We start from the raw sequence: 144,179 nt of genomic DNA, 5'->3' as shown, positions 1-144,179 counted from the left end.
TCCCTCTCTATTTGCTGTGTGCAAACCCGGCCCCACCCCACACGCTCACAAGTTCTCCTGCAACATGAATGAAGACAGAGAGCTAGTTTACACTGCAGAAGAAGATCTGGTTAGTAAAAAGAAAAACAATGGTTCAATTATTTGGAGATGGTTTGGATTTAAAAGATCAGATGAGCAGCAAAACAGCTGCGTGCTGTTTGACTGACAGGCGACTTGTGTGTGCAGCACGCTTTAAATGCCTGTATGCTCAGAGAACGCTCGCTCCTAAACTGTCAATTACATTTCAAAATTCTGCCAAAAAGCCCATCTTGGTGAGATGTTCATGTAAAAACAGAGAGTTATGTTTAAAGTGAAAATAATCATTGGGGGAAAAGCTGATTTGTATTGAAATGTACGACTTGTACATTTAAATGTAACCTAATAGACCTGCCGCTGTCTAGTGTATCCTTAATATTAATCAAACAACATTAACAAGAAAACAACAAAACCACTCTTGCTCTTGGCTGGATAACTTTACTTAAAGTTTACTGGATAACTCTAGTATAGAAGTAAGAAAGTATTATTCATACAGGGAAGACCAGTAGTAGTTTTATATCAAGTTCATTCTGAATGTTTAATTGAATATTTGAAACTGTTAATTTTTTAAAAAGCTGTTAAAAAGCACTGTTTTCTTAATTATTTTTTATTTTATTTTTTTTAATAGAGTTTATTTTATTTTTTTCTATTCATTGCTTATTTTATTTCTGACTGTTTACTACTCTTGAATAATAACTTAAGAACTTAATTATTTAATAATTAAATTAAATATTGTTGGGCTATTATTTGTTGTGGTATTGTAGCTGGTATCAAAAATCATAGCATTTCACTAAAGACTACTGAAATTTTGGTATTTTGATAAATGTATATATTGTGCATGGTATCTTGCTGCAATAACATGATGGAAAAGTAGATCTCATTCCTTAGAAGTGTGAGCACCCCTGCTGTAAATGATGGTGATGGATGATTTGCTTTATTTGACTACTGTGTGTACATGTAACAAAAATAACCTCCTCTACACAGTGCGGTTTACATTTCTGTCCCAGAGAATCTAGTTGATTGCATAGGTAAAATACTATTAGGTTGGCCATGTTGTAATTTTAGAAAACATACAACAGAAACTCTGACATGTTACTTGAGCATGAAACCAAAACATGTCCTTTTTTCTCTCTGGACAAGTAACTTTTTTACTCGGACAAGTGAATGACCAATATACTTGTCCGAAGGACAAGCACATCACAATGCTTAATGTCAAGCCCTGCATGTCATCTGTAGAGAATGTCATAAACAGGTTGCATCCAAAAGTGGAAGCACTTCAGAACTCTTCCACCATTGACAACAGCGTCATAAACTGCAGCACGAAGAGTGTGTTAAACTTTGTGCTGCTGCAACCCGAAAAGCCTGCTGCCCTGAAACAAAGCGCGATGCAAGCTTCATTTACCATCTCACATGTGGCTTTGACTTACAATTGAACATTTAGCTCACTTTGAAGAAAATACCGAGATATATATAGTGCATCGGCATTCAGCCTAAAAAAACAGAGATATGAATTTTGGTCCATATCGCCCAGCCCTATTACAATGTAAGTGCTGTTAGCAGTTGGAGCCAGCAACTGTTTTCATTTTCAACAAACATATTATATTTTTTCTGCCATAAATTATACAAAATAATTCCTCTGGATCACTCAAAAGAAACTAAGAAAGGCCAGCCCATGTAACTATGGAAACCTCACACTATTGCCTACATGACCTGCCAGGCAAACCATTACTAGAGATATATTATCTGGATTGATCTAGGTAAATAGCCAATGTGCATTTGGTAATACCACTGTGTGTCTGATCTGTGTTGAATGAGAGCTCTGGCTGTGAATCACAGATTAAGGTGTGGGTGGGCTCAAAATACTCGGAAGAGTCCACAGAATAGGGGAGACACCGATTTTGATAGCATAAAAATGAATTAGTATCAATATCTTTTTTAAATTAGACATATTTGATTACATGACAACATAAAAATAGAGGATCAGTTGGGTTTTTTCCCCATTTACCCCCTATTTTTGATGTTTTGGATAAAATGGTTGAGACCATTTTCATCAGTGGACCCTCACATTAGGCTCGTTTGAGATGTAAAATGCCTCGCCTTGAAAGTAGATGAGAGCAGGTTGGTGTAGGAGATCACTGGGATTGAGATTACTTTGGAAGTTAAGAATGTTTTATTTTTTTTATGATAAACCTTTGGAAAAGAAAATCTGTTATGTCCTAAACCTATTTATTATGTTAAGTAAAAGCAATATATCCATAAATGTAGATGGTCAAAGAAGATACCACATTTTGGAAATTTTAATTTGAGCTCTATCAGTATCTTGATATGTTGGAGGGTGTATGGAACACCAAGGCAACAAAGACTCTGGACTGCTGTAGAGCCTTGAACTTTTACCCATCTTAAACACCCCTGCATCTATAGCTCTTGAATATTCTAATACACCTTTGTACGTAGTTATTTATATTTTTTTTTTCTCTTTCTTTGCTTGTTTCTTTGCTTGTTTCTTTTTTCTTTTCTTTTTTCTTTACTTCTGTTATGTGAACTGTTATAATAAAGCATTAAAACAAAGAGAGAGCAGGCTTGTGCAGTCAGGGGAGGAGTGAAATAACAGTTCTCAATTCTCATAGTGGATTAGCCACTTCGAGATCAAAGGCAGATTTCGCATGATTCACGTTCAAGTGCTTTGGTGTTAATAAAGTGGATGCAATTTAAATTCTGTTGCTTTTAAATGAAAATAAATATGATGAACAAAACACTCAATGTACCTGTTATTTAATTCCCCCATAAGATGTGTCTTTCCATACATTTTTAGTTGAATAAAGACACGGAATTTAGATATTTCAGAAATATAATCCCAATCACATATCTCACACAGAAATTCAGAATGTTGGGAATATTCACATATAATTCATACATACAAAAACATGATATTAGACATAAAAAAAAAATCTAACATTTTAAAAGAGAACAAAACATCACAGTTGTTTAAGCCAATGAGCATTAAGTCGTGTTGTCAGCAAGTCATTTCCCATCGTTCTTGCAGTTCGCACAGCTCGGAATAAGCAACTGCGCCACCTGCCTGTTACAACTGCGGCTGCCTCGCTCTCGCGGAAGTATTTTTGACATACATGGTCATGATATCACAGCAAGTCGGACAGATTTCTAACCGGCATACACCTGTCCGTGATCACTGGTGATTGGTTATGCACAGAACTTGCTCATCTCAAATGAGCCTAATGAAATGCATGCTGTTATTTCAATCATTGGATCGGATCATAAGCAGAGAACATGAAACAAAAGAACTGTCGCTCACATGTCGCATGTTTTAAAAAATGCACTCTTTTAACATTTTAAAATACGTTTTCACTGTAATGTTCTAATTGCAAAATAGATGAAAGTTGAGTTTCCAAGTATGTGAACATTGATGAAGTTTGTTATATAAAACAAAGCATTTGTTTTATAGCCACACTCAAACGGCCCACCTGTTGGCCAGTGACAGTTAACAGGTTTAAAATGGGTGTGTAAGGGTGTTTTCACCCTTTAAAAAAAAAAAAAACTCAGACCTCTTTTAGGGGGCTTTCACACTGGGCACATTTGCTGCGGTCCGATTCCAAGTGCGATTGTTCCCGGTGCCCCCCGCAGCGTTGGTCTGGTTTCACACTCACTTGATTCTATCGAACCCCGGTCCATTTGCGTTCATCTTACCTCATCACAAACACGCATGGAGAACACAACACGACTCATACTTTTTGTTTTTTTGTTATTTTGATGCACAGCAGAGTGAACGACAACTGCGTATATGTGCGTTTCATGGCGTAACTCATCAGATGTCCAGAGGAAGGCGGCTTGCTGCTGCTCGCAAACGGCGTTTTTTGAGGAGAAAGCTGATTGCAAGGAATTCATTTGCAAATTCCTTTGTTTACACTGCACACTTACTCATGCTCGTGTCCAAGGTGAAGTTATTGCTGCTGTCATCTCCTATTATACCCTATATTTATAACCTATAATAGTATTTATATATAGTATTTATAAGACAGATAGACAAACAGACAGACAGTATTTATTGTGTTGATTGTACTTGTATGTCATTGTGGTGTCATTAATTTTTTGGGACTTTCAACACATGTGTAGGTTACTTTACATCCTGAACGAGTGCGCATCCGAGTCCAAGTTGCTTTCACATTCACACAAAAGACGCTACAGTTCCATTGTAACCGAACTCAGACCACCTCCTACAGGTAGTCTCGGGTTTGGTACCGTGGTGCGCTCCCCAGTCTGCATTACAGCTTTCACATTACCAATTTTTCATGCGAACCGTGCTCTGTTTCGAACTAAACTGCCAGTGTGAAAGCACCCTTAGTGGACCGAGTGAAACAGGATGTGAAAGCTGTCATGCGGACCAGGGAGCGCACCGCGGTACCGAACCCGAGACTACCTGTAGGAGGTGGTCTGAGTTCGGTTGCAATGGAACTGTAGTGCGATTCGCGTGAATGTGAAAGCAACTCGGGCTCGGGTGCGCACTCGTTCAGGAAGTAACCTGCGAATGTGTTTTAGCCGATGATGACATCTATCTATCTATCTATACACCTTATAAATACTATATATAAACACTATTATAGGTTATAAATATAGGGTATAATAGGAGATGACAGTGGCGATAACTACACCTTGGACACGAGCGTAAGCATGCAGTGTAAACAAAGATGCAAATGAATTCCTTGCAATCAGCTGTCTCCTCAAAAAATGCCGTTCGTGAGCAGCAGCAAGCCGCATTCCCCTGGACATCTGATGAGTTACGCCATGAAGCGCACATATACGCAGTTGTCGTTCACTCTGCTGTGCATAATGGCACCAAAATAACAAAAAAACAAAAAGTATGATGAGTCGCGTTGTGTTCTCCATGCGTGTTTGTGATGACAAAAGATGAACGCAAATGGACGGGGGTTCGATAGAATCAAGTGAGTGTGAAACCAGACCAAAGCTGCGGGGGGCACCGGGAACAATCGCACTCGGAATTGGACCGCAGCAAAGGTGCCCAGTGTGAAAGCCCCCTGAGAGCTTGTAATTTGGCTCAGATCTCTTTTTGGTCCACTTTCCAAGTTACGGGGTTTCAGTCCTTTTTGCATTCACACTCTGTGTCATTTGTGGGACTGAGCCCACTTTAAAAAATATTGTATGTATTATAATTATTAGGGCTATATTTAATGTTAAGAGTACAAATAGCTCTACGTATTAACTTATAAGATAATATAAACATGTTTAATGCTCTCAAAATGAATAAGCAGCATAAGAACATGTGTCTATATTCAATAAATCTTCATTTATTGATCTTTGGCATCAATATTATGTAATTCTATATTATTACAAAGAAAAGTAATGTAACAGAATTGAATGCATTGTATTTTTATATAAAAATACTGGATTAAGAGGCAAAATTCAGCATTCAATCATGGTAGATTAGTCTTATTAACAACAAACAATAGGATTAATCACAATTCGTTTAATTTACTGACAGCCTCGGGTTACTTCCAACAACCCCTAAAACGAAACAAGTGTGAAAACACCCTTAGACTGCCTCTGTAGCACCCCCATTTTCACCAACAGTCACCAAAATTGGTACATATATAGTTCTCATCAACTTTTATAATTATATTCATTAGGTCCGCCCAAAAGGGAGTCACCATTTTGTCACCACATTTAGACAACATTATGCCAAGACACTGAAGATGCTAAATTGTGAACAGATTTTTTATATATCGAACAGTGCTGCCATGGCGCGATTAAATTAACGGTAAATATTTTTGTTTATTATTCTTCCTAAGTCATGAACATGAACGCTTCATGTTGTCCTCTCATTTCATTTTATAGATTACAATAAATTCAGTCATAAGAGTTATGATCTTTGTCAGATGGATCTCATTTTCCTCAAGATTGGAAGGAAAACAAAAGCATGGAAAGACTTGTTTAAGTGAACAGAGTCTGGAACTACTTTCCTTTATTTAAATCAGACAGCGGCAGCTCTTTTAGAGAGCAAAGAGGTATTTCTAAGTGTCTATCATGGTTTAGATTTAGCCATGCAGCGAATTCTACAGGGAAACTTGAGTGCCTGTGGTGATTTGCTAGTTGATGGAGACCAAAATGGAAAAATTAATGACAATCCTTTTATTGTGTTTTTTTTTTTTTTTTTTTATCAGAAACTATTCTCTTTCATTCAGCAAGAATTAAGGCCAGACACCTATATGAATCCTTCTGCATGCCTTTATAAAAAAACAAAAAACAATCTTTTTGCTATTCCACTGCATTTCTCAAAACTGCTGTCTTCTTTTATTTGTCTATGCACATGTCTTTTCAGTCTACAAGAATTCAGGCCTTTACCTCAGTCTGTTTTTGGTCTCAATCCTGTGCCAGTAATGTATTTTCACGACACAGGATATTAGCGGATGCTTGGCAAAGATGGGAAGTCCCTCGCTTCTGGCTCTGGACTTTCACTGGAAACAATTACATGTGGACTGTGTAGATGGGAAACAGTCTACAAACATAAAAAAGCATCAAGAGGTAAAATACTTAGCCACCTGTAACTGTCCAGGGCCCTGTGTTGGGAGGCCCCATAAAAATTCTCAATGGCTTAGCCTTATTTTGGTGAAGTACAAATTTTTGTCCCAGGCTCCATGAATTTAAACAAAGGAATTGTCTGAAATTGTAGAGTATGTCCCCAAAATCTTCAACATGTCTAGTAATATTTGATACATCGGTAGAGGTCTGTTTCAGGGCCTGGCTCTTCTGCATTTGCAGAGTGTTTGGTTGTTTAAGTAGAGGAAACCGTCGTGTCCCAGGGTGCTCACAGTTTGGAATGATTTAGTCCTGACTCCCGGGTAATTGCTTTAACAGTTGACTGCTGTATGGAAGTCATGAAAATGGACACTCAGAACCACGAGGGGCGCTAGGGGTAAACTACAGGGGCTTAAAGGTTTAGTTCACCCAAAAATGAAAATTCTCTCATCAGTTACTCACCATCATGCCATCTAAGATGTGTATGACTTTCTTTCTTCTGCTAAACACAAACAAAGATTTTTAGAAGAATATCTCAGCTCTGTAGGTCCATAAAGTGCAAGTGAATGGTGACCAGAAATTCAAAAGCTCCAAAAAGGATATAAAATCAACATAAACATAATCCATCAGATGGTTTAATCAATGTCTTCTGAAGCGATCAAGTTCGTTTTGGGTGAGAGCAGACCAAAATGTAACTCCCTTTTCACTGTACATCTTGCCATTGCAGTCTCCTTGACGATCATGATTTTAAGCTCGATTACACTTCCTAGGTATGCACAGAGCGCTAGATGGTGCTATAGGAATTGTAATCGAGCTTGAAATCATGATTGCCAAGGAGACTGCTGTCAAGATTTTCAGTTAAAAGGGAGTTACACTTTGGTTTTACATATGGTTTATTAGCCTACACATGCACTGTTTTTAAAAGAAAAACAGTAGTATATGACTCTACATCAGTCTTTACAGTTTTAGTTTATTTACTTTTACAGTAAAATTACAGTACAGTACATGCATGTAAAAACATCCTTAAAAGTTTCACCAATTCTCTAATTAGAGGTTTTTTATGTTGGAAACAATATTACAAGAGCCACATTGCATGTCAAAATTTTAATCTTTTACACACTTTAAATAATGAGGTATCAAAACCTAACCTAAAATTACATAGCTGTTACTGAGTTAAAGACACCAGAGAACATCATGAGAGGGCAGGCCTGAAGACAGCCTCTCCGCTGAATGCAGGTCTCCTCTGAGACAAGTTCAAATTAGAGAGCTTTATATATCAATAAGCAGCTTGATGGTGTTTGTTGTATTTTCATCAAAAGAAGACCTCTCAGTGCAACTTGTGAGCACATGTACAGAATAGGATGCCTGCATTTATGTCCAAAGACAGGAGATCATAAAGGTATATTAAAGCCAGCTGTGGGCTCAACTGGCTAACCCAAATCTAACACACACACACATATTCAAAGGGAAACCTGGTAAAAGAGGGATGCCACATGTGGAAACATACATAAACTCAGAGGCTGATACACATTCCTCTTCAAATAGAATAAAGAAGTATTTTGAAATTAATCTGAGTTGCTACTTGGACAAAACCCCAACACAAATGTGACAACAGAAAGCACCAAACAGTGCTGATAGGATTGTGCACAAAGCATGATGCTTTTCAGAAGACTTGGAACACTCTCAAAGTTTTCTCTTCAGTTCCTCATGTCTTTCTCACTTTGAGTGTTTTGTTATCCAACTGGTCACAGGGGATTGAAACAAAAGAGACATTCATGCCAAACACTCTCTATACTGTACCTCAGAGCTTGCAGGAGCCCTGAACTGGCTGACTCACTACTGCAGTCGTCTCATTCTGTGATTTTCACAGAATTTTACAAAATTCACTCAGGCCTCTTCCCGACCATTGCCATGGTTGTATGCAGTTGTTGCCTGAGTTTGCCGAGTGTTAAATTGTAAAGTCTGAATCAGTAAAAAAAACTTTTGGTTGTCTTGGGGCTATTTTTGGATCTGAAGTTTAGTAATAATCACTGTCGTAGTCCTGTAATTGGTCATAGCCCATCATTGCATTCATGTTTTGCTCCAAATAGGCAACCATCTCATCTAAGACAGAAAAAAAGACAGATTATACATAAAGTGGGGTTCAAAAGTCTTAAGTGATCAAAAATGTAATATGTGTGTGTATGTGTGTGTGTGTGTGTGTGTGTGTGTGTGATTCAAAAATTAATTAACGGTAAACCTGGAAATAAACCATCCTGAGCTAATGAAAATTGCATGACTGTTGACATTTTTGCAAAATTATATAATGTGGTTCCTTACACATATCGCAGCAGTTCTAAGGTGAAATGTTTACTGAGTGGCGCTAAAAGCGAGTTCAATTTTCTCCAGAACAAATGAGTTTTTTACATATTGTTAATGTTTACTGAATTTTAAATCAACAAAACCTACCTTCCTCTCTACCCTAAACCTTATACTTAAACCTAACCATTCATAAAAAGCAAATTTGAGATGAAAACACAATTGCTGAAGCAACCACGTCATTTTATGGTGCTTCTACCTTCTCGGCTCAGATGTCGCAGGACTCACACATCAGTTCTTTGGATTGCAAGTGCAACGCTCTAGCAGTTGAGCTACCGTACCTTTCAAGTCATGTGCTATAGTAAAAGTGCTTTGATAAACCGATAATCTGCTGTTTTACTTGTGATTTGTGTAAAAAGGAATAAAAGTCATTGTTGTTGTAGCACCTCTATAGTGTTCATTTCACTAGGAAACTGGCGTGATGCGTATAATAAGCCATGTAAAACTCATTTTGAAATAATTTAGCTATAGTAACGTGATTCTGAGCGCAGGTTGAAAACACAAAGTTTTAGGATTTTGATTTTTTTTTTAAATATATATATGGAACATTCTCAGATCATTCTGGGATAAAATGGATTACCAGCCTGTGTTCATGTTGTCATTAAAGCCAAAGGGGTGATACCAAATACCAGTACTAAGAAATGCTGAAATGCATTTGAATTTTCACTTAATCTTTTATGCTGATAATGTAATTTGTATTGGTAAAAAAAATATCTAAAAAGAAGCATTTTAACTGTAAAAAATGAATAAGCACAAGAATTATTGTGATATTTTACTGCACATACTAATATCTTCTACCTGGTGGCAGCACCCCTAAAATTGCAGTGGCTGAGACGTGGCCAAGCTCATTTCTTGCGATGCACCTGTATGTGCCAGAATCCATCTGACTAGCCTCTTCAATCTGCAGCCAGCTGGAGAGCTCATACTTCTGAGGGCCACCTCGCGACTACAGGAAAAATAGGAAAATGGAAAGGCAAAGTTGGATCCCGAAAGACAAAACTTTTCCTTTCTGTTAAGGCAGGCAAAGATCCATATACTGTATAACATTTGTAGTTCTTGACATGTTCATTGAGACATATAACCCAGAATGTCCACCACGTCCTAACTCTTGGAAACATGCAGTAGATCATGAATCACAGAGTTTCCGTTCAAAACAAAGCTTTCACTTTTGGCAGTACTTTACCTGAACAGATATGTGGGGATCATCGCCAGGTAAGATGACTTCTTTTCCATCTTTCCTCCATTCCACTAGTGCCATGGGAAATGCAAAAACCTCACACAGAAATGCTAAACTGCTGCCTGTGACATTAACCAGATTATGTGGAGGCACCTTGATGATGGGGACTTAACCAGAGACAGACAGAAACAAACAGAGAGAGAAAGAGGCCAGGGTCATATTCAGAATCCACTTCCTATTTCAGTCTGACTTTAAGAGCTGTTTAAAGCCACTGGGAAAATTATAGGGCCCAGAAAACCACAATTCCCAAGTGCAGACAGCCAGAGGGAAAAACACTCTTCAGATATCACTTACTCGTTTCTTTCTTTCTTTCTTTCTTTCTTTCTTTCCAAAAGGAAAGGAGTCTCTTAGTTGATGAAGACTAATTTTATAATGAGCTCATGCTGCTTAAAGACAGACAGACAGACAGACATACAGAAAAGAAAGACAGACAGAAAAAAGAAAGACAGACAGAAGAAAGAAAGAATGAAAGACAGACAGAAAAGACAGACAGACAGAAAAGAAATAAAGAAAGCTTTTTGAAACTCATTTGTGTATTGGGTGGTTTATTCATACCTGTCTTGCATGGCCCATCGCTCACATTAAGTCCAGGTTTTAGGAAAGCCGCTTCTTTGAACTTGCAGAGATTCCTGTAAGTCTCTCCATCTGACCCACACAGAGCTTTCTGAGACGCACATACACACTGAGGTTCTTTCTCCTCTTCTTCGACTCCATCCGACCTGTCCACCTTGCACTCCAACCCGTCTCCACACAGTCCATAGTAGACGCTTCTCTGTCCGAGATCACAGGTTTGTCCCTCTAGATTTGCGCATTCAGAGCAGCAGCCGCAGCGGTCCTTCACAAGCCCCGCTCTGCAGCCCTGCGTGAGCGGACACAGCTCCGGTGCACACTCGTCGCACTCCTCCTCCGTCCTGTTCCTCTCATCAAATTCATCCGTCCCTTTGTAATAGTCGAAGGTAGCCAAGTCCTCATCCATGTAGTCATATATGTAGTTAGGAAAAAACTCGCCGGGTCTGACGCTCAAGGCCAGCACAGCACAAATAACCGTATGCACGAACATTATGAGAGCTTATGAGGCATGTGACTTTTTTCCCCCAATGTTTTAAGTTGTTCTCATCAGCTCAGATAATACTGCTTTCCAAATATACATAGGCATTTGACGACTATGTAGATCTAAGGGGCCGTTTACACGGAACACGTACTTTGCTAAAACGAGCACAGGTGTCTCAAGACAGAACAGAGCGGCTAGTTTGGTGTGAACGTCCCCTAAGACTGACCCAAGGCTATTTTGAAAAAATAAAAACGACGCTACATAAACGTTAAAACTGAGAATAACACGCGAACTTCGAACTTACACTTTCAACTGTCTGTGGAAAGAAGTGTTTTAAAAGATATCACACTGAAAACAGCGCTCCCTGATGTTGGTAAAGCTGTGGCTTCTTCCCCAACTGTTTCTGCGTGTCTCTACACTGAGTACAGCCTCTCAAACCATCTGTGGCGGGACGAAAATAAACACAGGAATCCTCCCCCACTCCCGCGACCTTACTGGTTTGTCCTATTGGATGCCAAGGCTGCAGATAAATGTATGGCCGATGTTTGTGGTTTATTACACGTTTATGAATCAATATCGAGTTTATGCGAGTGTACGAATGTGCAGCTAGTGAGAGGTACTCATCAAAAGACCAACTGCGCGGCACTAGATGGCGGTATATCCACTTGGATAATTTGGACTTTAAATTGGATTCTAATTAGAGTGGTTTGTTGAAGCATATATTTTGTTTTAATTATTCATTTAAAAATAATATTTAAAAATAATATTTTTTTAACATATTTTAAGGAATATCAATTACCCTTAAATGCATGGTTGTTTCGGAAAACATTATTACATAGCCAGTGTTGGGAGGGTTACTTTTGAAATGTATTCCACTACAGATTACAGAATACATGCTGTAAAATGTAATTTGTAATTTGTTAGATTACTCAAGGTCAGTAACGTATTCTAAATACTTTGGATTACTTCTTCAGCACTGGTAGATTTTTTCACTTGTTTTGACTATAAAAACTCTGCCAGTACAGTAAGACAAAATATACATGTTAAAATACATTCTCTGAAAAACCAAAATATCTTATGCAGTGTTGTTTCTAAAACAAGATAAATTTATAAACAGGAAAGCAATACAAAAATTATTATCAAGAATACGATTTTTGCCCTAATATCAAAGGTCTTACTAGAAAAAATAAATTATGATCCAACGTGAACTTTCTTGATAAATATATATATATATATATATATATATGATCGTGTCTGGTAACATGTGCATGTAAAATGACTAGAAATAGCATTTTAGCTTAGCGTAAAGCTGACAATTTACACAAGGTTTATTTCTATTTCTTCTGCTCCAAACTTACTTCAAACTTACTTCTCTGTCTGCTCGTATGAATGTAACACATCATAAGAAAGTGTTTCACTGCTGCACTTTGGATCGCAACTTCCATAATTTCAGTAGCACCCAAATAACAATAGTCATATCATACGGTTCATGTGCTACACTTGCTATAGTTTATTCTATGTTGCTTCTTCGTCAAATAGCAATGTCAAATGTAAATCAGGTCAATCACTGAAACATCAGCGCCACCTTGAGTAAGAAATTGTATGTATAATATGTATGTGTACATGCATATGGGATACTGATAATTCACCATTGTCACACAGAAAATCAACGTGATATTTTGACATTTGTATTAATATAGTTATCATATATACAGTACATCAATGTCTTGTAAAAAAACAAAGAAATATCCTGTGATAGTAAACTTGTATAGATGTGAAATAATTATAAAAATATGATTTATGGAAGCGCAAAAAATTAAATATAAAATGACACTATTACAGTAATGTAAATCTTTCTCATTAAGGGACTAAACTTTATTTTGGGTCAGCCATTTTTGTTAACCCTTGTGCGTCAATAAAAAAAAAAGTTACCCAAAGGTCCTTAGAAGACAAAAATGTCAGTGTCAAAAAACTGCCAAAATAATATTATATATTAATATTATTTTCCACTTTCAATGAGTTAATTTTTTTAACCAACATCAGTCCTGATCATAACTACCAAGTATTCATAAATTTTCAGGATTTTAGCCCTTTAAATGTCAGTTTGTTTACATAATGTCACTGTTGTTTTTTACACACATACAAACTAATTTCTCAATACACGCATACAAAACACATTCTGACATCCATACCAACACACCCACACAATTTTAGCTGCATCATTTATTCAGTTGGCCTGCAGTGCTCTAAAATACAGCAAAAATAAAACAGGAAAAAAGCATGTATTTGCTCCATAGGCTAAACATTAAACATTTAAACATTTAAATTTTGAAGCCAGGGCTCCGGAAGGAATTCTATCATAGAATTCATGATTTTATGTTTTAATATATATATATATATAAAATCAACACTTTTATTAGACAAACCAAGTACAACATAACATCTAAAATTGAAACATCACAGGATATCATAAACACATTTGTTCTGCAATATTTCTGAATAGATGCTTTCTCTCTTTTAGTACCACAGAGTGTGTCACACTTGTTGTAGGTCCTGGACTCTTGGCACAGGTTGTGCTGAATCATGGGATATGGAACAAAGCATGGCTGGGCGAAACTGACAGCTAATGAAATAACTTTGTGGGGCATCAAAAGAAAAGGGAGGTGAGGATGATGATGATGATATGTGTGTGTGTGTGTGTTTGGCTGCTCTTTCTTCACCCCTCCCAGTGCCAGCCAGACAGCCTATTAGGAGGTGACTATGAATGTGTTCTGGGCATAGAAATGTTTTGGCACAGTTCCGCCTCTGAGCTGGCAATATATATTGAGCCCCTGATACCACCACACAGCGACTGGCACATCCCGGATCTGGTAAGACAAACACATATCATATGCATAATATATCTTTTACGTAACATAACAAATCTCTTTATGCATGTTTTGCTATTGTCATTGTTTTTTTTTTTTCTGCTATGTGTGTATCTTTATGTAACGTCAACATTCTTATGTATGTAAACCAGGGGTCGGCAACATATGGCACACGTGCCAGCATTGGCACGTGGAGGGGTAATCACTGGCATGCCAACAACGGTGAGAGAGGAGTAGACTATTCCGCTCCTGCATTCCAATCTACATCTTGATGTAATCCTTCCTCATGATCACGCAGCGTGTTTTTATGAGCTGAATGGGAGGCTAAACAAAAAGTTAAAATGTGACGAGACTGCAGTATACCCAACAGGCTCGTGCAGCGCATGCAAGCCATTTGCACATCACGAGTCTATCTGAGTTTATCTGAGTCTATTCAAAATATAAATTAAACCTGGAAATAAAGTTTTAGGATTTTGCAGGTGCGAAATCCTCGGCACAGCCATTGACCTGGAAAATAAAAAAATAGCACTCCATGTCAAAAATGTTGCCGACCCCTGATGTAGACTATTCAATGCTTTTGCTATGTCCTTTTTTTTACACCATACCATTTCATTGACATTAATATTTACAATCTGTACAAAGCTCATCACACCCATTCTGGTTCACTATGGCAACTGATCACCAGAACCCTGAAACCAAGCAAAAGCAACCAGCTTCCAGTGCCTTCAAGGTACAAGCACATTTTCAGAATATCTGTGATAGTGTGTGTTACTTATCTGTTACTTATCCAGCTTATCCTTTTTTCTACTCTCTCCCTCCCCTGTTTTATCCCACAGTTGGTGATCTATGAACAGGAAAACTTTCAAGGCCGCTGTCATGAGCTGACTGGGCCCCATAACAACCTCCAGGAGGCGGGCATGGAGAAAGTCGGCTCAATACTGGTGCTGTGTGGACCGTGAGTGTGTTTGTCTGTGTGTGTTGAAGACGAATAGAATAGAATAGAATAGAATATTTATGTTTGGGGTTCCAGAGATCACAATGCTGTATGTGTCAAAATTATTTTTCAAATGTTTTTGAAATACTAATAATTTTCTTTTAAATTTGTTTTATTTGTTCCTCTGGCCTAATCAATACCCATGAGCCAGATATTATGCTTTATTTCTCTTTTGTATCACAAAGTAGGCATGCACTTTTCATAAAGGTGATTGTAATGCGGCATAATAACGTTGCATCTGTTGGGGTCAATTTGACTTCTGCAAAAACACATTGTTGAAAGATAAAATTAAAAACAAAATAAAATATAAAAAATATATGAGTTATGCCCAGTGTTGGATGTATCTGATTACAAAGTAATTAGTAACTGTAATCTAATTATTTTTTAGTCAAAAAGAAATGTAACACATTACATGTTAAATTCTTTTAATCAGATTACAATTACTGACTTTCAATTAAAGTAATTACTTTTAAGTACATTACTTGCGCTAAAGTAATATGCACCAGAGTTTCCGCTAAGAAATTTTGGTCCGAGCCAACGTGTCTGGGAATGAAAAAGTTTGCCAAACAAATTGGAAAAAATCCAGTCATCTAATTTCAGTGTTTATTTTGTGCTGTAAACGCGATGGACTATGCACAATAATGCAATACAAGTTAATTTATGACACATTCAAGTCAAATGAACGATAAACGTTTGTTCATTATAACTGCTTTTTCATTAAAAAAAAAAAAAAAAAACTGTCTGTCATGGAATTTGCATCTAATTAAAAATAAATAAATAAAAAAAATCAACAATGGGGCAAAACTAAACAAAACAGCTTATGAAAAATTTTAAAATAACAAATCTTTACTTAATAATGCAGGTTGCTTATGTTAGTGTGCGGGATAGGCGTGGCTTAGGACTCCGCAAGCTTCGGGAAAGTTGAAACCTCCGTGGCAGCGAAGTGCTGTTATCAGTGCATGGTGTCAAACTGTACACTTGTGGCATCAATAAAAGGGGTTGCTGACATATCGTGCTAATATTTTCACCGGACATTGTGTCCGATAATGTTTGAATTTGTCAGACATTAGGATATTTTAACAGTCAGAAACTGGTAATTACTGGCTAACAGAAACCTTGATATGTACTGTATAATATATTTAAAATATGAATTAATATGTATGTCTGTTAGCGTTTCTGTGACAGCTGAAGGGTGTGCGACAATGAATGAGGAGGAAATATACAGTGGTGTGAAAAAGTGTTTGCCCCCTTCCTGATTTCTTATTTTTTTGCATGTTTGTCACACTTAAATGTTTCAGATCATCAAACAAGTTTAAATATTAGTCAAAGATAACACAAGTAAACACAAAATGCAGTTTTTAAATGAAGGTTGTTATTATTAAGGGAAAACAAAATCCAAACCTACATGGCCCTGTGTGAAAAAGTGATTGCCCCCTAAACCTAATAACTGGTTGGGCCACCCTTAGCAGCAACAACTGCAATCAAGCGTTTGCGATAACTTGCAATGAGTCTTTTACAGCGCTGTGGAGGAATTTTGGCCCACTCATCTTTGCAGAATTGTTGTAATTCAGCCACATTGGAGGGTTTTCGAGCATGAACTGCCTTTTTAAGGTCATGCCACAGCATCTCAATAGGATTCAGGTCAGGACTTTGACTAGGCCACTCCAAAGTCTTCATTTTGTTTTTCTTCAGCCATTCAGAGGTGGACTTGCTGGTGTGTTTTGGATCATTGTCCTGCTGCAGGACCCAAGTTCGCTTCAGCTTGAGGTCACAAACAGATGGCCGGACATTCTCCTTCAGGATTTTTTGGTAGACAGCAGAATTCATGGTTCCATTTATCACAGCAAGTCTTCCAGGTCCTGAAGCAGCAAAACAGCCCCAGACCATCACACTACAACCACCATATTTTACTGTTGGTATGATGTTCTTTTTCTGAAATGCGGTGTTACTTTTACGCCAGATGTAATGGGACATACACCTTCCAAAAAGTTCAACTTTTGTCTCGTCAGTCCACAGAGTATTTTCCCAAAAGTCTTGGGGATCATCAAGATGTTTTCTGGCAAAAATGAGACAAGCCTTAATGTTCTTTTTGCTCAGCAGTGGTTTTCGTCTTGGAACTCTGCCATGCAGGCCATTTTTGCCCAGTCTCTTTCTTATGGTGGAGTCATGAACACTGACCTTAACTGAGGCAAGTGAGGCCTGCAGTTCTTTGGATGTTGTTGTGGGGTCTTTTGTGACCTCTTGGATGAGTCGTCGCTGCACTCTTGGGGTAATTTTGGTCGGCCGGCCACTCCTGGGAAGGTTCACCACTGTTCCATGTTTTCGCCATTTGTGGATAATGGCTCTCACTGTGGTTCTCTGGAGTCCCAAAGCTTTAGAAATGGCTTTATAACCTTTTCCAGACTGATAGATCTCAATTACTTTCTTTCTTATTTGTTCCTGAATTTCTTTGGATCTCGGCATGATGTCTAGCTTTTGAGGATCTTTTGGTCTACTTCACTTTGTCAGGCAGGTCCTATTTAAGTGATTTCTTGATTGAGAACAGGTGTGGCAGTAATCAGGCCTGGGTGTGGCTAGAGAAATTGAACTCAGGTGTGATAAACCACAGTTAAGTTATGTTTTAAAAGGTGGGGCAAACACTTTTTCCATGTAGGTTTGGATTTTGTTTTCCCTTAATAATAACAACCTTCATTTAAAAACTGCATTTTGTGTTTACTTGTGTTATCTTTGACTAATATTTAAACTTGTTTGATGATCTGAAACATTTAAGTGTGACAAACATGCAAAAAAATAAGAAATCAGGAAGGGGGCAAACACTTTTTCACACCACTCTAGATATTTTAAATTTGAGCGGAAAACCAAACACTGATTTAGAGTGATTTAGAAAGTAACTTAAAAGTAAAAGTGATTTAAGTTATGTGATTACTCTTTAGATTAAGTAATAAGTTAAGTAATATGATAACATTTTAGAGAAGTAATTAGTAATTAGTAGTGGGTTATTTATTTTGAGTAACTTGCCGAACACTGATTATGCCTGGAGTCTCTGAAACGTTAAACATAAGTCATTTTATAATGTTGCTTATAGTCCTACACACTCTCATGGCAAAATCGTAAGGATTCATAAAAGTTTTCTAAATTTGGCTAATTCATATGATATCGTACGACTTTCACTACAGCCAGTGACTTCTCTGGACATCATTTCCATCTAATACGCGACAATTACTTGCTTCTGTCACACACAACAGCTTCCTATCATGTTTATACACTCTACTGGATAGGTTTAGATAAGGGGTTTGGGTAAGGGCATAATATTAATAAGCATGTCCTTAACGCCTCATGCGCGAAACTCATGCTTATTTCTGCATTAGACATCTGGGCATTTGCACGTGATTAAATCGTTCAAATTTATACTAACTAACTAGTACAAAATCATGTGAAATAGCCAACTTGTAAAATATGTACGAAAGTTCATGAGACTGGGTTGTATAGTCACTTCTCGTAATATTTATTAAAGTCATAAGTTTCAATCAGATTATTCAATGGTAATTATGTTTTTAAAGCTTGCAAAAAGGGTTTCAGACACCAAATAGAACATGAGGGCTAATATAAATGTCTGTGAGAGAGATACAAAGGGAATTAAAGAAAGATAGAAAAGGATGATGAAATGAGTGCATGAGTCCAAACGTCAAAAGACAGACTGACAGGTGCAGTTTTTTGTGTAGGTGGGTGGGATATGAGCAGCCCGACTGTAAGGGGGAACAGTATGTGTTTGAGAAGGGTGAGTATCCTCGCTGGGACGCCTGGACCAACAGCAGACGCAGTGACTGCATATTCGCCTTCCGCCCAATCAAAGTGGTACAGTAACTAACAACTTACTACAGGATGTCAAAATGTCTTTGTCCTGTATATACAGTGGGATCTAAAAGTCTCAGACCACTGGCCAAAATTATATTTTGTTTCATTATTTTACAAATTATACACTCAAAAATGCAGTCAATGTAATTGAATTTGAGAAAGTTTTTACAAGCAATTTAATTTAGTTCATTTTGATTGTCATTTTCATTGAGCCAACATAATTAAGTTAAATTATGTCAAATCAATGTACTATAGTAGTTTTAACTCAATTAAATTTAGTTTGATTAACCTAATAAAGTTATGTTTTATTTAATTAATTTTCTTATGTTGGTCCAACTTAATTTATTTTATTAATCATTAGTATATGCCAGGTGAGCAAGTGTAAGGATAGTGAAACTGTTGCACTGTCAATTTGCAACTGAGGTAAGCAGCACTCAAATCAAACATCCCTTGAACATGAAAGTCCATCCTCAACCTAAGCACAAGTGCCAATCTTTCAATGGTAGCCCCCAAAACACTTTTTAAATATTAGAAAATTAAACATTAACAAATATCCTCCTATTCTCATCTTGCTCAAAAATGCATAAAATAACACTTATTTTCAACATTTGTTCAACCCATCCAGTCCCATAAAAAGCATGCTGGGAAATGCCCAGTTTCATCAATGCTACAAGAATCATTGATGTAATCCCAACTCAAATGGATTAAGTAAACTTAAATTTTACAAATTTAATTGGATAGAATGCAATTAAATCAAGATGTGTCAAAATGTTCTGGAATCATGTTGTTTCAGTTCATTTTAATTAAGTAAACTGAACAACCTGCAAAAATACTTTTTTAAGTCTATTATCAGCGTAAAAATTTGAGTGCAAACTTGAATTGAAAATAAATATATATAACAGGAATTTTAGAATTTCTAAGTATTTGGTAAGTGCAACGTGCACTCAAGCATTGATTCTACAAGTTAAACCTGAGAATCCATGTTATTCCAGCTTGGTTGGAGAATGTTCCAAAGAGCATCTTGTGTGCTTCAGTGGAAGCAATAATATCTGACCTTTTGTACAAATTAGTTAGCATGGCCAATGTCACAAATTTGCATATTTGTTTAGTGACCTAGAAAAAGTGCAAAATGTTACATATTTCTTTGTCATAACTTTTCTTTCTTTAAATGTTTTTAACTGTATATAGTATGTTAAGTTGTCCCAAATGGAGATCGTTCAGTATATTGTTCTACACTTTGCAGGACAGCCAGGAACACAAGATCGTACTGTACGAGAACCCAAGTTTCGCTGGGAAGAAGATTGAGATCATAGACGATGATGTTCCTAGCTTCCACGCTCATGGATACCATGAGAAAGTCTCCTCAGTTTGTGTGCAGAGTGGCACGTGAGTAAAACCTTCAGTATCACTGACATCCACACTTTTAGTCTAATTTTGCTACATTTAGGATCATTTCTTATTCTATCCCTCTTATCTTTAAAGCAGTCATTGTCCTCCTGTTTAGTAACTGTTTTGATTTATTTCTTATCTCCATAATAGCTGGGTAGGCTATCAGTACCCTGGATACAGAGGCTACCAGTACTTGTTTGAGAAAGGAGAGTATAAGGAGTGTTCTGAGTTTGGGGCCGTGCTGCCTCAGATCCAGTCGGTGAGGCGCATTCGTGACATGCAATGGCACCAAAGAGGGGCCTTCCACCCCTCTATCTAAACGGCCAGCATTCCCAGCTTCTGACATGCCCCTTTCTTTCCCTACTTTTCACTTTTGAATGCTAAGCTTTTACAGCCCTTACAATTGTGTCGGTTATTCAATTTGCTACTGCAGATAAATAAATATCTGATTTTGCGTTATGAGTGACTCTGAATGTTTCTGAGCTTGTATTTGTGATTTTTAATTTGGGAATTTCTTGAAATACCCACACATAAGCATCACTACACTAGACACTTTATCGCTAAAGGGACAGTACTTTGTCAAAGGGGATCAAGAATATCATATGTGATGCAAAAGTTGAATGTACATGTTCAGCAAAGCTTATTTGTTTATTATTTTCACCAGTCTGAAAACTAGTTAGACTGGTTTCTGTCACAACACAAGTTTGTAACAGCAAAACACAAGCGACTTTTCCACTTCAAAGGAAAGATTTTAAAGTAATATAAAACAAATCACAACCACAAAGATATACTAACACCATAGTATGCAATTATTGTTGTACAGTATAATTATTATACTGTGTAGGGCGTAATATATGACATTGCACCATCAAATCACTAGCTTATCACTCAGTCATATAGGCCTATATACACCTCTACAAAATTTTGTAACTGATCCTGAAAATATATAGATACAGTAGCTGCCTAGTGTAATTCATTTTTATTTTGACATTGTTAAAGGGGTCATGAGGAACTAAGGAATAACAATTTCCTTGATCTTTTGACATACAGTAAACAGTAAGAGGTCATTCTACTATAAAAAACATACTGTAAGTTTCAGAACTCAAAACGTCCTCCTCAATAGAAAAGAGCATTTATATAAACCAAACTGCAAAAAATGGCTCGTTTGGAATTTGTGGATTTTGTGACATCACAAGGAGCAATACATCAGCAAAAGACTGCCTCTACAGTAAGTCATCAACGCCCTCGTTTACCAAGTCGCACCCTTGGTCCCGCCCACAGGCACTCAGTCAGACAGGTGAAGAGGTGAGAAGAGATGGGCCTCATCTGTCATGGGAGATTTATCTACACAAAGTGGACTTACACAGGAAACCTTACTAAATGTCTTTCTACATAAACATGCAATAGGCGAACTGCTTTGACCGTTATCGTGCATCAATGTCAAGTTAAAACTCTTAAAAGGTGACCCCCATTCTGTGTCTTGCTGTTTTAAAATTGTTTTTATACATGTAAAGGTATATATGTAATGGGATTACGTATTTAAAATAACACATATTAGTAACTGTATTCCACTAGTTACAATTTAAATAGTTGGTTATCAAAATACAGTTACTTTCAAAAAGTATTTTGATTCCCGAGGAGATTACCTTTTATTGTATTTCTTTGCCATTTATAAATGATGCGATCCAAGGAGCTTTTGAACAGTGGTGAAACACTTTCTTATGATTAGTTTCACTCATACGAGTACTTTCACACTGTTGTGAGTTAAAGGTGTATATGATGTCATTGAGGAACTTTCCCTTGGGAGCTTAATAGAGTAGCTTTATCGTGTTTCTACAGCTTAACAAAAAAACAGTTGGAAACGCTTTGACAGATGAAACATAGTTCCAATAAATACACGACTACATGCCTTGTCAATGTTTTTTATGCGGTTATGGTATTTATTTATTTTTTTACAAGAAATGCTAACCAATGTAGCCTTTAACATTGTATAAAAAGCTACAAATAATATTTCTGTCTCATTCTATGAACAGAATCCACATATGATCAGAAACTTCAGGTTTTGAAGTTTGGAGCAAAAATAGTTAACATTGTATAAATTGTCATATGAACATTTAACTTTATGCAAAGCTAAAATGCTATTTTTTGCCTTAACATGCACCTATTACTATGCACAATTAGATTTTATAATGAATTGGATTAAGACAATCTACGTTAGAGTGTAACTTTTTTTCTCTGTTAAGACCTTTGGTATTACAGCAAAGATGTACTGCAAAAATGTTATTCTTAATGAGAATTTAAATATTGTTTCTGTAAAAAAATATCTAAAAATCCTTAAAACAAGATAAATTTACCCAAGTAGCAAAACTGCATAAAATATTTAGCCTTTGTTTTTTCAGAGAATGTATTTTTACAGTGAAGTGTATTTTCTTACTTTAGTTAATTGTTTATAGACAAAACAAGTAAAAAAAAAAAATTCTGCCAATGCAGAAGTAGTAATCCAAAGTATTTAGATTACGTTACGGAACTTGTGTAATCTAACGGAATCTGTTACAAATAACATTTTACAGCACATATTCTGCAATCTGTATTCTGCAATCTGTAGCAGAATATTTTTAAAAGTAACCTTCCCAGCCCTGTGTAAACATGGACTAGATGGATGTCTTTGATCATTCTGATGCATTTCTGATGAAGTGTGCCGCATTTTAAGAGCAATACAAGTGCAAATGTTAAAAATGCTTCTGTTCTTCTGGGGCTTGTTGCACCAGCTATACATAAGTTTCAACTTAGCCTAGTTGTGGCGTAAATGGGCACTAAGTCACAATTTATGCACTACTAAATATGTGAGCGTTGCACCATTACACTTAGGTAGAACAAAAACTAAATATTTACGGAAGCCTCCAACCAGGAGTAACGGATGGAATAAAAAAAAAGCAGACTCATTTAATGAACCTCATGTTTTGGTTGACAAGCTTCAGTTCTTTCGACATAGCCTTTGTGATGATGTTGCATTACACTCGTTTACATTTACAGGAGAAAACATTATGTGAAAAACGTACTTCTTCAGCATGAAACCAATCTAACGGTGCACTTTCCTGTGTACGCCGCCCGGTGTCAAGTTTCAACATATACGAAATATATAAGATATTAAAATGAATAAATGTCTATTTTTCTAGCCTGTTGTATTAGTATTTACACTATATTGCCAAAAGTATTCGCTCATCTGCCTTTAGACGCATATGAATTTAAGTGACATCCCATTCTTAATCCATAGGGTTTAATATGACATCGGCCCACCCTTTGCAGCTATAACAGCTTCAACTCTTCTGGGAAGGCTTTCCACAAGGTTTAGGAGTGTGTTTATGGGAATTTTTGACCATTCTTCCAGAAGCGCATTTGTGAGGTAAGACACTGATGTTGGACGAGAAGGCCTGGCTCGCAGTCTTCGCTCTAATTCATCCCAAAGGTGCTCTATCGGGTTGAGGTCAGGACTCTGTGCAGGCCAGCCAAGTTCTTCCACACCAAACTCGCTCATCCATGTCTTTATGGACCTTGATTTGTGCACTGGTGCGCAGTCATGTTGGAACAGGATCCCCATCCCCAAACTGTTCCCACAAAGTTGGGAGCATGGAACTGTCCAAAATCTCTTGGTATGCTGAAGCATTCAGAGTTCCTTTCACTGGAACTAAGGGGCCAAGCCCAGCTCCTGAAAAACAACCCCACACCATAATTCCCCCTCCACCAAACTTCACAGTTGGCACAATGCAGTCAGACAAGTACCGTTCTCCTGGCAACCGCCAAACCCAGACTCGTCCATCAGATTGCCAGATGGAGAAGCGTGATTCGTCACTCCAGAGAACGCGTCTCCACTGCTCTAGAGTCCAGTGGTGGCGTGCTTTACACCACTGCATCCGACGCTTTGCATTGCACTTGGTGATGTATGGCTTGGATGCAGCTGCTCGGCCATGGAAACCCATTCCATGAAGCTCTCTACGCACTGTTCTTGAGCTAATCTGAAGGCCACATGAACTTTGGAGGTCTGTAGCGATTGACTCTGTAGAAAGTTGGCGACCTCTGCGCACTATGCGCCTCAGCATCCGCTGACCCCGCTCTGTCATTTTACGTGGCCTACCACTTCGTGGCTGAGTTGCTGTCATTCCCAATCGCTTCCACTTTGTTATAATACCACTGACAGTTGACTGTGGAATATTTAGTAGCGAGGAAATTTCACGACTGGCTTGTTGCACAGGTGGCATCCTATCACAGTACCACGCTGGAATTCACTGAGCTCCTGAGAGCGGCCCATTCTTTCACAAATGTTTGTAGAAGCAGTCTGCATGCCTAGGTGCTTCATTTTATACACCTGTGGCCATGGAAGTGATTGGAACACCTGAATTCAATTATTTGGATGGGTGAGCGAATACTTTTGGCAATATAGTGTATTTATTGCCCCTTATACATTTTAGATACAGTTATTGAATATTGTTATTTACATAGGCTAAATATACCATTAAAGAAATCTTGTTTCAATATGTATCATACTTCAATGGGGATATAATTTATTACAGCTGACAGTTACGTGAGCAAACGAGGTTTGAAAATCAGCCGTAACAAGATCAAACTGAAATTCACAGCTTTTAACACTTCTGTTCACAAATATGAAGGCTGTTTATTGGATCAATACAAGAAAACGTAATATTATGCGACTACGCGTTACTTTACAGAGAGCTTACAACCTACCTTAGGTGCAACCAAATTAAGCACCGACATAGTTACAAACTAGTAGTTACTAAGCCCTTAATGTGAACTTTACGTCTCAACTTAATTGAGACCTTCTGCACAACTGGTGCAACCCAACCCTGGTCCATTCCACTTCTGCTTTCGGCTCATATCAGCATGGATTGCTTCTGAACCAGTCACAATATGACTCAAGCTTTGCAAGCTTTGTTCACTTTCTTCCGATTGAGTTTCAAATATGGCTGTGTTTGAGGGGCTGCACGATGTTAGCCAATCAGAACAGTGGGCATTTACGTTGAAGTGTAAAGGAGGCACTGAGGCCAAAACTGAGCGTTTCAGACAGAGGGCCAAAGACAGGGTGGAAAATGGTAATATATTACTAAATTATGATGGTTTTGGTGCAATTTTTTTTTTTTTAAATAAATAAACTTTACTGACATTATCAGTGGACCTCAGGAAGATATGTTTTGAGTGACCCGCCCCAACAACATTACTCAACCAATCCCGTAAATTGGGGATGGTGTTATCTGACTGTTTGAACGCCTGTGGACAAGAAGCATATTCAGACAGTTGTTTTAAAAACATAGTTTATATTTGCAATGCCATTCGGTGGTGCTAGTGTCGCAGAAATTACATCAGCTTTACGTTCAAAAATGTTTACTTTTTGCTCAAAATAAAAAAAGTAATTTTTTTTTTTTCAATTTATAGTAAATTTTATTATGAATTTACAGTCTTGGACACTGGTTTACAACACAGTGCAATAAACATCTTTACAGTCAAATTTAAAATAAAATGGACAAATTACCCTTAAACAGACTATAACAATTTTAGGCAGACAGAAAAGAAGCCGATATTAGAAAAAATAAAATAAAACAACCATAGGACACATTACTCGCATACCTTTAGCATACCAACATCACAACATTGACATCACAGGTGAGGACTCGTGCATTAAAAAGATTGACTATTGGTCAGCACAGCTGTTTGTTAACAGGTGAAAAGTGCTTGTTGAAGGAACTTTAGGTGGAAGTGGCACCATGGCCCTGCGTTTGAAAAAAAATATGGTGACAACAAATGTGCAGTGTCATTTGAACAATGCTTATAGTACTTATAGTAAAATTCCCCTGAACTAGTAAATAAAACAGAACAAGCTTCAAGATACACTGTGTGTGTGACTAAGAGTGAGGGACACAAATGAAACATTTTCCCTTTGCATATTCATTCATTATTACAGACATTGTAGGGAAGAGGAGAATTGGTCAGTAGGACAGATTCATTTTGATTGTGCAATTTTTTACCATTCAATTTTGGCCCATAATTAAAGCAAGAAAAGTCTTGGGATGAAAAATAAGAATATAAAGTGAAATAATAGAAATGATTGATTGTACATGCGCTGGAATTGTTTTCAATCATGATGTTATTATGGCATGCTCATTCAAACAAGAACGTAATGGAATACCAAAAGCTAAACAAATTGTGAAACAGACATCCAATTAGACTGAAACAGCACACAGTCCTTTGAATGTGGAGAGCCCCAAATCTGAATCTATGGGTAGAGACAAATCATAAACTACATGCATTCAGTGGTCCATCCAAACTGGAAAATCCAATCCTAACCTTACATTCACAAAATAACACACATACTCTCATAGGACTTCAGTTCTTCTTAAATGAAGAACAATCTGAGTCCAAGACTTGTGTGATCGTTCATGTTGATTATTAAACATATAACATTTTCCACGACAATGACTCTTTCAAACCATCATTAATACAAATATAACATTGTGATTGCATTAACAATTTTCATAACTAAATACACTTTCTATACAGTCTGTTTTACAGCTAGCTCAACACTGATTTGTTGACTATAACAGTCGAGAAATAAATCATGATGACTATGAAAATGCAGTGCAACTGATGCCTATAAGTATCAACTGAACAAAAACAATGGGAATTAAACAAAAAACAAATGAAAGCTGTACTTACATGAAAAGATAAAGTATAAAAATAAACCAAAACAATAACCGGCACATACTACAGTTATATGAAGCACTTCAGGTTACTGTAGGTGAACTGCAAAGAAAATAATTTTCTTATCTAGTTTTTTTCTTTTTTTTTTGTCTTGTTTTCCAGTAAAAATATCTATACATCTTTAAGACAAGATATACTCACTTGTGCAAAACTGTGTAAGATTTTGTTAAGCATAAGGCTCACTAAATGAAAAAAAAAAAAAAAGATATATTATCTGAAATCAAGTTGCAACTTCCTATGCACTTTTGCTTCTCATGAGAAATGTAAATTGTTTCAATGATGTTTAGATATTTTTACTGGAAGACAAAATTACTGATTAAGAAAACATTTTTGCAGTGTGTGTGTGTGGTCCAACCTACAACTGTCAGTTCCACCAAAATTCTGATCTCTTGCTCACTAGAGGTTAAAGTGGCTCTATGCAAAAAGAATTATCTCATATGAAAAAGGGCTTAAGACTTAATAATCCAACACATACACATGGACACACTTACACACAGAGATCTCTGCTTTGCCCTGTTTGTTAGCCAGAAATCTTTTAGAAAGGCACCATGCACATGTACACAACTCGACAAAGAAACAAAAACAAAAAAAACTTAATGACTTAGTCAGCAGCAGCAGATTCCCGTCAACTCCAGGTCAAAGGTTAAGGCTTCTGTCACGTGCTACAGCTACAGATACTGCAGTTATAAGGCATCCTGAAATGGAGGGGAGGGGGGGACACAAGTTGGTGTTATAAAAGTATTTGATAAGCAGAATCATTATACAAGTGAGAGACATAATTAGAGATGTCAGTAGTACCAGTACTTTGATATTAGGTGAATAGTAAAATGTACAAGATGTAACAATACAAGTCTTTCTACAATATCGGAAGTAGTGAGTACTGATTCACACTTTTTTATGCTTTAAAGTGAGACACTATCAATGGCTATTGTATGAAAATCAGTGATTGCGATATTCTTTTAAATAAATCCTTTGTGTTTCTGCAGAAGAAAGTAAGTTATATGGGTTTGGAACAACATGAGGATTAGTAAATAGAATTTTCATTTTTGGGTGAACTTTTCCTTTAACGTAAACATTGCATTCCAATAACGTTATGTTTGAAGTGAAAGTCAACAGGTGGGACGATAAATCTGAAGTGTCAAAATAGGGGATCAGTGCATTGTCTTGCAGTATAAATGCAGCCAAAAAGACCAAATCAAAGACAATCAAAATTGTAAAGGAAAAACACAATAAAAGGAAATAAAACAAGAAACTGTCAGAACAATATTTGTTCAATCTCATATTACTTTTTGCTGTGGTATGGAACTTGGTATGGAGAAGCATGAAACATCTCTAGTAATTAGATTGCCAACTGAAACGTTGGTATTGTAACAACCCCTAATTATAATTTAGCTTTCATACAGACACGCGAGACTGAGATTTACCTGCTTGCTCAGGCTGTACTATCGGTTTCATACTGACTCAATCGTTTCTTAGTCTTTAGTTCTTGCAGCCACTGAGGTGAGGACTCTTCTCTGAGAGGGGACGTAAAGAAAGGAATTCAGATGCAAAAACACAGTCATAAAGTCAAGACAAGCACAATCCAAAAATACACATTGGACAAGGCAGCAATTTGAGCTCTACAGACATAAAGGCACTCACCGATTCTCCTTGCCACCAGCAGGGGGCAACACACGAGCAGCTCGAGGCAAGAATGGAGATTTGGGTGCGCGGGAGGACTGAGAGGGTGAGGGGTTGTCTGTCTGATTGTCTGACTCTCCTCTTTTCTTTAGCTGGGCCTGAGATAACAAAGAACATTCAGATCACACATCAAACTTCTTTAGAAAAATAATTCGCTTTGAAAAGTAAACATTTTTCAGTCTGTAAGATCTGAAACTATGAAAATTGTCTCAATTGTCTCATAGACTCAGGAGTCCAAATGTGTGAAACCCCAGGTGCAGTTTATTGCGGCAAAAAGCGAAAATCTAGTTACACTATATAGCTGGAAATACACAGATTTTTTTACATTTTTTTTTATGTCTGCGCTCTAGGCAGATCGAAAACATGTTGTAGATGATTGATATTTTGTTTCCCTTACATATTACAATTAAATCACTTGTTTGGTAGTTAGCCATGTAAAAAGTGAGATCATCTACTCTCAGCCAGTCATTATCGCAAAATAAACCCTATATTTTGTCATAAACCCTGACAGGGTGTTAGGACCCCATTGTAGAACGGAAATTACAAAGCACTGCTACAGTATGGACAATTTTTCCACCGATGCGGACAGAACATTGCACTAAAATACTCTGACGGTGTTTCATGCAGCGCAATTCAGCGCCAGCGCAGCCCTCTACTGAATCTATAGCGTAAAACCCTACCAGCGTATTTTGATTCTCGAACTAATGACTCTTATGAGCTGGATCTTTTGAATCTATACATCGCGAAACATACAGTGCTTCCAGTATAGTCCGATTGTCAAATGAATGACTCTTATGTGCCGTTTCTTTTTAGTGAATCAAAAAATCGTATACATCAGTCGAAGCAGTTCTTAAATTATTCTTATACTGATGCACAAGTTATGAATGTGCAACTCTAAATGAAATAAGATCTGTAAGTCTCACATGCCTGAAGTACAACATTAGAATACATGACACAAATGTCTCTGGAACTGTTACTGTGTTTATTCAATGTTGTACTTCAGACCTATGTTACTAACTCCTTGTTTATATGACAATGTGTAGTAAAAGATAAACAAGTTTTGTTGTAATAAGTGGAATTTAAAAAAAGAATAAATGCATGAATTAAATATATGCTGTAATTAACGACATGCCATTTCCCATATTCTGTTTGTTTCATGAGGCAATAAATGAAAATGCATCAAAAACCTGTATGTACAGTATGTGCCTTGGGGGCGATCATTTTCACATATTACTTCATGAAATATAAACAGAATGTGGGAAATAGCACACCATTACTTACAGCACAGCACTGTGATTAAAACAAGTCCAAACACAACCTAACACAGTACATTTATATTGAAATAATTCTCAAAGAGTGACTCGAGACGGCTAAAAACACTAGTTTGAGTGAAACAAATGTGTTTGTTGTAATTTACGAGTTGAGAATTTTGTAACGTTATGACTCATGACTATTCGATCTGTATGAAGTTACCTATTCCCATTATGATTGTTGTGTTCACATTTAATAAGTTTACAGCAGAACTGTCACAGATGAGCGTTGTAACAAGCATCTGTGAACGAGATGCGCGTAAGCACACATACATAACACACACAAACCACTGCTGCACTCGCAGTCTGGCTGCTTGCATAAATATTAAACTACATATACAGAGATCAGGATTTGCATTATATGTTTTGTTGTTTAATGTTCATTACATGCAGTTTATAGCGTCATTTTGGTTTAATGCATTAAACCATCTTTCTGTTAGTGAGTCATCAGGATTACCGTAAACACTCAATTAAATGGGTACCATACAATTTATGTGAATTGTCATTTGTTTGTCATTCAAATCAGCATACATCTGTAATATAGGCACATTTCTGGTTCAGGTTACATCCGCCAAACCTTAAATAACAGCAGGTCAAAATTCCAAGCTTTTAAAAGACACATGTTTCTCAAATAGAAGAAGCTTTTAATGAATTAGCTAGCAGTTCCAGGTTAAAGAATAAAAAAAATAAAAAAATATTGGTTATCGGTATCGGCCACAATGGGCTGTGAATTATCAATTATCTGTATCGGCCCATGAATTCCATATCAGTGCATCGCTAATTTCTGATTTATTAATATCAGTTCTGTAGAAACTTGAAATGATGTCATCATTTGGAAACAGACTGCAAAGGGCAGTAAATGCAATAAAAATGGCATCTCTTATTTCCTAATAATTTTTTTTCTCAAAAGTACTAAAAGAATTGTTACTGGAATTGTTAAGGAACCGGAGTCGTAAAGAGGAATCGGAACCGGAATCGTTAAATTCCTTATGATTCCCATTCTTGATGGACAATGGTCATTATTCAGAAATATTTGACAGCTGAAAACTGTTATTGACCGATCAGAATAAATTACACAAGTAGCTGTGCAATAATGTCATATATCCAATATGAGTAGTAGTATAATTCATCGACAGCCGATCATCAGAATCACATATCCTTTATTTCCATAAGCTGTTAAAGGTGCAAAACGACAAATCTGTCAACCTCTCATTAGTACTACGCAATTACTGTTCTTTTTGCATGCAATAGCTCATTGCAAAGAATGATATGATGGAAAGGTGTGTAAAACATGGTTGAACTCCTGAAAAGCTCACTCACCTTTAAGACAGAAGGGTCCATGCCAGGAAAGAGAGCCACCCTCTGAGGCTGAGAGTATATAGAGGAGGTACTGTTCTCGGTTCCCTTGGCCTGCTCCTCAGAGTCCGATTCCTCCTCTTGCTTAAAAGAATCAGCCTTCTCCACTGGAGACAGAGGGAGGTAGAGAACAAGAGAAAGAATTGAGTGTTGAGGACTACATTGTATTGACTTGAAATACAGTTGAGAGACAATTATCTTTGAGTAACCTAAAAGGGTAAGAATTCCTTGTAGCAATCTATAAACACAGGTACTTAGCTGCTAAGATACTGTAAGTACCTGTCGAGTCCCTGCAGCGCCACTTATCAGTTCCTACTCCACTTCCCTCAGGTACTTGTGATAAGAGGGCACTGTGACGGGCGGCTCGAGAGGGCAGGGCTCTGCGAGTCTTCTTGTTTAACTGAACCCTGGACCGTAGTGCACTAGAGTCTAATAGTGTAGTGGGCATCTACACAGAAGGAAAGAGACTTATCCATCAAATAGCTTAAGTGTTTGCCTTATAATTAGGGTATCTTTCCAAGCTTTACAATCCACCCAACCTGTCACATTTATAAATCTATAAGATAAACTACAGAAAGCAGGTATTGTTTTAAGGTTTGAGGGCTTGGTCAGGACTAACCTCTGGGAAAGGGGCTAGGTCCATCTGCTCGTGAGGACAGGGTGTCGAGCCATCGGGTGTGTCAATGAGAAGGGGTTGTTCTGACGTGTGAAGTGGAGTGGGTTTCTGTGGAATTGGGGTGAGGTTGCACTCTGATGGAGGTGTAGCTGGAGTGAGGCTAAGGAGGAGTAATAATAAAAGGTAATTTAACAATTATATGGTGTTTATGCTCAATTTGTGTAGAAAATACACTTAGCACTGTAAAAGTGAGAATATAAAGAGAAAGAACTAAACTTAACTAGCCCCAAAAACTATTTGGACAATGTTTGTAATTACTTATAAATGTAATCTACATGTAACAACAAGTCTGATGACCAGACAGTGGCCAAATACTTAATCTTAATTTTGAACATTGTATCTTTTGTTTTATATTGTATAATTTAAAACCTAACAAACTGGTTTTTGAGAAATGAAATAAATGACACTTGGTTTGATATTTTGTTTTACCACTTACACACAAGTGTGGCTGCAGTGCCCAAAAACTTTTTGGGGACACTGTGTTGTACATTCACTGCTTACTTAATGCCAACCCAAACCCATACAAAGGCCATTTGAGAGTACATACGTATAAGCAACAAAATACAGTTCAAAAATCAACCCACCCACCCAGTGATCCATTCATATCAGCTCCACTCTCACTGCATCTGAATCTCTCTTGCATTAGTCTCTACTGTAATAAAACCTCTCTGAGAACCCTAGTCTATTCTAAAATGAAGATGCATCTCTGTGTCTAGATCCATGAGGTCATTATAGCAGGAGACAGAGCTCTGTTACAGACTCAATAGATGCAATTGATCTTGGTGTTGAGTTGCAAACAGTAACAGAGCACAGTTCTGGATTTGTTCAGGTGCATATGTGTGGGTTTAGACACAAAGAATGGTTTAGCAAAATACTGTATAACTGCTTCACTGCACTTTTAGATCTTAGTTTAAGCATAACATTTCTTGCTAAGCTTATACATATTAGGGCTAGAACAACTAGAATCAGTTGTAATGTCACTTTGAGAAGTAAAATGAAGGTGAACTGCTTCCATTTTACTTAGAAATGTGAGTTGCATAGCATTTTTATAATAATAATAATGTATGGCCTTTTAATGACTTTAAGGGGTCATGATATGAGGAATAAATATTTCCATGATCTTTTGAAATATCAAGAGGTCATTGTACTATAAAAACACAAGTGGTGAACCGATCGATCGGCCGCCGATCTAAATAGTCCGATCTTCGTCTTAAGTCTGAGATCGGAGATCAGCCAATCTTTTTTTGCAGCATGCAGGGAATCACACATACACTGCTACTCTAATGAATGAGCGCTTTCTCAGCTCTTGATGCATGACAGTGCGGCCTCTGGAGGGTGAGCAATTCTATGTATTCAAAAATTTAAACTTTCAGACATGCTGTAATTCAGATGAATATCCAGGTTTATTTTTAAAAATGTGTAAGAATTACACATGTATTAATATTAAGTTGCCCATTTTCTAGAGTCATTATGGTAGTAATTCTGACTCACTGCACTGTGAGCACAGAGGATAAAGAGACTGTAAACGAGTATAAAACTAATTAAACAACAAATAAACATGCATATACAAATCTGAGTATATGTGATGTAACGTGAGTCATGACAATCAGACGTTGTGTTGAGCGATCATGAGCACTTTCAGCTTCACTCCCTTCAATATGCTCACTCCTGGTGTCAATCAAACATGCACACTCTCCAGGTGCTCTCATTATCTCATCAGTCACTCATCTCAGCGCTATTCTGTGAGGATCCCAATTTAAATCAGATTAATGTTGTTCACATTACCACTAATCACAGCAACTACATTTTAACCATAACGGCACCACGTCTTCATGCATTTGCTTAATAATTAGTGATTTGTGTTACAGCAAAATGCCAAAGAGAGTAAACAAATCATAGATGTTAATGATTTCTCACTGGAGCAGTTTTAGAGATGGTAATGGATATATTTTTCTTATTTTTGAACGTATCTCTGCTGTGTGCGATGCTCTCATGGTTTTTACAATGACTATGTCACAATGACCTTTTGATATTGACAACAGAACTATTAATAACTGTTTCAAAACAAATACATTTTAGCAATTCACAATTAATGTAATTTTAATGTAATTTTGGTAACTTCGGTTCTATTCGTTAACATTAGTTAATGCATTAGGTATCATGAACAAACAATGAACAATATATTTTACAGCCTTTATTAATTGTAATGTTAGTTAATAAAAATACAATTGTTCATTCTTAGTTCATGTTAGTTCATAGTGCATTAATGTTAATTAATAAAACTTTTGTTTTTAAAAATGTATTAGTATATGTTGTAACTAACATTAAGTTCATTTGTTAATGTTAACTACAGTAATATTGTTAATGTTAACAAATGGAACCTTTTTGTAAAGTGTTACCATAATTTTACTGTGTGGGGCATAAATGTATAACTGCACAATATAACTTGCCAAAAAAAAAAAAAAAACGGTATCGGTATCAGTCGATCAGTGTTAAAAAATCTGAGATCGGTATCGGCCTCAATTTTCCTGATCAGTGCACCACTAAAAAACACACCAAGTTTCAGAACTCGAAACTTCCTCCTCACTGCAAAAAGAGCATTTGATGAAACCAAGCTGCTAAAACAACCCGTTCTCTACTTCCTCCACATTGTGGTAGACATTTGCATCTAACCGCCTCCACAACAACACATCAACCACTGATTTACCTTTAATCACTTCCATAGCCCGCCCAGTAGCGGTGAGCAGTGAGATGGCAAATAGAGAGCAGGTCAGTCAAGAGCAGAGAGCCAATCATAACAGTGGATGTTTACTGTCAAGTCTTAAAGGAGAAGCAGCATCAAAACCAAGTGTTTCTGACAGAGGGCCAGAATGAGGGTGGAAAAAGATTGTTTTATAAATATATGATTTTTTGCGAAAAAAAAAAAAAAAAAAAAAAAAAAACTAATAGTATAGGTGAATCTTAAGGAACATATAAAAATAATAAATAAAGGGCATGTCATGACCCCTTTAAAGGAATAGTTCAACAAAAATTTTTTAACTATGCCATAATTTACATGTCACTGCAAACTTATAAGACTTTCTTTCTTCTGCAGAACACAAAAAGGAGATATCTCTGTCTGCCTTTTCAATATAATGGCAATTAACAGTGACTCACTTTAAAACTTAAAAACGCACCCAAAAGTAATCCATGCGACTTGTACATCAAATTCCAAGTCTTCTGAAGGCATACAGTAGATTTTAGTGAAAGAAAACGTAAAAATATAAGTCATTTTTCATTGAAAATGTATATAAAAACTCATATGGTTTGGAACTACATAAGGGTGAGTAAATTATTTTTAGGTGAACAATTCCTTTAACTTGTTTCGACTTGGAACATTTGTTTAAGATTAAAAGGCCTTGTGTTGCAATAATCAGGTCAGAGAGTATCTGACTTGATTAAAATATTAATCTGGTTATATTATGTTTTGATAGGGGTGTGCGTTTGTGTGTTTACCTGTCATCTGTGCGAAGTCCCGTCTCCCATGTGCCATACTGGCTGTCTGTCTCTTGCACCAGATTGTCTGTGTCTTTATTCTCCTCATGTCCACTAACACACTGCTTTACCAGCTCCTGTGGATGCACAAAGTGGGGGGATGGGGGGAGGGATTAAAACAAAAAGAGTTTAAAACTAATGTGATTCTCAAAAATCAATTGAGCAGTTTAATCATACTGCAGCACTGTGATCAACCACCAGGTGGAGCTGATTCGGCCACATAGCAGCCTATTCATAAAAACACTGCCACTCCCTTTTGGGTGAGACATCACAGCATTCAGAGCTGGACATTAGCCAATCAGAGAGTAAAAAGAGACACAATCTGCCCAGGGGAGCAGAAAACCATCTTCTAAGAAACGTGTGTGTGTGTGTGTGTGTGTATGTATGTACACCGATCAGCCACAACATTAAAATCACCTGCCTAATATTGTGTAGGTCCCCCTCGTGCTGCCAAAACAGCGCCAACCCAGCACCAACTATTCTTCTCACCACAATTGTACAGAGTGGTTATCTGAGTTACAGTAGACTTTGTCAGTTCGAACCAGTCTGGCCATTCTCTGTTGACCTCTCTCATCAACAAGGCATTTCTGTCCGCAGAACTGCCCCTCACTGGATGTTTTTTGTTTTTGGCACCATTCGGAGTAAATTCTAGAGACTGTTGTGTGTTTAAATCCCAGGAGATCAGCAGTTACAGAAATACTCAAACCAGCCCATCCGGCACCAACAATCATGCCACGGTCCAAATCACTGAGATCACATTTTTTCCCCATTCTGATGGTTGATGTGAACATTAACTGAAGCTCCTGACCCGTATCTGCATGATTTTATTCACTGCTGCCACACGACTGATTGATTCACATAGATGATTGTTGGTGTCAGACAGGCTGGTTTGAGTATTTCTGTAACTGCTGATCTCCTGGGATTTTCACGCACAACAGTCTCTAGAATTTACTAACCTACACAATATTAGGTAGGTGGTTTATGTTGTGGCTGATCAGTGTATGTCATTGAGAAGAGTACAGCAGAGCCATTAACCCTGACCACATTTCAACTACAAAGTCACTGCTTAAAAACAAAACATACAGTTCACTGCCCTGTAACAAACTGCACCATAAACCTCAATCAACCGGAACTGCTTCAGAAACAGCATTTAACTAATGCCACAGGACAGAGTCAAAAATTAACCAGGGTTTAGGGCTCAACACTGCCACCCAAAGTGTTAAACACCCAGATATTTGAAATGTATAGAAAAAAAAAAAAAAAAAAACATCTAACATTATCTAACTTTGGGCCCACTTTATATTAGGTGTCCTTAACTACTATGTACTTAAGCATTCGATATAATGTACTTATTATGTGCATACATGTTGTTACAAATGTACTTAAATTTAAAGTACCTGCATTTAATTACATGTGTAATTACACTGTTAACCTTACCCCCAACCCTAAACCTAACCCTACCCAAACCCTTACCCTAAACCCTAACTAAACCTACACCTCAACCTCAGTGGCAGCAAATGTGAGTCTTGTGAGAATTTTGCAGAACAACATGTAGCTACACTATAAATACATTGTATTGAATGTATTTTAATGTTAGTACACAGTAGTTAAAGACACCTAATATAAAGTGTTTACTACCTAGTTTTGGGTCAAGTATGAGTTGAGTGATGTCTTATCTGTCTTCTCTGTCTCAGAAATGCGTGTTGTATGTTTAGCGAATATGAAGTGTTTTTGGATGAAAAAAATAAAATCAGCCTTGAATACCATGCTACTGTATAATCCAACAAAGGAACTGGCCTTATTTAACATGTATTCTAGTAGAACATTTATTGTGTTATGATGCCATGGGCATTATTTACAGCTTGATTAAGAGGTAACAACCATGATTGTTGAGACTGAGAATCTATTTCAATTAATATAAATTAATTTGTTCATGTATTTGACATAAAGACCACACACTGTTTTTTATGGTTAGAAAGAATATGCCCACATAAAGGTAAAAATACATTTTAGGGGGCAAATAGTACCCCTTTATAATAATAATAATAAAAACTACTGATATTTTTCATCCATTAATTTTTCAGGGGTTCCTGCAGCTCAACTGGTAGAGCATGGCCCTTGCAATGCCAAGATCATGGGTACGATTGCCAGGGAACACATAAACTGTTACAATGTATATCTTGAATGCACTGTAAGTCGCTTTGGATAAAAGTGTCTGCCAAATGGATAAATGTAAATTTCTCATTGTTATGTGAGGCATAAACTAGCAGGTGCAGTGACAAAAATTTTGAAAGTAAGATGATTTTAGAGAGAAAGAGAACAAGATCCCATGAAAGTATTGTGATGACCTCATAGAAATATACTGGTTGAACTGGTGTCCATTCAACCATGTCTCTTTTAATGAGGAGACTACAGAGGGTACAGTGTATCTAACACACACACACAAAGATTCATCGGCTCCCTGATTGCAAAAAGAACTGATTGTGATGAGTCTATCAGACTGTCCCTATGTGTTTGACTGTGTGTTTAAGATGATGAGTATCGACCTGAGCATTAAGACGGAGTGTGTGTGTGTGTGTGTGTGTGAGAGAGAGAGAGAGAGAGAGAGATGGAGTGTGTGTGCTGAGGTTGTTTGCATTAGAGAAAACAGTACAGGATGCTATTCATCAGCTCTGCCTTTCCTGACAGGAAGAGTAACAACAGAATGCACTTATGTTTACTTATGTTTATCTATCTAGATACTTTCTAACAATATAATATATAATTAAAATTTCTATAGACTAACCTACAAACCTTAAGAGAAAACTTTATGCATTTGTAGGCAAAATAATATATATATATTTATTTATTTATGAAAACATTTTCTCAATGAGGACATCTCTAAATGTCCACAAAGGGAGGTTTTGATTTAGCTAATTTCTGGAAAAATTCATCCCCAAACTATAGTTACGTACACCACAAACAAACACGTTTATCTAGCTATCTAATTGAGAACATACCATCGACCAGTGTTTCCCAACCACTGTGCCACAGCACACTAGTGTGCCGTGAAAGATTGTCAGGTGTGCCTTGGAAAATTATCAGATTCCACAAAATAAATCAAGGCACTAATTTTTCAACCATTTTTCCTAACAGTTCGATTAAACATTGCAAGAGGTCGCTGACTCTGATTGTGCTCTGTCGTTTTTTGTTCCGTATGAGAAATATCAAATGGCAATTGATCCAAATGCGCAAGGAAACAGCTCTACCCGGATCAGTCAGTGCTGCTCAATGGACAGATCAGCGCAGAGACGTGCATTTACACGTGGACCGGTCTCGAGGACTCAGCCGCGCGGATCATCATAACAGAACTGCGAGAAGCACAGGCTGGGTCACCAATTCGGCATTGATTATTTGTTTAAAACCTCTATGAAAGCCCATAATGTGTCGATGATTAAACCAGTTTAAAATTTTATTAAACGTCCCCAACATTCTAAACAGCACTGAAAAGTAATAAAGGAGAAATCTGCACAATGAACAGACTTCAATCCACACATCACAGATATTTAAAAAATATTTACCATGAACTTCTCAATATAGTAGTGAGAGAATACAATTTAATTTCAGAACGTGTTTTTCTTACGAAAAATGCCATAATTTGTTTTACGGTTACTGCTAATCATGGTTTTACTTATACTTTTGGTTACTATGATCTTATTGCAAATGCCACAGTTAAAACTATGGATACAATGGAACTTTCCTTCTGTGTAAAATCTTTTCTAATGCCCTCTGATTGTAGAAAAAGGCTTTGTTTGTCTTCTGTATTTTATCATCAAGATCCTGATAAAAAAGAAACCATGAAAGAAAACAAATTTTCTTTCAGTTGGACCGGTGCAACCAACTCAAGTGCTGGTGCGACCATTTGTAGAATTTAACACCAGTGCTACCACTCTTAAATGTTAGTCTGGAGCCATGTAAATAAATAGATAAATACAAAATTATTTGCTGTGGCATTGCAAGAACAAATCTAAAAATAAGAAAAGATGCAAATTTGTTGTTTTTATTCATTACCCAATTAGCACTCTTGCCACCTGTGATCTCATTACCATACCTATGTGACTTGGTGTTTTTTGTATTGCCGAATTTCAAACATTACGAGTAAACACGCAACTAAAATGTACAAAAAACGTTGAAGTTCTTGAAAAGGAAAACTGTCAACGATGGTTATGTGGGACAGTAGGATAGAGGTGTGCCATGGGATTTGTTTAATTGTAAAAAGTGTGCCGTGGCAGAAAAAAGGTTGGGAAACACTGCCGTAGACTTCTACTTTTTTCCAAAATAAAGGTTATTTAATAAATACAGAATAACCCTTACCCAAACCCCAACTCTACCCCTAAAAGAAGCCTTTTGCAGAAAATATACATTACTGTGCAAAAGTTTTAGGCACTTGTGAAAAATTTTGCATAGTGAGGATGTCTTCAAAAATAATGCATTCAATATTTTTCATTTATCACTTAATGTCATACAAAGTCCAGTAAACATAAAAAAAAGCTAAATCAATATTCAGTGTGACCACCTTTGCCTTTAAAACAGCACCAATTCTCCTAGGTACACCTGGACACAGTTTTTCTTGGTTGTTGGCAGATAGGATGGATAATTCGCCACAGTTCTTTTATCTATTTTGGCTGTTTCAATTGCTTCTGTCTCTTTATGTAATCTCAGACTGACACGATGTTCAGTGGGGGGCGCTGTGGGGGCCATGACATCTGTTGCAGGGCTCCCTGTTCTTCTTTTCTAATCTTTTCCATTTGCAAAAGTAATGTTTGTGAGTCTAACATTTATATTTCCTATTGACACACTAAAGCTGAAGATATAAATAACCATCTTAAGACAGATACTTTGGTAAAAACATCTTTTGTGCCTAAGACTTTTGCACAGTACTATATACATCAGGGTTCCCACTCTTTTCAAGGCTCATTTTTTCAGAACATTTGCAGGACATTTTATGTGCCAGACGGGTGTAATATTTGGGCAAAAACACTCGAGAGGTAATTTAATTTAACTTTATTATCAAAATGTGTCAAAATCAAATAAATTCATAAAAACTTATATCAAATGAAAATATAATTATTTTAAATAATTAAATATTTCAACTTAATTTTTAACAAATGAAGTGATTTTATTCAAAATTTCCAGAGCACTCTGCGAAACAACACCGGACAATTGTTTTTTTTTTTATCAAATAAAGTGCTGCACAACATAACAGATGTGAGATATTGCTGTAATACATTATTATTATTATTTGTATTACTATTATTATTTATAGTAACCATTACCATAAAGTAGTAATATATATATTTTCATTTTACACGTCCATTTAAATCAAGCTTTTATTTTGGCATTTTTGTGTATTTTTGACGGTAGTTTCACACGTCTGGATTAGCAGTTCGCTACAAGCCCAGTGTGATTATTAAACCCCAAAAGCTGTGATTTAATTAAACAAATAAATAGTCTGTATGTGCTCCACAATTTAGAGCACTCTGCTCTGTCATCTACTATGCACGCACACACACGCACACGCACGCAAACGCTCGCGCGCACAGTGCGGCGCACGATGATCGTGATGGTGTTTTCGGTGTATGAGCAGTCGGCTTTACAGTCATTTTGAAGCATGCAGCACATGCAGATTACATATTTATTCAATTAAATCACAGCCTTTTGTGGTTTAATAATCACACTAGAAAGAACTGCAATTTTAATTTGATTAATTGTGCATTATAACTATATTCATTTTCATCCCAAATATGTCAAATTCTGTGACATCCCGCATTTTTAGCTAATGCCATTTTTATGACTAGATTCAGTTATTTCATCAATGTTTTCTGAATAAGGGAAACCATAGGGCCCTACAGGTAATAATATATATAGTATATGCAAAAGGCATTCTTGATCATTATTATAATTTACTTTATTAATAATTTTTTACCCTTGAGGGTCCCTAAGAGACGTTTTGTCAACTTTATCACACTAGACAATTTTGTCTATTAAGTATAGACAAGTGACGACAAAAGAGGTATATTATGAAAAGTTTCTCCTTATCCTGTATCAAGTAAAAAAATAAAAAATAATAAAAAAAACAATGTTCTGAATAACTAATCCAAAGCCAAAACACAGGCTGATATTACACTGTTTATGCTAAACACTTGACCAGAAAAGCCACGAGGAATGTCACAAACAGCTGGTGTCTGATTAACCTACAGCTTTTAGCATGCAGTGCAAATTCATCTTACCTCAAAGACTATCAAAGAAGTGTGTTTGGTTATACATACTTATTTTGTTCCTTAATACAGGCAATTTAGGTTTATTTGAAATATTCAGCTCTTCCAAGTCTCATAAATGAAGCTTGATATTAACAGTAATCCATTTAGAATGAAGACACACCTATGTACTCCCTGATTGCATAGTCTTGGAAAGAAACTGATATTCTGTGCCTGCCAACCACACATAAACAAACACAAGCACACATACACTCACTCAGAGGGAGTGGTGTTTAAGACTTACATTATTTGTAATCACTTTAAGGGCCACATTGACGATATAAGGGTGTAGGGCTCTTGATTAGGGCTGGGTGATAGGACGATATAATCAGATATTGATGATGACTTGCAAAGATCCCGATGCCGACTGCGAATGGATGATGATCGACAATTTCGGGAAATGGCAAAACCATGGATCTGGGAAGTCACCAAATATATTAAACAGTGGCCAGGGTGTGAAACTAGCACCCACCACCCGCCAAATGTGACGAGGTTGAATCCAGTTCGCAAGCTCCTCGTCCAAATGTATTTCATGAGCGGGTAATTTTGCTCATCTACCCACAACTGGCGGGCGACCTGTCTCGGAGTGACACATGACAAGAAATGCTGTTAGTCACAAAGACATGCGCTTGAAGAAACGTGATTATTATAGTTTTAAGAACAAACAAAAGCCGTCAATGCTTGTGTCTGATTCGCTGTTTGTTCAGAGGCGTGCAGCGCGAGCCTGTCTCGTGGAACAAGCGCATGAAAAGAGTTTTCACTCTTTTTCTCTGTTTCATTCATCTGAAAACTGTTTGCAAGAATAATGTCTTCAGCGAGAATGCTGCGAATTATCTCCGATCATCTCAGGAGGTGCTGTTTAGTTTGCGTTATTTCCGCTCAGTTAGCATGCACTGTGAACACAACTCTGCAGGTTCAGTAATATATACCATTGTATTAAATAAATGAAGACGAAAGTGATTAAATCAAAGTAATGCAAGACACATTCACCTTGAACCTAAAATTGAATTTTATTTTATTTTCTTTAGGCAGTATTAACTGTATTACCAAAACGCAATACAAACACAAATTCGATAAGAACACACATTTGGCAGCATTATTTTGGGAACACAAGGGAATTTATTATTTGTATTATTATTGTCTTTACATTTAGAATTGTCTTTAGTTCTTAATTTGTACACTATTAGTAATTCTTCATCTGTATTGACTGATACTTGCGTGATGGCAAATGGAGCCATTGGAGACAGTAAATGTTTGGATTTGGGGAGGTGGTTAAATAAGATTTTTTTTATCACTTCATTATTTTATTGCTTTTTCATTTAGTTTAAAGTGCTATTTGAATTTAGAAATGTCTTTTGTTTATGTTTTTCATGTTTCAATGAATTAAGTAAATTTTTAAAGCAAAATCAATAAAGCAAAAAAATTCACAGACTCTCGCGGGGGATTGACAATATAATCGGATGGCGCGATATTTAAGCCAATTATCGCAAAAATATTTTTTACATATCACCCAGCCCTACTCTTAATGGAACAATATATTAATTTAAAGGGCAAAGCCCTGGATAAGAACACTCTTATCTAAAACTTTCATATACTCAAACAGAGAGAGAGAGAGAGAGAGAGAGAGAGAGAGAGAGAGAGAGAGAGAGAGAGAGAGAGAGAGAGAGAGAGAGAGAGAGGGCAAAACTTGAAAACCTTGCAACGTGAACAGGAAGACTGCATCAGGGGAAGCAAAGAAACAATGAACGGATAGGAAAAGATGAGAAAGGGTAGTCGTCATTTTAACACCACCACACTGATGTTTATCCCATGACAGGGTGTAAAAGATGTTGTGTCTGTGTCCCCACTTAGACTAGTAACAGAATTCTGAAACAGAAATCTCTACTTTGTGTCTACACAAGCAATTATTTCTTTAATTCTAACAGTGCATGTACGTTTTTATAGGCGTGTATTCCCAGATTTTCATATTCTGGCATTCTTACAAATACATTCTTCCACAGGTGTGGCTACATTTACTTAAGAGAACATCAAACATTCTGAGCTGATTGTCTTGTGTTATGAAGGAGCAGTGTAAAATGTGTTTAAATGGAGAGCTCAACCAAAACCAACTGAGACTAAGATCTCTAACTGGCATCTTCTTTTGTGTTCCAAGGAAGAAATTTTGGTTGAAACAATATGAGGGTGAGTAAATGACAGAATTTTCATTTTGGAGAGAACTAATCCTTTAAAGCTGAATAAGCAGAGTTGAAAGCATGTCAACTCCTGTGAGACACCCACAACTTGGCCTCTCTAAATGAATACAAACATATCACAGCCTCCTACATAGAAAAACAGAGGCAAAGCTCAGAATCCTCTGGGAGAATAGACTTTCATCAAAGTAGAAACCATATTTATGTGACACAAACAAAAACGGTGCTGTGACAGAAACAAGTACAATACAATCAATATAGTCAAGTCAATATGCTCAATATGATATACTATTGTGTAAGGGAAGTTCTGCAAAGCTTGTCAGAGCAAGCAACGGTAACCAAGGGGATCGGAGCTTAGCGAAGGGTCAATTGTAATTATGACATAATGAAACTCAATCTTATCAAAAAAATAATTTTTTGTTTGAATAAAATGTGCAATTCCATATTTCTTTTTATCTTTCTCACTTCCTGACAAAGATAGGAAGCACTTTTGGTGCAGGTTTTCCAAAATGGAAAGCAAAGGGTGCATACTGTTATTTATTGATGATTTACACATGTAATTTATCATTAATTTCTTCATTTACTTTATCATCAAAGTGTGGATGCATGTGGTCTCATAAAATGGCTAATTGAGCATTTTTTCAGGCAATCTTTTTGCTATTCTTTGTCAGCAGTACACAAGAGCTGTGCAACCTAAATTGTACAGTCAACATTTAGAATTACAATGTACATCTCCCAATACATTTATGATTCCTCAATTGACACCCCTCCAACTCAAAAACCGGGGCTAAGAGCAAATCCAGTGTTTCCCACTGGAAAATTCCAACATTGTGGAGGCATTCATGAACACAAATACGATAATTCAGACATGACTTGGTGACATAAGGTCTAGACTGCAGTGCTGGAGAAAGAGCATCTTTCAGCATGTAGGTTAACCTAATACACTTTAAATACTATAGTTATATTATTCTATTATCAGACATGAACTTCAGGGTTATGTTTTGTTTGCATTTTATCAGATAATAAGCATCATATTCATTGGAGTTTAGCCTCTGTAATTATGTTTAATGTGCTGCCATTGTACATATTTACCTTCAAACACACACACAAGTCTGAGACTGTAAACCCTGAGGAATTCTTACAAAGTTCATACAGCCCTATACCAGGCAAAGCATTCATATCTAAGCTCATTCATGTGTGCTATTATATAGTACAGCTAAAGGGGAAATGGAGCACTCTGCCTGTGTGTGCCACAGGGTGCTGACGGCCGAAGGACACAGGAAACGTCCCATTATGGTAAGTTAATTCAATTACAATGATTAGGTACCTGTTTTTGACCGATCCCTGTGACACAAAAACTATGGACAGATTTACAGTACAGTTCTCTTTCACACACTCTTTTTAATACACACACAGATTGAGGAAAAGCCCTTGACAAACAGGGCTGAATGAATGACTATAATGAGATGTGACATGACTGAAATTCAGCTATCAGAGGGTATATAATCTAGTTGAAAACCTGCCCACCAGCATTCCCTGCTTTCACTCTCACTGTCTTTGGCAAACACCGGCTTCTTGCTTTTGAGATTATTCACTGTTTTGTTGAGAACACAGGACAACTCCCCTTGCCCTTGGCTTACACATATCTAAACAACAACAATGAACTTTGATGCTCATTTTCTTTAGTCACACGAAACTTTCTGCTGAGAACAGAATGCAAATGTCCAGAAAACAGTGTCAGAAATTGACTTTTTTTAAGGGGCAATATGTGCACCCTAGAACTGATTTTCAGGGGTACTTATACCTTTTATTAGGACCTTTATTCTAACTATATAAAATCATGCAGCATGTCGCCAATTTAAGTCAAAGTTGAATTAATTTAAATCAGAGTTGTCAGAATTAACAAGTGATTAATAATAACATTTTAATGAGTTAATGTTTCTTAATCGCGATTAACTAATTTACCATTAATAAAGAATAAGCCAGCATTCACACTGATTGGAAGGGCGGAACCTTTTTAAAGTGTCAGCCCGGAGTCATTACACTGACAGCACACTTCACAAAACACACACACACACACACACACACACACACACACACACACACACACACACAGTACTGTGCAAAAGTCTTAGGCACATAAGATGTTTCACAAAAGCATTGGTCTTAAGATGGTTATTTATATCTTCAGCTTTAGAGTCAAAAGGAAATACAAATGTTAGACTCCCAAACATTACTTTGCAAATAGAAAAGATTAGAATAGAAGAACAGGGAGCCCTGCAACAGATGTCATGGCCCCCACAAAGCCCCCCACTGAACATCATGAGATTACATAAAGAGACAGAAGCAATTGAGACAGCCTAAAGAGATAGAAGAACTGTGGCGAATTCTCCAAGAAGCTTTGAACATCCTATCTGCCAACACCCAAGAAAAACTGTGTCCAGGTGTACGAAAATTGGTGCCGTTTAAAGGCAAAGGTGGTCACACCGACTATTGATTTAGCTTTTTTTTATGTTTACTGGAATTTGTATGACATTAAGTGATAAATGAAAACTATTTATGTCATTATTTTTGAAGACATTCTCACTATGCAACATTTTTCACAAATGCCTAAAACGTTTGCACAGTACTATATATATATATATATAATTTTCTGCAAAGCTGTTTTGAAACTATGTGTTGTGATAAGCGCTATACAAAAAAAAAATTAAAAAAATGACTTGATTTGCCTTTACAACACACACACACAACACAACAGCGTTTCCGTGTCAGTGATAAAATGGAGAAAGGACCTCTTCATGCTAATTGATGTAGAAAACAAGCCTAGATGGGACTTGTGATAGAAATCAAGTATTTTTCAGCCTAAGTAAGGTGCATTTTAATTACCACAGAAGCATACCAAGTCTTAATTATCACCAAAAAGCAGAATGAGACATTTTTATCTGCAAGCGTTTTTCATGTTCAAAGTGGCGCTTGACACTGGTATTGATGCCCTGACGCGAAACACGAACATGACATAGACACATATTAATATTGTGGAAGATGAGAGTTTAATATATGCAATGCCCATTGCAATGAAAATGAAACCTATGGGGAGACTAGTTCTTTTAAATTAGTCAAAATCCCACTTAGACTTTATTACATTAAAAAAATGTTATCGAATGACAGCAATAATTTAAATACATTGTCAGTCTGAAGAATTATAGCTGCTACTTGTAAAATCAAATCAACATCAAATACAAAAATATAGGTAAATAATGCACAAATTCATTAATTGAACAGACTAGGCCTATTCAACTGGCGGCCCACAGGACAAATCCGGCCTGTTTAAAATTGTCAGTGGCCCATGTGAGGTTGTCAGTTATCTTAGGGGCTGTTCACACCAAACGTGTTTTGTGTCTGTTTTTCAATTGTTTTCTATGCAAACTTGCTCTAGATGGATGTCGTGCAAGATCTCGATGTTTGTACAGTGTCTCCTGCAGGAGCACCAGGTTTTTTAGATGCTTTTAAAAGTTGCGCTACAAATAATCATGATTGGTAATTTTGACAGAAGGAGAAGACTAAAGACCTAAAATAATGGACTCACATTACTTCAGAGAAACAAAAAAGTTATATTCGTTAATTTGGTCAAGAAATTCGATTTGAAAAATCAAACTTTTAAATTATTGCATCTATAACAAAAATTTTATTATCAGTCTTATTTGCTCTCTCTGTTATGGACCAATTTTGAAAGCACTTTTATATATATATATATATGTTTATATAGTGAACAAATATCATAGGCATAATATAACACAATATATGTAAATAGAAGCTTTTCGATATCAAAACTGTACAAGGCTTCACTGTGCATGAAATAGTACCCATGCTAAAGGTCCCTACATTTCATGTGGATCATGCTGACCTAGCTTTACCAGAATGCCCTTCTGAGCTCACAGTGCATCTGGTCTGATAGAGGTTCTTCTCTTCTACCACTGTAAAAGATCAGACTGCCAACTAACACAAATACTTACAAAGTGTGAGATGGAAGGACACAAAGAAAGGTACAGTATATAAAGGAACAAAATGTATAGAACAAATAGAATCAGGTTGTATAAAAGCTTGCGGTTGCTGGGGCTCTAGATGTGAGAGAGAGGTCATCTAGACAGAATAACATAAAGGAGGTTTTGTGTTGTAAAAAATTGCAACAAACAATGTACACACACACAGGATGGCTGACTAGTCATCAGAAAACCATTGCCGGTTTGTGAGGTCGACACCTTTAGCTTTATTGTTGCAGTGGTGCTTTAAAAGAAATACATTTAGAAACCCAATTTCTCTAAGAGGGTTTTTTTTTAGCATACCGACAGTCTAACAGTTATAGCAGCTGTGAGATGTTAGTATGCTAAAACCTTCTGCAAGGAGTTATGCCTCTAAATTCATCCCTTTTAAAGCACTGCCGCTAAAGCTGTCAAAGCACTTCAAAAAAGGGGGACTTCAAATAGTCTGCTAAGTCTACTTTTTTTTTCTAAGGACTATAATATTTTTGTGCAATAAAAGGTTATAGTTATTTAACCTATTTATTTGTTGAATATCTGTCAGTTACGCTAATGAAGGATGTGCTTAGCGACCAAGAAAGACTGATATGTAGTATCGGTACACATTTTTGAAAATATGTAGTTTTGCACATCCCTTGTGATACAAACTATTAAGGCAAGCTCAGTTTAGAGCTCAAGTACAGAGTTTACAATGACAAAAGGTAGGCTTAAAGCAGTTTTGTTTGGAAATTGGAATGGAAAGTGACCACCTACACAGTGGTTGAGAACTACATTACGCAGCGTGAGAATTTAGTATGTGTGGTGTTGTGCATCTGAGGTAATTTTGGCTGTTTGAGAAATGATGATGTTGGTTAATTAAAGTGGTAGAGAAAAGAGCATAGTTTCTCTTACAGAGGAGGGAGTGCTTGGTGAAGCCAGTGAGGTGGTCCTTCTGCGTATGGACAATCGCTGTTGGCTGCGCAGGCTAAATCTGCGAAAGGATTCTCGACTACGACTGGCCAGGCTACGTAGGGAGGCGGCCCTCTTAAAGCCACCTGCGTCCTCTCCACCTCCTCCAGTTCTTCTCCCACACTACTGGAGACCAAGTTGAGGGCACCTTGGAGAGAACGGCGCACATTTCCCACCCAGCCCGACACCTGAGAGTGGGCCACCGACAACTTGTCACCAATGTACTCCATTACTTCCCAGTATATTAGGAGTAAGTAATCTCAAGGTTGGCTTATGGTCTGGTGAGATTTGTGTCCCTGTGGAGGGCAATGTCAAAATGAGCTAAATAAATGGGGTTTATTTAGCTGTGGACACAGTGCAGATCCAATGACATCCAAAACAAAACTCAAAGTCTCAAATTTCAGTTGAGTCTTAAAAATGGTATGTGGTCAGGTGAGAATTGCATTGTTATGAAGCTCAAGGTCAAGAGCTTTTTCAATGGTGTTTGTTTAGTTGGAGACCAGATGTAGATCAAAAGACATACAAAATGAGACATTCAAATGGAGAAGCCGAAGTCTCTAAGATCAGTTAAGTCTCCATGATGGAATGTGGTCAGGTGAGAATTGCATTATGAAGCTATGAGCTTCTGTAGACACAGTATGGATCCAGTGACGTCCAAAACAACAGTCAAATGGAGGAGTCTCTAAAGTTATCTGTATCTCAAGAATGGTGTGTGGTCAGGTGAGAATTGGGTCCTTATGAAGTCCTTATTAAGTCAAGATGAGTTTTGTCAATGGGGTATGTTCAGCTGGAGACAAGGTGTAGATAAAGTGACTTCCAAAATGAGACTGAAATAAGGAAACCGAGGTCTCCAAGGTTAACGCTTTAACGCCTCAGTTTAAATCAGAATTCACCAAAAAGTCATTTCGAATGTTCATCTTGCTTTAAACTCTACTGTCGGGTAAAACCATGCAGAGCAGTCTTCACCCATTTCAGGAAGCTATCCACATTATGACATGGAGGACCTTACCCTCTAGCCCTGTTGAGTGACTAAAGCGCTATTCTGGTACACTGTGTTTCCAGAGCAAGGGCAGAAAAGATTGTGGTCTACTCTCTGCAGTACAGTACAAAGCAAAGCACCGTTACAAACCGCCACCATGCAGTCAACTGCAATTCAACTTTCCAGCATGCTTGACTTGAGTTTGCAGTCCATTTGCAACGTCTTGAACTCATTGAGTGAAAGATATATAGTAACGTACAAACAGTCAGACACATGCACTCAGTGATTAAGCAGTTAGATGGGGCTAACCCATTAATTAATTGTTCTGCACTGCAGTTTTCAGAGACCCAAGATATCATAGCAGTAGACTTAATGCAGGTCACGGCATTGTCCACAGCAGCCCTGCGATGCCAATTACAACTTGAAATGTAAAATAGAGGGGTGTGATGTTAGAAGCTGACTCAATAGGCTTTTTAAAGTCACGTTTAGTCTTTTTCTTCGATAGTTACATTTTAAGTGGATAGTTAAGCATTTGAACATCCTCAAATTGGGTCAACAAACAAACAGTAATCTCATTCACATTTAAAAGAGAACTAGCATGCCATTTACAGCTGCATCACTCAAGAAGGTCTTTGATTAGCAGCGCACCACTTCTACATAAACATTTTTGAGGGCTCTTTGAGTGGAACTGTTAGCAGTGTCACACATTCAAACAAAAACTAGTCAGAGCTGTCAAACCCACGCACACTCACACACACTTTCCCAGTCACGTCTCAAACCTGTCAGGCAGCGAGAGCTACTTCAACACAACTGCAGCTCTTACACATCCCAAAAAGCTTCTCGCCATGCAAATCCACAACACCGTCCAGCTTTCAATTCAGAAAACATTGCCCACAAACAAACGTAAGGTCAAACGAATTCTTGAGACTAAAACATGTTCTTCCTTATTTCGTCATTGCTAGGACATTCATTACAAGGAGGTCCAGGATGAAATTGTCTTTAAAACATTGAAGTTACAAGCCAAAAGTATCCAGTTGGTTTTGTAAATGTCATCTGGGAAGTCCAAATGTCTCTTTCTCTGGTTCATCTGTGTCCTTTTATGCGTCCCTGCAGGTACTGGCAGGTAGAACACAAATGCGTCAGCTTTCCTGCCACCGATCCCCAGTGCTAGAGGACTTGTGCTCAAGGAGAAAACACAGGGGAGAGAATGAGAGCAGAGAGAGAGGAGGAGGGGTGAGGGAAGCCAGTGATATGAGAGAGAGAGAGAGAGAGAGAGAGAGAGAGAGAGAGGAAGATATATGCATTGCAGTGTTCCCTGCTACTGCTCCAGCTTACAGAGAGAGAGAGAAAGACAGATGGAGAGAGGTGCATTGGTTATGCAATATTGTCAGCAGCTCATTTTGCTGAGAGCAGAAGAGTGTCTTGATGACAGGATACAAAAGGTGAATAGGTGAATGGAAACCAAATATCTGCAAGTTATACAGAGTAAATCACTCAAGGCAAGTTTATTTATATGGCACATTTTATAGAAATGATAATTCAAAGTGCTTAAAATACTGTAGGCATAGTAAAGCAAAAGATGAATAAAGCTCAAGCTTGGCATTTCTACAAGGGTTTGTAAGGGGTTGTCACAGCACATTCTACCATGAATAAGTTTGTTTTGCAAATGGGCACCTCTCTCATGCAAACATCACAAAAGATCAACCAAACCCTGCTGTAGTTTCCTGGCCTGGACAACAATAAATGCACTTAATTCTACATTCTAATCTTGATTATATTAGTTTACTTTTTGATAATGCTCAAGTTGCTAAGTTAATATTACTTCAAATTAGGGGGGATAGGAGGAACTCGCTGAGGTGTATGTCAGCATCCCCTAGTGGACTGAGAGTGTGTTACACTACTGTTAATGTAGGAAAATCAGGGGGAAAAAAGGCAAACTAACATAATTTCCTGTTCCCATACATTATGAATACCCTAAAACAGTGTTTCTCAACTGGTGGGTCATAATCAAAAATGTGTCAAAGGTCTGTTCTGATAAGGTCATGTACAGCAGGGAAAAATAATGCTAAATGCAAATCATAAAATGCAATTAATATAATAATGCATAGGATAGCAAAATAGATAAACTGATAAACATCTGGTTAACATCTAAGGCCGTGCATCCAATCAAACTACAGCATTTTGGAGAAAATGTTTTCACTTGGTAGAAGCTAGCCAACATGGGCAGGTTGCATGGCATGTCCTCATTCTCAAAAAACATGAGCAAATCTATGCAGCAAAGTAAATGAAAATACAACTCATACTGTATTAAATGTGTTCACTTGCAACAAGGATAAACATGGTTTGTGCTGACCACAATGTGTTTGTTTGGTGAATTACTGACTTCCAATATTAACATAATTTTACTTATTTAAAGGAATACTCCGGGTTCAATACAAGTTAAGCTCAATCGACAGCATTTGTTGCATAATATTGATTACCCAAACATTTATTTCGACTCATCCCTCCTTTTCTTTAAAAGAAATCTGAGTAACAGTGAGGCACTTACAATGGAAGTAAATGGGGCCCATTTGTAAACATTAAAATACTCAGTTTCAAAAGAATAGCCACAAGATATAAACAGTATGTGTGTTAACATGATTTTAATGTGAAATAATCACTTACTAACCTTTACTATGTAAAGTTATAGCCAATTTTACAACTTCATTGGCATAAAGATGTAATGTCAACAAACCCTAAAACGACTGTAAAAATAACAATTTAAACAACTTTACAGCTCAAATAATACATGAGTTTTAACAGAAGAATTAATGTAAGTGCTTTTATATAATTATAAGCTTCTCATTTCTGCCTTTACACCCTCCAAAAATTGGCCCCATTCACTTCCATTGTAAGTTCCTCACTAACCTTGATTTTTGCTTTCTTTTTTTTTTTTAAGAAAAGGATAGACGTGTCAAAATAAATGTATTTGTTAATCAACATTATGCCACAAATGCTGTCGATTGAGCTTGTATTGAACTTGGAATATTCCTTTAATCATTTTCAAACCAACATTACATTATTATTAATAACATAAAAAATAAGGGGACTGGGTAGCTCAGTGAGTATTGATGCTGACTACCACCCCTGGAGTCACGAGTTCGAATACAGGTTGTGCTCAGTGACTCCAGCCAGGTCTCCTAAGCAACCAAATTGGCCCAGCTGCTAGGGAGGGTAGAGTCACATGGGGTAACCTCCTCGTGTTCACGATTAGTGGTTCTCGCTCTTAATGGGGCATGTGGTAATTTGTACGCAGATCGCGGAGAGTAGCATGAGCCTCCACATGTGGAGTCTCCACAATGTCATGCACAAGGAGCCATGTGATAAGATGCACAGATTGATGGTCTCAGAAGCGGTGACAACTGAGACTTGTCCTCCGCCACCCGGATTGAGGTAACCGCGCCACCACGAGGACCTACTAAGTAGTGGAAAATGGGCATTCCAAATTAGAAGAAAAAAAATAATAATATAAAAAATATATCAATGTTTAATTACATGTTTGTTTAATTTTTAAACCTAAATAATTTTGGTACAGTGTTTTGATATCCGATATAAAAACTTGGGTCATGAAGCAAAACCAGATGAGAACCACTGATCTAAAGCACATAGATTGTCAAAAAAAAAAAAAATGTTATATACAGTATTATGCCATTAGATATTAAAATGTATGTATCAGATTTCTGTTTAAAGGAAATACTACAGGTTTCACTTACAGAGGTACAGCTGGTACAGAACACAAAAATCACTTTAAGAATAGAATATAGCCACAAGCGGCAATCATCGGGGTGCAAGCACATGTGAAAAAATAACCACAATAATCAGAATTGACAGAAATGATCCAGTGGATGCCAAATTATACAAACTGACTATATAAAAGCTGCTGAAAGCTGATTGGTCGATGGCGGCCATGCGACTGTCCTCGTAAAACTTGATGACACCTTGGACAAATAAACTGCATGCAAAATTTCAAGTCGATCGGATTTTGTAAGAGCCATATTTGTTTTTAACATTATAGCACCACCAAGAGGCAGAGGTGCGCAATATTTGTGTGTCCTCAGAATAACCTTATACATAAGTGTACCAAATTTGGTGATAATATCTCAATCTGTTCAAGAGTTATAACCATTTTAGTAAAAGTGGCCACACCCATTATGAACATTTTGGCATACCATTTGACGATAAATTAAAATTTTACAATTCCTTTGTTAACTTTTCATTTTGGGACTCCAGAGAATGTTTCTGCACTGGTTTGGTTCCAATCGGGCGAACGGCCTACGACTAGTTAGAAAAAGTAATTTTTAAAATAATCTCAAGTATTTATTGAATGTTTTGTTTCAAACCAATGGTGCTTAAGGCAAAGTTGTTTAGAATGAGGAGTTTTACAGCATGGTCTGAATAACGTGTTTCTTTTTTAAACAGCGGTATATACAACAATTTACATGAATGTAAAATGCAATAGCACCTCCAGGTGGCCAATTTTTGTCAAATTTTGCACAGACCTCTTGGGCCAAGAGACAAATAGGCATACCAAGTTTAGTTCCGATCGGCCTTATTTAACCCTATATAAAAGCTGCTGAAATCTGACTGGTCGATGGCGGCCATGTTTTTAAAGATATTTGACTGTGCTCATAGACCTTGATGGCACCTTGGACAAAGACAGTGCTTGCAAAATTTCAAGTCGATCGGACCAACGGTTCCATAGTTAGAGCCATTTTTAATTTTTTTATTATTATAGTGCCACCAAGAGGCAAAGGTATGCAATATTTTTTGTGACCTCAGCATGAGCCCATACATACGCTTACCAAATTTAGTGATAATACCGTTGAAAAGAGTGGTGGTGGCGTAGTGGGCTAAAGCACATAACTGGTAATCAGAATGTTGCTGGTTCGATCCCCACAGCCACCACCACTGTGTCCTTGAGCAAGGCACATAACTCCAGGTTGCTCCGGGGGTATTGTCCCTGTAATATGTACACTGTAAGTCGCTTTGGATAAAAGCATCTGCCAAATGTATAAATGTAAAAGTTATAACCATTTTATTGAAATGGACACGCCCACTACAAACGTTTTGGCGTACCATTTGACGATAAATCAGAATTTCAAAATTCCTTTGATAACTTTTCATATTGGGACTCTGCTGAATCATTTTGCACTGGTTTGGTTCCGATCGGGCAAACGGCCTAGGACGAGTTTGTTTTGAATTTTTTTTAAACAATCCAAAATAGCAGGAAAACTAAGGGGTGAGGAAAAATTCTGTCAGGGAGTAAAACTCTTCGGCATGATGCAAGGAATCAGAGGAAAAAATAATTTTGTTTCTAGCCCTTACGGTACAAGAAAATTTGATTTTTCTTTGTTTTGTTCGCAATAGCACCACCTAGTGTCTGAAGGATGTGTGTCTGTACGCCTGAGTAGTGGGGGGGATCTGGAACCATCATGCTAATTTGGAATCTCTGCGACTTATGGTCTCTGACACCCAGACACTTTTAGGGCAGAAAAAAAATTATAAGACATATAGCTGCGAGCAGCAATTAACGGGGTTCAAGCGGTTTAAGGCCTTTAAGCACATGCGTAAAAAGGTATTATGTTTCTTTAGCAAGCATGTAACCACCTAGATCATAGATGGAATAGACCATTTACAGCCAATACAGGCAATTTACTAAGGAAATACATGTTTTTTAAAGCTCATAGCGCCACCTATGGTCCGATCACCATAAAAGTCTGCATGCTTGTTTAGAATCATATGTCGCATGTGCTCACCTCATTTTGTGAAGTTCTGAGTTATTGTTTAGGAATTATGGGCTTATTTGTACACTTGACCATGCCCATTTTCTAAATGACACTGTTATAGCTACCCAAAGAGTAAAGTTCAAAATTTTGTTTTTTGAAAATTATTGACCTAGAAAGTCCAGAAAATTGTACTGCATTGGTTTTATTGAGGTTGAGCGAAAAACCTAGGACTAGTTCACAAAAGTAGGTTTTTTACATAATCGTGAATATTTAATGAACAATTTGACTGACAGCAGTGGTTCTTGAGGCACAGTTGTTTAGTATGAGGAGATCTAACAAATTATATGAATTATAGCTGCATCCCAATTCAGAGGCTGCATCCTTCAAAGGTCGCATTCGAAGGCCGATTGCTTCACTGTTGTAGTAAAAAAAATAAAAAATGTATAGGCGGAAATGAAATCGGAGATTTTTTCGGAGTCACAGTTGTTAGGCGACAAGAACAGTCCTCCGTAGGCTAGACTGTCCCAATTAACAATGCTCAGCCCGACCTTCGCAGCCTTCGAAGGCGTGGCCTTTGAAGTCCGAGTCCTTCAAAGGATACAGCCTTTGAACTGGGACACAGCCATCGTGTGAATGTGTGAAACACCACGTGATTACAGAGGCGTGAAACTCGTTAGCGCCATCCATTGGCCGATTTCTTTCAAATTTCTTACAGACCTCTAGGACCAGGAGTCGAACAGGCCCACCGAGTTTTGTGCCGACCGGCCTCTGATAACCTTATCTAATAGGTGCTCAAACTTCATTGACCGATGGTGGCCATGTTTTTTGAGATACGCCAATGTCCTCATAGACTGTCATGGCACCTTGGACAAAGACAGTGCATGCCGATTTTCAATTCAATCAGACAATGGTTGCGTAGTTAGAGCAGTTTTCATGTTTTTTTCCTGTTATAGCGCCACCAAGTGGCCAAACTCCTGTGTTTGGTGAAAATTTCTCATTTCATTCGGACGTTATAGCCATTTTAGTAAAAATGGCCCGCCCTTTTCGAACGTTTTGGCACCCCTTAGCGATCGTGAGTCGAAATTTAATTATTTTATTTTTTGGGATAATTATTGATAATCAGACTCCAGAGTATATTTCTGCACTGGATTGGTTCCGATCAGGCAAAAAACCTAGGACTAGTTTGCAAAAGTAGGTTTTTAACATTATCTGAAATATTTACCGAACGGTTTGACAGACACCAATGCTTCTTGAGGCAAAGTTGTTTAGAATGAGAAGAGCTATCAGGTGATATATATTATTTGTGTTTTTTCACAACACTGCATTATATACAGCCATTAACACCTACAAAAATCGTGATTGCACCACCTAGTGGCCGATTTTTTTTAAACTTTGCACAACCCTCTCAGACCAAGAGTCAAATAGGTCCACCAAGTTTTGTTCTGATCGGTCATTGTTTTTTGTAATTAACATTTTTTATTGATTCAAAGAAAAAACACAACAGAGAAAAACACAATATATACACACCAAATCAACATTTAACTTTTAACCCTCATTAACATCCCTCCCCAAACACCAACCCCACCCTACCCCAAAGAACACCCCTGTGGTCACACAAAATAATACACACACACAAACAATCAAATAAAAATAAAAAAAAATAAATAAAAAATAAAATATATAATAAACATGCATAATTAAACTAAACGTCTCCCTCCTCATCCCTTCTCCTAGAGTCCTCCAAAACTGCCAAATACCTACCCCACTTCCTGAAAAATAAGTCCTCCAGCCCCAGCCTTCCATTTATCATCTTTTCATAAGCCGCCACTCTCCCCATCTCTGCACACCACTCCGGAACTGGTGGCGCTCTGTCTGACTTCCATCCCCTTAAAATAATTTGTCTGCCAATCATCACGCCAGTCAGAACCCAATTTTTTATATATTTGTCCCCTGAATTTATAACTTCCCCGTCACCCAAAATGCAAAGTCTGGGGCAAAGTAAAATTTGAGTGCCCAGAATGTCACACAAATAATTCTGAATCTTTAACCAAAACATTTTGGATCTTAACGCATCCCCAAAAAACATGGGTTGTCTCTCCAACTTCTGACTGGCATCACCAGCAGGTGGGTGTGTCTTTAAGACCAAGCCTATATAATCTAGAGGGGGTCCAATAAAATCTTTGTCAAATCTTAAACTGCATAAGGCGAACCCTTGCATCTCTAGATGCAGACTTGACATTTTTCAGAATCTTAGTCCACACTCCATCCTCCAATACCAAATTCAAATCTTTCTCCCATAATCTCTTAATAGAAGTTAAAGCTCCATCCCCCATACTCTGAATTAACAGGGAGTAGTACACTGATGCCTCATGACCTTTTCCAAAGCCACAATCACCTCTCCCAAAGCATCTGCCTCCTTAGTGTGCTACTCCCAAAAATAGTACAAAGCAGGTGATGCAATTGTAAATACCTATAAAACTGATGTCTGGGGATCCCAAAATCTTGGACCAAGTTTTCAAACATTGATCGGTAATTGTTAACCTTGTGTAATAGCTGCTGAAATCTGATTGGCCGATGGGGGTCATGTTTTTCAACATACGTGAATGTCCATATAGACAATGATGGCAGCTGAGACAAAGTATGCAAATTTTGAAGTCAATAGGATTAACGGTTTCATAATTACAGCCAACTCCATGTTGTTTTTGGTATTATAGCGCCACCATGTGGCAATACCATGCCAACTTTTCTGGGTGACCAAAGACTGACCTCTTACATAAGCATGCCAAGTTTGGTGAAGATATCTAATTTCCTTCAAGAGTTATAGCCATTTACGTAAAATTGGCCACTCCTACTTCCGATGTTTTCGCATACTGTAGCTAGCTCGAGTCAAAAGTTAAAACTTTTTTTGATAACTTTTGATATTGAGACTCCATAGAATCGTTTGGCACTGGTTTTGTCCCGATCGGACGAAAAACCTAGGAAAACTTTTATAGGCGGAAATGAAATCGGAGATATACGTTTTGTTTGGTTTGAGCCAAGGATTCCAATGGTATAAAATTGTCTACGACAAACGGTCTAGGCAGTTTTGCGTTTTTGATCGCTGTAGCGCCCCCTATTGACCGATTTGACCGAGTCCGTCTTTCTGAGTAGCGAGCAATACTTCTACCATCTGACAAAGTTTCAAGTCTCTAGGCCTTACGATTTGCTCTGCCCGATCAGTTTTATGGTGGAATAATAATAATAATAATAATAATATATATAACAATTACAATAGGGTTTCAGTGCTAAGCACTTGAACCCCTAAAAATCTTAACAATTACAATAGGGTTTCAGCGCTAAGCGCTTGAACCCCTAAAAATCTTAACAATTACAATAGGGTTTCAGCGCTAAGCGCTTGAACCCCTAATAATAAGCAAATTGGAACAAATACAATAGGGTTCCTGCACCTTCGGTGCTTGGACCCCTAATTAAGGAACAGCAAGACTGAAAGTCTTGTTAATGTTGAAAGCCAAATCGATGACAAAGGTGTTTCTGTTCCTTTTATAGGGAATGTCTACTTTTCTTCTTTTGTGACAAACATCACAAACACATATCTCATCACAAAATATCAGCTTAGAGACAAAGAATTGCAAAATAGCTTCAACATAAACTGACATTAAGAGGATCTGGCTAACTTCCAGATGTCAATTAAGTGCATGCATTAGCCATAGTTCTGAGTGGTAAAATGACGATCATGTTTTTTTATGAAGTCACATCATATTATCAGCCTGGTATTCAAGTGAGTCATAATGTCATATGACTGGTCTTGAGTCATGTCACTGCCATCTGCCTGATGGTAAAGCCAGCCAGAGAACTGGAATCTGACATCACTCAGTTAACACGCCAAGTTTATTTTTTGATTCATCTCTCATAGTGGTATGTTACAGTTTTTGAAATATAATGGAAGTACAAGCATATTTTCAAGTTAATCACTAGAACAATTCTTGTATGATCAATTAGATTTGCAACTAAAACAAAAAGCTCAATACAAGACAGAAGGCCGTCACTCTGCGCACATTTAACGACACAAAGTATGTTTTTTTCTTTCCGTTTGGTAAATATCTCCTCCTTGACTGTAAGACAATCCCTAAATTCTGTCCTTACACAAACTCATGCACATGGCAGCATGACAGATGATTCTGAACATAAACAGACAGCATGGAGGTGCTCGCGGTAATTTTTTATCTGAGTTGCACAGAATGGAGAGAAAAAAGAAGAAAAAAAGGCCAAAGTGTATGGATGGGGAGACTGGGGAGAAGTTTGATTTTATTTATTTTATTATTTTGTCTCCTGCTTCCCTATGCTTTACCTGTTGGCTGTATCATTTGCAGTTGCACATTGCTACTTCCTCGCTAGTCTGGGAAGTGCGCACACCTTAAGACTGGTAGGCAGATTTAAAACATGAAAGGCTGACAAGCTTTAGTCTTATAGTGTAAGCTTGGCTAAACAGAAAGGCTGACCAAAACTATTGGTAAAGCACAGGACATACAATGAGAAACACATCTAACAAATGCATCTCCTTACGGTCACCACTGTCGAAATTATGTGGTCATAATTTCAGTTTATTAAGGGAGTCCAAAGAAGACACTTTTTGCTTGAATAAACAGTAGAAAGTACAAAGTAAAAGAGTCCAAATCCATAATGACCATAACAGGAAACCTCCACAGAGGTAGCTATAAATACTGTTCCAGTTGTGTAGAGCCAATGTTAATGAGTTCTGTTGCTGGCTTTAAAGTCTCCAAGAAGCTCTCAAACATCAATAGTTGATTAATGAACAAAAAGAATGAATTCTGTAAATGCATTTACAGAAGTAAATCTTAGAGGTTAAATACTAATTATTATAATTATTATTATTATTATTATTTTCATTTTTCCAGCTGTAGTAGGGTTTCAAATAAATATGGTCCCGTTATGACACTCATGTGTCATCTGTGCTTTGTGTGGGTCTGTGGAGGTATATCAAACCTAAAATTACCTGACCCCATTTTCAGTTCCATCAAACACTGTAGGTTTGTTTGATGTGGGGGTAGACTGTTCCAATATTCATGTTACAACATCATACTCTCAAGATTGATATGAACTACAGTGGAAGGTATTACTAGACCTGCGTCTTTACCACTGAGTTACCCAGGCCCCATTACTAGACCTGTTATATCCTATTAATTTGGTTGTATCAAGAAAAACAGAAACAGAACAGAACAAATTAGCTAAATGGTTTGATGTTCCTCTTAAAACCACACGTCCCCAAATAGAAAGGGTTATATTGACTGACAATACTTCCTTTGTATCAACATTTTGCACCTCCACACAACAATAGTGACAATTACAGAATACACAGACTTTGGCACAAGCTGTAGTAATACAATCACAATAAATGGTTTGGCTTTTCATATGTCAAGCTGTGTGCATGAATTATCAATAGCAGTAAATGATGACCAAAGATATAATATAAGTCTCATATGCTAATGAGTCATAGTGCTAGTAATTCATAGTGCTAACTTGGTCCTCTGACACAGCAAAAGGAAAGCTAAACATTTAAAGCAACAGATTTCTTTGCACAAGATTTACTGAATTATTTTCAAAGGTGAACTGTTTAAGTTCTGCGCCACTAGCAGAACCAAACAGAACTGCAAAATAACCGCAATGACTGCATTCAAGCAAGTTTCAAACACTGCCTCTGTCTTCAATTGTTTGGACAACCAAGCATCTCTATTATACCTGGAAAAATTATCCATTAACATTCCCATTCATCTCAATGGCAGTTGCTCGGCTGGCGCATGTGATTTACACCGATGAGCCAAAACATTAAGACCACCTGCCTAATATCCTGTTGGTCCTCAGCATGCCACCAAAACAACGCCAACCCGCTGAGGCATGGACTCTACAAGACCTCTGAAGGTATCCTGTGGTATCCGGCACCAAGACATTAGCAGCAGATCCTTCAAGTCCTGTAAGTTGCGAAGTGGAGCTGCCATGAACCGGACTTGTTGGACCAGCACATCCCACAGATGCTCAATCAGATTGAGATCTGGGGAATTTGGAGGCCAGGGCAACACCTTGAACTCTTTATCATGTTCCTCAAACCATTCCCGAACAATGTGTGCAGTGTGGAAGGGCACATTATCCTGCAGAAAGAGGCCACTGCCATCAGGGAATACCATTGCCATGAAGGAGTGTACCAGGTCTGCAACAATGTTTAGGTAGTTGGCACGTTAACGTCCATATGAATGGCCGGACCCAGGGTTTCCCAGCAGAACATTGCCCAGAGCATCATGCTCTCTCTACTAGCTTGTCAGTCTTCCCCCAGTGCATCCTGGTGCCATCACTTCCCCAGGAAAGCGGCACGCACGTACACGGCCATCCATGTGATGTAAAAGAAAACGTGACTCATTGGACCAGGTGACCTTCTTCCACTGCTCCAAGGTCCAGTTTCAATGCTCATGTGCCCATTGTAGGCTATTTAGATGGTGGACAGGGGTCATCATGGGCACTCTGACCGGTCTGTGGCTACACAGCCCCATACGCTGTGTGTTGTGACACATTCCTCCCATAACCATTATTAAAATTTCTGTGACTTGTGCCACAGTAGACCTTCTGTTGGTTTGGACCAGAAGGGACAGCCTTCGTTGCCCTCGCACATCAATGAGCCTTGGGCGCCCAACACCCTGTTGCCAGTTTGTGGTATGTCCCTCCCTGGACCACTGTAAGTAGGTACTCACCACTGCTGACCGGGAGCACCCCACAAGCCTTGCCGTTTCAGACATGATCTGACCCAGTCGTCTGGCCATAACAATTTGGCCCTTGTCAAATTCACCCAGGTCTATACTACTGCCCATTTCTCCTGCATTCAACATGTTTACTACGAGAACTGATTGTTCGCTTACCATCTAATCTACCCAGACCTTGACATGTGGCCTTGTTAGGAGATGATAAACATTATTCGCTTCACCTGTGAGTGGTCATAATGTTACGGCTCACCAGTGTATATGTTGCTTGCAAATATGGCCACCTCTAGATTGGTTGTCAATAGAGAAAGATGCTTTTTTTTGCAGCCAGAGGGTTTATTTCTGCCACAATAGTAGTAGAATTTAACAAATCAAAAGTTTGATTTTCAAACTGTACAAGCCCAATCTAAATTCCATGTCTGATTCATTCAAGGAAGATAGAGAAAATGAAAACAAAAATGGACTAGTTTTGTCGTTACATTTTTTATTTTGGAGGAGCCATCTGTCCCACTACACAGTTAAAAGAATGAATTATTTGAATAATTTCCAGGAAATTAAAAGAACACAGTAAAAACAAAGTCTATTTAATTGGTCTGACAACAGGAAGCATCTGCATTGGCCTCACCTTGGTCATGTGAAGACAATAAAATTGAACAGAACAATACTCGCATCACACAGAGGAAGAAACCACTACACAAACCCATTTGTTAAAAGACTGCAATACACCTATGCTATCAAGAAAAGCATTATGCTACATATAAAATCAGACTTTTTTATTTTCACTCAACCTGTGACAAAAGCATAGTATGTTGTCTCAAAACTGTCTGACCACTTGTAAGGGTAACAGACTAGGTTAGCTGGCTCAATCAGAAGTCTAATCTTCAAAGACCTCCATCTATTTTCTGTTTGTCTATGCTTCCTGGCAGTTAGTATTACATGGTGTAGTTTGTGGAGTGTTAGTATTACTACCTTGACAGTAATAAATAAAGTACGCTTACCCACGGCCACCAACAGCAGGAATGACAAAGGTGATAAGCCATCTTTCTATGAAACAAAATCTGGTTTGTCCAACAGAATGCCTTACATTACAAAACTCTTCACTTTTAAACATTTATTGGAATGTTCTTAATACCCAGCTCATTCTGCTTTTATTTCTCGCCATGTCTCTCTCTTTGTATCAGTGTTCCTGTGCCTGAGAGCATACAGTAATGAAAAAATTACTCTTCCTATACAATGACCAATATTGAGAGAAGGGGGGGGGGGGGGAAGTGTCAAAAGGCAAGAGACAGTTTCCTCTTTGAGACCACGTGCAGACACCCACATAACAGGTCCACAACAACAATCTCAAGCACTAAAATATGGAAACACATAACACATGAGAATGTATTCAACATAATAAAATGATACACAAATTAGAGTAGGTTTTCTACCTACTCTAATTTGTTCAAAAACCACTTATGCTGCGAGACAACAACTGTTTCATGTTGTAGATAAGTTTTCGATACAAATAAAACCAAAGGAAAGAGGGTATAACTACAGCTAAACATGAATTTCCCAATCAAATGTGTAATAACACCATTCCTACAGCAGATGGCACTGCATTTATACACACAGGGGAACTTAAAGAAGATTGCCTTGAGGAATAAGTCAAGCGTCTCAGTGGAAACACTTTCCTCTCACTGCATCCTGTACATATAATCTTTACATCACCCAGAAATTTATAAAACAGCAGATGAATCTGTCAACAAAATCAACATTGCTATTTTAAACCATCTTACAATATGCTGAAAATATACAGTGACAACTGGTTCCATCCACGTATGTTCTCATATTATCCTACACCACACATTTGCTACATGATCATGTCTGTTTTTCCTTAAGAGTTACAGTTTTATTAACTGCTACTTGTTACAATTTTGGGAGAAAGTGTTAGAATAGCTCTGCCATTACACAGTAACACTGAGGCACTCCTTCTGCCATCAGACTGCATTCCTACACCACCCACTCAAATACACACATAAAAACACAAGCTTGCTTTAGCCTCCATAGCCAAACAAACAGGCATATAAATACAAACATTTAGCTTTAAAACCCTCAGCCTATTTAACCATTTCAGTATATTCTATCTTTAACAAGTCTATTTCAACATCATTAGCCAAGCTCCGCATGCCTGAAAGGGTCATATGACGGCTGTTTTTCACATTGTCGGGGAACTCCTCCAAAATCTGGCCACTAAAAGCTGGTGGTGACATCATCAGAACCCAACAAGCAATCTCTCCATCCTTTGTTTTTGTTTAATTTCCATGAGAACAAGGTGAATAAATCTTGACTCTTATGTAAGATGAATGCTGGTCCATATGAAAACTAGGGGTGTAACGGTTCAAATTTCTCACGGTTCGGTTTGCATCACGGTTTTATGGTCACGGTTTCAGTATGGTTCGGTATTTGCAACGTACAGGGAAAAAAAAATATATTACTAGTAAGAATACTCTATTTGGTAACAAACACTACAACAGGTTTGCACTGAATGTTTTACAGTAACTATAGTTTAACTATGGTATTTGAAGTAAAAACATAGTAACCACACAATCAACATGGTTACTGTCATGTTTACAATATATAGTATAATCATGGTTACTATATGTTAACTACAGTATTACTGTTGTAAAACCATGGTTAATTGTATCAAAACCATGATTTCTGCAAAGAAAACCATGTTGACAGCAGTCATGCTTACTACAATATTACTATAGTAAAACCATGGTTAATTTTCACTGGGTCTTTAACTAAAAAACTAATTAATAATTAATAAATCAACATTTTAACATTTTAACTTACCTACACTATTATGCTACATGCATCGACAAAATGCATTTCAAACTCTACTGCACATATATTCAATATTCAGAAGCTGTACATCACTATAGAAGGAACTCTGCTATTAAAATGGATACGAGGGATGTTGTGACACGGCTCGAGTGTTTTAATCATACACGGAAATCACACATCTTCGTCAGCGGAGTAGGGAAACATATCGTTGGCAATGACCTCCCCAATCGCTTTAGTTTTTGTTTCATGCCTGTCTGAATCAGCACTCAGTGCTTGCTTAAAATTGAAGGGGAGTGTATGTCGTTTCAGCTCATCTGTGGCTCGTCTTTCCCCGGTGATTTCAGCATAAATGATCATATGTCGATTTATAACAAGTATATGGCACTCGTGTCGAGCGATGTCTACAAACAGTGCCTGTTCGCTGTTGTAATTGACTGCAAAAAGGAAATGTTTCCAGACAAGAGACCTAAATAATGCAGGGAGCTTCTCTATCAGCGGCTCGTTTTCTCACTTTTTCTCATTTTTCACTTGCCATCTTCAACTACACACAACGCCTGCAGAACAGTGATGTCATCAAGTTGACCCATGCGAAACAAAGGCGGAGTGTATCCATTTACAGACCCATTCAGGTGCATTAGCGGAGGTTGTAACTGTGCATATCTATTTGACACTTTATTTTCTTCACAAAACCTTGTGCTTCAGATGCATCATTAAACTTGGGTGAACCGCGTGGTAGCGAACCGTACGGTTCGTTTTTTTTTACCGAGAACCATTACACCCCTAGTACAAACCAGGGCTGTGTGATATAGCTAAAATATATCTTGAATTCCCTATATTCTTTAGTCTTCTGGTGATATTCAGTATAGATACTGATATACAGATTTGCACTGAAATGACAATTAAACATTTTAACTAAACAGCCATTGTTGCCAAGTTAGATGCAAAATGTTCAATTGCAGGAGTAATTCATAGCAATATTTGCCTACATACATGTATTTTACTAAACATTTTAAAGTAAGCAAAACACAGAAACTGTGAAAAATGTAAGTGATGACAAAAGTAAATCGTTGAATAAATACTCTGAACTGATTTTTTCTATTGAAGTATAAATCAAGAGATTCTACTAATATATCTAGGAAATGCCAAGGAACTAACCAAATAGCACACTCATCACACTGCAATTATCTAGGACTAAAAATCACTTTCACTGGAAACTTCAACACATCAGTGAATGAACCGTGATATAAAGCTTGCAGAGCCTTCTATGCCATAAAACGACAATGTCCTATAGATATACATGTTAGAATTTGGTTAACATTTTTAGAATCAGAACAACAGAGTAAAATGCAATGCTATCTGGGTTTAAATAAAAAATACACCATCTGTACACAGTGATTTTATCTGTACACAGATAAAAAACTGAGAGCCACCTTGACAAGAAATAGACTCGGTGGACACAACCTCGCTACAGAAATGGGCAGACAGAGGAAAACATGGCTGCCACAGGAAGAAAGGTTGTGTCCACACTGTGATCAAGACAAAATCGTGACAGAGCTGCAGAATGCGCAAAATACACAGACAAAATTGTATCACAAAATGAAGAATTTTCACAGCACATTTGACCATTTAACAAATAATGAAAAACTGCCCTTCTTATTAGTTGAACATAAGGAGTGCTGTGTGATAGCAGCACAATATGTATCTGACTGCCACAGAATGAAAAATATTGAGTGAACTGACCCAAGTCTGTGTCTCCATCTTATGTCTTTTTTTAAATTATCCTTTTTTACCTTATTTGTCAATTATGCATCTTTTTTTCTAGTATGATGTGCAGTTTTGCACTGTTTTACTTGTATGCAGCTCAGCTGTAAATGGCTTTGGCAATACGAATGTACAAATATTTGTCATGCCAATAAAGCACCTTAAAACTGATAAAAAAACTGATAAACAGAGAGAGAGAGAGAGAGAGAGAGAGAGAGAGAGAGAGAGAAATACACAAAAAGAGTGCATGCTCTTACTCACTGAGCTCTCTCCACCTCTTTCTCTGTGTGCACTGCGACTTCTGCGGGTTCTCACGTGGACAAGTGGGGCATCAGCAGAACTTTCTGTGGGGGCAGACCTTCGACACATACTCCTTGAACGCAGTTTCTGCAAAATCAGACAGAAGGAGCCACAGTCAAAAGCAACAAACCCTCCAGTGGTAGAATGTGTGTGTGTAAATATGTATGCAAGAGGGTGTCCTTCCTCACCTGTTGTCCTTTGTCACTGTGTGGTGCACGGTTCTCTCTCTGTCCCTGGGATGCCAGCTCCCAGTTTGGGCTCCATATAGAATCAGTGACAGAGGAGGTAGCTACTTGACTACTGGGTACTGAAGACTCTTTCTTAGCTAATGGTGTTTCAGGAGAAGGGAACAAACCCACACTGGACTCTCCACTGAAAGGCAATGAGGTCCAGCCTCTTTCTGAGGTCAGGATAAGGGCTACAGGAGGTCCAAGACTTGGTGGTACAACCAGCGTTGGGTTTTGAATGGGAACCATAGGTGGCGCAAGAGAGGGATTCTGTACAGGAGTAAAAATGAGAGATGTGGTAGAGGTTGCATTTGACGTCAAAATGGTTCCTCTTTCTTCTTGCTGCAAGAGCTGTTGCTCAAAGTTCGAGGGTCTGGTGCTAATGGGCCTTCTGGATCCCTCTATGGCTGACACCCAAAGAGGCTCATCTACAGCCAACTCTACTTGAGTCTGTCTCCAAACATCAGTTTGAGTATGAGTCAAAGCTGAGCTGGGCTGCCGAGCCCCAAAGGCGAAATCGGAGGTCTCAATCAATGAGTGAGTTTGTGGTTTAGATTTTTGTGTAGCAAGAGGCAGCGAGTGAGGCTGGGCATGGTGCAGAATTTGAGGTTGCAGAGGTGGTGGGAGTTGAGTTCTCACTCGTTCTCCTGGAGAAGAAGACTGAGCTTGAGGTGCTGGGTGGGGCTGGAGACGATTCTGCTGTATGGCATGTGAACGAACTTGCATCATTGAGCCAACACCTCCTGACTCTAAACCTCCAAAGCCTGTTAAAGGGAAGGTATCGGGTTGTGTCTGACTCATGAACAAGTCAATATCTAAGATGGCTGGTTTGTAAGGCTCATCAATATGAAGTGAGGGCTGTTTCCATCGGGCTGTGGGGCTATTCTTGTGGCTGTCTCGTCCAGTCCAAACACCCAGAGAGACAGCGTCCAGATCTAGAACTTTGGGCCGAAGTGGAGACGTAGGTGTTCTCTTCTCTTGCTCTGCCTCCATTTGCTGTCGTTCTGCTCCTCTTTCTCGTTCAGGCTGCTGATGTCTCTCCTCCTCCGGTTCCTTTTTATTCTTACCTCGTTTCGCTTGCTCTTGCTGGATTTGTCTTTCTCGCTGTCTGTGGAGCTCAAAATCAAGAAGCTGTCTTCTCTCAAGCTCCTTTATCCTCTCAAGTTCCTCCTGCTCTCTCCTGTTCTCCCTCTTCTCTAGTTTCTGACGATTCCATCTCTCAATTTCCAGCTCTCTTTGTTTCTGTCTTTCAAGTTCTTTTTGCTTATCCAACTCCCTCTGTCTTTCAATCTCCTGTTGTCTCTCCAGGTCTCGCTGCCTCTCAAGCTCCCTTTGCCCGTCCAGTTCTCTCTGCCTTTCCAACAGTCTCTGTCTTTCCTTCTCCAGGTCTTTCTGTTTCTCCAGCTCTCGTTGCCTCTCCAATTTCCTCTGTCTTTCTAACTCTTTCTGCCTCTCCATCTCTCTTTGTCTTTCCAGTTCTCTCTGTTTTTGTCTCTCAACTTCTCTCTGTCTCTCCAACTCCAGCACTCTCTCTCTCTCTTTCTCCATCTCTTTCTGTTTTTCAAATTCCCTAAGCCTAAGCCTCTCCTGGTCAAGCATTCTCTCTTTCTCTCGCTCAAACTCTTTTTGCCGTTGCCTCTCAAACTCTCTCTGCTTCTCAAGCTCTTTTTCTGCAGACTTAATTCTCTCATATTCTATTTGTTTCTGTTGTTCCTTTTCTCTTTGCTTCTGTCTTTCAATTTCTCTTTGTCTCTCCAGCTCTCTCTGTCTCTCTCTCTCTTGGTCTCTTTGTCTTTCCAACTGCTTCTGTCTTTCTTTCAGTATCTCCATTTCTTTTCTCTTCTCTCTCTCAATTTCCTTTTGTTTCTTGATCTCCAAGTCTCGCTGTTTCTTCATTTCACACTGCCTTTCCAATTCTTTCATTTTTTCATCCTCTAGTCTTTGTCTCACTATTTCCATCTCCTCCCTGATTGCTTTCTTTTGTTCCCTTTCTTGCAATCTGTGATCTATCCTCTGTCCAGTGTCATTTATATGTAGTTCTTCTTGCAAATCACTCTGCATGGCAGCATCTAATGAAGGATTTCTTTTGAATGGAGCTATTGGATCTTGAGGACTCCACTGCCTTGTGCTAACAGAGAATTCATCAAATGGCAACTCCTTTATTCTTCTGTCCTCTCCATCCATGATTCTTCGTTTACCTCGCTCAAAAATCACAGCCTCATCCAATCTCTCACTTTGGTGCACAGGCTCTTGAATCTGACCAGTCAGAGCAAAGTATGTGGCTCTAGGTTTGTTCATTTGCTCTTCAGAGTCAAGCATCTTAGGCCGCTTGGGTGCTGCACCGTCCTCTAGTTCCCTCTCCCTCTCTCTTTGTGCTTCTATCTGTTTCTTCAATTCTGCTTCGCTCTCTTCTTCCTCTTCCTCCAATGCTGCTGCCGCAGACATGTGCAATTCCATCTGCCTTTGTATTTCTTCTTCCATCTTTCTCACCATCTCTCTCTGTCGTTCCCTCTCAGCTTCCTTCTCTTGGTCAACCTCTGTGACGGTCCATTTCTGTAAAGCCCCCACTCTGAGGTAACAAGGAATGCCTGGCTCCATCGGAGAGGCAGCAGATGTACTCTCTTCATCCTTTATCAAGTTAATCATTTTGGGAGAAGGGCTATTCACTTCCCCTTTAGGAGCTGATCGCTGTGAACGCAGAGTGAGTGCTCTGTCCTCAAGCTGTGCAGTTGGTAAAATTTCACTAACAGCACGGCTTTCTCCAAACAAAGCCACAGTGTCAAAGACATGCTCCACACGTACAGGACTGGAAGGAGAAAATTGCCCTCTATAGGTTGCTTTGACCAAACTACCAGGATCAGAAACTTCCAGAGCTTTAAAGGTGTTGTCCCGAATATCCAAATAGTGGTTCCGTCTGGGCATGGGTTTAACTGTGCTTTCCTGCTGTGTTCCTCGGCCTTGAGAGGCACTATCCTCCATCACTTGAACACTATGCCTCTCCACCACATGTTCAAACATAGCAGCTCGTACCGTTTGCACTCTATCAAAAGTGGAGTGGGCAGGCAAGTCCTTAACACCCAGGGATGATGTCTTCCAGTCCTCCTGTTTGTTGAACTGTCCTTCGAACTAAAAGATAAAATAATGTATTTTTACATAAACTAACAAATCACATTACAGATGAAACTATGTAAACATTTTGATGGATCCACTTTCAGATTCCCTTGTTTGTCTGCTTTCCTGAAAAGTTTCATGAGTAAGCAAGGACCCAAAACTAATATTGACTTTCAGTCAGACAAGGTGTGCTCTGTCTACAACTGTGCTCCTTAAAGAAACAGCCTTTGAAAACCCTCAAGTGTAATTATTGCTTTCACTGACAGGTATGGCTTTCAGAGGTAACATTTTCTTTTCACAGACATGAGCCATCATTACAGTGGGGCGTCTGTGTACAGAAGCGGTTAATATTTAATGGTTGATTAAGACATAAACCTTGAGAGGGAATAAAGTAAATGTCTGCTCCAGTGAGTAGACCAGTGTGAATGCAAACGAGAGAAAATGTGCAAAATGAAAATGAAAAGGGCAAATCAAGCATAGACAGTCTAATTTGAATAAACAAGCAGATTATTAAATCTTGCAAATTGCTTAGAGTTATTTCACAGAGAAGGGTATAAACAAAGAGATAACAAAAGTGGGAAGTGCGAGATGTTCGTGCAAGATGACAGATGACAACAGCTATGCATATGACCATATTGGAAAAGGGTTAATAAATGGAGAAAGTATGGAGAAGAGTGTAAATTAAAAAAAATAGAGACAGATGCAAATATTAGGAGCAAATGAGTTTGATGTTTGTGATTGAGAACAGTGAAATGGGATCTCTATGCTCTTTGTCAAAGCTAATTAAGCAAGGTGGGGCATGAAGGGGCCATAATCAAAGTGTCCTCTTCACTCACAAAATGACCTTTCCCACCCCCCTCCCTTCGAAGCGTGCATGTTTCATAATCAAAATATGACTAATGCTACAACTCAGGTTACACGCATTTGGACAGCCGCACCTCCAATTACAACAGAAGTGCCTTTTTGAACCTCATTTGTTTTTCCTCTCTCTCACCCTCAAAGTAAAATCTTTCTCTTTCTTTTTTTTATAGAATGTGCAAAGTGTGGCCTCTGATCACAGTAGGGAAGTTATTGTTTAAAATATTATTGTAACTTTTGAAAAGGATTTTACAATTCATTTCAACAATGCATTGTTACTTTATCAAACAAATGTGGTGACCATCATAAGAATAGCTGTATTAGAGCAAGAACACATAAATACATAACTCCTTGTGTAAAATATCATAAAGTTTTTCTGCTTTTCTGAACATGAATAAATCTTATTTAATCTGTTACACTGGTTCTTCAGTCAAAACTGTTATAGGAAAACAGGTATAATTAATTAAAATGAGTTCAATCACCTGGTGGTCCGTCACTTTGTGAAAGACTTATGATGACAAATGTGATAAGACAAATGTGATTGTGTATACTGTGCTGACATTTAAAAAAAAATGTTTTAAATAAAATGTTGATAAGAACCTAACATTTAGGTGCGCTTTTGGACTTTGAAACACTTTGTTACACAAGGTGTGCCTCACTGCAACTTTTAATGATACTTGCAGTTTCCAGCAGTCCAGCAGTATCATAATTGGCAGTATTTAATATTCCCATACCTTTTTGCTGAGATCGTCCTCAACCTCCTCGGAATCTTTGGACTCACTGGAAATAAGGCTGTCGTGCTCTACCTCGACTCTGTATACAAATAAATTCAATTAAAAACAAAAGCTGCCTTCAAGTCATGTCTGAATGACTATGTGCACAATGAGTAAACATGAAAGCCATTACAATTTTGTAATTAACAGTGGGAAACTCTCGGATAAACAGCACTTTCTGATGAAGGTTGGTGTTGCTACAAGCCAGCCTTTTCCGCTGGAAACTGATTTGCCTATACTAGCGGATTTGGTTCAGGAGATAGCGTGGCGTGGTGTGGTGTGGCATCGTCACTTGAGCTCAAGCAAAGCAGCTAGCCAAGACATCACAGCCCTGTTTCAGCTTGGTGACCCTCTGAGTGCTTTAAAGTGATAGTTCAACCAAAAATTAAAATTCTCTGATAATTTACCCACCCTTATTCCACCTGAGATGTGTATGACTTTCTTCTGCAAAACACTTTTTTTTCTCCCCAATGTAGAATGCCCAATTCCCAATGCACTCTAAGTCCTCGTGGTGGCATAGTGACTTGCCTCAATCCGGGTGGCGGAGGACAAACCTCAGTTGCCTCCGCGTCCGAGACCGTCAATCCGCCATCTCATCACATGGCTTGTTGAGCGCGTTACCGTGGAGATGTAGCACGTGTGGAGGCTCGTGCTATTCTCCGTGGCATTCATGCACAACTCGCCATGCACCCCACCGAGAGCGAGAACCACATTATAGCGACCACAAGGAGGTTACCCCATGTGCCTCTACCCTCCCTAGCAACTGGGCCAATTTGGTTGTTTAGGAGAACTGGCTGGAGTCACTAAGCACACCCTGGATTCGAACTCGTGACTCCAGGGGTGGTAGTCAGTGTCTTTACTTGCTGAGATACCCAGGTCCCCTGCAAAACACTTTTGAAGATTTGTAGAAAAAGATCCAGGCTCAGCAGATCCTTAGAATGGGAGAGGATGGTGATTAGATATTTGTAGGTCCAAAAAGCACAGACAGTCAGCATAAAAGAAATCCATCCTATCTCCAGCGGTGACATCAATGTCTTCTAAAGTGAATCGATCACTTTGTGTGTGAAAAAGAACAATATATAAGCACTTTTTAACTATAAAAGATCACTTCCAGTCAGGGATTGATGAATGGCCGAATTTACGTCAGTTCACGTGTCATCGAGCTTACGTCACGGGAGCATTCAGGTAAATTCAGCCATTCATCAAGATACAAATCTTCAAAAGTGTTTTGCAGAAATCTCAAAAATCTTGATGTCGATTTAAAAAAGGTCCATGGAGGGTGCTATGTGTAAGTGGAGTTAATTTTGAAAATTAATTTTGAACATAGCTGTACCTTACCTTATAATACGGTCAGGCACTAGGTTGTGTGGCTTAAATTGTGGTTTCTGGGGCGGTGATGGTGTAGTAGGTATTTCTTCGGTCAGTTCTTTGATTCGCTGTTTCACCCCCACAGCTCCGTCAGTGTCAGAGACTGACAACAATGGTGAACGAGGCTCAGTCACTTGAGTATCCACATGTGCCACTGAGAAGGGCAAGGAAGAGGAGTCCAAGAGCAGGCTGATGCGCCTCTTTATACTACCTCCTCCTTTATCCTCAGGTTTAGAGTCCTCATCATTTGACTCCATCTTTTGACTCATTTTCTCAGGGGGCTTATTCAGCCCTTCTGCCTTTTCAGCACCATTTTCTTTTTCCCTTTGAGTCACAGCACCAACACCCTCTGGTGTTTCTGTAGTGTTTTCTTTGCTGTCCTCTTTAGCAGGTCGCCGGTGTAGGGACAGCCCAATTGATGCAAACTTTGAGGTAAGGTCAGAGGAAAGTGGTCGCCTTTCTGCCCAACGAGGGGCAGGTGAAGGGGTTTCCACCTGAGGCTCAGACTGAGAGGGATTTGAGAGAAACACAGCTGACACTGGTCTGGGTTTTAAACCTTTAGATTGGGGCCGAAAAACAGTAGGAGAAGAGTCCTCCTTGGCACCAGTATCCTCTTTACTATCCTCATAATTCAGTCCAACCTCTGCTAGGAAGCCCGTTGATTTAGCACGAGTAATTGAAGTTCCAAGTTGTTTATTCCGTGAAGCAAAAGGCCATTCCACACCTGGAGTGGAGGCATGAACATCAATCCTGGGTCTAGCTGGAGTGACTCCAAAACTTGTTCTTCGCAGTACATCCCTAGTTTGGGACGTTGTAGATTTGTTGGAATCTTTGGAGGCAATGGTAGATGCTGTTTTGAAGGACTGTGCCACTGGTTTGTTTGTTTGACCTGTACTGGGCTTAGGGCTTGTTTTAAAGGCAGTGGATGCAGGCCGATTTTGATTTGTGATTGGTTTACCTGGTGGCTGCGGTTTAGATGTGCTGGGTGGGTCTGGCTTGTAGGAGGCTGGCCGAGTGGATTCAGATCTAGGTTTTGGCTGTGGTTTAGGAGCTAGAATGGGTCGTATAGTAGGATTTTTCTCCACAGCAAAAGGTTTTGGGGTAAGTCTGGGCTTGGGACCAGGGATAGGCTTGCAAGGTTCTGAGGGTATAATAAGGGTTCCCTGGGGTCCACCAGAAGCCTCCAACAAGCTCTTGTTGCTAGAGTCTATGAGAGGGCTGAGGTGCAGCCGACCCCCAACCACGCTTGACCGCCTAGCATCAACCTCCACCTGGGCAGCCATCACACCACCTAAGGCAGAAAAAAATACACAGAGACAACCAATTAAATGAATGGAATTTAATTTAGCGACAAGACAAGTTGAGAAAATGTCAACTTAATGCAAATGACGAGCGACATTCGGAAGCGTCTACCAATGAGAGTGAAGACAGAGAAGCTCACGTCACCCGTGTGCTGTGAGTGAAGATACACTGGAGACAAATGCAGGCGAGACGAAGTTACGTTTCTGTGGGCAATTTCACTGTTCTATATAATTTGTCTGTAACCACATATATGGATATGAGCTAATAAAATGATGCGTGGGAAAACATGTCAGCATTCTGAATGAGTTTGATTTATGTTTTTTATATAACATTCATCTTGTTTATTGATATGATGCATTAAAGGTGCAATATGTAAAATTTTTCATGTAATATTCACCTTTTTTTTGCCAATGTGTGAACAGCTTTTAACGCAACTTAAAAAATGAGCCCTTCATGGACTTCCTAGGTTGCCTATTAAAGCCTGTAGACTGATTTTCACGCGAAGGGAGCGTGTCGCATTTGCCTTATGCGCGCTCCCGAGAGCCTTGCCTCAGACAGTAGCTTCTCTTCTGCTATTCAACAGTCAGTCTGCAACACTAGGTAACGTTATCTTAGAGATGGAATCCAGCAAACATCCGGCTCCCAGCATAACACCGACTCCTAACATAAAACCTCAAAAAAAGAAAATTGGTCTACTGAATCCTGTCTGGCTAAGCGGAAACGTGATCGTGGTCGAGCGAAAACTAGAGTGAACATCGGCAGGACATTTGATTCCTGGAGGGACCTTCATTCGGTTTTGGGGATCAAAACAGACCCTGAATTGGCATTCTTCTTATTGGACAGGTAAGCTTACATAACTGCAAAGCATGTGAAATACAGTGCCATAAGGATTGATCTGTGTAATTTTAGCTAACTTGATCTTGCCTGCTAACGCTGATGAATTGCAAGCTACCTTGCTTCGTAACTTTCAAATAATTTCAACGATCTTCTCTTTATACTAAAAGTCATGTTAATGTCAATGTTAATCTGTAATTATTCAGCAAGGTAAACTACAATAATACATGAAATGAATGCTAGACTATGTTCAAGATAATGCAAAAAGACCCATTCATTAGTGTAACATAACTTGGTTATACAGAAAATATATACATTCTATTATTATAAAACAATAGTGCATCGATATATCAAAATTACAGTTGTAATGAAATCACATCAATACTGAATTGTGTCAGCATATTTATAATGTACAGTCTAGTTTATAAACAGCTACTGTCATCATCCACCAAATTTAGCTAACAGCTATTGATAAAGCTGGCTAGCTAGCTAACGCCAACATTGACTGCATTTATACGATAGTCTATGTATCATGCAAAGAAAAGTGATTACTTCAAACTAAAGTCTCGCATAGTCAGACCTATACCCACACTTTGTTTTAGCCCTGTTCCAGCACTGGAGAGTCAAATATAATATACAGTCTCAAAGTTTGTATTAAAACATTCATAACTGTGTAATTTTAATCATGCTACTTCATCTGACAGCATGATGTCGATGAATCACGTTCAGCCTCTTTGTACGTTACGTCATTGTTTTGGTCAATGCTCACTCCCGTCCCTATGGAGTGTGTGCACGAACAGGTAGCTGGCTGCAGTTCACTTAACGGCCACAGGTGTCATTAATAACAAGGGTTTATGAATCTTACATTCTGCACCTTTAAGCACTGCTGCAGATTATATAAAATGCTCTCCCCTAGAGAAAGTTAATTTTTAGAGACAAGAGAACTGATTCCTTGTCAAATTAGAATGATATCTTAGTTTTATCGGAAGTATCATCTGTAATCAGCATTTCAAAAGCCACTATGGCCAGTTGTGCAGTCCACCAATAACATTAGAGTGGCGGCAGTCTTTTTTTTTTTTTTTTGTGGTCAGCAAGTGAAAATGAGAGACCAACTAAAAACTTGAACTACTGGGCCAACCTGATCGGCAGAAAAAATCCTTATTGCTGATGAGTTCTGTACATTTTATTTTATGTACATTATTTATTTTAAAAGGTAATTCTTAGACAAAACCAAACATTTTTAAAGTAGCCTTTGTTTGGAATAATAACCAAAATTTTATTAAAATTATAATTTTTCTATTAGTGATTAAATTACATTCTTGCTTCAATATGTAATCCATTATTTTCCAGGGTTTACATTATCCAATTAAACCTGAACCATTCTACATGCAGTTTTTTTTTCCATGTCAAAGATAATATTATCAGATTATACAGTAACAAGTTTTTTGCCCAAGATTTTAAGCATATTTTTGGCTGAAAATTCAGTGTTTGCACTACATTTTAAACCACCAAAAAAAAATCAGATACAAAAAAAAAAAAACAAGTGTCCTCAGAAATCCTTTTGTGGTGGGGTGTGTCTACAAACCCAAAGCAAAAGCACATTGCTCTCTTACTCTCTACCTCTCCATTGCTGTGGACTTTGCCTTGGCAGGTACAGAGCTCTCAAGAGCACATCGAGCACTTTACTAACATGCCATAAATCAGATGCTGTGTGTGTATGGCTGCATTAAATCAGGATGATTGGACATTGCCAAGGAGGGAGGGATCAATTTCCTGAATTAAGAGCGCAGACTGAGAATAGGTCTGTGTGTAAAAATCCTGCTCGGTTCTGCTACTAAAGGCACATACACATCAAACATCAGGAATTCACAGGAGGAGACAGTGAGCCATATGTGCTAATGCAATACACATGCCAGTCTTGGAAGCTCCGTGCTAATCATACATGTTCACACACAAATAAAACCTGCTTCATATCACATTCACATACTTGTGTTAATGCACATATGTATGCCATGCTGCCTAGTGCAGTTATTAAATTGTGCTTTGTCTGCAGTTTTCCAACACCACAATAATAACAGTGGAGCCCTGGTTTTTGTGGTAACCACACAGTGATGTCATATCATATAGAGAGGAGGCGGAGCCAGACTTTGATAACTCATCGATAACTGTACAACTAAGACATCAGTATCCTTTGTAATAAAAAACCACACATGCACAAACACACACTTGTTACCAGAGAGGCTGTGTGCTAATCACTGCTTGATGTAACATCTTAACTGAAAACTAATAAGAATGTTTACAAAGACTTTTAAGATGCATTCGCGCACATAACACAGACACAAACACACTGTAAACGCATATTCAAATGCAATGCATGTGTTGCAACATGCAAAGAAGACTTAATCACTTGCTTTTACAAATAAATGAACACAGCAAGCAAAGGCATTGACCAAAGCAAGATATTTACCAGCACGACTGACCTAAATCTACAGATCACCAAACAATCCAACACATTTGATATGGCTTCTTAAGTAAAATCTTAGTTGTGTGGTTGCGCAAGGGGGACAGAAGCAGTGACATGGAAGGAGGGGGATGGCTAACAGATAATCAGCAAGAAAACGAGGGAGAAAGACTCCGAAGGAGGAAAGGAGGAGGATCCTGGTCAGAGTTTGTGGACTTGCAGCTGCTTGTTGACAGGAAATGCCTTTGCAAAGCTGGATTGTTTAATATCTACAGATTCAAACCCAGAGTGTTTAGGGAAGTACAGTAGTTCTGACATTCCACAGGGACGTTTACACACAAACACAATACAGCCATTGACCTAGAAACATTAAAATTATGTTGTACAGCCTTGCATTATAGTTAGCCTTTATTTCACATAATGTCCAAGAGGGTGAGATGCAGATGTAAGAATCTAGGCAGAGAAAAATCAAAGACAGCAAAAATGGGTGAATCTTAAAAAAATAATAAACTAATAAACTAAATAAAACTATAAAAGAAATGTCTGGCCAGATTACCTCAAAATCCCCGGTCAAAAATGACCGGCCTATTAAAAATTTCTTATAAATCTCTCATTATTCTTTATCATCACCAAATATTGGATTAGATCCTTTTGTCGACTTGTTTTCTTTTAATTAGCACAGGTTTTGTATTTCTTTTTGGAACTTATTGATCATAGGCCTCACTGACCTGAGCTTAAGCACCTCTGTTTTTTAGTTAAAAAAAAAAAAAAAAAAAAACCTTATTTGTGGATAATTTTGGCAATATTAAATATGAAAACATTCTGTACTATTTATCACACTTGTGTGCTTTAATGTTTCACCAGGACATTTGTTTTAAAATGCTTTTATTTTGTACAAATTACACAAAGTCACACGAGTTCCCAGTCAAAAACGACCGGCCATTGAAAATGAATGGGGGAGATCAAAAATGAGAGAAAAATTGAGTGTTCAAGAGCAGGTTCATCAAGTTAATGTTCACATATGTGCATGTGTGCTTGCAAACATAAAGGCCTAGGATATGCACACACACACAAACCCAAACACGCTCACGTATACGCACAAACTCTTGAGTATTACGTGCTTTTTCACAGAGATGAACTTTAACCTACCCTGAAGAGCATCAAACAACCATTCATCCATCCAACATTACCACACACACACGCACCAGAACTGTCTTTGCCCCACAGTGACCCCTCTCCAATAGACTCTATCTTTGAGGATCTTTCTTTTATCAAGAATTGTGTGTTTCAAATGCAGAGCACACATTTGCAAGGCACATGCAACAAGCTATTGTCAGTCATGTGCATGACGACACAACCACCAGGTGTTTATTGATTTGGTTTGTTGTTGATTAGAAAATATAACAGAAATATGAACAGTATTGGTATTTCTGTTCCATGAAATGTTCTTTATATTACAGTGCTAATGTGTAAATGGGCTTACGCCAGTTTCCTTTGTCACAATGGTCAGATTTGACAGGGAACACCACAAGTCTTACTTTGTGCCCCTTTTCAGAAAATAAAAGCATTTCAAAATAAAAGTCCTGTTTTTTGTGATCTCCATTCACTTTCAGTGGCTGGTCATCTTTGACTGGGAACACCACAATTCTATTGATTCTATTGGAGAGGGGTCACTGTGGGGCAAAGACAGTTCTGGTGTGTGTGTGTGGTAATGTTGGAAGGATGAATGGATGTTGGATGCAGTTCAGGGTTGATAAAGTTCATATCTGTGAAAAAGAAAGCATGTAATACTCAAAGAGTTTGTGCGTGTACGTGAGCATGTGCGTGCTCGTGTGTGCACGCATGTGTATGTGATCCGAGACCTTTATGTTTGCAAGCACACATGCACATATGTGAACACTAACATGTAAGAAGCAAGCATGTAATACTCAGAGATGTGCGTGTACGTGAGCATGTGTGTGTGTGCGCATGTGTATGTGCACGCACACAGATCCGAGGCCTTTACGTTTGCAAGCACACATGCACATGTGAACGTGAACATGTAAGCATGCATGTAATAGTGCCTGTAAGTGAGCGTGTGTGTGAGTTTGTGTGTGTTTGGTAATGCTGGATGGACGAATGGACGTTGGATGCAGTTCAGGGTAGGATAAAGTTAATCTCTGTAAAAAGAAAGATGTAATACTCAAAATAGTTTTGTGTACATGAGCATGTGTGTGCTAGTGCACGTATATGTCCGCGTGCACAGGTCTGAGGCCTTTATGTTTGCAAGCACACATGCAAATATATGAACATGAACATGATGACCATGCTCCTGAACAATACATTTTTCTCTTATTTTTGAATTCCCCCATTCATTTTTAATGGCCGGTCATTTTTGACCAGGAACACCACAACTGTGACTTTGTGCCATTTTGTACAAAATAAAATCACTTCAAAACAAACTTCCTGGTTAAACATTAAAACACACTAGTGTGAAAAATAGCACAAAATGTTTTCATATTTGATTTAATATTGCCAAAATAATCCACAAATATTGTTTCTTTTTTTTTTTCACTCAAAAACATAGGTGCGTAAGATCAGGTCAATGAGGCCTTTGATCAATAAGTTCCAAAAAGAAATTCAAAACCTGTGCTAATTGAAAGAAAAGTTGGCAAAAAGATCTAATCCAATATTTGGTGATAATATAGCAAAATGAGAGACTTATAAAGAATTTTTATAGGCCGGTACTTTTTGACCAGGAACTCCAAAAGTGTAACAAGGTAAGTATTAGTCCAATAGGATAACATTAACTAATATTTACAGGCAAAAGAAAATTCTCTTTGGGTCAAAATGACCAGAACACAACATGAACAAGAAGCCCGTTTTTAGAACTATAAAGATTTTTAAAACATTAAAAAAAAAACAATCATGTCTGGACAGAATGGTTTTCATCACTGTATTATAGTAATGAGAATATTTTATTTATTTAAAAAATACAATGAAAACTGAATTCCTTGGCAATAGAATAAATAAAAAGTGATAATGCTTGCATGAGCAAGCATTGTAATAGCTCACCCCAAATATTTAAGTGTGTCATAACTTACTCACCCTCGTCATTTCAAACCAGTATGACTTTTTTCGTCATTGAAATTGCGGGATGAGAAGAATTGTGATTGTGACTGTCAAGCTCTAAAAGCAAATTAAAGCACCATAAAATATATAGAATATTGGTTCTTGTGTGTATTGTCACCATGGCAAAATTGAATGAGTGAAAGTGAACAAGATTTCTGTGCCCCCTTACGATACCTCTGCACCAACACTTTGAGAACCACTATGTTAAGGCCGTGGTGTACTTCATATGAAATCAAAGAATGAATGGGTGTGACATTTTTTTGAACAAAATTGGGCCACAACAAAGGTGTTTTTGAGTTTGTTTCAGTGGTTCATAACTAGGGGTGTAAACTTTTTTCTGACAATGATTCGATTAAGATTCTTTAACTAACGATTACGATGCATTGTAAAATCTCAAATTTGGTCACGATTCGATCCGATTATTTTGGAATGATTCATAAAATAATTCAAAATAATAATAATAATTAATTTAGACAGCACAGACATGTACCAGACTTGAGCACTAGAGTCACAGATGGTTTGGCTTATACACCGATAAGCCAAAACATTATGACCACCTGCCTAATATGCTGTTGGTCCTCCGCGTGCTGGCAAACAGCGCCGACCCACCGAGACATGGATTCTACAAGACCCCTGAAGGTGTCCTGTGGTATCTGGCACCAAAGTCCTGTAAGTTGCGAGGTGGTGCCGCTGTGGATCGGACTTGTTGGTCCTGCACATCCCACAGAACCTCAATCGGATTGCCATGAAGGGGTGTACCTGGTCTGCAACAATGTTTAGCTTAAAATCACGCAGATACGGGTCAGGAGCTTCAGTTAATGTTCACATCAACCATCAGAATTGGGGAAAAAATGTGATCTCAGCAATTTGGACTGTGGCATGATTGTTGGTGCCAGACTGGCTGGTTTGAGTATTTCTGTAGCTGCTGATATCCTGGGATTTTCACGCACAACAGTCTCTAGAATTTACTCCGAATGGTGCCAAAAACAAAAAACATCCAGTGAGCGGCAGTTCTGTGGATGGAAATGCCTTGATGAGAGAGGTCAACAGAGAATGGCCAGACTGGTTTGAACTGACAAAGTCTACAGTAACTCAGATAACCATTCTGTACAATTGTGGTGAGAAGAATAGTTGGTGCTGGGTTGGCTATTCTGAGATGTGGGTTGGCACTGTTTTGACAGCACGAGGACCTACACAATATTAGGCAGGTGGTTTTAATGTTGTGGCTGATCGATGTGTGTGTGTGTGTGTGTGTGTGTGTGTGTGTGTGTGTATATATATATATATATATATATATATATATATATATATACATACACACACACACACACACACACACACACACACACACACACACACACACACACACATACATATACAGTACTGTGCAAAAGTTTTAGGCACTTGTGAAAAACTTTCAAAGTGAGGATTTCTTTTAAAAAAAAAAAAGAATAATGACATAAATAGTTTTCATTAATCAATTAATGTCATACAAAGTCCAGTAAACAGAAAAAGAGCTAAATCAATATTTGGTGTGAACACTTTTACCTTTAAAACAGCCCCAATTCTCCTACTTACACATGGACACAGTTTTTCTTGGTTGTTGGTAGATAGGATGTTCCAAGCTTCTTGGAGAATTTGCCACAGTTCTTTTATTTATTTAGGCTGTCTCAATCACATCTGTCTCTTCGTGTAATCCCAGACTGACCCGATGTTCAGTTGGGGTCTCTGTGGGGACCATGCCATCTGTTGCAGGGCTCCCTGTTCTTCTATTCTATTCGCAAAAGGAATGTTTGGAAGTCTAAAATGTATTTTTCCTATTGACACACTAAAGCTGAAGATATAAATAACCATCTCAAGACAAATGTTTTTGGGAAACATCTTATGTGCCTAAGACTTTTGCACAGTACTGTGTATATTACAATGGCAGCAAAAAGTTTGGAATAATGTACAGATTTTGCTGATTTGGAAGGAAATTGGTACTTTAATTCACCAAAGTGGCATTCAACTGATCACAAAGTATAGTCAGGACATTACTGATGTAAAAAACAGCACCATCGCTGTTTGAAAAAAGTCATTTTTGATCAAATCTAGACAGGTCCCATTTCCAGCAGCCATCACTCCAACACCATATCCTTGAGTAATCATGCTAAATTGCTAATTTGGTACTAGAATATCACTTGCCATTATATCAAACACTGCTGAAAGCTATATCGTTCATTAAATGAAACTTAACATTGTCTTTTCTAAACGTGTTTGTTTTTGAGTTGCCACAGTATGCAATAGTCTGGCATGTCTTAAGGTCAATATTAGGTCAAAAATGGCAAATCATCAGTCAATCATTGTTTGCGGAATGAAGGCTATACAATGCTTGAAAGATTTCATACAAAGGTGTACACTATAGTCTTCAAAGACAAAGGACAACTGGCTCTAACAAGGACAGAAAGAGATGTGGCAGGCCAGATGTCAGGGCTCCAGACTAAAAAAAAAAATTACTTAGGAGCCATTGGCTCCTAAACTGAAACATTAAGGAGCAAAATGGTTGTTTTTAGTCACAAAATCACAGAATTCCTCGATTTAGATTGCAATTCAGAAACAAGATAGAAAGCAGAAGAAAAGGAAGACAGCTGATAACCCATTAATCGGAGAATTAATTAACAGTATACAGTAAATAGTTGAGAAGATAAGTTTGCATTCCCTTTTGTCTCATAAATGTTCACACCCCTTTCGTAACTTATACAAATATAATAGATAAAAGATGTTTTTTTTATTTAATACTGCTCTTCACAATCTACATTACAGATAATTACATAAAATATAGTATGCATATAGTAGTTTGTTGTCTTCTTGAGTATCAATGAATACTTGCACCTTATGTAATAGTTGTGAACAAGTCCCTCAATTGTCCTAAGTGTAAAAAGCTTGATCTCATATATATATGAATGATACGGGACTTTTAATTATAAAGAAGCCCGAAAAACACATGGGGACTCTTATTTTGAAATGTCTGCACTCCCTGTTGTGAGCTCACTGACGGCTGATTCACTGAGAAAGTAAATCTGATTCAAACTGCAAACCCGAGTTCCTGAGTTCAAACCTTAATTTCTTTTCAGGTGATTCATGAAAAAGATCCGGTTCAAAAGAGTCGTCAGAAACAGAATGGGTGAAAAGCCTCGCAAGACACACTGGTGCACGTTCTATAGGTGTATTCAATAACTCACAAGATATCTGAAGAAACCGCATATGAACGCACACAACCTGACTGATTTTAAATTATAGTCGCAATAAATACTTTTTGGTCGCATTTGGACCATTTTAGTCGCAGTCTGGAGCCCTGGATGTACAACTAAACAAGAGGATAAGTATATCAGAGTCTCTAGTTTGAGAAATAGATGCCTCACATGTCCTCAGCTGACAGCTTCATTGAATTCTACCTGCTCAACACCAGTTTCATTTACAACAGTAAAGAGGAGACACGGGTGCAGGCCTTATGGGAAGAACTGCAAAGAAAAAGACACTTTTGAAACAGAAAAACAAAAAGAAAGTGGGCAAAGAAACAGACATTGGACAACAGATAACTGGAAAAGAGTGTTATGGATCTTAAACCCATTCAGCTTTTGTGGGATCAGCTAGACTGTAAGGTGTGTGAGAAATGCCCGACAAGGCAGCCACATCTATGGCAAGTGCTACAAGAAGCGTGGGGTGAAATGTCACCTGAGTATCTGGACAAACTGACAGCTAAAATGCCAAGGATCTGCAAAGCTGTCATTGTTGCATGTGGAGAATTTTTTGATGAGAACACTTAAGTATTTTTAAAAGTATTTATTTATTTATTTAAATTGTAATAGTAATTTTTCACGTTATTAATGTCCTGACTATAGATTGTGATCAGTTGAATGCCACTTTGGTGAATAAAAGTACCAATTTCTTTCCATTAGAGCAAAATCTGTACATTATTCCAAACTTTTGGCCAACAGTGTGTGTGTGTTTGTTTGTGTGTGTCATCAGTCAGTACAAAATATTTCATTGCTATCAATTAAACTTCATTCAACACTCAGCTTGCAAGCTGTGTAAAATAATAATAGTAATAATCCTATCATGTGGTACCTGCTTTTAAACATTTTGACCTGACCTTCATCATCAATTAAATTCCAAACCAGGAAAAACTGATAGCACCTCAAATAACTCATAAAAACAATGGAATGGTAAACAAGAGAACCATCCTCAGACACATCACTCTAGGTGTCCATTAGACAGCATAAATTAACAACAGTAATTTCATTTGAACAAGAAGTTGCAGAAAATAAATCAAAGCATAGGAGTGACTCATGCTGTGGTTTCAAAACGTGTTCTTGAAAAAGGAGTGGCAGACAAAGGGTAATTAGGTGCACAGACACACTGGCTACTCAGTTATGTTGTTATCAATGGAACAATATCATTGTTCTTAAAAGGTACTTAAAAGTGCAGTATGTAACAATTTTCATGTAATATTCGCCTTTTTTTTTTTTCTGCCAATGTGTGAACGGCTTGTAACGCAATTTAAAAAATGAGCCCTTCCCGGACTTCCTAGGTTGCCTATTAAAGCCTGTAGACTGATTTTCATGTGAAGGGAGCGGGTCGGTTTTGTCGGAAAAATCCAAAGGATGTGACGTTTATGCACTCCCGAGAGCCTTGCCACAGTAATCGCTTCTCTTCCACTATTCAACATAGTGAATAGTGGATAACATTTATCTACTGAATCCCGTCTGGCTAAGTGGGAACGTGATTGTGGTCGAGCAAAAAACTAGAGTGAACATCGGAAGGGCATTTGATTCCTGGAGGGACCTTCGTTCCGTTTTGGGGATCAAAACCGACCCTGAATTGGCGTTCTTATTATTGGACAGGTAAGCTTACATAACGGCAAAGCATGTGAAATATAGTGCCATAAGGACTGATCTGTGTAATTTTAGTTAAACTACAATAACACATTAAATGAATGCTAGACTATGTTCAAGATAATGAAAAATACCCATTCATTAGTGTAACGTAACTTGGTTATACAGAAAATATATACATTCTATTATTATAAAACAATAGCGCATCGATATAACAAAATGAAAGTTGTGATGGAATCACATCAATACTGAATTGTGTCAACATATTTATAATGTACAGTCTAGTTTATAAACAGCTACTGTCATCATCCACCAAATTTAGCTAACAGTTATTGATAAAGCTGGCTAGCTAGCTAACACCGACATTGACTGCATTTATTTGATAGTCTATGTATCATGCAAAGAAAAGTGATTACTTCAAAGTAAGTCTCGCATAGTCAGACCTATATCCACACTTTTTTTAGCCCTGTTCCAGCACTGGAGAGTCAAATATAATATACAGTCTCAAAGTTTGAAGTAAAACATTCATAACGGTGTAATTTTAATTATGCGACCTCATCTGTCAGCATGATGTCGGTGAATCACGTTCAGCCTCTTTGTACGTTACATCATTGTTTTGGCCAATGCTCGCTCGCGTCCCTATGGAGTGTGTGCATGAGTGCGAGCACGAGCAACAGGTAGCTGGCTGCAGGTCACTTAACGGCCACAGGTGTCATTAATAACAAGGGTTTCTGCATCTTACATACTGCACCTTTAAAGGTGTCATGAATTGGATTTTTGGTTTATTTTATAAAGCTCCTTGAGGTCCACTTATAATGTTGGTGTGATTTTTTTCATTAAAAGTCATAATTTAGGAATAATTGGTCGTTTTCTACCCAGTTTTTGTGAACTCTGATTCAAATTCTCCATTTTTTGGGGCATGTGTTCTTGAAGACTTCAGTGTAAATGCCCACTGCTGTGATTGGGTAACATCTTTGCATGTGGATAAGTGTAAACGCCCCAGCCATTACACACGTGTGGGGATGTTTTGAAAACTTCAGATGGTTAAAAAAATGACAACCGGGGGAATTCATCCATACATGTTTGAGCCAGAGTCTGATCTCGAAATTGAAGAAAATTACCCCCTCCACAAACTCAACGGATACTGCAGTCTGTGACAGCGTGGTAAGTAATCACTGTAATTTACTTGTCTATTTGTGTAATAGGTATTATTTTTATTGTTGTTTAAACCAAGACGCGACACAACGGTGTGCATCTTGTTACATAGTTGGGGCATTTTCCAATGGTGAAACATTTCTGTGTTTTACAAATGCTGAGTAACACATGACAGTACCAAATAAAGTGTAAATACTTGGTGCTATCACATTTATAACTGTGGAAGGATACACTTCATGTGCACCATGTAAACATATCATGATACACTGTCGCACTGTCGTTTGTCATATAATCATCTTTCATAACATATTCAGTGTAGTGACAAACGCATACATTGTTCATTACAATGAGTCATGTTTTCATTAAAAAGGAAAGAGATTGTCTAAATATATTTATATCAGTACTCTTTAGGTGCATCTGTAGCAATTGTGCCATCATGCCAACAGAACAAGAAAATATATGCTGCTTAGAGATCCCTGTGCATTAAAACTAATACACGAGCATCTAAATCACTAGGATCAAATCAAATACTCAGTACACATCTAACAGTTTGTAACATATGAAGCAAAACAATTAACATGGATACTCACACTTGTTTGTTGCGACATCCCTGTCGGGTCCAATATAGTTGGCACTGCATCAGCTTTTAACTTAAGTCTCTCTGCAAAGCCTGCTTTGAACTGTGTCTTGTTTGTGAAAGAATCATCGGTAAAATGAAGCAAGCAAACAAACATATTCTTACCGACGTGATCCAGGACTTCATTAAAAATAAACGTCAGCCATTCTTTCTTAATATTGGTATCCTTGCGAAGCAAATGCAAGAAATCTAGTTTCCCACAACCTGGCACTGCACAGTATCTTGATATCTTCGTGGCCATCGTAACACCTCCTGTTTCTCCAAAAATAATCTCACCGCTCTACTCTAACGGCAAGACCGGTGGGCGGGCCTAAGCAGTGTCGACGATAATGTAGGCGTTGATCTGTTTATGCAGAGGCTGGCCCGTGCTGATGTAATACTATGACGTATTAGTGAGGAGGAAGTAGAGTACAAGTCATTTTGGCACCTTGGTTTCAATAAAGCCTTTTATTTTTTTTATTTTTTTTTTTGGACTAACAAAGACGTTTTCGGTTCTGAAATTTACAGTATGTTTTTATAGTGCTATGAACTCTTATGTCAAGATATCATGGTAAGTTTGATTTTCCAATTCATGACCCCTTTAAGGAGTCCAATACATAGAAATAGGAAAGATAAGAAAATAATAGGAAACACACTGATTATGGCATCCTAAAATTTACAAAAACAAAGCCTTAAAGGAATAGTTCACAAGAAAATGAACATTTTGTCATCTTTTAATAACCCTTAGATCATTCCAAACTTCTATGACTTTCTTTCTTATGCAGAAAACAATAGCAGAAAATTTCATGAGTAACCAATGTCAGTTTTTCAATACAATTACAGCTGATTGTGACACTTTAAAGCTTAAAAAAGGGCGCAAAAGTATAATAAAAGTAGCCCATGTTACTTGTACGTCAAATTCCAAGTTTTAAGGTGAACAATAGGCTTTGGTCGGAAACAAGCCAAAATGCAAGTCATTTTTCACTGAAAACCTTGAAGTCCGTTGCACGTTCATGCACGTTATGAGAAAAGCTTGGCTCGGCTCGTTCACACGAGACCTTGTGTTGTTTAAGGCTAAAAAAACACACGTTCTCATGTTTCCCTCAAGCACTCATAAACGCACAAACGGATGACAAGATTTTAGCTGAATATTGACTTAAATGCATTTTCTTTTTTGGGTGAACTATTGTTGTAGATAGCAATGCCAGCCTAAATGTAAAAATCGACAAAATAGGTGATGTAATTGTGTTTCTCTGTAAAATAAATAAATAAATAAAAATAGCATCTAGAAGGCAAGATTTAAAGCTGGTGTAATTTTGGCGCCACTAGCATCACCAAATGGAAATGCAAAAATAATCAGTTTTCAAACATTCCAGAGAACTCCCCCATCTTCCATTGGTTTTACAAACAGATAGTCCCGCCCCAAACTCACTGTTATGGCCAATGTTGCTGTGTTACACAGTGTCCTAACTAGATGCGTTGTGATCTCCCGACACGCAATAAAAGGTGTCTTTTCCACGTTAATCACAATTTTTGTCCTTACCAGCCGCGACAAGCGACTTTGACTTGTCACTGTTGCAGCTGGTAAGGACAAAAAATTCTTATTAACATGGAAAATACACCTTTTAGCGCATATTGCGGCGATAAAAGTTCTTGCACCATAATTTATCTGAACTAGAGAAGTAGCAATATTATTTAAAATGTCATTACGTCATTTAGAACTTGTGCTCAAAGTGATTATGACAAAAATCGATTGAAAAAAATCATAATTGACGATTATTTCCCTTGATACTCTAATTGCAATTAATTTTGATTATTAGAACTTACATTAAAAAAAAACGTATTTGGTGTGGATCAACTGCGTGCCTTATTTTTTTATGAATAACACATCCTAAACAAGCTGAGAACTGTGTTCCAGAATGACTTTATTTCTGTTTTATTCATCAGGAAATCGAGACCTAATCCTAACCCTAAATGGTCAACTTTGCACTGGCCTTCTCAGAAGCATAAAAAACAAAGCTGTTTTCAAATTTTTAATAAATCATACACAGATGCAAGCAATAGACATGTCTCATATTGGTTACAATTATTAACCACTGCAAAAACATACGTTAAATAGAAAAAAAAATGAAAATTTTGATGTAACACGAGTACATGGACTGCTTTAATTGACACTTTCATGATTAGTTCATTGTGGCAGCTGTAATTGTAATCTTGATTATTTATTCGATTAATTGTGCAGCCCTACTTGAAATGTTTGAATAACTACTGCAATAACATCAGTTCTTAAATGCAAAACGGTTCTAATAGGGACAACATAACACACCTGATGTCACAATGTTTCCAGCTAATTTTGCAAAGAAAAGTCCCGAGTCATCTGAACCAAAACATAGGCCTAATAAGAAAAAAAACAGCCAAGCTGCTTAAATCTCAAATAAAATATTAGTGTAGCCTACCCATGCAAAACCCTTGACAAAATGAAAAATAACAGGTAGCCTGCACAGAAGAATGACAATGTAACGAAGTTAACTTTTTTCAGCATATGATGTATAGTTTTACAACAGCAAATCTTTCAACTAATCTGGCAAGAATCAAGGTAAGCAACGACCAACTGATTGCCCTGAAGCTTTTTTTACACCACTGTATTTCCTGTCTGTTTGTTGTTTTTTTTTCTTTTTCATTGTGTATGTGTGTGCACCATTGACACTCTGGTCCAGCCAGTTTTGCAGAAGGAAAATACATTCCATTCTCTACCTGAAGAACAAAAGCAATGAATGAGCACCACTGGCAACGTTTCAGCACACATACAGGAAGCCTCCCTAGTGTAGTCCATTACCTGCATCACCTAAACTTGAATACACCAATTATTGTGCATAAATGTCCTGACAACAGAACATTTAACCTTATCAGCCAGGATAGGAAAGGCTACTGGGAAGTAGAATTTTCTGAGCACCACAAGCTATAAAACAGCAAAAAGTGGTAGAAAGAGAAAGAGTCATTATGCCTATATAAGAGTTGAATTAAATTAAGATTCAACTGAATTCACCTCGATCATCTGCTCTGACACAGACATGATACCACTTCCTTTAATGACCACCTAATGTACTGTATGCAAATGTTTTAAGAAAGAACAAAGCTGATGGGAGGGAGTCAAGAGCTACAATTCTCACTTCCAAAACACAGATGAAAACAGATGGATGAACATCACAATATGAGTGGGGATGAAAACAAGAGTTTTTGGGGCACTTTGCTGTAAATCAGTCATGGGACAAAAGTGTGACAAGTGCAGACGATTGAACAGTTTGAAAATCTGCTAAAAGATTTGGGTGTTTTGATCAAACTTTTGAGAATTAATTAAGAACAGCAATAAGGGCAGATATTACCAAACACTGCTTTGAGACTTTACATAAATGTATAGGTATTTATTCTTACAGTGTGATAAAACTGCATACTAACTTTGTCTGACTAAGTTATCCAGTACTTCAACTCCACTGTCTTGATTACATAACACAGGTAAAACATGTCGGCCTAAATCTCAGAAACTTTCACACTATGTAAGGAAACAAAAAAGTGTCCGGATTTCATTTTTGTCTTCTGCTCTTGAACAAAGCCGTCGTGTTCTCCTGTCCATGATCAGAAGCACAGAGAAGATGTGATGGATATGCGCACCGTCTAAACAGAACAGCCTCCCCCTTCATGTTTGGAGTGCAAGTAGCAGAACTGCGGACAGCCAAACATGCTAGTTTCAGTGCGGCTATGGACTGCGGTCCATTCTGACGAGTGATTTCGATCTCACCACGGTGTTTCGTAAAAGCCCCTATCATTTCTGTTCTGCGATTGCTGCTGAAGTCTTGCACCTGCCTGGAACCGCTGTTATCTCTTTGAGTGAGTTTGAATTCTCTGCTGTAATGCGAGGCTGCCGAGCTCATACATAAGGCAGTGCTGTGATTGGATGAAAAGCATTCCTTCTAATGAATATGGGAAATGCTCAGAATCAAAATCACAACTTAGAGTTTACACATATACTTAATATTTTTTTTACGTTGTTTCAACTTTCGTTTTTAAACTGAAAGAATGAAATGGCTCAATAAAATGCAAATATAACCACTTTCACCTTTGCAATAAACATAATGAGTGCTATTCTTGTTTTCAATGATGTGCAACCTCTACATATATGTTAGCCTAACATCTCAAAAATGTTGTTTTGTGGTTTCATTACCCTTTAAAGCCGATCAGGCCGAAGGCCTTATGTTGGTTTGTTAACATTTACATTTTTTACAGTTGGAGTTTGAATAGACCTTATTCACAGCAGCGCCACCTTTGATTTTTTTTTACAGGAATGACAATGAGGATGTGAGGGACAGACGTACCATCTCTTCAATGGGTTGTACAGTTGTTTAAAGTGTTTTTGGATCGTTCTGCGGACAAAGCATTGAAAAAACATCTTTTCAAGAACATTCAGTAGACAAAAACTCCAGACAGCATGAGTTGTGGAAAATCAGATGTGATCTAGATTAGAAGCTTTTTACAGCTTTATACCATGCGTGCCATTGAAGAGATGTAAGTCTATCCCTCACAGCTTAATTGTCATTCCCATTAAAAATCAAATATGGTGCTGCAGTGAATAAGGTGAATTAATGAACATTCCGTTGGCCCATTTGAACATTCCGTCAATGCAATCTATGGGATTTTTACTATTTTTGTTCATCCACTGTGCGAAAACCATTGGTCTGATCAGTTAGAAAAGACATAGCACAAAATTCCAGAACAGTCTGATGGTCTGTGTTGAGTTTGGTGGATGTGCTTGAAATTTCTAGGAGTTACAGTCAGAAATGTTGGTCTTTGTTTAGAAAAAAATTGTAGAATAACAGTATGTTGGCTTTGACAAGCCAGCATAATAAACGAGAAGCAAGCTAACATGAGCCATTTACATTAACACTGGCTGTGTCTCGTTTGGAAGGCTGCGTCCTCCGGAGGTCACATTTGTCGGCCGCATACGTCATCGAGGCTGTCTCGTTTCAGAAAATACGAGTAGGTCACTTCGAATGCAGCCTTCGAATGCGACCCTCTTTCACGGAAATTCAGAGGATGCATGAGGTGTGTCCTTCGTGGGCACTCACAACCCACAATTCTTTGCTTCAACAGAAATGTCTAAAAAAATTACGCCAATATGATGTTCAAACGCAAGGAATGTTAATTCCCAAGTTGAAGTACCTCAGTAGATTGGTGCAGTGTATAATTTATATTAATATATTAATTATATTAATATATAATTAAAATAAAGTATTAGACTAAAAGTACACCTGTAAAATCTATTTTCTTTTCTCTTTACATCATTATAACTCTCCTAAAATGTACCTCATATATTCCCTTCTAAAGGGACTTTGTTCCCTTCTCACTCAAAGCGCTCGCGCTTGTTAAAGAGTGACGTGCTGTCATAGCAACCATGATACGTTCCGTTTCAGTTTGTCCTAGGAAGGCCGCCTCGTTTAAACGAGACTTGTTTAAAGGGGGACACTCGGTATACTGCAACCTTCAAAGGACGCGTCCTACCTAGCACGCAGACTTCGAAGCGAGACACAGCCACTGTATAAGAAATACAAAGTCCCAAAAACTAAAAGCTTTAAAAAATAATCCATATGATGGAGAAATAATGGCAAAAAAGCAAACACTGAATTGCCATTATAGCAAAAGTTGCAGCCAAAATAAGTTAATACAGTTATTGTTCCTACTGAAAAATCATAATACCTTAATATGATATTGGGATTTCCTTCACACATTGTATAAAGCCTCACAATCTTTCTTTCATTTTGCTTCAGCCTATTTATTTTTGTTTTATTTATATTTTGTTGACAGTGTTGGCGAACACCACAATCCAAAATGTTCCCAATGGAAATTTACAGTAAGTAACAACTGTGTTAACTTTGCAGTCGCCTACAGTATGTTTGCGAAAACTGTGGTTACCATGGTGTATTTTGTAATGAGCAGAAATGTAAACAGCTTGTCTTTTGAGTTTCTTTGTTAGCTCAGCTCGGTTGACTGGCCTACTTTATAACCAATTTAACTAACTAGTATAAAGATGAAACACAAAAGCTAGTAAAAGACACATACATTGAAAAGTGCAACATTTCATTAACGCACCTTGTCACGAACTTAAAATCGATGTCTGTCTGTCCCACATGTGCGTGTTCTGTTTGGGATGTGAGCTCAAGCAAACCTCGCTGGTGTCTGTCGGTTGGGTCTGACGTGAGCGTCCTGTTGATTGCGATTAGGGTTCGGCTTGTCCGATGGTGACTCTTTTAGTTGCTTTATCCTGTACGGTTCTCACCGGGACATCGTTCTTTATTATTTTACCGCTGGTGCAGATAGTTTATCTAGCAAAAGCGTGCGGTCTTTCTGTGAACACTATCGCATGATTGGATCACACACAAACATGCTGCGGCAGCCGGAAAGATGGAGGTTTTGTTTTGGTACGCCAGACCGGGACAGTGTGTGTGTGTGTGTGTGTGTGTAGGGGGGGAATTCGGTGCGCCCCCTCGTGAAGGATGATATAGTAGCATTCAACATGTTTTGACATTCAAAGATGATCTTGTTCACAAGCTTGTGTCAGTGATGCAAGACAAGACTTAACGTGTTTAATTAACACTTTATAGTTAAACTGTATAGTTAAAATAAAAAAATATTTTGAGATGTATTTTTTTTTTTTTTTTTTTTTTTTTTTGGAAGTTCAATATTTTTTGTTTGCTTTTCAATTTAAAATCATATCTGCTTTTCTCTAAGTTGGTGGTTAAAATATGCATGAAAAATGCTAACACTGTCGCTTGTAGCTACTATACATTACTTTACTATGGCTGTGAGGTCGGGGGTAATTGTAACACTACTTAAAAAATGAAAAATGTTTGACTAAAACTGAAAAACTCTTAAAGGTGCACTCAGTAATTTTTTCCTCATTAAAAAATGTTTACTCCTAAAGACATGAATTGTAATTTTTCAATATATGTAGGAAATCATGGCCACTCACATTAAAATGAAGACTCCAGTCATATCAGTAACCTTATAAAAGCTGTTTTATTCTACATGGAGAGGGTCCACACATGGGGGCTGCCATGTTACAATCACATGACCAGAAAAATACTACTAGCTTAATCTCAGTAACCGTCCTGTTATTTGACACTTTCACTGGCTGACTGTGAATACTACATTTCTACAATAGCATCTGAAACTGAAAACTATTGATTTTAAATGATGCTGCATCCAAGCCGCTAGGCGTCAGTGCAAGATGACACAAAGACAAAAATTACGCAGTGCACCTTTAAAGGTGCATACTGTATGTACTATTACTGACGGCTGAAAGTTTTAGTACCAAAAAGGTTAAAATTATCTATTAATATTATGAGTATTAAAACAATGATATTTCTACTTTGAGTTGCTCTTATTTGAGATACACCGGGTTCATATATGATTAAATAAATTATTAAAGTGTTATAATCACTCCAGTAACACTCTGGACTTATTATGATCTTGTCTTCATAATATACATCTAGTAATGGTAAATTACTCTGACACATTTAAATGTTGCTTATGTCAAAAGATGGCAGATTTGTGGTCATTTATGAGTAATGAAAGGAAATGTTAAAAAAAAAGTCTCTGTTCTCCACTACCTGAACTTCCTTAAATTTACCAAATAAAAGATTAAGTATATAAAAATTTTAAATGAAGTTGTTATTAAATCTTTTTCCTCCTAAAACACTACCATCATGCCACTTTAAAAACTTTTGAAAAGTACTTTCCCTTATAAACTGTAGATTGATCAGTTTTGATTCATATTGTTCTTTCAGCCAGTTGAACCGGTTATATGTTGTATAAGAACAGACAGGAGTTTTTTTTTTTTTTTTTTTTTTTTTTTTTTGTAACACTTATTATTTCCTCCAGTCTCCTGTGTAACTCAGGTATGAAGGCACACCATATTATTTTATTGTTCAAAGCACATTTGTAATGAGTCTCATAGTAAGAAAGGTAAGAATTGCATTACTCCTTTGTAAAAATAAATAAAAATAACCCTGCCTTTGTGTAAAATATACTTCTGCCATACACTGTATAAGCATTGGTATAAACCACTGGCACGTACCTGTTTACATATTAGCTTGTTTTATGTCTTAGTTGATATGCACATCTTAAAATGGCACAATTGTGATGTGATCTTAAACACATTAGCATGTGTACGACTAAAATTCTATAGGTGATGAAATCATGCAAATGGCAGAACTGTATCTAAAGCCAGTATCGTAATATTTGGTTGTCTCTGTTTTCTCTGATATGAGAAAGGTTTTTGAGATTTTTGAGATTTGGCTCTCTAAGAACGGAATTGAACAACAGCCCTGTTTTGAGATATTTAAAACCATAAAGTATTTCCTTAAAATGTTTGATCTGCATTGTTTTGAAGAAAATTTGGACAGAAGATTTTTATGAAGGTGACATAGACAGATATTTTTTTCTTTCTTTCTTTTTTACCAGTTGAACTGCTATTGGTAACATGAGAACAGGTTTTTTTGTTTTGTTTTTTTTTTTTTGCCACTCATTTTCATTTCCTTCTAGCAGGTTGTGTGACTCAGGTATGAAAGTGACTATTCCCATTTAAAGTCGGGTAAGAAAAATAGCCTTACTTTGCTTTACCAAAACAAAACACACATTTTAGCACTGGTGTCATTCTAAAGATGTACTTAGTAACTATTTTAGCTAGTTTTGGCTCTTTTCCGACTTCCACTTTGTCACTTTGACAAGAATGTATCTAATAGAGTCAGTTGTGGTTTAATAGCATTTTTGTGGTGGTGTTAATGTTTTGGATTTGTTAGTGTGAAATATTGTACATTGACAGACACAGCCAAAGTTCCTTAAAGATGAGAAATAAATTCATGTTTGATACGTGTCCACAGTATTGAGCGTTGCATAGGGTACAATGGGGCTAAAGGCACACCTTTAGGAAAATTTGCTTTTTTCTGGTCACAAAATGTATCATGATTGAAAAAAAAAAAATTGTGTTTCTTTTTATTGATTATTGATTATTGATGGAGCAACATAATTTGTGTGAAAAAAAAAAAAAAATAACTGAAGGTTGTTTTGATTAAAATAATGTTTTTTAAAAAAGGTGGTGAAGGAGCCCTTTACCCCACACATGGAGGTAAAACAGCTTTTAGAACTGCTGTTCTAAAAGTGTTGCATAATTAATAAATGGATGAAAACAGAAGTTGTAATCCTCCTGATAAAGACAACGAGGACGCCAGTCAGGCCACACATCACAATAATCCTGTGAAGATGAGTAATCACATGTACAAGGAATCAACTAACCGAAAGGTGCAACTTAAGCATATAAACAGTATGGAATTTCCTCCTTTTTGTAAATCAAACTACAGTAACACTATAAATATTCATAAGAGTAAGTTATCATATACTGTAGTTATGTATCAATTGTCTTTTTGATCTGTATTGTGTCTGTCTTTCCTTTTGAGTAAGTGACGATAAGCTCTCATTTAAGCTTAAGATACCATGTGTGAATGGTATTACACAGTACACAGTGCCAAAAAAATAAATAAAAAGAGAGAGAACTGATTAGTAAAAAGTAGCTTAACAGAGAATTGGGGTTCATTCTAGTTTGACCCGAGTTAAAGGGATAGTTCAGCCAAAAAAGAAAATTCTTTCATTATTTACTCATGCCTCATGCCACCCCAGATGTGTGTGAGTATCAGGGGCGGACTGGCCATAGGTAGAACTGGGCATGTTCCCGGTGGGCCGCTGGGTAATTTGGGCCGCCCATTGCTTTGCCAGTACCGGCACATCCTACATGCGATATAGACAGCTGTCCTGGGCACCAACATGCCTGTGCAGACCCCATTACAGAGTGAATGTTCAAAACACTCTGTAAGGTAAAGCCTTTTATTTTGGTTTTTACTTCGAAAACCTTCATTGACTTTTATTTTGATGGAACTTACTAATCATATTGTATTTTCGTATGTGAGCAAAATCTCTGTACCTCACCTGGACTTCATTATTTGACATATATGGTGACAACCAAAGACAACATATTCAGTATGAGATGAGCTCTGAATAATTACAAAATGACAAATAACTGCAAGTTACAACAAATACAGTAACAGCAGCATATATAAAATCTGCAAACAGTAAAGTTATGAGCAGTACATAATCATTTGCATAATTTATTCATACCCATTAGTGGGAGCTGAAGTGTGGCTTGCTGAATAATGCTTACTTCTGACAAATTGCAGAAAAATATTACTTTGTGTCTATTTGAGTCTTTGAGGCTTACTTTGTTTAAAGGACAGCAGAAACAGCGCTTGTCAAAGCTTTGGGCTTGTCACTTTTTCTCGAGAATAATCTGGGGAAGGAATTAAAAAACTGCAGATATAAAGACACAACAAACTCACTTAGATTGAAAATATGAGCAAATAATCTGCCAAAAAAAAAAAAAGAGGTGTTTATTTTGTTTTACATGTATTTATATTTGTTTATATTTATATATGTACATATTTTATTTTTTTAAATAAACATTTACACAGTTCTGTGAGTAATTGACATTAAATTTTAAACATTGTCATCAGTGTCCTGCTGTGTGACACTTTCTTCATCTAACTATTTTATGATCTAGTACAGCTATACATACATATACAATATATTATTATTATACCTGTTGTTTCCACAACCTCATATTAACTAAGATAATAGTTTATTTGCACTTCTAGAAAAAAGTTGAAAGGTGATTAATATCTTTATGCTTACTTGTCACAGCACCTAAAATACACACTTTCCCTTGTACTTTCATGTAGATTTTAACCTAACATCTGTATGTTGGGAAAAAATGTTTTTAGACATGTTATTTGTCTGAGCTATGAAGTGCTTATTTTAGTACTTAGTTCTTTTTTATGTTTTAAAGTTATGACAAATTTAGCAGTGGTGGGCCCATTGTCATGACTAGCAGTCAATAGAAATGCCTTTTTTTTTTTTTTTTTAAGACAAAAATTTGAAACTGAGCCGGAAAATTAAATCAATGTGTTACAGGCCGGGTTTAGTGGGCCGCTCTGGGCCAGAAAGTACAGGGTCACTTTTTAGTCCCAGTCTGCCCCTGATGAGTATGAATTTATTTCTTCTGCTGAACACAAACAAAGATTTTTAGAATATTTCAGCTCTGTCCATACAATGCAAGTCAACAGGGTCCAAAACTCTGAAGCTCAAAAAAGCACATAAGGGGAGCATAAAAGTAATCAAGTGGTTGAATCCATGTCTTCAGAAGTGATATTATAGGTGTGGGTGAGAAACAGATCAGTTATTAAATTTTAATTCTCCCTCCTGCCCAGTAGATGATGATATGCAGCAAGTATGTGAATTGTCAAAAACAAAAGAAGAAGAATGTGAAAGTGGACATTTAAAGTAAAAACAATTACCCAAAAATTAAATCACCCACACCTACTGTATCGCTTTTGAAGATATAGATTTAACCACTGGACTCTTTGGCTTACTTTTATGCTGCCTTTATGTGCTTTTTGAGCTTCAAAGTTTTGGACCTTGTTGACTTGCTGTAACACTTGGGACATTCTCCCTAGCGGCCACTAGATGTCGCTAGAAGGATTTAGAATTTTAGTTTGAAGTTCTGTGTTTCCCTTGTTGTGTCTCTGTTCTCTGTGTTCCCCTTGATTTATCCCATCTGTGTCTTGTTAATCTTGTTAGTTATTGTGTATATTAGTTCTTGTGTATATATTGCCCTCGTGTTCTCTCTGTCTTTGTCAGATGTTTTCCTTTCATGGATGTAATGGTTTGTTTCGTGGTTGAGTTTTGAGATATTTATGTTTATTTCTTTGAGTTCTTTATTAAAAGCCTGCACATAGATCCTCCTTCTCTTGCCTCTTTCCTGCAAACGTACAGAACAACTGACCGATACTATGGAGTTCTCAGTTGGGGAAGTATTGAATTCAAGGATTGCTATCGGTTCGGACTCAGCGAGCCAGTGAAATCATGTCTGCCATGAGGCAGATGTGATCTTTCTTTGGTTAAGTTCATGGACTATGCTTTGAGGCTCACATTCTCCCCTTAGGCCTACACTGTGGAGTATGGCAGTAATCCCATGCCGCTGCCAGTGCCCACACCTGCCACGGTAAACGAGCCAGCGCCTGAAGCCTCCTCCGTCCATGAGCCAGCACCTGAAGCCTTCTCCGTCTGAGAGCCAGCGCTTGAAGCCTCCTCCGTCCCAGAGCCAGCGCCTGAAGCCTCGTCCATCCTAGTGCCAGTGCTCACGGCCACGGAGGTCGTTCCTCAGTCACTGCCAGTGCTCATGGCCATGAAGGTCGTTCCCAAGTAGCTGCCAGTGCTTACGGCAATGGAGGTTGTTCCCCAGTCGCTTCCAGCGCTCATGGCCACGGAGGCCGTTCCCCTCTCACTGCCTGTGCTCACGACCACGAAGGTCGTTCCCCTGTCACTGCCAGTGTTCACGGCCAGAGAGGCCATTCCTCTGTCTTTGCCAGTGCTCACGGCCACAGAGGCCATTCCCCTGCCACTGCCTGTGCTCACGACCACAGAGATCATTCCCCTGTCACTGCCAGTGCCCACGGCCATGGAGGTCGTTTCCCCTGTCACTGCCAGTGCCCACAGCCATGGAAGTCATTTCCCTGTCACTGCCTGTGCTCACGGCCATGGAGGCGGTTTTCCAGTCGCTGCCAGCACTCCCGGTCACGGAGGCCATTTCCCAGTTGCTGCCAGCGCTCACGGCAACGGTGGCTGTCGACGAGCCTGTCCAGTTACCTGAGGCTGTCGACGAGCCTGTCCAGTTACCAGAGGCTGTCCATGAGCCTGTCCAGCTCCCTGATGCTGTCCACGAGCCTGTCCAGTTCCCTGTACTCATAGAGCCTGTCCAGTTCCCTGAGGCAGTCAACCAGTCTGTTGCTCAATCCAGTGGTCAGACACAAGCTACCAGTCTGTTCATTGTCCAGTGGCCACCCACTTCCAGTATGATCCCTGTCCAGCCACTGCCATCCAGTCTGCTGACCCCTGTCCAGCGACCACCATCCAGTCTGCTGACACCTGTCCAGCGACCGCCGTCCAGTCTGCTGATCCCTGTCCAGTGCCTCCACCCTCTAAGTCTTCCACATCTCCGCCCTCTGAGTTTTCAACGACTCTGCCTCCTGTGGCTCTGCCCTCTGAGTCTCCATCTCCCTGGATGCCAGACCTCGCTCCCTTCCTGGAGCCACTTCCCTGGCCACCGGCTCCGCCCCCTGAGTCTCCGCCTCCCTGTATGCCAGACCTCGCTCCCTTCCCGGAGCCACTTCCCTGGCCACCGGCTCCGCCCTGGTCCCCTGGTCTAAGCCTGTCTCCAGGCCCTCCACCGGCTCCACGATGAACCAATCTTTTGTGTGTGTGTGTGTGTGTGTGTGTGTGTGTGTGTGTGTGTGTGTGTGTTATGGAGCATTAGGAGCCGCTCCTTAGATGGGGGCTCTGTAACACTTGGGAAATTCTCCCTAGCGGCCACTAGAGGTCGCTAGAAGGATTTAGATTTTAGTTTGAAGTTCTGTGTTTTCCTTGTTTTGTCTCTGTTCTCTGTGTTCCCCTTGATTTATCCCAGCTGCCTCTTGTTTACCTTGTTAGTTCTTGTGTATATATCGCCCTCGTGTTCTGTCTGTCTTTGTCAGTTGTTTTCCTTTTCATGGATGTATTGGTTTGTTCCTTGGTTGAGTTTTGAGTTCTTTATGGTTATTTATTTGAGTTCATTATTAAAAGCCTGCACATAAATCATTCTTCTCTCGCCTCATTCCTGTAAACTTTACACTTGCATTGTATGGACCTACAGAGTTGAAATATTCTATTTTATTTGTGTTCAGCAGAAGAAAGAAAATCATACACATTTGGGATGGAATGATGAGAGAATTTTAATTTTTGGGTGAGCTATTCCTTTAAACAATGATATGTTTGTTATATTTGAAAGTATTAAATTATAGTTAGAACAGATCGTAAATTTTACATCGTAATATTCTCATAGTTGCATTGATTTAGTGGCCATTGTTGCTATTGTCAAACAATACTGAGGACCAAAGGCAGGAGAGACAGAAAGACAGAGCAGGATGGGTTGAGGGAATATCCAGTGATTTGTGTGAGGATTCGACTGAACAGGAAATGCATCAATTATATGAACTGAACACAGAGGAACTGGAGTGTAAGCCAAACAATGTCAATATTACATAATGTACATACAACATAGTTCCAAGTGTTCCAAAAGTGCTGACATATAGATCACGCCCACACTTATTAGTTTTTGTTTAAAAATTCATCAAGTTTACTATTCTCACACCTCTCATCCACAAATGAATGGCGTTTTCCTCCACGAAAATGGAGACTTTCATAAACGCTCTCCATAGGTGCATATTTTGGAAAATGATCGTGTTTCAGTTTTCAGTTTCAAACTTGAACAGATTAATGTGGACATGGCCTTTGACCCAATACTGTTTGTGTCACTCCACATGTCCATGTTTGCAGATTTTCAGACAGGCTATCGCTGTTTCCTAAGCATCAGTTAGTAATTAGTGGACCCTTAGCTGTTCTGATTATAACCATGGCTGTGATTAGATGGCCAAATCACAGCTGTACTGATATTCAATGCATTAGCACTCTCACTTGTGAGAATAAGGGAAATATTTAACAGCTCAGTTTAAATAATGTTGTACTTATGTGAGGATGTATGTGTTTTTCCCTTCATATGTACTGAGACCGGCGAAAGACTCAAACAGCTGTAACTTTCCATCTGCAAGTTCAGGATATGGTTAATTTAAATCAAAAGACTGCAAGGACAGTTCAGTTTACTGCTTCTCTGTAAATGATGAGCAGCACTTTGAGGATGAGAATGGAGCTTCAGCTCCACAAGACAAGCACCGTGGACACAGACAATACAAATATTTTTGATATAAGTTTTGATAATATTACTTCATGAGGTTTTCATTTCAGTTGTCCTTCACTGCACATTACCATTATACTGATCACTGAACTGATCATTCTGGCTGTTTAAAGTAACTATATTGGCACACGCACATTGAATTTATAAAGTTGTTTTGTGTCATTTAAAAAAAAAATCACAAACACACACTGTTTGTGAGGAAAGTTGTGTTCATGTCTGCCTTTTTGAGTCCCCTTACTAAGTGTGGCTGCTGTTGTTAACAATTACAGTATCTCTTACTAACATTAAATGATATATTGTTGTCTCTACACCACAGTTAAAGGTCTCTCACTACTGTATAATGAGCCCCACCACTGTTATGTTGTCAACAAACTTGAGAGGGTGAGAAGTGTTGTAGTATGTTAGTTTATTAAAAAAATGTTGAGAGACAACAAGTTTTACACTAAAGTGTCTACATGACAAATACATATTTATCCCCCTTGCAATGTGTTTATAAATATCTCTGAATATATATATATATACACACACAGTATACTGTATATGTTTGAGAACATATCAAATACAGTTGAGTGCATAAGTTTATTTTAATGAAAAAAAATTATAGGATCATAATTTTATTTTGTGTTTTATTAAATACTGCCCTGATGAAGCTATTGGACATAACAGATATTTACATATATTCCACAAGACAAAATAATAACTGAATTTAAACAAATGATCCTGTTCAAAAGATTATATACCCTTGGTTCTTATTACTGTGTGCTGCTTCCTCAATTATCAATGACTCTTTGTGTCTTTTGTGATAGTTGTGCTATCAGTCCTTGCTCTGTCCTGAACAGTGAAGCTGTTCACTGTTCTTAAGAAAAATCCTCCAGGTACTGCACATTCCTTTGTTTCCCAGCATCTTCTGCACATTTGAGCTCTTCTCTACAGTGGCTATATGATGTTAACATCTAGCTTTTTGGACACTTGAGGGATTCATACACAACTAATACAAAAGGGGCAAACATTCATTCATCGATGCTCAAAAAGGCAACACACTTCCCTAAGAGCCAAGGGGATGTACACTTTTGAACAGGATAATTTGTGTGAATTGTTATTATTTTATCTTGTGCGGTACATTTCAATTAAGCTTCTGAAAGGCAGTACTAAATAAGAAAATATTATCTTTTATCTCTTATATTTTTTATACATTTTGAAAAGGGTGCATAAACTTATCAAACAAAAGGGTGGATGCAAACTTATGCACTGAACTGTATGTATTTACATAAATAATATAAAGATAGGTATACACAAAAATGTATGGCACACATAAACAAAAATTCATGGAAACAAAATTCATGATCTAATTTTTTCTCCATCTCTATAAAAAAAGACAGTGGAGCAGCAAATCATGTCATGGAGATGGTGGTAAACACGATGACAGACAAAACTGATTCAAACGAAACAGAAAGTGAAAGACAGAGAAAGGATTATACAAACAACTGTGAGTCATAAAATAAATACAAGTAAAACTGTACATGTTCACAACATTAACCAGAGTGAAGTGTGATCTATTGTTTTTCATCAGTTCTGTGTCTCTCCTTCTTTTCCAGTTAGTGCAGATAGAATGGAGATAATGAAAGGCAAAACTGAGACAGAAACAATGCCAAAAACAGGAAACAGAATCTCACGTGATTCTCTGATTTTATATCCTGAATATTCAAGCTTTGGATATGGTGCGTATGACATTGGATATATGATGGCATTAATTTTTTTCTAGAATCAAAATGTTCAGTAAACATGCTTTTCAGAGTATTCTTGTTCTAGTGATTTAATGTCTTTTTTTAAATGTACAAGCATATAATCTCACCCCAAAGTCATGACATTGTTTGAGTCAGTGTTGCACTGTCAGGCCGCTTTGCATTCTCAATGTTTAATAATGCCACACAGACACAGTGTTTGTACTTTTTGTAGAAATTACCCCATGAATGGCAGTAGCTGTCTCTGCCTATTAAGCTATTATAAGATAAAATATTTTAACATAAAAGTCCTTCACCTGAGTTTTACAATGAATAGGTTCAAAGGCATATGAATATTTACCAAATCTGCTTTCAGTTATATTTTTGTGGTCCATGGTTGCAATAATAAACCATTTCAAAACAGAGAGTGAAAACCAAAGACAAGAGAGACAGAAATACAGAGTAGCATGGGATGAAAGATTATCCAGTGAAAGTGAGTATTCAGCTGACCATGAAACACATCACATAAACAAACTGAACAACATGTAGGCCAAACAACATACTGTACTACCACACCATTCTGCAACAAAACCCACAGAGGTTCTGTCATCTACTTATATGGAATTAATCTATCTTTTCTGAGAATTGTAATTTTGTCAGTTTTTTTTTTTTTTTTTTTTTTTTTTTTAAGCAAAAACTGTTAATCTGAATATGTTTCCTACACAGAATTTCATTGGGCAACCTCTGTCACATCAACTGACTCAGGATATGCTTCAAGAAAAGGCACAGATTCTGAAAATTATGATCAGCACAATGAGGATGCAATGAAGATACAGCTTTGAATAAGACCAGCAACACTGACACAAAAACAGAAACTATATGACAGTTATTGTACAAATGAGGTCCTTATGATCAACAATTAGTTTATTAAAGTAACTGAGTAAACATTTTACAGAGAAAATATTTAAACACCAAAAATGTTGCCTTTTTGTTTTCTTTTTTTTTTTTTTAACCCTCTTTTTTTTCATCTTTTTAAAGTTCTGTTAAGGACCCCTCTTTAATCCATAAAGAATGAATATATATATATATATATATATATATATATATATATATATATATATATATATATATATATATACACAGTGCATCCGGAAATTATTCACAGCGCTTCACTTTTTCCACATTTTGTTATGTTACAGCCTTATTCCAAAATGGATTAAATTCATTATTTTCCTCAAAATTCTACAAATAATACCCCATAATGACAACGTGAAAGAAGTTTGTTTGAAATCTTTACAAATTTATAAAAAATTAAAAATGAAAAAATCACATGTACATAAGTATTCACAGCCTTTGCCATGACACTCAAAATTGAGCTCAGGTGCATCCTGTTTCCACTGATCATCCTTGAGATGTTTCTACAACTTGATTGGAGTCCACCTGTGCTAAATTCAGTTGATTGGACATGATTTGGAAAGGCACACACCTGTCTATATAAGGTCCCACAGTTAATAGTGCATGTCAGAGCACAAACCAAGACATGAAGTCCAAGGAATTGTCTGTAGACCTCCGAGACAGGATTGTATCGAGGCACAGATCTGGGGAAGGGTACAGAAAACTTTCTGCAGCATTGAAGGTCCCAATGAGCACAGTGGCCTCCATCATCCATAAATGGAAGAAGTTTGGAACCACCAGAACTCTTCCTAGAGCTGGCCGCCCGGCCAAACTGAGCGATCGGGGGAGAAGGGCCTTAGTCAGGGAGGTGACCAAGAACCCGATGGTCACTCTGACAGAGCTCCAGCGTTTCTCTGTGGAGAGAGGAGAACTTTCCAGAAGAACAACCATCTCTGCAGCACTCCACCAATCAGGCCTGTATGGTAGAGTGGCCAGACAGATGCCACTCCTCAGTAAAAGGCACATGACAGCCTGCCTGGAGTTTGCCAAAAGGCACTTGAAGGACTCTCAGGCCATGAGAAACAAAATTCTCTGGTCTGATGAAACAAAGATTGAACTCTTTGGCCTGAATGGCAAGCGTCATGTCTAGAGGAAACCAGGCACCGCTCATCACCTGGCCAATACCATCCCTACAGTGAAGCATGGTGGTGGCAGCATCATGCTGTGGGGATGTTTTTCAGCGGCAGGAACTGGGAGACTAGTCAGGATCGAGGGAAAGATGAATGCAGCAATGTACAGAGACATCCTTGATGAAAACCTGCTCCAGAGCGCTCTGGACCTCAGACTGGGGCGATGGTTCATCTTCCAACAGGACAACGACCCTAAGCACACAGCCAAGATAACAAAGGAGTGGCTCCGGGTCAACTCTGTGAATGTCCTTGAGTGGCCCAGCCAGAGCCCAGACTTGAACCCGATTGAACATCTCTGGAGAGATCTGCAAATGGCTGTGCACCAACGCTCCCCATTCAACCTGATAGAGCTTGAGAGGTCCTGCAAAGAAGAATGGGAGAAACTGCCCAAAAATAGGTGTGCCAAGCTTGTAGCATCATACTCAAAAAGACTTGAGGCTGTAATTGGTGCCAAAGGTGCTTCAACAAAGTATTGAGCAAAGGCTGTGATACTTATGTACATGTGATTTTTTTTTTTTTTTTGTTGTTTTTTTTCTTTTTTTCTTTTTTTCGTTTTTTTTTTTTTTTAATAAATTTGCAAAGATTTCAGACAAACTTCTTTCATGTTGTCATTATGGGGTATTGTTTGTAGAATTCTGAGGAAAATAATGAATTTAATCCATTTTGGAATAAGGCTGTAACATAACAAAATGTGGGAAAAAGTGAAGAGCTGTGAATACTTTCCGGATGCACTGTATATATATATATATATATATATATATCACTTGACTTTATGACATAAGGCATCACACAATACCTATAGGAGGTTTGAGAGTGGAGTATGATGAATGTATTTTAGATTATCTAATAAATCCAGAACTGTGATCTGTATTGTTGAGTGACCACAAATGAGACATAATTCATCTTTCTGAGTCTCCTTGTATCATCATTGTGACAATGATGCCAAAACCATAGGATTAATTCTAAAAACATAGGAATATTTTAAAATCAATGGTTTTTACGCAGTGTCTGGTGAATTGTCATCTGAGACATTTTAGTCTTTCTTTCATTGCTGTAATGAAAAGGCAATAAGAAAACTCAAACGCTGCATAGTTCTACTGACACAACAGTGGCACACTACTATGATATTTGATTTTAAAAATGTGTTGAAAAAGGAAAGATTTTCCTCTGTTTTCTCATATGTGTTTGCTCATGTATCTGAAATCAAACAGTTCTGTCACACAACCTTGTTGGTGACCAGTAACCACTATCCGTTCTCATTCACCAGCCACCTTATAATTATATATTCATACAAATAGGGCTGGAAAGGTTAACACGTTAATTTCTGCGATTAACAGTTAACTGTTTAACGTGTAAAAAATAATGCAATTAATGCAGTATCTGCTTATTTTTTCACTTCCCAAAACTTTACTAATGTTTTTCCCCACTTCCTGTGGCTAAAATTGGCATATATAAAATTCCAGAAGGTACATGCTTGACTTGACTGCACATCCTAGTACAGAAACTGATTGTGTGGAGCAGTGCATGCTTATTCATTACACAAAACACATGTCCCAAGCACAATAAACAGGGGAGTGGATTCACTGTATGGACTCAGAGAATGGAGATTTCACCCGCAAGTGGTGAGCCAGGGGTGGGAGAGATATGGGCAAGCTGCCGTATCTCTTTGCATCGCCCAAAAATGCTCACTCACTGTTATGTGAACCAGTGTAAAAAGAGAAACCATGTGAGCGAGACTCAGCATGTGTGCGAAAGAGACTGAACAGCAGCAAGAGAAAATATTAATTTTGAGATTTTGAACTGCAACATTCAATTTGTTTTATATATAGTGTCTAATTATGCATTGGCAATGTACACGTAAGTTTATCTTGCAAATAAAGCTTGATATGAATACAATCTGCCCGTTTAATACTATTATTCAAAAAAGTCAACTTTAAAATGGCAGAAGATTTTGCAAACTTTTAATTACAGCTTGTCCACTGATTTTATGGCATGTGAACATATAAGATTTATACCTGTAAAAATGTGTCTAATTAACTCTATCTGCAAAAAAAAAAAACAAAAAAAAAAACAGTTTAACATGTACATATTCCAATCATTAAAATAAATGATGACTACCCAGTTTCTTGCAAGTTTTTTGAGACAAAGTATAAAGTAAATACTTTTTACTTTGGTGGAATGACCTTCCCAACTCCATCCGTGAAGCTGACTCACTCTCTGTCTGCTTAAAATGACTAAAAACACATCTTTTCTATGAGCACTTCAAAAAATGAGCAAAAAAACAAAAAAATCTTGTTGCACTTTAATCTGTTTTGAATACTATTCTGATGCTAGTGAAACTTTGTAATATGGTTTTTCATACCACTGTCTCCTTAAGATGATTAGCTTATGTTTTCCTCTTTTGTCAGTCGCTTTGAATAAAAGCGTCTGCCAAATGAATAAATGTAAATGTAAATGTAAATATATTTTTAATGTTTGTTTTAATATACCAAGGTTAATTGCAACTGATCACAGAAAACTGTGATTCCCTATCTGTCACTCACTCGACATTGTGTCGATGTAGTGACACTATAGGTCACTCTTGGGAGCCCGAAACACCTCTGGTCTTTGAAAAAAGGCCAATGAGAATTGGTGAGTGGTATTTGCACTCGAGCCGAACAGTCGATGCTCACTGAGCTGAATTCTCACGGCTGTTCATTCTGATGAACAGCCGCTGGATCTGATGGCGCATTTCAGCGGCTTCTCCCCCTCTGCACTGGTGCACTGCAGAGAACGCCCCTGGGCACTTTGGCAGAAATAAAAGAGTATATCCTAGAGTAAATCTCTAAAAGAGTGGCACACACGGAACGTCTTTTTAAAGATGTCTTTCAGTTTGTGTGTTATTCCTGGTTGCGGTCATTATCTCTCGCCTTCTGTCGGTCACGATCGCTGTTTTTCGTGTCTGGGCGCTACCCACGCAGAGACAGCGTTCGTGGATGGGTCATGTACTCATTGCGAGAACATGACCATGAAAGCAAGCCACCCCAGTGGCTCCTCACCTCGGTCCTTCTACCTACGGGTGTATGGCCAGCGCGGCTAGCACTGGGGGCAATTTGGGAACGTCAATAGGACCACCTCCGCCAGGTATCCCCCCGCGGACCTCCCATTCCCCAGCACGCTCGCCTGCCCCGATCGGGCTTCCGGTTGAGTCCGCCGGTTCGTCTCATGGCGAGTTCAACCTCTTGTTCGGAGCCTGCGAAGGTGATGAGCTCTCGAGCGCAGCACCGGAGAGCGGGCTCGTCCAGTCGGACGTGGAAGCCTCAGCTGGGCTTCCCCCCTCGGGTACAGTCGCCCAGTCACAGGCTGACTCGGAGATGATGGACATGCTTTCCTGGGCAGCCGCAAGCGTCAGGCTAGAGTGAAACCCTCCGCTCTCCCCTGAACCCTCGTGGCTCGATGATTGGTTCCTGGGCCTGCGGTGCCACTCACAGCCATGCCCCGCCCCAGTTCCTTTCTTCCTGGAAGTGCATTAGGAGCTGAAAAGGTCATGGGAGGCACCTTTTACTGCCCGGTCCCGATCTTTCAGCTCCCCCGCCCTCAATACCCTCGATGGTGGGCGGCCAAGGGGTATTTGGTGATCCCCCAGGTGGATAAGGCGCTCGCGGTGCACCTATGCCCGCCACCTGGTGCGGGCGCCCAAAGCTCCTGTCCAGGGCCTGTAGGTTTACATCGTCCCTGACGGCCAAGGCCTATGGTGCCGCTGGACAAGCTGCCTCCACCCAGCACGCCATGGCTCTCCTGCAGGTCCACCAAGCCAAGGCGCTAAAGGAAATGCACGAGGGTAGGTCCGCCCCGGGATTGATGCAGGAACTGCCCTCGGCGACCGACCTTGCCCTCTGGGCGATGAAGATCATGGCGCAGTCTCTCGGGTGGGCGATGTCCACCTTGGTGGTCCAGGAGCACCACCTTTGGCTCAACCTTGTCGAGATGGGAGAGGCCGACAAGGCACGGTTCTTAGGTGCCCCTATTTCACAGGTTGGCCTGTTCAGTGACACTGTCGAGGACTTTGCCCAGCAGTTCTCAGCGGTGAAGCAGCAGACGGAAGCTATCCAACACATCCTGCCCTGGCGCGGCTCAAGATCCCGCACCCCGTCTGCTCGTTGCCAAGGGTGTCCTCCTGCGGTGACTGCACCGGCTCCGCCACAGCCCACCCCCATGGCCCGGCCCTGGCGTGGAGCCCACCACAGGAAGCAGACGCCACCCGTCTCACGGCCGGCCGCCAAGAACCCAAGAAAGGCTTAGAAGCGCCCCTGAGATGGGTGACCCAGGGACGAGGAAACCCGTTGCTCTGGAGCTGGTAAGCAGACCACTCCATCCCCCGGTGGAGGGCCAGGAGGAGAATCTTTTATTACCTTTTCATTTAATTTCACCGCATGCCCAAGTGGCAGCGTTACCCAAGAGTTCAACAAAAGAGCGGTTTCCTTGTTCCCTGGGTCACATACCCAGTGCGCACGACCGTCATCACGACCACCGTCCACCATTCCATTTCGGCAGGTTTGGCACTCCAGCGGCAGTCTCCCTTGCCCGGAGCTTGGATGCGTGGCTTGCGCTTTCCAACCCATCGCGATGGCTGGTCTGGACCGTCCGACTCGGCTACGCGATTCAGTTCGCCAGGCATCCGCCCAGGTTCAGCAGTGTCCACATCCTACGGAAGGGTGCGATAGAGCCTGTCTTTCCGGCTGAGATGAAGAAGGGGTTTTATGGCCCCTACTTCACTGTACCAAAGGAAGGCGGTGGGTTGCTGCCAATCTTGGACCTGAGAGTACTGAACCGGGCTTTACACAGACTCCCGTTCAAGATGCTGACGCAAAACGCATTCTAGCGAGCATCCGGCATCAAGATTGGTTCACGGCGGTAGACTTGAAGGACGTGTACTTCCACGTCTCGATTCTACCTCGACACAGACCCTTCCTGCGGTTTGCATTCAAGGGTCGGGCATATCAGTACAAGGTCCTCCCTTTCGGCCTGTCCTTGTCCCCTCGCGTCTTCACAAAGGTCGCAGAGGCAGCCCTTGCCCCGTTAAGGGAAGTGGGCATTCACATCCTCAACTATCTCGACGACTGGCTAATCCTAGTCCACTCTCAGGATGTGTTGTGTGCACACAGGAACCTGGTGCTCTCGCACCTCAGCCGACTAGGGCTTCGGGTCAACTGGGAAAAGAGCAAGGTCCTCCTGGTTCAGAACATCTCTTTTCTCGGCTTGGAGTTGAACTCAGTCTCGATGACGGCAAGCCTCAGGAATGAGCGCGCACAGTCGGTGCTGACCTGTTTGAAGGCGTTCAGACAGAAGACAGCGTTTCCACTGAAACTGTTTCAGAGGCTCCTGGGGCATATGGCATCCTCAGCGGTGGCCACTCCACTCGGGTTGATGCATATGAGACCACTTCAGCACTGGCTCCAGACTCGAGTCCCGAGATGGGCATGGTGCCGCGGGACACATCGTGTGGCCATCACGCCGGTCTGTCGCCGCCTCTTCAGCCCTTGGACCGACCTCACATTTCTATGGGCAGGTGTTCCCCTAGTGCAGGTCTCCAGGCGCGTTGTGGTTACAACAGACGCCTCCAAAATGGGCTGTGGTGCTGTATGCAATGGCCACGCAGCCAGCGGCTCCTGGACAGGCCCACGGCTACGTTGGCCCATCAACTGCCTTGAGTTTTTGGCAATTCGGCTCACTCAGCAAAATCCTCTGAGGAAGGACCTTCTTTCTCAGGGACGGGGCACCATCTGGCACCTGCGACCAGACCTCTGGAATCTCCATGTCTGGCCCCTGGATGGGATGTGGAAGACTTAAGCAGCCTACCACCCACAGTGGTAGACATGATCACTCAGGCTAGGGCCCCCACTACGAGGCCCCTGTATGCCTTGAAGTGGCATCTGTGGTGTTCTTCCTGACGCGAAGACCCCCAGAGATGTGCAGTCAGATCGGTGCTTTCCTTCCTGCAGGAGAGGTTGGAGGGGTGGCTGTCCCCCTCCACCTTGAAGGTGTATGTAGCCACTATAGCGGCACACCACGACACAGTGGACGGTAAATCCTTAGGGAAGCATGACCTGATCATCAGCTTCCTGAGAGGTGCCAGGAGGTTGAATCCCTCCAGACCGCGCCTCATTCCCTCATGGGACCTCTCTGTTGTTCTTCAGGGTCTATGGGGAGCCCCCTGTGAGCCCCTGCAGTCAGCTGAGCTTAAGGCACTTTCTTTAAAGACTGCCCTCCTAACTGCACTCACTTCCATCAAGAGAGTAGGAGAACTGCAAGCGTTCTCTGTCAGCGAAACGTGCCTGGAGTTTGGTCCGGGCTACTCTCACATGATCCTGAGACCCCGGCCGGGCTATGTGCTCAAAGTTCCCACGACCCCATTTAGGGATCAGGTGGTGAACCTGCAAGTGCTGCCCCAGGAGGAGGCAGACCCAGCCCTGACGTTGCTGTGTCCGGTGTGCACTTTACACATCTATTTGGATCGTACGCTGAGCTTTAGAGCCTCTGAGCAGCTCTTTGTCTGCTTTGGTGGACAGCGGAAAGGAAGCGCTGTCTCCAAGAAGAGGATCGCCCACTGGGTCATTGACGCCATAGCAATGGCATATCACGCTCAGGACGTGCCACCACCTGCAGGGCTACGAGCCCACTCTACCAGGAGTGTGGGGGCCTCCTGGGCCTTGACCAATGGCGCCTCTCTATCAGACATTTGCAGAGCAGCGGGCTGGGCAACACCCAACACCTTTGCGAGGTTCTACAATCTCCGGGTTGAGCCGGTTTCGTCCCGTGTAGTGACAGGCACAAGCAGGTAAGTCCGGGACAGCTGGCTGGGTGTATGGCTTGCGCATAGCATCTTTCACCTCCCCTGAGCTGAAGATGTGTGCTGTTGACTCCCAGTAGTGTTCACAAAGTGTGTTCCCTGGATGAATTCCTCTGAGTCCTGTGGCAGACGAGTTTGTGGAGAAACTCACTGCCGGCTCAGTACATGTGCTAACTAAGCCCTGTACTGGGGTAGGTGCTCCGCATGTGTTGGCTCCCCATAGGTGACCCCATGCGATGTATATCTTCCGGTAATTCGTTTCCCTGTTGGTAAACTGCGTCTTCCTTGAGCAGAGGCCCCTCTGCCCCAGTCACCATGTTTGTAGAAACTCCTCCCCCATTGGGTAGGACCTACCATGGGACTTCTCCACATGACATACTTCCGACAAGGCTCGGCAAGACCATGTGACATATTTCCACTCAAAATACAACCCCCCCCTCCCACCGGCAGGGTGTGGTTTCTGCGGTGTCTTCCCCTTGGGAGTGACACCCCCCCCGACGTAGACACTGGTGGCCCCTGTCGGTTGACAAATTTTTTTTTTCAAGAAAAAAAAAAAAAAAGGATAACAGGCCACGACTGGGCTAGCCTGTCCCTATCTTTTGGGCAGTCGACTTGTCCCCAAAGGGCCGTTTGACACTCATAACAGCGTTGGGGGAGGTTATGTGTCGGCCTGGTGCGCTGGCTACGAAGCACACAATGGTCTACCCGTCTCGCACCGCCAGTTCACGTAACACAGTTCAGCTAGTTGTGGTGTTTCGTATAGGGACCCCTAGGGTCACTACATCGACACAACGTCGAGTGAGAGACAGATAAGGAACGTCCTGGTTACATTCGTAACCTCCGTTCCCTGATGGAGGGAACGAGACGTTGTGTCCCTCCTGCCACAATGCTGGACTACCCGCTGAAATGGCTGGGACCTTGTCTCGGCTCCTCAGCACAAAACCTGAATGAGTGGTTGCATACAGCTCCTTTTATACCCATATGTTCGGGGGAGTGGTATGCAAATACCACTCGCCAATTCTCATTGGCCTTTTTTCAAAGACCAGAGGTGTTTCGGGCTCCCAAGAGTGACCCCTAGTGTCACTACATCGACACAACGTCTCGTTCCCTCCATCAGGGAATGGAGGTTACGAAAGTAACCAGGACGTTAATTAGATACATTTTTAATCAATTCACAGCCCAAATAATTAATGTAATCGAAGATACCACTTTACCAATCAACAACATACCAGGATCAGTGAGCTGGAGCCTGAAAGTTCATTGAACATGTTTGATGTATCAAACTCTATGAAAATGTCAATTTGTCAAACAAACAACATGGACTTTTGATTTCATCCATAAGGTTGTGATATCAGCAAAATTGTTATACTAAAACTTGTTGTAAGCGAAGACACTCAGAATGAGGGAAGGAGGACACTGGGACAAGGTGCTTCAAGTCTCAGGTGAGTTTTTAATCACAAACTTTGGGTTAACACTGTCACAACTGGCACCATAACTTCTTCAGCTTCACAAACTCTTTAGCGTCACAGGCTCCTAGTCACAGCCTCTTAATCAATCACACAGTCTTTATCACAATTCTTTAACGTCACAACTCAGTAGCTTCACTGTGAGACTCTCGTGCCAGCCTCTCTCTCCCCTTCTGTGCTGGTGGCGTGGCTGCTTATATGCCGCTCTCCCCATGCTCACTGGAATTAGAGTCAGGTGTTAGACATAATCCATTGACTGCTGTAGGGCGTTCCAATTTCTCCCAATTATTTTAATAGAAGTGGCCTGTCTCTACTAAATAATCTCTGATTCTACTCATAGAATGAGGCATAAAGTTATTGATAACACATTTTAATGTCACATTAGTAAAGGTTTTATGGAGTGTCCTCATATTTAAAGAGCCCAAATTATGCTCATTTTCAGGTTCATAATGTTATTTTGGGGGTCTACTAGAATTGGTTTACATGCTATAATATTCAAAAAACACATTATTTTTCTCATACTGTACATTGCTGCAGCACCTCTTTTCACGCTCTATCTGCAAAGCTCTGTTGTAGCTCCTGTCTCTCTAAAGCCCCCTTTTCCAAAACGCCCAGTCTGCTCTGATTGGTCAGCTGGCCCAGTCTGTTGTGACTGGTCAACCGCTTAGAGTGTGTGTCGGAAATGTAACGCCCTTTACCATAACAGTTTCAGCTCCTGAGGCTTCCTGAGCAGCGTATTACTGAGGCGGGCATTATGCAAATGTGTGACATAGTGACATAGCTATGTCACGATGTAATGGCTGGACTGTAAACCAGGTGTTTTCAGGCAGTTCTGGAGCAGTGCTGTGGGAGAAGTAACTCCCTTTGGTGTGGACTTTGTGCTTTGTAACTTTGCAGACATTTTACATGCACAAACAGCTATATTACACACTAAAGGAAAGGTAAAATCCCAAAAAGCATAATAGGGCCTCTTTAAATGTACTTCTAAATGCCTCCCACAGTGGTGTGGCGGATGTCGGAATGTTTGCAAAAAGTATACCGTTTCTCAGCTGTTTAGAACTTCTTTTTACCACTGAACGAGGAAGAACTTCTTTGGAAGTATATCGGGGCCTTAAGGGGGACACCACCACCAATATAAAAAGAGCTAGCCTCCCTGTCCTTGGCACTCAGCACCTGTAACATAAAATGAAAACAAAAGGTTTATGTAGACAATACCAGTTAACAACAACAATACAAAACTACCAGGCAAAAGGATGCCTGATATGATCAAATGAATCTTACATAGGCCTAACACAGCACAGAGCAGCAAGAGCTCAGAACACATGCATAAACAAAACAGAAGTAAATCCAGCAAATACCCCAAATTGAGGCCACAGTATAGTTTGGTAATAGATTGAGTAAATGGATAAGTCTAAATGTAATGGGATGTACAAATAACAATTAAGATACAAGTAAATAAATAAAGCAAAGACTGTTTCAGAAGCTTGGCAAGTATGATGCAATATGCTCTAGTAGAAGCAAAACAGCAGTGTATCAGGAGATTGACAATTCACTCATGCAGCCTAACAAGAAACATCATAAACCACTGTTGGTAGATGTACAGAGGGCACAATGTAATTGTGGATCAGCAGCCTTCTGAACAATTAAAACCCTAGAAAGTGTCCCCAACCTCCATTGTAAACATACATACTAAAATTAGCAAGCAACCACATATAAACAAAAGGTTGTACACTAGCCAATCTGCTAGCTAGCTAATGGCACATTCCTTTCAGGTGGTAAGGTCCAGCCCTAGAAAGCGTCCGCTCAGTGACTCACACCCCAGTAGCATGTACTAGCCTTAAGATAGACTAAGTGTGGGCATGGATTGGTCAACTAATACATAATGCAGCAAAAGAGGTGTCACAAATCAGTACTACAGGATGATGACAGCCTATCCTGCTACACATAAATAATTACATATTTGTTATTTTATTGCTGTAATGAGAATGCAAAGATTCCAAAAAGCAATCATATAACAATCATTCTGTATATCATATAAACTATTGTACACAGTTCTTGATGTAAAATTGTTTTAAAAAAAAAAGATAGATGTACTTATTTTTCCCCATATCTGCATGTTTGCACATGTATTTTAAATCTTAGAAACACTTCTTTGGTGATCACTATCCATTCTCATTCACCAGCAAGCCAATAACTAATTACTGATTCAATAATTCATGTAGTCTAAGATCACACTTTACATGTCAACAACATCATGGGATCATGTTTTGGTGAGCTGGAACCTGGAAAATCATTGAACATGTTTGATGTATCAGACTGTATGAAAATTCCTTAAATTCATTCAAACAACTTTTGACTTTCTCAGAGTCCATAAGGTTGTGATTTCGGCTAAATCTTTATCCTACAACTTGTACTTTCAAGCTTTAAATGGAATTATGTCATCTAAAGTGTATACTGATTGAGCCAGTTACCTATTTCTACCTACTTTTGAAGGTGTAATGCAATGAAGTCATTTTAATAATAAAATAATGATCTGGAGAAGTTAATGAAGTTGATGTCAACAAGGTTAATTAGATATACAGTATGTTGTACTGTAGAATAAGAGGTATTCACTGTAACCAACAGAGGGGGCAGTTTTACTTTAAATCAACAAGACCATTTTGATTTAATTTATTTCATTACATTTGACTGATTGTATGTTTGTATATACTGTTTATACAAACATAGTGGTAGTGGTTGTCTCTTCAGTGTGACAATGTTTCTATTTGCATTTTTATAAGTTGTTTTCCTGAATTCTGTAAATTTATTTGAGACATTTACAGACACTTACAGTAGTACAACAGTAACTAATGTAGAATGTTCAATCATTAGAATAGAATGACATAACAATTGCACAATTATTTAGTCATCCCCATCACCTACAGTAATATAAAGTCTTTCACACATTCATCTAGACATTTGCACAGCTGGGAACACAGCACAACAGACTACAAAATGAGTGCTTCATCCCAAAGGCTCATTTATTTTGCTGGTACAGGTCTCAAGCATTTTTTGTTTTATTTTAGATACTGTCTACGCAAGGCCCCACAGAATACAGACAGCGCAGGGCCAGACGGCACACAGTTTGTGCAAAGTGGTTACCATATGTAAAAGGCCTTCGAGCTGACCTCACTTTGAAGGAGACCGCCATTTTCCATGAACGATGTGAGAAGTGGTCTCAATATCTGCATGGTGTGCCTGATAGGACAGAAGAGCTGAAACCATGGGGCCCCATCTTAATTGTCATGTCTCTGCAGAGCATTTACAAAATATATGCATGGAAATATGTGCGTTGTACTGATTGTTTTATTCATTGTCTGCAACAATATAAGAGGTAACTAGTAAATGCATGCATAAATATATGCAAGTAGTGATTTAAACCTATAGCAACAAGATCAGCAGTCCTTCATTGCATATCACAATCATTCTATAACAATCCTAACTCCATGTCAAAATTGTGAATGTTTTTGACACAAAATAATTTGTCAAAGGATATAAAGTTACATGAGGACATTTGCTGTAAATAATAAAGTGACTTCAAATCGATCAGATTACAGTTTAAATTAATTTAGGTGACTTGCATGTTGTAGATTGATGACCTGATTATATTAAAAAAAAGTTTATGACAATCAATCATTGTCATATCAGGAATGACGTAAGCACAGAAATCTTTCCTGTAGCCAGCAGATGGGGTACTTGCTTTTTAAATGATTTTCTTTCTTTATAAGGTGCGGTCAGGAGTTATACTCTTTTATATATTCAATATAACACATATATAAATATTATATTTAAAAAATATAGTATGTAGACTTTTAGTATGCTTAATGTGTTATGGCTTATAGGTAATTGACAAATAAGTTTAAATAAGATATATATATATATATATATATAACTCAGCAAAAAAAGAAACATCCCTTTTTCAGGACACTGTATTTTAAAGATCATTTTGTAAAAATCCAAATAACTTTACAGATCTTTATTGTAAAGGGTTTAAACAATGTTTTCCATGCTTGTTCAATGAACCATAAACAATTAATGAACATGCACCTGTGGAACGGTCTTTAAGACACTAACAGCTTACAGATGGTAGGCAATTAAGGTCACAGTTATAAAAACTTAGGACACTAAAGAGACCTTTCTACTGACTCTGAAAAACACCAAAAGAAAGATGCCCAGGGTCCCTGCTCATCTGCGTGAACATGCATTAGGCATGCTGGCATGAGGACTGCAGATGTGGCCAGGGCAATAAATTGCAATGTCCGTACTATGAGACACCTAAGACAGCACTACAGGGAGACAGGAAGAACAGCTGATCGTTCTCGCAGTGGCAGACCACGTGTAACAAAATCTGCACAGAATCAGTACATCCGAATATCACACCTGCGGGACAGGTACAGGATGGCAACAACAACTGCCCGTGTTAGACCAGGAACGCACAATCCCTCCATCAGTACTCAGACTGTCCGTAATAGGCTGAGAGAGGCTGAACTGAGGGCTTGTAGACCTGTTGTAAGGCAGGTCCTTACCAGACATCACCGGCAACAACGTCACCTATGGGCACAAACCCACCTTCGCTGGACCAGATAGGACTGGCAAAAAGTGCTCTTCACTGATGAGTCGCGGTTTTGTCTCACCAGGGGTGATGGTCGGACTCGCGTTTATCTGCTTAAAAGGTGATCACTGCCCTACTGTACTTTCTTACCCACTAGCTACCTTTAAATAATGTTAATCTTAATGCATTGTGATATACATGTCACTTCTGTACATATTTGAATCGTCAGTGTATATTTTTATTATAAATCCCCAAGCAAACCATAAATGACTTAAAAGCCTGGAGAATGGCTCTTTGTTGAATAACAGCTGAACACAAATTATGTATTCTATTACAAATTTAAAATGGTCGAATCCATCACTGGATCAAATAAAGCATCTCTGATTTCAAATTAATTAAGAGTTTTAAATGACCTCTGAGATAATTTTGGTTATTTAATAAGCTCCCCCCACCCCTTCTCTCTCTTTGCTCTGCCATAATTAATTGTCTGAATGTTCCCATTCTCCAGGGGTCTCTCACTGCTTGAGGTGAGCTAAAAAATAATTTTGGTCAATCAAGTCTAGATTTAACTCCAAGCAACACGAGCACACACAGGCTACACATTTCCAAAAAAGTCCGGAATCAGTTCTGTCATGCATTCCCCCATTCTAATGCATCTAATCAGTTTCTGCACTATATTCTAAGTCACAGTCTTATGTTACCTCAAAAAGTCTCATGCCCATATGCTCACTCTGTTACTGTACTTCTCTGATATTGCTACTTAGCAACAGTCTCCACGACAACAAAATCAGCCCTGACTTTTTTTTTTAACTTTGCCTCTTTTGGTTGCATGTAGTTTAGCCATCAAGGGTGTGACCACCTCCTAAATCCTCTAGATGCATCATAACCCAGGATAAAAGTTTACAGTTGTTGGCAGAGTTTACAGATTATCTTGTCATGCATGCATATCAGAGATCCGTTTTCTTTGGATTGTCGAGAGAGAGAGAGAAAATCAGCCATCAAGTGTAGAGAGAAAAAAAAAAAAAAATGGCAGTGAAAAGTCAGCTATTTTGAATGCATCTAAAATTAGACACACAGCTCTCCCCAAAAACCAAGGACATCAACGCAGTACCGGAGCTTGGTTAAACTTTAAACAAATGCAATTATTTGCTGAAAATAAGATCTTACCTTTGATAAGAGAAATGAGGATCTAAATGCAGATTTTTAATAAAATAAAAAGGTAAACCAGGTAACTCAGAACATAAAACACAGGGAACAAAGCACAGCATAATACAGATGAAGACTGACAAAGAAACCAGGGGAAAACAAGGGCTTAAATACACAAGGGAAAACAAGGGAATGAGGAACACCTGGGGAAACAATCAGGGGAAAACCAATCATAAGAAACTACAAAAAGGACTACAAAAATAACAGGAAACAGGAACCTAAACCAGAATTTCAACATAAGACAAAAAAAAAAAAAAAAAAAAAAAACACCACCCACACAGGGAATGTGACAGAGCCCCCCTTTTAAGGAGGGTCAGGCGGTGGAGCCGCTGTAGGAGGAGTCTCTGGGGGAGCAGGCAGAGCCACTGGGGAAATAGTCTCTGGGGGCGGACCCGTGGAAGACTTGAGACAGAGTCCTGGACGAATGGGAAATGACCTCCATGGTCGCGAACATGGAATGGACTTGGAAACGACCTCTGTGGTTGTGTACATGGGAAGAAACTTGGGAACGGAAACTTTTCTCTTCCTCCTCCAGAAGGCCGAAGTTGGCAACGCTGGCTCTGGGACGGACGAGGCTGGCAACTCGTTGGCCGTGGGCGCAGAATTGAGGTAGGGTCTTCATGGACCTATGCACTGTCATCAGTGGCAGATCATACAACTTCAAGACAGGGGCCGTGGAAGGCTTCGAGACAGGGCCCGGGGTTCCTGCCATAATCCACTGAATAAGGGGAACCGCTAAGTTCCAGAGCCTTCTCCACATAATTGCCGAGCGCCCAGTGAGGATCAGCCGGAGGCATGAGTTCCCTCAGTGCACTAGTCAGACCGGCCCAGAAGAAAACCACCAGAGAGCGGTCTGGATATTGCACTACATTTGCCAGCTCTAAAAACTCACGAGCATGATCCTCAACTGGACAGTCCCCTTGCAAAAGGAGCAGAATCCTGACAGCTGCTAGATCCATTTCTTTGTCAGTCTTTCTCTGACAAGACAGGAGAGGAATGAGGATCTCAATGCAGCCTTTTTAATAAAAAAGGTAAACCAGGTAACTCAGAACATACTGAAACAAAACACAGGGAACAAAGCACAGCAAAATACAGATAAAGACTAACAACGAAATCAGGGGAAAACAAGGGCTTAAATGCACAAGGGAAAACAAGGGAACGAGGAACACCTGGGGAAACAATCAGGGGAAACCAATCATGAAAAGAAACTACAAAACTAACAGGAAACAGGAACAGGGAACTAAACCAGAATTTCAACATAAAAGTCAAGACAAAAAATGGCCCCTGTATCGAAGTTGTATGAACATAATGACATTACCATGCACCTTGATGATTTTTGGCCCCAGCAGGACAATACTGGTTCCAAGTTTGGAGGGTCACAGAGCATGCTTCCCTGTGATTTAAAAAAAAAAAAAAACTTTATAACATCTTAACGGTCACTGCTTTATATCCTCTGCTTCTCTATCTATCTATCTATCTGAGTTATAACTATAACAGTGGGAAATAATGCAACTTTATTGTATCCTTATGCTACAATAATAACAATACATCTATAGGTCAATATCCTGTCAGCCATCCACACATCCTTGTACTATATTAAGAGTTTTGGCCAAGGTTTTGGCCGAGGATGTCGCACACACAAACTGTTTTGCTGAGATCTCGCTCTCTTCAGTCAGAGGTATTTGCCGATAATTTGGCGGAGGGGTGACAAACATAACGACTCACCACAAGTATCACTCTCTGATCCCTGTCATGTGGAGCTTGCCAAAATAACAACATGAGTAACATTTTCAGGCATTTTCAGACCTGTAGCTTGCTTGCTAAAATAGTGTGTTATACAGTGTTGCATTTTCTTCATGGTTTGGCTGGCTTTCACAAGGTTATATTATAAAAGTTGCTTTTGCTTTATTTCTGCAGAATGACAGATCAGCGTTTGTGATTATATGCTGCTGAGTGTAATAAAAAGAAAAAGTTCAGATCAGTTTGTCATCTTGTCAGTTCTTCTCAGTGACAGAATTATTTTTTTCAAACAAAACATATGTGTTTTTTCAGTGCTTGAAGCCATTAACGCAGTGAGTCCCGACAGTCAAGTGATTAAGGTTGGATTAACACCTCCCATGGAGAGGTGCTAATGGGTGCTCTGCCTGGCTGGTGATTATGTTAATGAAGCTAACACCTGAAAATCATTGGTAAAATCAGCTAGTGTAGAGCCATTTTAACATTAACAAAGATTAATATATGCTGTAAAATATATTGTTCATTATTTGTTCATGATACCTTATGCATTTACTAATGTTAACAAATGGAAACATTGTAAAGTGTTAACATTGTTTCATTATAACACACAGTGCATAATAATAATGCATAGATAAATAAGATATTCATAGAATGTTCAGAAACCAAGGGGCCAGACATCAACAAAAATACAGTGGGCATCTAAAATAGAATCGAGGCATCCATCAGCTGAAGGTGTGATGCGGTGTGACGTGACGCGAAGGACACCTTCAGTGTGAACAACCTTTTTGATTATAATGGGAGCTATTTAGCTAACATTAAGAAACAACATAAAGTTGTGTTTTTGCTAACTTGTTACATTGATAGTTGTGGGACTACATGGCATTTAAGTAGCTAACTACACTCACTGAGCATTTTATTAGCAACGCTATGGTCCTAATAAAATGCCAGATGAGGTCTTCTGCTGTTGTAGCCCATCCGCCTCAAGATTCGGCATGTTGTGCATTCTGAGATGCTATTCTGCTCACTACAGTTGTACAGAATGGTTATCTGAGTTACTGTAGCCTTTCTGTCAGCCTGAACCAGTCTGAAGTGTCACAAAGATTTAACGTTCTGAACAAGTTCAGGTTGCAAAGAGGTCACTGTTACAATGTTTAACATTATTCCAGATTGTTTTGCACCAAGCAAAGTTTTAACGCTTAAATAAACGACAATGTTTTTTTTTTCCCTTCTGCTGTAGTGTGCTGAGGGGCCACCGTGCCTTGCATGTTTACTGTTACAATACTGTTACGAATGTTGCCTACGATGCTTAGCCTACAGAAAATACAGCCATTTGCAACATGTTGAACTGTACACTGCAGCATCAGAATATAAGCTCCAGGTGAAAGTAAAGTAAATAAGACAGAAATATATTACTATTGTATACAACAAATACTCAAAGTAATAATTATAATACTGTATCATATTATAATGACAAACTGGACAGCAATAAATAATTGTTAGGTCATAATAATAATAAATAACAACTGAATTCCAAAATGTTATTGAGTGAAGTAGTAGGTTTTGCACACCCTGTTCATTAAAAATAAATTAATAAAGTTTTGTAAAAATATATGTAGGTAAATATTGTTTTTTTTATATCACTGTATTGTGGAAACACTGGAAAACATGCATTAATTGTCTTTAACTTGATTTTTATTTCATTACAATTTTTTGAATGTACTTGGCTACAATGGCTGATAGGATGAATTAAAAATTATTATTTAAAATCAATTGTATGTCATTTTTTAAGCTTGGTTGGTTGGTTGCTTGGTTGCTTGGGGCCTCAGAAATCGTAAACCAACCCCTGCTCACTGGACGCTTTTTGTTTTTGGCACCATTCTGAGTAAACTCTAGAGACTGTTGTGTGTGAAAATCCAAGGAGATCGGCGGTTATAGAAATACTCAAACCAGCCCGTCTATTGCTCAAGAGAAACAATTAATCTCTCTATGCAATTCTGTCTCTCCCTCTATCTTCAATTACTCTATTTAGAAAGCCATTTAATGAAAATACTACAGCCCTTGCTGTGTTTCGGTATACACACAACCAATGCTGACATGTTTAACAACACGCAGCACAGGAGGAAGAGCATTTACATCTCATTTTAGAGTATTGAAAGTAAACAGTTATAAGATTAGTAATAGTGAGATTTTGATTTGATTTTGTTACCGAGGTTTCACCATAAGGACTGTGTTCACAGCCCCAGAGGTAGTGAGGTTGCCTAGAGGAGAAGTTTAATTGGCAATGTTTCTTCAGTCAGTAGAAAAAAAAAGCATGGGTGAAGAAGAAAGAGTGAGAATGCAAGAGAGATAGATAGAGAGAGAGAGAGAGAGAGAGCTAACGCTCATTCAGTCATTCCAGTGGACTCAAGGGCGGTGAAACAGCATTGTGAAGGACAAGACACAGCTGCACAGACTAGCACTTTGTTAACACTGTATAGTGGCTGCATGGCTATATGTATACTTGCTTGTCAATGGGATTTGCAAAAACAAGTGCATGTTTTTAGATTGGCCGAACATCTCAAAAGTTTTGTTATGATTATAAATGTACAGTAAATTATATTTATAACAAGCAAAACAAATATGTACATTCTAAAAGTGAGACTCAAATATGTTAGATTTAGGGATGCTATTATGCTGGTCACCAGTCTGTTTAACCAGCTTAACATGCAAGACTCTCTTGGTCAACCAACTTCACCAGAAAGACCATGCTGGTTGAGCAGCATTTTTGCCTGTGAACAGCATGGCTCTGCTGGTTTGCCAGTTAGACCAGTTAAAAACTAGCACTAACCATCTTAAACCAGACTAGCACAGGCGTAGATTATGCGGGGGATGTGTCCTCCTCACATTCAATAAAACCAAAGTTCATCCCCAGTAGTTTTCCACAGGGCAAATGTGTTTATGTTTTGTGTTTCAAACATGTAATAGTGTATACAGTATGTGAAAATACAAATGTTAAAATTCACTGGTCGATCTCTTTAGAGGCGATAGCTGCTCAACCACATAGGCTACTACATGAGCTCGTCACGTAGCGTGGTTTCCCATGTCACTCACCCGAGCTGGATCTCAGCCACTGGTCATTTGGTCACGAATTCAACGTGACAAAATACTCTCCACTCATGTTTTTGCTGTGACATCAAGCAATGTAAGTTATCATGTGGCATTTGTTGATGTTTTTGATGATGATCTATCATATTATATGGTATTATAGGTTGCATCTAAAAGCAGAATAAGTTTAATTACATACACATTAAGCAATCGCACATGCAAATTAATATGCACTTTTCATCCAACACTGGATCATAGTGGGTGACACAACTAAGCCAGAGCTTATCAGTACATTTGCCCACTTTGCTGATTGTGTGAGTCACTCACGGCAACAAAGGAAACATGCAGTAACTACAGCAACACTAAAAACTAAGAAAAATGGCTTCAAAGTTTTTTGACTTTCCAGAAAAATGTTCATTATCAAATTTACATACTTAATTTTCTCTGAATCTGAAGATAGTTGAGCCAAACCCATCTGTCACAGGTCAGACCACTGTAAAAACCTGTAACCTGCAACTGTTACCTTAAGCTGCCATTTCTACTTGATCTAACCCCCAAAGCTAGCTTTTTGTGGTGTGCCTAATGTAGTAAGTTTAATTCAGTTATGTTAAATAATATTTTTGATTTCAATCAAACCAGTTACCAGTAACTTAAATGTTAGGACATGAAGCACATATTTAGTCTAAAGACGGAAGCCTCTCCTCAGTGCAAGACACATAAAAAAGCATCTACGGGACTCTCAGACTGTGAGAAACAAGATTCTCTGGTCTGATGAAATGAAGATTGAACCGTTTGGCCTCAATTCCAAGCATCATGTCTGGAGAAAACCAGGCACCGCTCATCACCTGCGCAATACCATCTCAACGGTGAAGCATGGTGGTGGTAGCATCATGCTGTGGGGGAGTTTTTCAGTGGCATGGACTGGGGAACTGGTCAGGGTTGAAGAAAATCTGAACACAGAAAAATACAGAAATATCCTTAATGGAAACCTGGTCGTCGTTCCCATCCAACCTGACAGAGCAAAGGTGTGCAAAGCTTGTCGCATCATACACAAAAAAAACTGAGGCTTTAATCACTGTACTGTGCGATACTGTGCTTCAACTAAGTACTGAGTTAAGGATCTGAATACTTATGTCAATGTGATGTTTCCATTTTTATTTTTTAATAAATTTGCAAAGTTATCAAAAATCTGTTTTTTGCTTTGTCATTATTGAGTGTGGAGTGTAGATTGACATGAAAAAAATTATAATAATTTAAAGCATTTTCGAACAAAATGTGAAAAAAATATAAGGGGTCTGAATACTTTCTGAATGCACTATAATATATAGTATATAATATTCAATATAATTATTTATATATATATATATATATATATATATATATATATATATATATATATATATATATATATATACAGGTGCATCTCAATAAATTAGAATGTCGTGGAAAAGTTCATTTATTTCAGTAATTCAACTCAAATTGTGAAACTCGTGTATTAAATAAATTCAATGCACACAGACTGAAGTAGTTTAAGTCTTTGGTTCTTTTAATTGTGATGATTTTAGCTCACATTTAACAAAAACCCACCAATTCACTATCTCAAAAAATTAGAATATGGTGACATGCCAATCAGCTAATCAACTCAAAACACCTGCAAAGATTTCCTGAGCCTTCAAAATGGTCTCTCAGTTTGGTTCACTAGGCTACACAATCATGGGGAAGACTGCTGATCTGAGAGTTGTCCAGAAGACTAAATCATTGACACCCTTCACAAGGAGGGTAAGCCACAAACATTCATTGCCAAAGAAGCTGGCTGTTCACAGAGTGCTGTATCCAAGCATGTTAACAGAAAGTTGAGTGGAAGGAAAAAGTGTGGAAGATGCACAACCAACTGAGAGAACCGCAGCCTTATGATTGTCAAGCAAAATCGATTCAAGAATTTGGGTGAACTTCACAAGGAATGGACTGAGGCTGGGGTCAAGGCATCAAGAGCCACCACACACAGACATGTCAAGGAATTTGGCTACAGTTGTCGTATTCCTCTTGTTAAGCCACTCCTGAACCACAGACAACGTCAGAGGCGTCTTACCTGGGCTAAGGAGAAGAAGAACTGGACTGTTGCCCAGTGTTCCAAAGTCCTCTTTTCAGATGAGAGCAAGTTTTGTATTTCATTTGGAAACCAAGGTCCTAGAGTCTGGAGGAAGGGTGGAGAAGCTCATAGCCCAAGTTGCTTGAAGTCCAGTGTTAAGTTTCCACAGTCTGTGATGATTTGGGGTGCAATGTCATCTGCTGGTGTTGGTCCATTGTGTTTTTTGAAAACCAAAGTCACTGCACCCGTTTACCAAGAAATTTTGGAGCACTTCATGCTTCCTTCTGCTGACCAGCTTTTTAAAGATGCTGATTTCATTTTCCAGCAGGATTTGGCACCTGCCCACACTGCCAAAAGCACCAAAAGTTGGTTAAATGACCATGGTGTTGGTGTGCTTGACTGGCCAGCAAACTCACCAGACCTGGACCCCATAGAGAATCTATGGGGTATTGTCAAGAGGAAAATGAGAAACAAGAGACCAAAAAATGCAGATGAGCTGAAGGCCACTGTCAAAGAAACCTGGGCTTCCATACCACCTCAACAGTGCCACAAACTGATCACCTCCATGCCACGCCGAATTGAGGCAGTAATTAAAGCAAAATGAGCCCCTACCAAGTATTGAGTACATATACAGTAAATGAACATACTTTCCAGAAGGCCAACAATTCACTAAAAATGTTTTTTTTTTATTGGTCTTATGATGTATTCTGATTTTTTGAGATAGTGAATTGGTGGGTTTTTGTTAAATGTGAGCCAAAATCATCACAATTAAAAGAACCAAAGACTTAAACTACTTCAGTCTGTGTGCACTGAATTTATTTAATACACGAGTTTCACAATTTGAGTTGAATTACTGAAATAAATGAACTTTTCCACGACATTCTAATTTATTGAGATGCGCCTGTATATATATATAAAATTTTATATATGTATATGTTACCAATTTCTATATACTGCATATCTAAAAATGTTTTTACAGGTATTGTGTTAGGTTAAAATGTGGCTTCATGTGGTAACATATAAACTAACTGCTTTTTAAAATTAAAAATCATTGAATATGATTGAATCAACCTGATTACATTAAGTTATTCCAACAAAAGTATTTTTTTTTAAGGTTAGATAAGGTAGAAATAGATCCTTAATATAAAAATTACCCCTTTTACAGAGTATGCTATATGAATTCTAAAGCATTCTGGTAAATGAAATAAGTAAATTCCATGTGCTCCCTTTTAATTTGACCCAGTATTTGGTATTAAAGCAGCATAAAGTTGATTCTGGACTTAATTAATATAAAAATATATATCTTATAAAGCTATGTTCGTCTTGCGCTAAACATTCTGTCACCCTCACTTTTAAAATGATTGCTATGCCCCTGCAGACTAGACCACCATGGAAACACATGTTGGTTTGAACTACAATTTAAACTAAAATATATATATTTCCTATTTATGAGTATTTCTAACCTACAAGAGATTTGTATTGAATCAAACAGGCAAACATGCAGATGGACTGTCTTGAAGCAGACTGTCTGAAAAAACAAAGCGATAATGCATCTTGTACTTGTCAAGGTACATGTGTCATTTTTCAATGCAGCATGATTACTTTCTTTCTGTCAACATAGCTTGGCATGTAATCTATCATTTCGTTTCACACTTCATCAATGGGCCACTTTCAGTATGTTTTCGCCAGATTGTTCATTCTGTAGTACAGTGTGTATACTGTGGGACTTGAGGATGTTTGGCTCTAATCATTTCTTCACTTCTCCAGTTTCTCTCAAAGGAATCACATTTCATTTCAAAGTTCATGTGATTCAATGTGCCCAGATGTGGAATACCCAAGCATCTTGCATCCTCTTGATAGATACTAAGCCAGCTGGTCACAAGATCTCCTGGTTTCTTATGCCCATTGGCTTTTTTAATGCAACATGTTACATTTTAACATTAAATGTATTTAATCTGATTACATTTACTAAAATGAATAAAATGACATTACTTGGATCACAAATTTACAAAAAGACATTTGCAAGGTATTTAGATAAATGTTATGCTAACATGGAGTGTGAACTTAAAAAGACATTTGAGTGTTTAGAGTATGTCTCTACAATTGTAGTCAGTTGAACTAGTCATAATAAAAGCTTCCTTGGGATGACAGTCCACTGGATTAACAATGTGATTTTTAGCCATGAAAAATGTGCCATAGCCTGTAAAATAATTAAGGGAAGGCATACATATGATGTGATTGCAAGCGAAATAGAACAGGTGCATTCAGCATTTGGACTGTCAGATAAATTGTCACAGTGAAAGTTACAGACAACAGATCAAATTTCATTAAAGCCTTCAGAAAGTATAAACCTGCTGAAAATACAGAATCGGATTATGATAATGAATCCAATAATGATGAAGGGACATTCACAGATGTCGGCCAGGCTCTTTTCTCTGACTCAGAAGGACAATTTACCACTCACCTTATCTGTGCTTCCCACATGCTTAACGTGTTGTCACATATTGATGTAGATAAATGGCTAATGGCCATTGTACTCTAAAAACACACTGTATCAGAACTCAAAACTTTTTCCTCACCGCAAAAAGAGCATTTGTTGAAACCAAACTGCCAAAACAACTCGTTCTCTACTTCCTCCACATTGTGATGTCACACTGTGGTAGACATTTGCATCTGACCGTTTCCACAACAACACATCAACACCTACTTTAACTTATCACTTCCGTAGCCTGCCCAGCAACTGTGAGTGGTGAGATGGCAAGTAGAAAGAGTTGGTAAGTCAAGAGCAGAGAGCCAATAACAACAGTGGGCATTTACTGTCAGGTCTTAAAGGAGAAGCAGCACGAAAACTGAGCCTGTGTTTCTGACACAGGGTGAACCTCAAGGAAAATATTAATTGTAAAAAAATACCATATCATACAGGAAGTATCTGAAGATCTGAAGATACTTCACACATCTGAATATACTACAGTTTTCATTTTTAGGCATGTTTCAGATAAGAAAGTTAAGTTGCATTTTTAGAATGCACTGGATCTTTCTTTAGTCAAGGTGATGACTTGGTCATGTTGCTGTAATTTTGTTATTGTTTTCAGTTGATATTAAAGTAGGCCACTGAAAGAACTAATAGAGTTTCACGTTTGTATTTTTTGCAGGTTTGATGAATTTGACAAAGTAAGTAAAAGTAATGAGTAATCTGATTACTTTTCTATTACATAATCAGTAAAGTAATCTGATTACATCTTAAAGAAGTAATCTGTAGTGGTTTACTTTTTTGAGTAACTTGCCCAACACTGCTGATTCCTAACCAGCTGGTCATATTACAAGATTAACCTTGTCATTTGGTCAAGATGACGCTGTTTGTGTGTAGTTTAGTTAAAATATTAAAACAACATAAAAAAACGTTGCGTTGTTTGTTATGAGTAGGGTTGGGAACCGAGAACCGGTTCTTCTTCAGAACCGGGTCCAATTTTTACAAAAAACGATTATATCGTATATATATATATATATATATATATATATATATATATATATTTAACCACACTGGAGTGGGCTCGTAACCCCACAGGGGGTGGCACATCCTGAGCCTGATATGCCATCGTGATGGTGTCGATGACCCAGTGGGCGATCCTCTGTTTGGAGACAGCGCTTCCTTTCCGCTGTCCACCAAAGCAAACAAAGAGCTGCTCGGAGCTTCTAAGGCTCTGCGTGCGATCCAAATAGATGCATAAAGCTCCCACCAGACACAGCAATGCCAAGGCTGGGTCTGCCTCCTCCTGGGGCAGCGTTTGCAGGTTCACCACCTGATCCCTAAAAGGAGTCGTGGGAACCTTGGGCACATAGCCCGGTTGGGGACTCAGGATCAAGTAAGAGTAACCTGGAACGAACTCCAGGTGCCTCGGTCAGGGCATACCAGAGCGGGCAGTGGGAGGATTCCCGGGAAGCAAACAGGTCTAACTCGACTGAATCGACTCCAAATCAGCTGGACCACCTGAGGGTGGAGTCTCCACTCTCCCCTGAGGGTAATCTGATGTGACAGCACGTCCGCTGCGGTGTTGAGATCGCCCCAGGATGTGAGTGGCTCGTAGCGACTTGAGGCACTGCTGTCTCCAGAGGAGGAGACGGTGGGCGAGTTGTGACATGCACATTATTTAGCTTTAATCTTCTTCTTGCTCTTCTTTATGACCAAATTTAAAAGCCTTTGTGGTGTTGAAGTTAATGATATATATCGAGCTCAACAGTGACATTTTAAGTGCAAATAAATGTGTCACTTTAGTGCAGAAGAGTAAATGAATGACCAAAAATGTCTGCACACCTTAAGGCATTGTGTACCTTACCATTGTGTATATTTGTACATTTGAATGATTTTGATTAATTGCATTTTAACCAAAGTGTACTGTCTACAGGAAAGTGCCCTTGGATTTGAGTGACCTGCTCAATAGCAAGCATTTTGCCCCATTTGTCTGTTTATTTTGACGTGCATTTGCTTGTGTGTGCGTGACAGAGACAGAGGTTGATTAATTAGTGTAGAAGCTTTTGCTTACTTGACAAATTGTAATTACAATGTTCAAGTTTTAGAAGTCTGTGGACATTTCTAGCTTTGCTGGACTGAAGGTCATAGTTCTCATTTTATATAACATCAGAATATGGCACTGGCATATTAGACTAGCATGACGGAAATTACTGGGTTGTGACATTTTTGCATTATTCATGCACTTCAGTCAAAAAACAAAACAAAAACAAAAAAATGCTGTAAATTTGCTGCAGGTGATGGTTTCTGGTTTCATTTGTGAATAAATTGTGGGCATCATCAAAGTTAATGGTTTAAATGAATAGACCTTTTACCGTGAGTGAAATTATCGCTGTGGTAGGGATAATGACATTTTACAACTTACATTCAAGCAGCCTGGTATATTAATGGACAAAATACAAATGAATGAGAGGTCTGCCATATATATTTCTTCTGCAGGTGCTCTTTTTCATTGTTCCTTTGTCGTTGCATTTAACCATAAATATATAATCTAAGGAGTGTGTAGGATTGAAAATTAAAAAACAAATTCATTTCTGTGTTACAGCCCTTATTCCTTTGTGAAAACAGTCATCTTGCATTCAGAGAGTGCTGATAATGATCTATCAGCCTACTGGGTGTTTGTGTATTGGGACTCTTCAAATGGTAGCAACTTGAATACAGTTAAAGGTGGTCTGCTGATTGGTCAGTTTAAATGTAACAGGTCTGTTTGTGGTCACATGGTCAAGGAAAGGATAAAACAATTTTGTAACTTATACTCTGAGCTTTACGCCTCTTCCTCTCTTTTCTCTGGCTCTTCTCTGCTCTTGGGCGACAGAGTTAAAAGCCATCAGGTCTAGATCTAGCTCTCAATGGCATCTCTCTCTACCGTCTCTCACTCTTTCTATCCTCCATTCCCTTTCACTCAGGTGCTATGCATACTAGTTTCATATATGTATATATTTCATACATTTCTAATTTGTAACTATTATATCTAAATTGTAACCATCTACTGTAACATTGTAAGGCTAAACTGTTATTAAACATTTCCTTTTAATCCATGTCTAGTTTCTCTCACTGTGTAAACTATATACTTTTAAGTGCTCCATATTGCATTACTATAAGGTCATAGTAGAGTTCTAAACAACGCTCTCCCATATTATTAGCTATTTTAACTGCGCTTATTTCCATCACTGGTATAAGTAGCAGAAGGCTGTAATAGATAAGAAATGCAAAGTTTTATTTCAACTTGCTGTTAACATTTCTTCAGTCTCCTCGGCATTTCTACAGCTTGAACCACTGTAGTTTGAAAAACCCACCTTACAAGTGCAAAGCAGTGTTTTCCAAAACTGTACTACTAAATACAGCAGATGAACTTTAGTTATTTTTAGTTATCTCTGATTTATGCTTTTTCTCATATCACCAGTTCTCTGTGAGCAGTGTCATCTTGCAATATAATTAGCATGTCTAAGTGTCTAACTGCTGTTCCACCTGCAAACATGACCTGACTGCAATGTTTTTCTGGTTCTTTAGCAGAGAGTGCAAGTGAAATCACAGGGGGCTGAGAGTACATGTGATGTCCCGGAGGACAGAGAAAGAGAGAGAGCTGCGAGCGCATGCAAGGCTATGTTCACATTTGCAGCCACACACTTGTCTAAGTGTCCAGACACGCAATTAGTGGAGAAAGCACAAACTGATTCATTAAGTCATTAGGCAACTGCATGAAGGGATCTCTAGAAGACATTCCATTACGCTTTTTTCCCTTTCCTTACTGTAATATACGGGTGATTCCACTAGGTGGTAACAGATTACATGTAACCTGTATTACATAATCAGATTACAAAACATGCAATTAGATTAAATTACATTTTAAATGACTCTTAATCAGATTAAAGTAACTTTATTATGGATTAAATTATATTAATATTATTAATCAAGCAAAGGCAGTAACTTGTTAATAATTTTTTGTTCCCTTTTTCATTTCCTTTTTAAATTTTAAATCATCCTACAGATAATATTCGTTCAGTATGTCTTGATTTCTGAATTTAAGTCTGGAATTCCACACACAGATACTAACCAACAGCCATTAATACTATAATAATAAGTTGATTTTTTTAATTACATTTTTTTTTTGTTTTTTTTTTTTGTTTTTTAGTTAATTGCTTTTGTACATGAATGCTCTTTGCTTTTTAAAAAAAATTGTTTTTTTTTAATGTTAGTTCACAAATATTACTGGGCTTATCTGTTAACACACATAGATGCCCAAAATTGCTGGAGAAAGAACATTTTATGTTAGTCTTGGTATCATTGTACAGACACGTGCGAAAATTACTGGGATTACATGGTTTACCGGGATCAGTTACGTCATCATGAAGTACTGCAGCTTCTCGCATAAGCATGTTGCATGTTCACGCGAGAACTGATGGTTGTATCACCTACGTTTTAGTTCTCTCGTGAACATGCAACATGCTTACGTCATGCGAGAGACTGCGTGAACTCTGCCCTTTCATGAATGTGCAGTGGAGATCAACCAGAAGTGAACATTTACAGTGAAAAAGGACTTAATTACTGATCTGTTTCTCACCCAAAGTGATCAAATCGCTTCAGAATACAAAGATTTAACCACTGTAGTCTTATGGATTACTTTTATGCTGCCTTTATATGCTTTATGGTGCTTCAAAGTTCTGGCTACCATTTGCTTGAAATGTATGGACCTACTGAGATATTCTTAAAAAAATCTTTGTTTGTGTTCAGCAGCAGAAGAAATTCATTTACATCTGGGATGACATGAGGGTGAGTAAATGATGAGAGAATTTTCATTTTTAAATTAAATGAAACCCTTTTTAAAGCTGAAAATTTCCTCTACACAGCTTCCAGGGCAAGCTACTTAGAAAGATTTTGCTTTTGGTTTAGCAAACCAATAAAACACAAACTAAACATATCTGAGCTGTGAAAAGGTTAATTAACCCTATAAAGCCAGGTGTATCTGTCACGTATTCCCTGGTTTTTGTCTAGACTTTTATGTTGAAATTCTTGTTTAGTTCTCCATTCCTGTTTCCTGTGTTAGTTTTGTAGTCCTTTGTAGTTTTATTTTTTTATTGGTTCTACCTGATTGTTTCCCCAGGTGTTCCACGTTCCCTGATTGTTTCCCCAGGTGTTCCTTGTTTTCCCTTGTGTATTTAAGCCCTTGTTTCCCTTAGTTAGTTTGTCAGTCTTCACATGTATTGTCATGTTCTGTACCTGGTTCCCTGTGTTTTGTTTTCATTTTATTCTGAGTTACCTTGTTCATCTTTTGCTTACATTAAAAGCTGCATTTAGATCCTCCATCCTCGCCTGCCTCATTACAGAAAGACTGACCAAAAATGGGTCTAGCGGCTGTCAGAATTCTGCTCCTTAAACAAGGGGACCATCCAGTTGAGGATCACATCTGAGTTTTTAGAACTAGCGAATTTAGTGCACTATCCAGACCGCTCTCTGGTGGTTTTCGTCCGGTCTGAATAGTGCACTGAAGGAACTAATGCCTCCGGCTGATCCTCACTGGACACTCTACGAATATTTGGAGAAGGCTCTGGAACTTTGTGGTTCCCTTTACACAGTGGATTATTGCGGGAACCCCGGGCCAAAACCTGCATCTTCAGCTCCCTTGGTCCAAGCCTTCCACAGCCCCTTGGTCCAAGCCTTCCGCAACTCCTTGCTCCAAGGCCCCTGTCTCCAAGTTAAATGTTCTGCCACTGCTGTCAGTGCGTAGGGCCATGAAGACCCTATATCATAAATTGCCAGCACCAACGAGCCAGTGCCCACGCCTGCTACGGCCAACGAGCCCATACCTGCCGCGGCCAATTGAGCCAGAAGCCTTGTCCATCCCAGAGCCAGCGTTGCCAACTTCGGTCATACAGAGGAGAAGAACGGATTCTGTTCCCAAGTCTCTTCCCGTGTTCATGACCACAGAGGTCGTTCCCGAGTCTCTGCCAGTGTTCAAGACCACAGAGGTCGTTCCCGAGCCTCTGCCAGCGTTCACAACCACAGAGGTCGTTCCCGAGTCTCTTCCCATGTTCGTGACCACAGAGGTCACTTCAAAGTCATCCAGGACTCTTTGTCTCTAGTCTGTCATGGCTCTGCCTTCCGCAGCTCCGCCCGCTCCCCCAGAGACTATTCCTCCAGCGGCTCCCCCAGAGACTATTCCTCCAGCGGCTCCCCCAGAGACTATTCCTCCAGCGGCTCCCCCAGAGACTATTGCTCCAGCGGCTCCGCCCGCCCACTCCCCCAGAGACTATTGCTCCAGCGGCTCTGCCCGCCCACTCCCCCAGTGACTATTCTTCCAGCGGCTCTGCCCGCTCGTCTAGTGACTCTTACAGCGGCTCCGCCACCTGACCAAGTCCCTGTCCTGTGGCCGCCTCCCAGGCCTCCTGACCCTGTCTCAGCTCTGCGGCCACCTACCAGGACTCCTGACCTAGTCCCCACCTTGAGGTCATCTCCTGGCCGCCCGCCTGATCTGCTCTGGTCTCCTGGACGCCCGCCTGGTCTCCTTGGCCCTCACTCTCACTGGCTCTGCCTCGGTCTTCCGAGCCCCCAGCTCCACCTCAGCCCTCTAAACCTCTGGCTCCAGCTTGGTCCTCCGAGCCTGCAGTGTCGCCGTGGCTCTCCATCCCTCCAGCTCCGCTTTGGTCTCAAGCCTCCCTGACTTTCCCTTGTTCCTCTGCTCCCCTTGTGCCCCCCTGAACTAACTGTTTTCCCCCTTCCCCCACACCCCATGGACAATTGTGTGTGGGTTTTTTTTTTTTTTTTTAAATCTGGAATCTGCTCTTTAAAGGGGGGCTCTGTCATGTATTCCCTGGTTTTTGTCTAGACTTATGTTGAAATTCTTGTTTAGTTTCCAGTGTTAGTTTTGAAGTCCTTTTTGTAGTTTTATTTTTTGATTGGTTCTCCTGATTGTTTCCCCAGGTGTTCCTTGTTTTCCCCTGGTTAGTTTGTCAGTCTTCACATGTATTGTCATGTTCTGTACCTGGTTCCCTGTGATTTGTTCATTTTATTCTGAGTTACCTTGTTCATCCCTTTTTTTTTTTTCTTTTTTTTTTCTTTAAAAGCTGCATTTAGATCCTCCATCCTTGCCTGCCTTGTTACAGTATCAAATATGATACACAACATTTGACGACTGCTGTTTCAAGCTGACGAGCCAAACAAAATATGGTATTTAGGTTTTACATGTTTATGGCAGCATCTAGTGGTTATTTGTGGGGAAAAAAGTGGTTTTCAATGTTTATATCAATATATTTAAAATGGTGACAGACTTGCACAAAAAGGGACTCTTATGTTGGGATAAATTACAGCTTATTTTAATAAAGTAAACGTGACAGTAACGATTATATTGTTACTTACATTTTTAAAATAAGTATTTGCTGAATATAAGCAACTTGTGGTTGTGTGTTTTTTTTTTTTTTTTTTTTTTTTTTTTTTTTTTTTTAAAATAGTTTTATTGAAAACCCTACTTAATCCATGTATCAAATATGGTACAACAGGCTTCTGTGGTATATCCATTACATTCATGCCCACCACAAAAAAAAAAAAAAAAAAACTTCATATAGCTTTGTAAATTCTGACATACATTTGATAAGATGTATTTGAAGTGTGAACTAATATGTCTGTTTTTTGTTTTTTTTTCATATATGCAGCCTGCTCTGCCATTATAAAATTTATTTAACATTTTTATTTGTAAAGCGCTTTTCACAACACTTATCGTTTCAAAGCAGATTTATAGAAAATCATGTATTAACAGAAAATTAAACTAATATCTATAATGTCTTACAGTGGTCATTGTGTAGTGTGATTAAATATGTTTGTAAATTGTGTATAAAATAAATAATTTTATTTAGAACCTCAGTGAGCAAGCTGAAGGTGACTGTGGCAAGGAACACAAAACTCCATAAGATGTTGGTTAATGGAGATTAAATAACCTTGGGAGAAGCCAGGCTCACTGTGGGGGCCAGTTCCCCTCTGGCTAACCAGCATGAATATAATGCTGTCTTCATGTGCTATCGGAATTATCCTACTTCCCACTTAAGTGATAATTATGAGCATGTCATGTTCACGTGCTTTGTTGTCAGAAAAAACGTTCATTCATATATATTTCATGAGGAACTTTTATTTTGACACCATAAAAATATGACTCCGCTTTCTGACAATAATGACATTTTGGTCAAATACAAGCTATTTTTACAGTGTAAAAATGTAAAACATGCATCAAATAGTTGCTGATATACATAAATCAGTATATGACCAAAATGGCAAGCGCTAACAATGAGCTGTATTTAGAAAAATGAATAAAACTTGTCATTCACTACAGAAACTGTACTCTCCAACAGCATGTTGAAAGTTTAGGACTCCTCCCATCTCGGAAACTCGGGTATCAAAAATATCTTAGAGTTTCCCAGTTGTAATTACGACTTGAGGTGTCTTTCATGTGCAACTCCTGAGTGGGAAACTCGTATTTACGAAAATTCTGATAGCACATGAAGGCAGCATAATGCCAATATTCATTATTTATGTGCAGTGCAGGTCATGGTTTAAGATTAGTAAACAAAGAAAGTGTTAAGGGCCAGTGTTTATACAAAATTTTGAATGAACTGTAAGATTAATGACTTATGTCTTTCATCCTGGATTAACTGCAGAAGTTTACATAGATGCATTGCCCTTTGTTAGTTGGCCAATGAAGGCTTTTGTAGGCAAATAATTGAAAGTCTATGTATTCTATTTTAAGAGTGTAGTCCATATTTAGACCAAGGTGATGCAGGCAGAGATCAGTGAGGTCCATCGCAGTTCAACCAGCAGGTAATTTCGGTGATGTCTACCTTAAGTCCAAGGTTCAGGCAGTGGCATATGAAGTATCCCATGTTTTATGGTTGGAGTTGGCATCAGTTCATCCTCTGAAGTCCATCGTAATAGACTGAAGTGATGTCTGGCTGGCACCGTCTGCATTTAGTCGTCATCACTCAGAGACACATAGCAGTGGAGTCTGACACCAAGCAGGAATGGAGCTGGATCTGGCTGGCTCTGGTCACCTCGGTATATGAATCCCGAGATTGAGACAGGGAAACAAATAGAATAATATTAGTGTAGATGCAATTCAATTTGTTGCAGAGTTATAGATCATGATAAATGTTCCTGGTTCTGGCAGCCTAATTGCAGTGATGGGCAGTAGTTTCCTCTCAAATAGCAAAGCTCTTAGCTTAACTACATTTCTGAGTAGCAAGACGGTAGCTTCAGTAGCTTTTCAGTAGCGAAGCTATATTTTTGACAAGGTAGTGGCGTAGCGTTGACAAAATCTATACCGCTATCATGCCTTGTACCCAGTGTTTACTATTGCCAGTTTTGAATCAGAACTAAAGATTTCCAATCACAAATGAATCACTCATTTGAGACGGTTCTTTATAATAAATTGGTCACACGTGATAGGAAAGCGGTCTAAATCGGTTTGCGATACAATCTGAATGACTCAGAAAGCTTGCACTTGTGCTGCTGAATCATTTGGCATGCTTTCTCACTTGCCGGTAAGCTCATGGAATATTTTATAACACGGCAAATAAAGATAGCGCTGATTGCAGTGGATCTACAATCAATCAATGGAAACCAAACCTGCACATACATCCTATCATTTGCCAGTAATGAAGAAGGTCTTTATTAAGTTCAATACGTGTGCAGCTTGTGAATGACTTCTGCGGGTAAATACATTTTCCAACCAAAAGTGTATCAAAACACTTATTAGCCTACATGAAATCACTTAAAAAAGTGCCATAACATTACCATGTTTTTTGGACATATATTATTACCTGGGAGCACCATGTTAATAAAATGGTGTATGAATGTGGTAATATAGTGAAGTGCCATGGTATTTTATTAATTACCTTGAAGCACCATGTAAATACAATAGTATATGAATATGGTAATCATATATCAAATTACCATGGTAGTAACATGGTATTCTTTGAAGTACTTTGAAGCACCATGCAAATACAGAATGGTGCATAAATAGTTGTATATCATAGTACCACAGTATTACCATCAGATGCCATCAAAAATCACATGTTATTGCCAGATGTGCACACACACACACACACACACACACACACACACACATACAAGGAATTTGGCCTCTTATCAAAAGCTTCCAGTACATACAGAAATACAACAGCTAGACACAGAATTACAGGATAAAATGAATAGTATACTGTGTGTATTCAGTTTTTATTCAGAAATGTGAAATTACGTTTAAATGGGTATGGGTTTGTAGAGGTAGTAGTATAAATATTAAAAATAAAATGTAAAAATAGTGATTTTACATGTTGAACATATGAGTTTGCATAAGTACCATGTCTAAATATGAGTTTACATGTTTGTTTGTTTTTACGCGCACATACGTATTGCACCTATTGTATACTTGTATACTGTGTTGCACTAAACTGTAATATATTGTACCATGGCTTTGATAAACATCATGTGAATATGTATTTTAGGTGCTTTGTCTATGACAGTATGCTCTGTGCATCTGCGGTGGAAAAAAGAATGAAGTAGCTTAAATGTAACAAGCTACTTTTGGTGTGTAGCTTGTAGTGTAACTTGCTACTTTTTCTGAAGTGTAGCTTTTAGTTTAGCTTAACTAATTTTTCTATTGAGTAGTTGGTAGCTTAGCTGGCTAAATTTTTTGAGTAGCTTGCCCAACACTGCCTAATTGTTAATGGATAAATTAGGTGCATGCCTGGCTAAATAGATGTGTCTTTAGTCTAGACGTAAACTGAGTGAGTGTGTCTGTGTCCCGAACAGTGTTAGGGAGACTATTCCATAGTTTAGGGGCCAAATAGGAAAAGGATCTACCTCCTTTTGTGGATTTTGATATTCTAGGTACTATTAACAGGCCAGAATTTTACGATCTTAATGAACCTGATGGAATATAGCGTGGTAGAAGGTTACTTAAGTACTGCGGAGCTAGACCATTCAAAGCTTTGTATGTAGTTAATAAAATGTATACGAAATTTAACAGGTAGCCAATGTAACGATGATAAAATGGGGCTAATATGATCATATTTCTTGGTTCTAGTCAGCACTCTGGCAAGTTTATTTACTGAACTTGTAGGACATCCTCCCAGTAATGCATTACAATAATCTAGTCTTGAGGTCATGAATGCATGAATTCGTTTTTCGGCATCAGCAACAGAGAGCATGTGTCGTAACTTAGCAATATTTCTGAGATGGAAGAATGCTGTTCTACAAACATTGGAAATGTGATTTTCAATGGACAGATTGGTATCTAATATAACACCTATTTCTTCGCTGTAGAAGACAATATAACAGTACATCCATCGAGAGTCAAATTATATTTTAGCTGCTTATTTTTAGAAGTTTTTGATCCAATAATTAGTACCTCTGTTTTGTTTGAATTGAGTAGAAGGACATTTCTGGCCAACCAATCTTTGATTTCATTGATACACTCTGCTAATTTGGAGAATTGTAAAATTTTGTCTGGTTTCAAAGAAATATAAAGTTGGGTATCATTGGTATAACAGTGGAAACTTATTCCACAATTCCTGATCATATCTCCCAGGGGAAGCATGTATAAGGAGAAAAGCAGAGGCCCTAAAACTGATCCCTGTGGCACTCCATACTTTTGTTAGATTTGACAATTCCTCGTTTACACAGACAAAGTGGTAGCAGTCTGTTAAATAGGACCTATACCATGTTAATGCATGTCCACAAATGCCAACATAATTCTCAAGCCTATTCAAGAGGATGTCATGATCTATCATGTCGAAGGCAGCACTAAGATCTAAAAGCACTAGAAGTGAAATGCAGCCGTGAACAGATGATTTGAGCAAGTCATTTGTAACTCTTATAAGTGCAGTCTCTGTACTGTGATGGGGCCTAAATCCTGACTGAAATTGTTCATATATTCCATTTCTCTGTAGAAATGAACATAGTTGAGAGGACACTACATTTTCTAGTATTTTCAACATAAACAGGAGATTTGAAATCGGTCTATAATTAGTCAATTTTCAAGGATCAAGCTGTAGCTTCTTAATAAGCGGTTTGATAATTGCCATTTTAAAGTTTCTTGGGACATGTCCTAAGGATAGCGAGGATTTTTTTATTTTTAGAGAGGGTGAAATACCAGCCCATTTTTAGAGGTCGTGTTATTGACACTTAATGGGTTTCGAAGGCTCGATTTGCATCCAAATCTACTGCTGACGGTTCTTTCTTAATCTGCCAAGGTAATAAATGTCACCAAAAGGATAAAACCACAGACATATTTCACCTAAGCGCTCTCTCTCTCTCTCTCTCTCTCTCTCTCTCTCTCTCTCTCTCTCTCTCTCTCTCTCTCTCTCTCTCTCTTTCACACACAGGAGAGGAGAGAGAGGATCTGAGCACTGGGCATTCCCTCGCATTCCACTTGACATCTGCGCGGTGAAACCTGGTGCTCCTTGTGAGTGGACAAAATACATTTCTCCTCAGCGCTTGGGGAGGATTCATCACGAGACACAATGCAGGTGAGTAATCGATCATATCACCTTTATTGTTAACGACTGTCTTTTTCTAAATAAAAAAAATAAACGCTGTGACATCAAGAATCATAACAAACGTTTGCATTTAAAACGATAGGCTAAAAATAAACTCACAACGCTATACCAAATCTGCTGGCATGTTTTATCACTGTTATCATTATTACTGTTTTCTATATCATCATTCGCACGGGACTGTACAGTATAAGAGACTGAGTTGTGATGAAGTTACATAATTTCAGTCGAACTGTAGCTCGCGCTGATGCGCGCGAGTCCTCGGTGAGGGAAAGGTCGTCGTGTCACTCCGCGTAAGATATTTCTTAATGTGTCATTTGTGTTATATATATTATTATGTATAATATACAGTATACTGTATACAGTTTGGGCAGTGATGACTGACTCCCTCCACTTAAAGACCTCCACGTATGAATAGTGATGTTTCGCGCTCTTTTAAGCCCCTGCAATTTAGTCTGCTGTAATACTCGTGGGCAAAACATATGACTAGGTCGAATTAGGGCGCGTAAATTTAGAGAGCATACACGCTCGAGCCTGAAGATAAGAGGCTTATTCCCAAATGGTATGTATTTTCCCGGGTTTTTTCTTGTTTTCATCTCCTCTTTTTTTTTTTTTTTTTTTTTTTTTTTTTTTTTGGTAACCATATTGAACTTTCTATGCCAAATGAGTCAATTTGTACAGATTTTGTACCTCAGAGCTTTGGGCTTCATGTATTGGCTGATATGATGAATGAGTGGTTTCAAGTGTGTTAGCTAATGAATTTTGAACCTTGTGCTGTGATGGCTGCTAACTGTGAGAATCCCTTCCATGAAATATTTGACATTTATATGGTTCAGTAATTTGTTTATGTCAGCTTTGAAATAATGAAGATTAAATCCTGTCCTCAGTTTGACAAATGAGTGGTTGTACTCCAGGGAGCAGTCCACTTCCCGAGAGCTTTGGTCTAATATGTAATAACTAGATGTACTCATTGTGCTCTGTTGATAATAAGCACAGCATAGCACTTTTTATTATTATTATTATTTTATTTTTTATTTTTTTATGATTTGAAATAGCTCTGTTGTTTCTGGAGAGTACAGAAATGGGAGAATATAATTTAATGCATACC

At 38.7% G+C, this 144,179-nt stretch overlaps 4 protein-coding genes across 7 annotated transcripts in view; 2 read left to right on the top strand and 2 right to left on the bottom strand.

Annotated features, from left to right (window-relative positions):
* Window positions 1–7,582: 7,582 nt before the first annotated feature.
* On the bottom strand, window positions 7,583–11,648 carry kazald3 (Kazal-type serine peptidase inhibitor domain 3). The gene is made up of 4 exons (XM_051653068.1): window positions 10,775–11,648; window positions 10,166–10,326; window positions 9,781–9,928; window positions 7,583–8,727 (listed from the first exon to the last, which is right to left on the bottom strand). The coding sequence occupies exons 1-4, from the start codon at window positions 11,277–11,279 to the stop codon at window positions 8,642–8,644; spliced, it is 900 nt and encodes a 299-aa protein (XP_051509028.1). The 5' UTR covers window positions 11,280–11,648; the 3' UTR covers window positions 7,583–8,641.
* A 2,416-nt stretch (window positions 11,649–14,064) lies between these two features.
* Window positions 14,065–20,834, top strand: LOC127414782 (beta-crystallin B2-like). Its single transcript, XM_051653081.1, has 6 exons — window positions 14,065–14,140; window positions 14,780–14,867; window positions 14,974–15,092; window positions 18,854–18,986; window positions 20,230–20,372; window positions 20,526–20,834. The coding sequence occupies exons 2-6, from the start codon at window positions 14,805–14,807 to the stop codon at window positions 20,692–20,694; spliced, it is 627 nt and encodes a 208-aa protein (XP_051509041.1). The 5' UTR covers window positions 14,065–14,140; window positions 14,780–14,804; the 3' UTR covers window positions 20,695–20,834.
* A 4,964-nt stretch (window positions 20,835–25,798) lies between these two features.
* On the bottom strand, window positions 25,799–94,722 carry LOC127414758 (calponin homology domain-containing protein DDB_G0272472-like). 4 transcript variants are annotated; one of them, XM_051653014.1, is made up of 12 exons: window positions 94,399–94,722; window positions 73,875–75,195; window positions 72,498–72,576; window positions 67,756–70,920; window positions 67,529–67,654; window positions 35,661–35,776; window positions 32,109–32,265; window positions 31,769–31,937; window positions 31,454–31,596; window positions 28,785–28,921; window positions 28,568–28,657; window positions 25,799–27,838 (listed from the first exon to the last, which is right to left on the bottom strand). In XM_051653014.1, exons 2-11 carry the CDS (start codon window positions 75,185–75,187, stop codon window positions 28,576–28,578), a joined length of 5,487 nt encoding a protein of 1,828 aa, XP_051508974.1. In that variant the 5' UTR covers window positions 75,188–75,195; window positions 94,399–94,722; the 3' UTR covers window positions 25,799–27,838; window positions 28,568–28,575. The 4 variants fall into 4 exon arrangements, with proteins under 4 accessions (XP_051508974.1, XP_051508977.1, XP_051508975.1 ...); XM_051653017.1 differs by having other exon boundaries at window positions 67,583–67,654; XM_051653015.1 differs by lacking the exon at window positions 94,399–94,722 and adding an exon at window positions 88,232–88,631.
* Window positions 94,723–142,918: 48,196 nt separating this feature from the next.
* Window positions 142,919–144,179, top strand: part of LOC127414779 (calsenilin-like) — a 144,429-nt gene continuing 143,168 nt past the window's right edge. The window contains exon 1 of the mRNA XM_051653073.1: window positions 142,919–143,044. Coding sequence (XP_051509033.1) covers window positions 143,039–143,044 — 6 coding nt within the window. The 5' untranslated portion in view covers window positions 142,919–143,038. The remainder of the gene's footprint in view (window positions 143,045–144,179) is intronic.

The sequence above is a fragment of the Myxocyprinus asiaticus genome, chromosome 24 (assembly GCF_019703515.2).
Source record: "Myxocyprinus asiaticus isolate MX2 ecotype Aquarium Trade chromosome 24, UBuf_Myxa_2, whole genome shotgun sequence".
Lineage (NCBI taxonomy): Eukaryota > Metazoa > Chordata > Actinopteri > Cypriniformes > Catostomidae > Myxocyprinus > Myxocyprinus asiaticus.
The sequence above is the reverse complement of the archived record's forward strand: the minus strand, read 5'-3'. Positions and strand labels throughout refer to the sequence as shown.

Bases quoted from the DNA above. Each gene is read 5' to 3' on its own strand.
- kazald3 (XM_051653068.1), bottom strand. From the start codon at position 11,279: ATGTTCGTGCATACGGTTATTTGTGCTGTGCTGGCCTTGAGCGTCAGA. The intron at 10,327-10,774 runs GTATGAATAAAC...TCTCTGGTTAAG, and splicing joins CGATGGGCCATGCAAGACAG to TCCCCATCATCAAGGTGCCT. The intron at 9,929-10,165 runs GTAAAGTACTGC...TTTTTCCTGTAG, and splicing joins ATCCCCACATATCTGTTCAG to TCGCGAGGTGGCCCTCAGAA.
- LOC127414782 (XM_051653081.1), top strand. From the start codon at position 14,805: ATGGCAACTGATCACCAGAACCCTGAAACCAAGCAAAAGCAACCAGCT. The intron at 14,868-14,973 runs GTACAAGCACAT...TTTATCCCACAG, and splicing joins CAGCTTCCAGTGCCTTCAAG to TTGGTGATCTATGAACAGGA. The intron at 15,093-18,853 runs GTGAGTGTGTTT...TTTTTTGTGTAG, and splicing joins ATACTGGTGCTGTGTGGACC to GTGGGTGGGATATGAGCAGC.
- LOC127414758 (XM_051653014.1), bottom strand. From the start codon at position 75,187: ATGGCTGCCCAGGTGGAGGTTGATGCTAGGCGGTCAAGCGTGGTTGGG. The intron at 70,921-72,497 runs GTATGGGAATAT...TTTATCTTTTAG, and splicing joins AGGACGATCTCAGCAAAAAG to TTCGAAGGACAGTTCAACAA. The intron at 67,655-67,755 runs GTGAGGAAGGAC...CTGATTTTGCAG, and splicing joins ACAGTGACAAAGGACAACAG to AAACTGCGTTCAAGGAGTAT.